Source organism: Struthio camelus, chromosome 3, assembly GCF_040807025.1.
Source record: "Struthio camelus isolate bStrCam1 chromosome 3, bStrCam1.hap1, whole genome shotgun sequence".
NCBI classification, from domain to species: Eukaryota; Metazoa; Chordata; class Aves; order Struthioniformes; family Struthionidae; genus Struthio; species Struthio camelus.
The window spans coordinates 141188978-141303552 of record NC_090944.1 but is presented as its reverse complement, the minus strand read 5'-3'; the positions used below and the strand labels follow the sequence as shown (position 1 = coordinate 141303552).

At 45.6% G+C, this 114575-nt stretch overlaps 4 protein-coding genes across 19 annotated transcripts in view; 1 reads left to right on the top strand and 3 right to left on the bottom strand.

The window, feature by feature from the left end:
• ACTR2 (actin related protein 2) overlaps positions 1–900 on the bottom strand; it is a 26715-nt gene extending 25815 nt beyond the window's left edge. For 2 of the 5 annotated variants that reach the window (XM_068940717.1, XM_068940719.1), the window contains exon 1: positions 768–900. Coding sequence is in view for 2 of the 5 variants with exons in the window: in XM_068940716.1 (XP_068796817.1) it covers positions 417–464 (48 nt within the window). In the remaining 3 variants the exon portion in view is untranslated. Of the gene's footprint in view, positions 97–416; positions 578–767 lie in introns of those variants that run through there. The other 3 variants (XM_068940716.1, XM_068940715.1, XM_068940718.1) reach the window with 3 other exon arrangements.
• Positions 901–31569: 30669 nt separating this feature from the next.
• Positions 31570–46626, top strand: RAB1A (RAB1A, member RAS oncogene family). The gene is made up of 6 exons (XM_068940714.1): positions 31570–31835; positions 38949–39021; positions 41449–41544; positions 42970–43065; positions 44124–44255; positions 44546–46626. Exons 1-6 carry the CDS (start codon positions 31813–31815, stop codon positions 44741–44743), a joined length of 618 nt encoding a protein of 205 aa, XP_068796815.1. The 5' UTR covers positions 31570–31812; the 3' UTR covers positions 44744–46626.
• A 1217-nt stretch (positions 46627–47843) lies between these two features.
• On the bottom strand, positions 47844–72031 carry CEP68 (centrosomal protein 68). 12 transcript variants are annotated; one of them, XM_068940707.1, is made up of 11 exons: positions 70965–72031; positions 68496–68651; positions 64340–66782; positions 63270–63308; positions 62725–62874; positions 55350–55778; positions 52717–54183; positions 51483–51605; positions 50968–51064; positions 49339–49508; positions 47844–48323 (listed from the first exon to the last, which is right to left on the bottom strand). In XM_068940707.1, exons 6-11 carry the CDS (start codon positions 55731–55733, stop codon positions 48273–48275), a joined length of 2292 nt encoding a protein of 763 aa, XP_068796808.1. In that variant the 5' UTR covers positions 55734–55778; positions 62725–62874; positions 63270–63308; positions 64340–66782; positions 68496–68651; positions 70965–72031; the 3' UTR covers positions 47844–48272. The 12 variants fall into 12 exon arrangements, 11 of the variants coding, with proteins under 11 accessions (XP_068796808.1, XP_068796810.1, XP_068796809.1 ...); XM_068940709.1 differs by having other exon boundaries at positions 66492–66782; XM_068940708.1 differs by having other exon boundaries at positions 63270–66648; positions 66741–66778.
• A 127-nt stretch (positions 72032–72158) lies between these two features.
• On the bottom strand, positions 72159–107915 carry SLC1A4 (solute carrier family 1 member 4). Its single transcript, XM_068940713.1, has 8 exons — positions 107385–107915; positions 98604–98646; positions 97079–97141; positions 90480–90646; positions 86922–87155; positions 85577–85771; positions 84734–84868; positions 72159–82218 (listed from the first exon to the last, which is right to left on the bottom strand). Exons 1-8 carry the CDS (start codon positions 107876–107878, stop codon positions 81984–81986), a joined length of 1566 nt encoding a protein of 521 aa, XP_068796814.1. The 5' UTR covers positions 107879–107915; the 3' UTR covers positions 72159–81983.
• Between the last annotated feature and the right edge of the window lie 6660 nt (positions 107916–114575).

Below are 114575 nucleotides of genomic sequence, written 5' to 3'. Positions count from 1 at the left end.
CTTCCCGGGTGCAAGGACTCAAATGCCCCTTTTCGCTCGCTCCGGCTCAAAGGACACCGGCCGCCAGCCGCCGCAGGGCCCGACTTCCCCTGCCGACCTCCCCCGGCCCATTCATTCAGCGCGCCGCCGCCGCCGCTGCGCGGCTCGCTGCGCGCCCGGAGGCCGGCGCGGGCGGAGGGCCGAGGGCGCGCGGATCCCGTCGGCCCCGGGAGCCTCCCCCGCCCGGTGCACGGGCGGCCGCAGGGGCCCCGCTCCGCCGCGGCGAGCTCTGGAGGCCCCGGGGCGGCGCAGGCCGGGCGCGGCCCGCTGCCGGGCCCCGGGCGTGCCGGCAGGAAGCCGGGCCGGGAGGGGAGTCGCCCTGCTTCTCCCCCCGCGGCGGCGGCGGCAGGGCGGGTCCCGGGGCCGGAGCGACTCACCCCGGTGCCGTTGTCGCACACCACCACCTTCCTGCCTAGCGTGTCCATGCCGCCACCGAGCAACCGCCACCCCAACCGTCACTGCCGCCGCCGCCGCCCCAACCGTCGCCGCCGCCGCCGCCGCCGCGCCCCCCGCCCCGCCGCGCGCGCCGGAAGCCGTCACCGCGCGGCCCCGCCCAATCAGCGCCGCCGCCGCGCGGCCCCGCCCAATCAGAGCCGCCGGCAGGCCGCCACCGCCCGCCCCTTCCCCCCCCGCCGCGTTGCCATGGCGGCGGCCCGCGGCCCCCTCACAGCCGCCGGCCCGCGGCCCCGCCAGCCCGTCCGCCGCCGCCCCTCGCCCCAGCCTCCTACCCGGCCGGGTAGGCCCGGAAAAGAGCCGGATAATGCTCCTTTTCTTCTCCTTTCCAGCCGGCCCTTCTCCGCCACGCGGGGGCCGAGCCGTTCCCCGGGCGCCGCCGGGCCGCCTCGCCCCGTAATGGCGGAGGGGGGTTTCTGGGCCGCCCTCGGTCATCTGGGCCCTCGCGGCCAGGCGGATCGGCTTCGTCTGCCCCTCGGAGTGCCCCGGCGTGCTGTGAGAGGAGCCGGCTGGCACCCAGCCACCCCGCTGCCCTCGGGCAGGGCAGGCCCTTCCTCCCCGGAGAGCTGTCGGCTGCTCCGGAGCCGCTTTCTGCCTGCTCTCGTCCTTCCCACTTTCCTATTTTACGCGGGATCCGTTAGCCAGGCCGCGTTTTTATATAACGACATTAAATCACGCCGCTGTTAAATTTACGGAGCCACTCGTCGTCGATACTGCGTTATTTTTACGGTTAACTGCTCTTAAGCAGCTTTTGCTCTCCCGCGTTTACATTAGCCCATCAAACAGGATGCCCTTCCCAAGCGGTTTGCCTTCTTCCATGGGCTCCGAATAGAGGAAAGAGCAAATACAGTCTCTCAGTTTGCCTCTGATAGCCTGGTGCCATTTTCCTTGCCTTTCCCCAAACCCTACGGACTTCCAGGCGACTCGAGAGATGAGGGGCGTATGCTAATTTTTTACTTCTGTGGCACTAGCTGTGTCAATCCTATATGAACAACAGCACGTTTTAATTAGACATAGCAGAAACTATGTCAGCACAATGATTTCTGTGTTCAGGTTGCAGATAAATAATGGCTGTTGCTGTGTGTGTGTGGTTTTTTTTTTTTTTTTTTTTTTTGCTTTGGAGTCTACAGACTAGTGGGAACAGTAAGAAATTTTTTAAAAATCAGAATATGCATAATATTTGACTTTTTTTTTTTTTTACTTTAATGATGTTCAGATATTGAGAATGATGAGAAGACATGGCATTATCTAGTAGGACGAGGAGGCTATCCAAACAAAGATGGAGAAATCCAGTCCAATATAGCTGTAATGGAAGGACTTCCTGGTTGCTGTGGAGCAGTAGCAGCCTCACCTGGGTATGAACTGCACTCTACTACGAGTGTGTTGAACATTCATTTTAGGTTTTCTTCAGTGCATGATGTTTTGATGCTGATAAAAGTGAAGGATTTACGTTGTTGGTTAAAGCCAGGTACAAAAAGCAATGGCTTTAAAAGCCTGCTCTTGGTCCAGAAACATTAGTTAGTCTGTATAACTCAAATCACTCGGCTTGTTCAGCTCAGCTTAGACGGCTCAGACATGGGAACTAGCTCCTGTTTATTGCTCTGATGTTAGACTTGCTGTAAATTCTGGACAGATCACTTAACCTGCCAAGCTGCCCTGGCCTCAGTTTCAGTAAGCTGGGTATGATACCATGCCATACCATACACATGCCCATTAATAAGGAACTTGACCCATCAGTGAATGAAAAATGCTGCAGTTTGTATTCTAATCGTCTGTTGATTTGTCAGGCAGAAGGCTTCAGTGATGTCTCCTTATGTAGAATGATGGCAAAATACAGTCTGTTCTGAGGCAAACTGGATTTTTAACTTGGGAGGCCTGAAGGAAAAAAAACTCAAAATGCATTAGCTAACTTTTCTGAGATTAGATATTCACTAGGTCCCTATAAATATGCTTAAGATTTTAATTTGATTATGATAACACAGATCCCCCGTCACTTTTATTATATGATCCCTTTTCTAAGGGGATGCTGGCTATTAATTAAAGAAAAATCTGAATTGTAAAGGGTTAGTTTGAGAAGTGCAGTCAGAACTTACAGTGTCATTAAAGCCACTCAAGAGACAGTGACATTAAGTCTGCCCGATCACTGCAAAATCAGTAGTTAATTTGCTGCATCTAGCGTAGCATGTAAGACCGCATCAAAGGGATGCAAGTTCTGTAACGGAAATAGGCCTATTAAGGAGGAACTTATGTACTGCACAGTATAGTCATTAGATCCATCACTGTACTCGCTACCAGCTATTGCTGTCAGTTGTTGGATAGCCTTAAAAGATTTTTGGTGTTTTATCGAAGGTCACATACAATGCAGGAAAGGAAATACAATGTGTTTTGAACTTAACTGTATTTTTGAGCTTATTTACCTGCTTAAATTGAACAGAGATACTGCTTCATGTTCAAAAGTAAAAAAAAAAAAAAAAGTATTAAGGTTGCAGAGCATGGCAGGAACCTTCTTAGAGTAAGGAGAGAAGTTGTAGTGTGGTCAGTATTTGTCAGAGCCCTTTACTATGAGCAGGATAATGGAGAATGTCTTCTCCGTGCCAGTGTGTCCACTGTTGTATCAATGGAGAATGAGATCTGTTCTCTGCGTTAGGGGCATTGAGGAACAGCACAAAGCCAGAGAGATTCTGTGACGTATCTGTATTTGTGAAGTGCTTGAACCATGCTGAAAGTACAATATATTTATTAATGCATCAAAGTAGCAGGTTTAATTAAACTACCTCCAAGATATACAGGGACTGGTATATCTTTTGTAGATCAGTCATACAATGCAAAGATATATTGGAGGGGAAAGCTTAAAAATCAGGGAATTTATGAGAAAAAACGTAGGGTACTGTGTACATGTGAATTGCCTTCTCTGTATATATCCTGCATGTATTCCATTCTGTGCATATTCCAGTTAGTGCAACCTGCTCAGAAGGTAGTAAAGCAAAATGCAAGCGTATCAGAAAATAATAGATAAAAATATTTTTTTATATTTTTGGAGTCTAACAGTTTGGGGTATATACTCCATAATCTAGTTTTCTTCTGTTGCTCTTAAAGTACTGGAGAGAACTATCCACGCTTTCCTAATAGGAGATGGTGCTGTATCTTTTGCGGGAGAGCAGGACTTCATGATAGCCTTGTCACTCCAGCCTTCAAAAAGGGCAAGAAGGAGCCAGGAAACTACAGGCCTGTCAGCCTCACCTCCCTCCCTGGAAAGGTGATGGAACAGCTCATCCTGGAGGTCCTCACTAAGCATCTGGAGGACAAGAAGGGGATCAGGAGTAGTCAGCATGGATTCACCCAAGGGAAATCATGCTTGACCAATCTGATAGCCTTCTCTGATGGAATGACTGGCTGGGTAGATGAGGGCAGGGCAGTGGCTGTTGTCTGCCTGGACTTCAGCAAGGCTTTTGACGCTGTCTCCCATCACATCCTCATGGGTAAGCTCAGGAAGTGTGGGTTGGATGAGTGGACAGCGAGGTGGATTGAGAACTGGCTGGATGGCCGAGCTCAGAGGATTGTGGTCAGTGGTGCAGTCTAGCTGGAGGCCTGTAGCTAGCGATGTCCCCCAGGGATCAGTGCTGGGTCCAGTCTTGTTCAATATATTCATCAATGACCTGGATGAAGGGACCGAGTGCACCCTCAGCAAGTTTGCTGCCGATACTAAACTGGGGGGAGTGGCTGACACACCAGAAGACTGTGCTGCCATTCCGAGGGACCTGGACAGGCTGGAGAGCTGGGCAGAGAGGAACCTCCTGAAGTTCAACATAGGCAAGTGCAGGGTCCTGCACCTAGGCAGGAATAACCCCATGCAGCAGTACAGGCTGGGGGTTGACCTGCTGGAAAGCAGCTCTGTGGAGAAGGACCTGGGAGTGCTGGTGGACAACAAGTTAAGCATGAGCCAGCAATGTGCCCTTGTGGCCAAGAAGGCCAATGGTATCCTTTGTGTTGAGTGTTGCCAGCAGGTTGAGGGAGGTGATCCTGCCCCTCTGCTCAGCCCTGGGGAGGCCTCACCTGGAGTACTGTGTCCGATTCTGGGCTCCCCAGTACTGGAGCGAGTCTGGTAGAGGGCTACAAAGACGATTAGGGGACTGGAGCATCTCTCCTCTGAAGAAAGGCTGAGAGAGCTGGGCCTGTTGAGCCTGGAGAAGAGAAGACAGAGGGGATCTGATCCATGTGTACAAGTATCTGAAGGGGGGGGTGCTGAGAGGATGAGGCCAGTCTCTTCTCCGTGGTGCCCAGCAACAGGACAAGAGGCAACGGGCACAAACTGCAACACAGGCAGGTCCATCTGAACCTGAGGAAAAACTTCTTGACTGTGAGGGTGACAGAGCCCTGGCACAGGTTGCCCAGAGAGGTTGTGGAGTCTCCTTTGCTGGAGATATTCAAAACCCGCCTGGACGTGATCCTGGGCAACGTGCTCTAGAGGTCCCTGCTTCAGTAGGGGAGTTGGACTAGATGATCTCCAGAGGTCCCTTCCAACCTCAACCATTCTGTGAAATTCTGTGAAATAGCAGATAATAAAAGCATGATGACTAAGCAGAGTGCTGAAAGCTTATCAGGTAAAGTACTGCATCTATCTTCTGCTGAGAGGGATACATTTTTATGAACTTGCCGAACAAGTGATCTATGCTTATCCTGATGTGTAGGCATAGAGAAACCATATGCACAGAGGCAGGAATGACTCAGAACGGAAAGAGAAGAATGAGTTATTGGGACAGCTGTCCCAGACGTCTGCTCGGTATAGCAGAAGAAGGAGGGTCTAGGAGGAACAGATGACATCTCTTCTGCATCTGGTCAGCCTTAGAAATGTTCTTAGTTCTATCACAAGGCAGCCTGGAGAGTCTAAAAGCACAGCAAATAGTGCTTTTCTAGACCCGCTCTCACTGCTTACTGAGCCCTCTCGGTGCAAGTGTATAGAAGCTGCCTATGCCTGCTCTGTGCTGATTGGGGAAACTGAGGCTGGTTTCTGTGTTGTTCGGGCAGAGCAGAGGAAAGAAGCTCCCCTTAAGTATAACAGCGCATCTTACCATACTTTTAATATGAATCCTCATCTTTTCAGGAATATTTTATTTCCTATTGAGGTACTTAACCTTTGTCTCAGAATGATTTCATTGCTTTTACTTTAGCAAAATATGTTTTCTGATTCACAGAAAGAATTCCTTAGAATTAACTAAACACTTGGTATCATTTGTTGGATTTATGAAATAGCCTATATAACAAGTTAGAAACCTTCAAGAATTCTGAATACCTATAAACAGATCATGGTTTTAAACGACAGTCTTCCCCCCACCCCCCAACGTAGTATCACCACTTCATTAGCATTAAGGGACTCTGACCTTTACCAAATCTTGAGTAGCTAACTTTCCTGGTTGTCAAAACCGAACTCACTTAGGCACCAGAAGGCTGAGCCTATAGGCTAGCCAAGGTAGCCTATGTCAGATAATTTTCCTGCTAACAGAGGACAGCTCACGCGTCTCTACGCTGAATGACAGTGCTCAGCAGGCCTGGATTTCTGTGAAGGACAAAAGCGACTGGATTCTCCTCCCTATTTAGCAACACCCGTTCTGGGTCACGTGAGTTGGAAACAGTGGCGTGATTGCAAAACATCTTTACGCAGAACATAGATACAGTGTAGGTTACGCTAGGAATTGTGAGTGAGGTATTTGGACAAATAATTAAAATATGTTAAGAACCGTTTTTTACTGTTGGCGGTTTCCTAATAACATTTCTTCACAAGATGGAGAAAACGCTTTTCCTCTTTAGCGTCGTAGAGTTGGAGAGTATGAGCTATTAATTTTGTTTATTTATTTCCAGATAAACATAAGATCATAGTGTAAAGGTCACTTTATTTTTCAAATTTGATTTAAATAGGCACCCTATGTAGCATCACTAGTATATTTGGCATCTGCTCTTCACAATTTTTAAAGCACAATCACAAACAGTGAAATTCTATAGTATCATTCAGACATGGCAAATCATAATGAATTTTGATCACTCTGTATGTGATGATGCTTTGTCACACAGGCCCAGATCCCTATAGAGCGTGTATTTTTATTGATCTGACTGAAAGTTAAGGGCCTAAACAGTTTATGGATCTATAATAATGCAAAGAAAGCCTGCGTTTTGAACTGCATCTTCTTGTTTGAAGGACTTTAATTTCTGATAACCTTAACTGCAGCCCTGAAATGTGCAAATTAAAAGCCTTGGGCATAAAGACTCACTCACTGCAGGTGTCAGGATGCTCTGGGACTCTACTTTCCATTGCCTTAAATGTTTTGTATCATTTAGGCATGTGCAGTAGATGTAAGCTATTAATAAATCTGAATTCTCCACTTATATCAGTGATAACGTGTTCTGCACACTTCCCAGAGATATAAATGACAACCAGTGGAAATTCAGACTTTCAGGAATTTGATTTGCAGAGATTTGGGGTTCTCTCCATTCTAGCTGAAGCCAATGAAACCAGTTTCTGAAAACTGGGTTCCAGATATTAAAGTCTGGCAGGCAAAACTGGGATATCAAAAATTAGATGCCAGTTCTGAAAATGTAAGTGTAAGCGATCACTCTCACAGAGGAAGTCTGAGACAGAGCCAAGACTAGAATCTGAATCATCTGTTGCCCTGTCCTGTGCATTAACTACAACACTGATTTTTTTAAATTAGTGAATACTTGAATACTGACTTTTTCAAAAATAAAAGCAGTTTTCAAAACTGCATCTGCAGCATATACAAAATAAGGGTTTGACTTGATTTGCTGATGGTAGAATTCCCGTAGCTGAAGTCTATTTTCACCTCGGATTTTCAAAGACTAAAGAGATTTCAAATCAGTTCACAGTTCATTGCTGTGAAGTTCAGCCCCATATGAAATGTCACTTTTAACCAAATTGTTTTTTTTGCCATTCTTCATTTTTATGCTTATGGTTATTTTCAATTCCAGCTTTTACATAATACTTTTATGTGAGTATATGCTTGGTCTCTGTAAAAAACACGACTATGGAATGCCGTTGTTTAGAAGGAAAATAGTTACATGCTATTGGACTTTAAGAGTATCCCTTATTTTACTCTTTTGAACAGGAATACTTAGAAAAGAAGAAAAATTCCAGAGGACGTGACACCTCAGGTAACAGCAACTTGTGTGTATTATTTGATTAGTCTGTATTAAGTGACAGTAAGGACTTTGTGATAAAATATGACCTGGACTAAAGGAAGCTACTGGTAAGCTAGCTCCCATTTATGTACATATATGTGTGACAATAAGGGTATTGAATTTGTGATCAAAAGTTATTGTCTGCGTGTGCATTATGATAGACTGATATGTGTCAATTATTACGTACTTTACTGCTCTTATGTGTAGATTTAATTAAGATGAAATCCTGCAGTGCTTCACAGATATAAGTGATTCAAGTTCCAGTATAAATTTTATGTAAAGTTGATCAAGGAAAATCCTTCCAGCTGCAAATGAAGTGAACCCCTAACAATGGGATAGTGTGGGACTACCAAATGCGAACATACAGGCAGCACTCACTATATGGAGTCTAGGTGAGTGCTGCCACGTGAGGTTGATGGCAAGGGAGAGTAACTTAAAGTTAGCTTTGAAGTTTGTCTATTATTATAACTCATTTGAGGAAAAAAAGACATCTGTACGTACTAGGAACTTGAAAGCAGAGACTTGCAGTCACCTAAGCAAGATGAGGTATGACCAGAGATTTCAGGACAGTTTGTATCGTGGAAGTAGGACGTGTGGGCAGACGGCCAGGTGCTTAGTAAATAGGCCACGTTCAAGAACATTGGAGAGATTCAGTCCTGGCTCATATGTTGCTTAGGAGCAACGTGCAGAGAGGTTAGGAGATGGGAACACCTTCCCCCTCCATGGGACGCTGGAAAGCCTGCCATGCTATTGTGCTGCAGGGTTCTTCAAGCTGCTGTGCTTGAGAGTGCTAGTTCTGCAGCCCTTGGAGAGCTCTGTATAGTGTTTTGAAGACAAGGAAGGTTTGACCTAGCGTAATTAAAATGAGAAATATTTCATAATGAAGTGCAAAATCTTTTATTAAGTAGCTTTTCCAGAAGGCGTAGGAATTGCCAGTGTGTGATATGGCTTGTGGTTTGAATTGTACTTTTCCCTTATATTCAAAAGAGTTTTTTTTTTAAATCCATTTTGTTTTTAATGAGGACTAAGCTGATCTTAAAAATTTGAATGGATTCCTCAAGAAAGATGCAAATTTGATTGATTTATATGCAGTGCAGTGCCCAATGTTCAACACAATCCCTTTTTTACCATAGTTTGTTTAGCGATAAGAACTTTATTATATGAAAGCAATGCGAGGCCTTCCCCTTCAAAAATAACACTTTTTTTTTTTCTTTGCAGCTCACTGCCACAGCACAAAAGAAATAATGCATTCAATGTTGAAGCAAGGACTAGTGTGTATGGCTCTTGAAATTCCTCCTAGAGGGAGGTACCCTCTGGAGGGTACCATGGTTAAATGAAAGCCAAAGACTTACCAAGATTAGGAATGAAAATGGGCAAGCGGCTCACATAAGTGGATGCAAGGTTCATTTAAAATAAGGAAAACCTCTCTTTTTGCTGAAAAAATATATGAAACTTTCAATTAGCAATTTTGCAAATACTTTTTGTCTTATATTTCAAAGGAAATAATCTTTTCAAGAAAATCTTATTTAAGGGGTTTATTTTTAAGAGAATTATTGTCTGGCAGTGCACTCTAGATCGCTCACAGTTGCGTATTACACCTCACAAATGAAAAAGCATAGTTTTCCTGACGCTTGTGGTAGGTAGATAGGGATATTGAGCTTCTTGAATACATGATATGGTGGCTGTTAACATGAAAAGAGATTAATTATTTAATTTAGAGAGAGTGGTGATTTGGTGTTGAATAAAAAGCACAGAAGAGAAAATGAGACAAGGCTGATTCTACTGATTTGAGGAGAGCAAACTCCCATTCTAAAAATTATCATGGTCTAAAAAAGCAAAATTTTGGTAAAATTCAGGTGGAGGTTGGGTGTACACAGCAGTGGGAAAGGATCTTTTCCTCTTTCTCTAGCCCTTTTGGACTCCCTTTCAGTTAGAGTGCTCACCGTGAACAAATAACAGAAATCAGGTAAATTACAGTGTTTAAATTTAGATACTTTAACAGATATGAAAATGTAGGGATCTAAACTCTGCCGATATATGGATTTGATTTGCACTGATGTTCTATCATTTTGTTTCAAGTTGGACAACAGATATAGCACACTCGGGAAGTTTTTCTCTAGTAGTTTCAAGTATTCGCTTGCTACATTAGTCAAATACTTGTGTGTAACGATTTTTAGGCTTCCTTACAAGGAGGAAATTGAGCTCTCAAACTAGATGATAATAATACAATAGTGTATGTTTACTTTGATTGCAGTAGCCAGACTCATGAAATGAAAGTCTCACGTATGAATAAAAGATTGCAAGGTTGCAGCCTAATTTATTACAAACAAAGAACTGTCAGACGTCTGAAGTGAGCAAAGCGTAAGGCCATCCTCTAATTTCTTAATTTGGGGAGTTTTGGTGCCACTTGTACTTAAAGTTAGTATTAATCATAGGGGAAAAAAATGCAACCTTTGTCCCTTTAATCTTTCTCTGATTAATTAATATTTATAAATGCAGTAAATGCGTTTCAGATGTCCGTAATGTATTTTTATCTGGGGATTGTTTAACGCACATACTAAAATAGATAGGTCTATCTGCTAAAACACAGCATAGTGGAACATGGCACAGTGCTGCTTGAGAAGTACGTTATCTCTTTTTTGGATTTTCTACGTGTAAGTGCTTTGGATAGCCATGAAAATACAGCTGTTGGTAAGAGGGATCAAATATATTGCACAGTTGCTCTTCTTCCTCTCTTCTTTCTTCTTGTGACTAATGTAAATATTTATGTCTAACTGTTTTTGAAGAAACATCTATATACGTTAAACTTTACAAGCAAAGGGGAGATATTAGGAGAAGCACTATGACCAGATTACTAGTTAGGCAGTGAGTGACTAGCGGTTTAAGACAGGAGGTGGCAGCCTTGAGTAGAACGCGCTGCTCTCATTAGTTAAGCGCAGATCCTAGTTGAAATAGGAGCTAGGCAGAGATAACTCAGTATCTGAGGCCTTGTTCTTAAACACTGGAATGACAAGCATTTTAGTTATCAAAGGTGGCAGCAACTTGCTTTGTCCTTTTTGACTGATACTTTAGAAAAGGTAACAAAGTTTTTTAACAGTTGCAATGTGGGGGTTATGTGAGTTTTCTTAGTTTTTGAAGTATTTAGACTAATAGCTGTAGAGGGAAAGACTATAGCATAATAGAGAGGCAGAATTTTATCTGTCCCCTTCTTTTCTGGGTTTGTTTCTTCTTACTAGGGAAAATCAAGCTGCAAACAAGAATAATCTCCAATAACATGTTGTATTGTTTTATTTAAATAATAGATATATCAACTTCTGGAGCTTCTTTAAGTATTCTGGAACAGCAGGTGATTATCCACTGTCTGACTGTGATCTATATGCAGATTATAAGGTACTTCTGTCTCCCTAACGAACTACCATACAGTTATGGCAAGAGAACCTACTTTTATTAAAAATGTCACCGGCTGAAATTTTCTAATCAACAAAACAGTGCAGAACTTTGCACTTACTTTGTCTCAGCAGAGAGGGAACTTGATGACATCATTGTTTTTTCCCTATGAAAATGCTTAGTTGGAAAAAGATGAAAAAAGATGAAATGAATCACAGTAGCTACATGCAACATCCCACTTTTAATCTTTTTGAAGAATGTAAACAGCACCATTCACTGGGATGATCAAAATGTAGCCAGGGGAGTTCTCTAGCATTGCCTATTTCCATTCATTGTAGAAATTTTGCTTTTAATTTGCTTTTGCAAATTTTGTATATTTGTTGACTGATCTTCCCTAGAGCCCTAGATCTTAAAAATATGTATTTTGGTCCAAATTTCAATTTAACAGGTTTTCATTCTGTTTCTAGCCCTTGGGGTTGTGGAAAAAAACTCGATAACAAAATTTTGAGTGTGACGTAAAGGCTCGGGGGGGGGGGGGAGCGCCACGTCAGTTGGGGGGGCATTTAGGCTTCATTAATTTTTAATTCCCTTGTTATTTTTTGAGGGGCCTAAAAATAGGCATTCACGATACTGTCTTTTGTACAAATTGTGAATAGGTGAATCCTATCATGGGTTATTCAGGTTCCGCAGCCCAGCTGAAAGGGTTAAGTATGGCCAACAAAGTATGAGCAGTACTGATGCACATGAAAAGCCTTCTGTTAAAAGTTTACAAAGCAGCATATCCTTTGAATAGAATCAGTTGCAACTCTACTTTACTCAGAAAGTATACATGTGTGTAAACTACAGAGGTAAGCCTCAGGCCATTAGAGAACTAATTTCCCACACTTGTTTTTCGTTTGAGCCTGTAGACATAAAATATTGCCTTTTTCTTTCCCCCTGTGGCTGGAATCCTTTAGTTAAACTGTGCATGCACAAATCTGCCTGTTCCACATAGACACAATAGTCTACGTGGATGGATCTGAATGCAAGATCAGGTTTTGTGTAATGCTCAAGTCCTGTTAGACGCAGCAGACATTGTCGTGAAAACTTGTGTTTAATCTTTTCATTAAACAAACATTTTCTTAAGTTTGCATAAGCAGTCGCCAAGCCATGGCTTCCATACAGTCCTTTAATAACTAACAGGGCGTGGTGATTAAATTTCCTCAATGGTTTTTCTCCCATTTGACTACCAAGGAGTAATTTATTCCTCAGTTAAGATCATCACTTGCTTGCTTTGTTTCTTCGCCTCCTTCATACGTGGGAGAGAGGTCAGCTGTCTTTTTAGTGCATAAAGAGCCCGATTCCCTAAAGAAATAAGGCTTATGTGATCATACTCTCCCTATCCCGACATCCAGTGCTAGTAGTATAGAATCCCCTTGGCCATTTCACTTACATACAGCAGAGAGAGGATTCCAATCTTCCAACTTCCTATCAGTTTTATGAAAATGGTTTGCTGGGAGGAGGAGAGAGATCCTAGTACTGCCTTCTAGTGAGGGAAAATTTGCAGTGTGAACTCATTTCTTACTAGGCAACTGAAAACTCATTCAAGCTCCCCTTTGAGGCACAAATCACCAAGAGACCAGTCTTCACTCAGAACTTATTCATGTGGAAATGACTCTACCTTGGGTGGGCAACACTAGCTGAAACAAGGCACAGGCAGGTCTTAAGTACTATGTCCTTTGGCTTTATGGAAATTCTGCAGAAAGATGATAGCTATCACAATGTAAAAACATGTTTTTTTCTTTGTAGTGACTGTGGAGCCATGCCATGACTCCTTCATGTAGATGTGGTACTGGGATATGGTTGTCATGATGGTCTTGCAGGTAACTCAGTCTTTAAACATTCCTATATCATTCTGAAGGTAAGGAGAGTAATGTACTTGATGCTTAAGAGGTATTAAGCACACACAATTTCAGAGTATCTGCATAGAAGGCAGCATGTATTCATTTAGAACATACATGCTAAGTTTCAGATGCCAGTATAAAGCAATTTTAGATTTATTTGAGGTCAAGATGAGCGCCTGTTTTTGCGCTCCAAAACTCTGCACAAAACTGTGAAACAATATGCAAAACTTGCCTCTTACACCTCATCAGTACTGGTAAGCACTGTTAGTGGACAAACTGAGTTTAACAGCTGTTCTGTATATGCATTGAAACTAAGCTTTTTAATTTTCATTCATGCACAGTCACGTTTCTGGGACTGGAGAATGAGCCAAAAATATTTGCTCTATGAAAAAGTGCAATAATCCTGGGCCTTATAGTGTGTGTAATGCTGAAGAAATAGGGTTTACTGGTGTTTTTGGAGTCCAAAAGACTCAATTTCTTTTGTTTCTTGCTTTTCTTAGGACAACAGTAGCTGCAGCCTTGCCTGATTTGGAACATGGACAGAAGTTTTATTCCAGATCCAGATGTGCAGGGGAAAGCGATTTCCCATCCACAGCGACCTGGGTCCTTCTAGTAGCTACCTACTGACCTGTCAGCAGAGCAGGTTTTGTGAGTTCTCCCTAATTCACGTTAAGCAAAATTAGCCAGATTATCTCAAGCAGTTTAAAATCCAGATCTGAGATATGCCAGCTGACTTTGCCTCACCTGAATCAGCAGTACTCCTATAAACTCTTCTGTTAGCACATCTGAAGAGTGGTGAGGATCTTCTGGCGTTGCTAACCCTATCCACTGGCACTGTCAGATTTAAAGGAAGACATCTGTATGCAATGTGAAAGCTTGCTGATAATGCACAAGCAAATGGCAGCAGCAGCAGACCAGACTTCTGCCTCCACAAAAAAGGCCTGAATATCCAGGCTCAACAAACAGAAAAAAAAAAAAAAAACCCTGATCCATATATGTTTACTACTAACACTAGTGAGCCATCTAAAATAATGATTTCTTACACTGAGAAAAGTTCTAGGTAGATAGAAAGAATGTATTTGAAGAAGTATTTAAGAGTTTGGGATACAAAAGGGGACTATTCTGAGGGTGGAAAAAGGGTCCTTATTAAATATAAATGACAGTTTTTAAGAGGAATGAGCAGTTTGAGTATAAGGGATAATCTCAGACTGTAAATGGCATGTGTAGATGTTTAGGGAATGCTAGTTCTTTGTGTGGTGGAAAAATCTAAGAGAAGTGAGCAAGTAGGTCCATGAGCAATGGAATCACTGAAGCCTGGTTTCCGCTGGATTTCTGTCTCGAAGTGGATTCTTTCATGGCTAGTCAGGCAAACTCTGATCTATTTTTCCCGTGGCCTGGATGGTCTTTGTATCTGTCTTGGATGGATTGTCTCATGTCTGATAAGAATAGGGTTTTTGCTACATCCTTTCCTGTGGGTGAACACACCATTTGGATCTCTCCTTCCTAGCTATGCGCTAAACTTGTAACAACTGTGCTTCTTGAAACCTCTGTTTCACTTTCAAATTTAGTTGAAAACAGACACTGGATTCAGAATTTATTTGAGAAAGAAATTAAGACAGCGGAATAGGCGCTCATACACAAAATATGATGACATAGACCTTTTTTTCTTAGGAAATAGGAACGGTTAGAGAAGGAGTTTCCCCCAAACACGGTGATTTCCAGCACTGGCAAGATCATGTCATATTTGAGTTGTTCTTGTTGGCGCAGAAAGGGTAAATAGAAGCAACACTGCAACCTGCTTTCACTTTGTGGCCCCTGAAGCTGTTTTGTAGAGAGCAGGGGTACTAGTTTACAACACTGTACTCTTGTGGAGGATTTGTTAGGGATTTGGGGTTTTTTGCACTTTGTTATTTATTAGGTGAAAAAGTGTACAGTTAGAATTCCAGATGTTGGTCTAAATCTATATATCATTACATTTTTTAAACTTTTCGTTTGGTTGTTGTTACCGATATAATTCATTTTGCTTAACGTGTTAGTCATTCCAAAGTAATATATACTCTGTTTTTCTAGGTGGGAGCTGCTGCTAATATGTATGGGAAAACAAAATCCAATAACTGATGCATAAAACAATCTACCTAAACATGTATCTAGATCATTTTTAATAGGTACCTTTTGTGAATCATAACAATTTTCTGGAGTTTTTATCAACATTTTTATCAACGCTTCCTCCAGTTAGGTCAGAGCACCATTGTTTTGTTAATGCTTTGGCTGGCTTGAAAAATAACCCTTCCTTGACTGTTTGAGAACCTGTAGCTAAAGTATGTGCTAGTGGCAGGCTATTCTTTTGTCTCAGGAAAGGGAAAAATGCCTAAAGGGAAAATGAGAGACTGTCAGAAGAGCTGTTCAGAATAAACAGCTGCATGTTTTTCCTCTCTGCCTCAGAAAAATTTGTTTAGCTTGAAGGATGGTTTTGAATATGCTAGTTCATATTTGCTAACAGCCACTAAAAATTTAGGATATGCAAAGGAATATATACGTGGAATTGGCCTTGCTAAGATAAAATACAGGCTTCCTGTCGATCACGTCATTGTATGTAAAAAGATACATGTCTTGCCTGCACAGAACAAAAAGGCTTTGTCTATATACTTATCTAATTACAAAAGTTTTCTCCGCCAAACACAAAATACCTTTAGGACGGGAGAATCTGTGTAGGTACGTACAATGAAATTACTTCTTTGCCTCTATGAAATTCTCTATAAGAATGTACGAGCCGCTAGAGCTTGTAACATAATAGCAATTTCAGTTTAACAGACTTTAAAATCATGCTTTTACAAAGGTAGTAATGCCTGTACAAAAACTGTGTGTAGACTAGAACCTTGTATGTCTGCTAATGCAGTCCTGTTATCCAAGGATAAGATCTTATTAAATCTGAGGACGTTAGATCCTATTCACCTCTTTTATGTCATTGCTTTTATTGCTCTGTGAGATAGGAGACTTCAGTATTCAGTTCCTGATTGCCAACAATCAGCTTGCAGAGTACCAGTCCTACTTCAAACGGTTGCAGCTTATAATATTGAACAGTACTGAGGCAGTTAGGTTAGTATTCCCCTCTTTAGGGAATTCAGGATGGTGTCAAACCTGCCAAATGACTCTTTCACAACACTCTGATACAGGTTGCGCGACTGGAGTATTCAACCGATTCCTGCCAGAGCAGCGCTCTCACTGTTGTGAACTAGCACAGGCTCAGCTAGTTGGACCAACACAAGATCTGTGCTCGCATAAGCTTAGCTAACATCAGAATCAACTTCAGACCAAGAAAAGTTGTGGTGTTTTTTAGGCTCCTGGACCATTTTCCTGCATCAAACATAACGTTTGTCAGCAAGTTAGAACTGACTCTTGGATATCATCTACGAGTTTGCTGGGTATGTGCAGTAAGCAAGAGTTGTCTTCAAATAACTACTTTTGGTTACAGACTGTCAATGGCAAATCCTTAAATTTGACCTCAGAAGCATTTAGAAGAAAGATATCTGTTCTCCTTTGTTTCTTGACAAAGTATTGAAAAGGCCCGACAGGTTGGTTGTAAAGTGTGGGGAGAAGGTGTTGGCCTCTACTTCTGCTTCTCCTATACAAAATTATTCAGGACCTGATTTCTTATATGTAAAAGCAAGCATGGGAAGACAAGGGCATATAATTGGAAGCCTTCTTTAGATATTGTGAAGGATAAGTGCCCTCTCTCTGTTTTTATTAACACTTTATGTACCGTGTTAATCTAAATGAGCAGAGTTTGGGGTACTTTGTGCTCAGCACAGTAAGTGAACAGAGTGGCCCTCATTATGATTTTGTGAGTGGAAAATGACTTTTTGTGTGACCTTGGCAGCAGACATGGGCATATACATTCTTGTTTGAAGGAAAGAGAAATGATTATGGAAGCTGGAGATTGGAAGAGCGTTTCTGACATGTTTACCCTGACCTTATAGTCTTCCCTTGACACTAAGTATTGGAAGGGTTGTCTGGATCATAGAAAGCAAGATTTAACCCTAAAAGCCATATAGACTATGACCCTGGCACCCCAGAGCATGGACCGTATCCATAGCAGTCCTAGTCTTCCTCTTAGCGTGCTCAGTGTACAGCTTCTCAGGTCAAATTTTAGAGGAACACTCAGTGTTCCCTGGGTCTCCTTGTAGATCAAGCCAGAAATGAGCTTTATACTGCTACAGCAAGCCAAGCAGGGGATAGCCAGCTCAGTAATGCCTTGAACAGCATCATAGAGCACTTTGTAGTGGCAGACTGATATCTAGCAAATCTTATTTCTGAGTGCCTTGCCCCCGTGACTTTTTCAACCTTATAAGAAAATATACACGCTATGGGGGGTGGGATACTGAGCTAGGTGGACCTTTGATTTGACCCACTATACTGTCATTACGTGGATGCAGCAGTTGTTTTGGGCAAGTCTGTTCTGTGTTGATGTAGACCTCAGCTAGTTATTATAAAGGAAAAAGAGAACACACAGAAGGTTTTATTTTATTACCCTATGTATTCAAAGTACAATCAGATCAGTGTAGGAATAAGGTTGACAGAAAAGAAAACAGTGCATCTTTAAAAAATACTTAAGAATTTTGTCACCCTAAAAAAATCAAATTTTGTTAATATTTCACTGATTTCATTAGTGAATGTTTAAGAAAAATTGGAAATACAGTTCAAGAACAGGATGATTTTTCATTTTATTTCGTTTCTTTCCTCCCCCCCATATAATTTCTCCTTGACTTTAGCAATGCCTTGTGTATAGGGATTTCCACTCTCTGGTCTCATGCCTGAGATACGACTTCACCATTCTAGACCAGTTTGTGGCGGTAATTTAGCAGCATTTCTGCTAGATATGGGGATATTAGCAAAGCTTAACAGAAAGCATGTAGTTTAATTTCTAGAACCCAAGCTAAAAATGTAGTGCCAGTGCATGGAAAGTCTGCTTTTTCCCTGTGGAAATGAATAGACTGAGACAACAAAGATAGAGTCCCATGATGGTATTGTACACAGCTATACTTTTCTTTTTGAAGAACTCAGAAGTAATTGACAAAGTAAAATGAATGACACTCTAAATTTCAACCGTCTTGTCCTACAAACGGTCAGTATTCAACGGAGAGAAATAGGCACTCCAGAAAACGCTTTGTTCCGTCTATCTTAGACACCCATTTCAGGATAGAGGAAATAAACCCTCAGAAGGAGGAAGGGTTGCTGTCTCTTATGTGCAGCTATCATTGCAGTAGTTTTAAATAAATTCCTGTCTAAGTAGTATATCCAACCTTACTTTTCTCACTGGAAACAAATGAAAATACCGTCAGTATTTGCAGATGCAAAATTCTGCAGAAATGGAAGTCGTTCTACCATATTTCAGCCTGGTCCACATAAAGGCAGAGAAGATTTCTTTGAACCTTTTTGAATCTACCCACTAAGAGCAAAGTGCTGATGTGGCTCCGTGTTTCTTGGAACCCTCCTTCCCCCTGCTATTTCCTGTATCTTCTCAAGCTGTGTATTTCAGATATGAATGGGGACTTCTCCAAAATCTCTTTAGGTTTGTAGTGGTACGACATGAAGCCTTGGACAGATGTGGATGTAGATGGGTATTCCTTGCCAGGCAGAAAGTTTTCTCATTTTTGTGCTGGGGGTTTGGCCCCAGCCGCATGCACACCGTGGTTAACATCCATTGCCTTCACAGACCCTGACTTTGCTTGACATGTTCAGCAGAGGCCGCATCCTAAAGCTCATTCTCTAAAAATACCTCCAGCACTTTCTGCGACTTGCTGGTTTCATCCTGAGACACGCTTTACAGCACCCCACCGTGAGGCAGCAAGTGGGTGGGTTTTGTACTGTTGGTAGTGGCGCTTAGCACCTCCTTTCACGTACCTCTGTGCTGCAGTCTGACCTTGTGAAGCTGTCTGCAGGCCAGGCGGTGCTGCAGGAGAAGCAGACACTTTCAAACAAAATTTCTGGCTGCATTAAGGGATGAGTAAATTAAAGACAAGGCGTTGCCACTGTGTGCGTTTGAACGATGGTGGTGCTTCAGCATAGGGAAGTGTTTGTTCGCGTATCTGAATTTATAGAATTTTGTTTGCATGTGTTTGGAGGGGGGGAGGAATATATTGCTGCAGTGATTTGACACCTCACCTCAGTGGCCTTATTTCAAACCTTTTTGGATGCCAAATGGAATGAAATGCTTTCAGAATCTGTAGATGACCTGGCAGGAACTGAATGATTGTCCTTAAAACCATTTGTACTTTCTGTTTTGTGACCTTGGCAGATCAGCGATTGGGAAAGTTGTTCACATGCCATCTGCACCTGCTAGCTTTGCCATGCAGCAGTAGGTCATTTCCTTTCCAAACATGACTGGCTTCTGATACCAGTGGGAAATTGGCAGCTTTTATATGAAAGCAATAGATTCCAGTTTCCTCTTTTGGCTTTTCACTGAGATAGGAAAGGAGTTGTTGTTGTTATGGTCCCAGTGCCCTGTGTCAGAGCTCTCTTCCCTGCTGCATAGCTGCCTTTTCGGTCATTCAAAACCAGGTTGTCTGTAGTATATGGCATCGTATCTTGTAATGTGTATTATATTATGTTATACTGCCCTGAGATCATTTTTTCCAGTATCATGGGCTTAATTCTAAACAAAATTGCACAACCAACAGTGAAAATATTTCCCTTCTCTGTGGGCTCAGGGCCTGTTTCTTCCTCATTTCTCTGGAAGAAGAGAGCGTGAAGTAAAGTTGCTATCCAGACCTCTGTGGTAGGGGTTAAGAATCAACAGAGTGGGATTTAAGAGTATTTTTCTCTCCGTTTCATTGTCAAATCAAAAAGATGAGCTGAAGGGGAGCTCATTGTTCTTCCAGTTCTCTTCTCCAGAGATGGTGGAAAGCTGTCACACCTTCTTCTTTATCGCGGGTCCTTAATTCAGCCGGTAAGGAATCGCTGGAACAGGGCAACACACAGGCAATCGCCTCATCTCCTCTGCCTGAAGCACCAGTTTTGCAGAGAACGGCAGAGGAGCTGGGTTGCTGACCGGGGCTGAGAGGAGGTGGCAAATTTTGTTTCGGCTCTTAACAGCATAAAACAGCTGCATTGACTTTACAAGTGATTCAAAGCTGCTGCCCTCCGTGAAAGCTAGGGTGAATTGTTTGTTGTACACAATGTGTTTTTTACAAATGTGCACTGTCTTTTTCTTCCCATCAGCTACTGGAGATCAAGATAGGATCATGTGTTTCTCTCCGGGCTTTCCTGTAGTCTTGCTAATGAAACAGGTAATCCTATTTGTCTTGAAATCAAGGTAAATATCTCTGTGTTCTGTCCATCTGTTCCAGACACCAACAGCATGCTCATCACCATGGCATTGGAACAGTCTGGTACACAAATAGCTATCAGCAGTTATTAGCATAATACTATTACTTGGTCCATAAAGCTAATACTGGCAAAGATACTAGCCATCACACACTGTGAGCTAGTTTCTCAGCAGATGTACTTTCTTCTACCAGAATATGGTAATATTCTGTGTAAAAATCAGTAAAAGGAAGCACTTTTTTATTATTCTATGCATGCGGCAGAAATTGCTGGTATAAGATAAATCAGAATTTTCTCTTTGCATCCAGTAATTAACAATCCATCGACATCATGTTGTTTATCAGCATTTTGTAGGAAAAAAAGGGGTTTCTTAACACATATTAGATCAAATGAAACCACTGAAAGTTTTTCTTTTCACTCCTCTCCGCACAGTCATCGACACAGATTGACAGATGAGTGGCTCTATACGTGCAGGAGGCCGTTTATCTCAAACCTGAACCAGATGATTTAAGGTTTATTTAGCGTGAGCTCTCACTGCATAGTGTTGGAGAGGTGGCATGTAATTGCAGCCCCTCCAGGGAACTGTAAGTCAGACTCTTTCCGCACACACTCCAGAGCAATAGCTTCAATACCGTGTGAAGAGTGAAACGTACTCTCTGCTTTTCTGGCCTATGGAAGGAACATGATCATTTCACACCAACATTTTTCAGGACCTAGCTTCCAAGGGAAGCAGTGCAGTCCCCCAAAAGATCCTGGCTAGCCCTGTAAAATTTGGAGGTTCCCTAACCATCCTTACTCCCCACTTCACACATCTCCTTGCTCAAAAGTCCAATTGCCTCCGTTTCATTTGACCACTTTTCCTGTGATATACTGTAAAGATTTGTTTCAGAGTTGAACAGCCAGTTTTTTAATCTCTACTATTTAAATTGCTAGTTAAAATGGGTAGATTTCTCTCAGGTGGCATATTTGTGCAGATCTCATTAAACAAATAGCCCACATATACACCATTTTCCCTACCCTTTCTTAAGCAGAATAAATTCCTGGGAGACCTATTTTGCAAGCTTCTTTCCTGAGACTTCTATACAGAAATAAGATGGAGCCTTTTCAGATGGCAGTGTCAAAGTTATGCTATGACCAGTATGAATCAAAAGTGAAACAGAACCATTATAGTTCCTAGGTTTTGTATACAATAACTTTTGCTTGCTTTAGATGACAAATTCCTGCTAAACTAACATTTCTGTAAGCAATTACAGTGTCTATACCAGCTCTGCTATAATGAAAGGGAATGTCCTTACCTGAGCTGGTTGTGATGTGTCAGTAGATACGAATAGATTGCGTCAGTCACAATCTGACGCATCTGAAAGGGTACTCGTTCACTGAAGAGGAAACATAATGGTCATAATATTGGTTCAGTCTCCATTTTCATACCAACAGCACCTTTTTATTAAAAAAAAATAACTAAAATAATTAAGCTTATAAAACTGACTAATTTAAAAATCTCAATGAACTGTTAAGAACACTGTTGACAAATGGGCTTTGTAAGGGTAGAGCCTAACTGAAAAGGGTAGGGAGGCCAGCAGGGATCTTGTTATAAACGGAAAGGATCATTCCGTACAGTTAAACGCTGCCTTGAACAGTTAGCTTTTAGCTTGACTGTGGGAAGGAGTCTAAAGTACTGGGTGACTTTTCATACGTGTCTAGATATAGGGAAGGGCAAAGGGCAGCATATGTACCGTATCATTCCCTTTTATCAATGTTAGTTATTAAGCAAGTGGTGGAAATTAAGATCAGCCTTGACTTAAGCGTTCTGTAGACATTTGTCATTAGACAAACTATGTGTATTCCATATATTTCTTTCAGGGTCTGTTTCCCATGGGTGCATGCCAGACTGTCCTTCAGGATATAGTCCAACAAGTAAGAAAAGAAAATATGTGTAAACTTGGCATAATTGCAATGAACATGAAGGTATAGTTGGAACTTTCTTGGAACACTCTCTTCTGTCTTGCTATCAGAGGCCACTATCTTGTTTCTCTGCTGTCAGTTGCTTTGGAGCAATGTTACCGAGAAAAATGAGTCACTTCTGCCTCAGTTTAGTGCGTTTCTCAGGACCGAAAGAGAAAGCTGTAACTGAACTGAAACCAGGTCTGCAATTCATTTTATATAGCTCTTTTTATCATGTACAGTGACTGCGCACCAAGAAGAAATGAAGATGCATCGCTTTCAGTTTTTGTAAGAAGGATCTCTAATAGGTTTTGTCATATCCATTAATGGAAAGCACTTACAGGGGTCTTTAGCTTTCCCTGCTCCCCCTGGTTGCAATGTGCATTCCAATGTACATTCCATTCCTTGCCCTCTTAATTTTGGGCAGGCTGCAATAATCTTTTAGCTTTATGACATGGAGCATACAATGTAACCACTCTCATAGGCTGGAAGAATTATTTTGTACAATTTTGAATGACTACACAAGGTAGGAGTTGGGAGAGAGCTATGTGTTCAGTTTTGTAGGATTGGGACCTCCCAGAATACCTGCTCTGTCTGACTGGGGGAGTCAGTCTATTTAACAACTGTTAAACTAGCACATGGACATACAGTAGAAAAGATCAGGTGGAATATTTTGAATTAATGGGGGAGGTTGGGGTCTCTGATAATGTTAATTAAGTGTTGAGGGAAAGCACAGTAGTCCCTTGCTGTTTCTGTACCAATACTTTGGTATTATCATATTTATTATAAAATATAATCTCTTCCATGAGGCTCTCCAGCGGATACCAAATAGCAAAGTGAACGTAGTTGTCCTGATCACTCTTTCCTTCAAGTGCTATCTCACATAATAAGCCTTTATGGCTTTCTGCCCCACCCCGCTTAGGGATGCTCTTGATTTAGATGTGATATTAGTGTGGTTTTTGAACCATGTATTTTAGGGGATTGTATATTTGAGCCTAAAACCCCAGCCATGGACTGAATGTTACATGCAGCAGTATTGTGTTGGATAACAGCTGAATCTGGTCAGTTAATCTAGTGTTTTCAAAATGTGACCTTTTTCCACAGTACAAAAGGAATCTCATTAGTTAAGAACATAGGCAGCACATGCAGTGTGTAGGGATTGATTGGTTGCATTTATGCATTTATGGTTTACTCGATCTTTAAATAGCTTCTTTTTCTTAAGATAATAGGAGCAAAGAATTTCAGGACACTAAGTTGAATAACATTCTTTCTAATTATTTTTCATCACAGTAGCCAATAGAATGTAAATAGTCTTCTAATTTCTTAGTGATGAATTTATAGCTCCTGAAATTATATATCTGTTCTTTCTCCTTTTGTTTGCTTTCAGGGAGAAGCTAGAGCTGCATGATCAGTGCCATTTCCACACTGTGTTTGGTCTCAGGAAAAAGACTCCATTGATGAATCAGTGCAACAACCCCACCGGCCATGAAAGAATACAGCTTACAAAAAAAAATCCACAGGTGACTTCTAGGCCAGATAGGTCATTCCTCACCCCCAGTAGTAAGCAGTGCAGGCAGTCTTTTTGAGGCCTGGGGAAAACTGCTTGGTATATCTGGAAATCAGTTTAATTATGTAGGCATCTAAAAAAAGAATTTTGAATTTAACATTATCCATCTTATAAACAAAAAAGAAAAATTAATTTCAGCTGAGGATATTTTAGTCTTGAATCATGCTTTTCTACCACATTTCAGTAATGTGTTTCTTGCATCTCAGTATCTTTGCTTTTGTGGGCTTTTTAAAAATTTTTTCAGTCATTGCAGAGTGTTACTTAGAACTAACTTAGAACCCTTCCATCATGTTGAGTGGTTCCAGTGAATAATGGTTGTAGGACTGGCCTGCTAGTAATTCAGTGTTGCTGTCTTTTATCTTGAAAATGAAATACCTCTCCTGGATGTAAGAGCTGCTTGCCTTACCTATGTTGTGTGTGTAAATAACATGGGCTAGGTGTACCAGGTCAGTGCAGACACAGTGCAATCTTAAAAAAAAAAAAAAAAAAAAAAAAGAAAACACGTTCACCCAGTCACTAATACTTTGTATTATGGGAGAGAATTTCCACACGTAACTGAATCTTGAGTTTAATATCTTAATTTCAGCTATGTACAATCCAGATAAAGGATTCATGTCTGTACTCATTTTGTACACACTCTTGATACTGTATTTGAAAGTCAGATGAGCCTTCAAAATTTGCAAGTGATAGGTTGTGTAAAGTAAAATGTATTGCCTATTTGCTGATGCCTATAAGCATACCTATTTTAATAAAGCAGAAGCTAGGTTCATTACCTTGTATGGACTAAAGGACATGCTGAGTGCTTGCTTCTCACATTGCTTTTGCTGCTGTGTTGGAGTTCTACCACTTGAATCCACTGACTAATGTTCTTGACTTTTAAACAGGGTGAAACCTTTATTAATTTTAATTTTTCAAAATCTGTTAGCCACTAATCACGTAAGTATACCAACAGTTGTAAATTCTTTGTAGTATTTTATTTTCTTCTGCAAAGATTTTACTAAACTGATCTGTACCATCCTTCTCACAGGACTGTAGTGGGGTACCCTAGTATCCCTGACAAATTAGGAGATTCTATCTGAAATAATAGATAATATATAATCCTGAACTGACATCTGGAGGTATTGAAGTCACGGTTGTCAGCGAAAAGTCTGTAAGTTAGCCTCCATTAGTATAGTCAGTCCTATGTTAGCATCAAGATGAAGGCATTTTACTCTTTTAACAAATTATCCAAAGCCCAAGTTTTTTTTTTCAGCTTTTGTTACATTTCAGGATTCATGCTGAATAACAATAACAAAAGATGAGTCCTATCTGTTTTTCTGTTGATTGTTAGTCTAATGTAGTGTATGACTTTACTCAAGGTTTAGTCTGCCAGCCAAGGAAGGTATGCAGTTATCAGCGTTACTGATAGGATAAACCAACTATGTAAGCTTATTTTCAAGTCTTTCCAAATCCCATAATACTTACTGAAGTAAAACTCTTGAGGTGAAGTGCAGCTCTTTACAGAAAGGTACAGAATAAAATGAAGGTATCATTGAGAGCTTTTGGTAGACCAAGCAGCCTTGTTGACTAATTCTTTGTCTGCTGGTTGGTCTCTGTTCTGTTGCCACTTTTAGGCATGAAATAGAGCAGAGGAAATGGAGAAGAGAGTACAAACAGGAAGAACACAGAGCTGCAAGACAGATTTTTGTTCTTCAAAAGGCTGTGGAGGCCCAAGCATGGAAAAGATTAATGTGCTATGTTTTGGTTAGTTAGTGCTACTAGTTAGTGCTGCATCTTTGAGGTGTAATAGTATTTCTTGAACTGGGTGTCAGACTATTGACTTGGCGGGAGTCCAGATTAGCCTTGTATGGGGAGAGGAAAATGGTGGTGAGGTTTCACAAACGTTGCTGGTCCTTTCCTCATGAAGGTAGGCCTGGGCAATGTGGAAGGGGGCTTCTCCTTTCTCCCTGTACTTGTAGCCGCTGTGAAGATAGATGCTTCCAGAAGACAGTCTAACATGCAACTGCAGACTCAAGTGTCATTGCAGAGGTGAGTCTCTCTCTCTCTCTCTCTCTCCTGACCTGGCAGCTGAGCTGCCATGGCTTCACACATGCAAGCGGCTTCACAAACCTGCTGATCAGTGCCCCAAACCAAGTTAGGTGTCGCTTACTGGGGATGAACAGGGGAAGAGCGAAATGCTACATGGCAAGAAAGAGGAAAAAGAACAAAGAACAGTGAGAAAGAAATTCAAAATGTAGATTGTTGAGAGTGTAAAATGGTGTCAGTGTTGTCAGGCCATGCAGGAAGGTGGCGGGGGGGCGTTCTGCTGTTGAATCACATATTGCAGACCCCTCTAAGTGTGCAACACGCCAAGGAAGCATAGGAAATGCTGTGCTGAAAGGCAGGTGTCTGAAAAGGATGAATGAACAGAGAAAATGAGGAGAAAGACTTTGAAAAAGGAAGAGATCAGCAAAGAGAATAATGGTGCAAAAACTGGTATTGAAGAAAAGAGATGAGGCAGCAGAAGGAAAGATGCAAGAAAGTATAGCCACTGATTTGACTTGTTGTTTTATATCAGAACTGCATCTTTTTGCCCACTTCTGGATGCCATACGCATATATGAGAAAATACCAGCTTTGCAGCTCAGCAGGGAGGAACTCTCCTCTAGAACCCTGCCATCAACACCCACAAAACCCAGCAAAGCAACCTTCAGTATTAAATCAACATCAACGTTAAATAACATCCTGTGCCACGTACAGAGATGCCAGCCTAATTGGATGAATACACGCCAGAGCATTTAGATGATAAATGGGTGTGATGATCGAACTCTTGAGCAAGTGGATACCTAGGCAGAGAGCAGGTGGCGACCAAATTCCATGGTGCACTACCCTGCTGATCTCAGCTGGGTTGCAAAATATATGAGTCAGAGGTAGAAGCTAGCCCTTGGCAGTATCTGTGGAGAGTACTATGATCCCCACATAAGCAAACCAGTGCGTTCTTACTTCCTGATGTTTCTGGGCCCTTTTCAAGGGTGCTTTCTATTAGTGCGCTGCCCTAGTATTTATGTGGCAGTGTACCAAGGCCTGCATCAGTAAGGAAGAGTTCCTTTACTAGAAGGAGACCAGTGCTGCAGGAGGGACATCAGGTGTTCAGGAGACTGCAGCCTCAGAGGCCAACCTGCTGTTGTGCAATTGTGCTCCAGAGCGTGAGCTGTCATTTTAAAAAGAAACAAACAGGCCAGACCCTCAGCTGGTGCAGAGCCACAGAAGCTGAGCGCATTAGCTCGAGTTCCAGCCCTCTGTCTTCTTTATCTCTTACGGCATTGAAGATCATGTTAAAAGATTCTCAGGATATAACTGATGGAGTAAAGTGCGCTGAATTCAGCGGCAACCTTAACTAAAAGCGTGACCTGCATAATTTACCTTTGGAATCCTTTTACCACCGAGCTTTTCCCCCTTTTTACTTTGTGGGCGCTGTCATAAGTAGCCTAAGGGAATGGTGGAATTGTCATTACTGAAAGTTTTTTGAGAGTGGTGCTATTGGGATTGAAATAGGCAAAATTAAAGCAGAGGAACAGACTAGATAAGTCTCTCAGTGTCTCTTCCAGCCTTATTTTTCTACAATTTTAGCAAATGCTTTCACTTAATGTCCTGCACTCGCAATGTTGCACTGCTTCCACTAGCTTGTGTAACAAAAGCTCTAACTACTAAAACCCTCTGCTTCCTCCATGGCAACTCATGCAGTACACAGTGCAGTATTGTCGGTTTTGCAAAAGCTTAGGAAATCAAGATCTGAACTGTGGTGACAGTGTAAAGTACAGAGAATTCGATATCAAATTTAGTAGGTAGTCAGCTGATCACAGTATTTCATGTCCTGCTCAAAATAATTTTCTACTTCAGTTTTGGGTGATACACAACAACTCCCATGTGCCAACCAGAGTAGTGAAGCAAACTGGGCCTGGATTCTGAAGAAAAGAGCCAGGGCAAGCTGCTGGATCTGCTTTCGGGAATCCCAAACAGAGATTTAGATGGCCAAAGTTAGACATCTCTTCTCCGAGGAGAGTGCCCTTCACATCCCACCAGCTCTTCTGGCACTCCCCTTGCTGTATCTGCATCACTTCTGCCTTTGATCCGAACCAACATGAAGCCTCTGGCTCCGTTCCCCTCACGGTAGGATGCAAAAGCACAGGCTGCATGGGGCAAAAATGAGATGTAGAGCTGGACATGAGCTGTTTCCAGGTGGTTTGCCAAGGAGGAAGTTCCATTCGGCCATCTAGTTACTATTTCCCGTAAGAAGCATGTGTGAGACTAGCCCAGCTCTTTAAATGGTTCCAGAATACCATTTTCCTCTTCGCTTCTGTTTTTCTAACATCAGACTGCACCTACATATGGGTTTATTGGTTCCGTCTTCCCCAGTGACACCCACAGGTTCATCAACAACTAACTTCTCCCTTGAGGTTTTTGTCCTTTACTTCTTTTACCAAGAATCAGTAATTTGCTAGCACCACCAAAGGTGTGCTGCCAGCGCATCTGAAATGGACTGGTGATATTGCCAGAAAACCATTGGTAGCTGGAAAGTGCTGCCCAGAGATTAGGTATGTGGGAGGGCTGTGAGCAACATGAGGGAGAGACATGACACTTGATAAGTCAGAATCAGGATGCCGTTGTTCCCCGTTGCCACCGCTACCAAAAGAATCGGTTGCAATTTCTCAGCTTGCTGTTACGTGCCTTTGTAGCGCCTGACTTTCTCAGTGTGGCTGTTGTGCATCTATTAGTGAGTGACCTTCCTGGTGCATAGATTAGACTTTGAGAAGGGGAGGAGGGTGAAGGAAGAGGAGGGGAAGGCAGGAGGGGAAGTAAATACAGAAGTGGCTTATTTTGATTTTATACATAGTCTAGGGAAGTGGATAGTGGCAGGGGCCAAAGAACATCTGAACGCTGCTGTGTTAACGTCTGAGCTTTATAGTGGCACAGTACTTGGGCCAGAGGCCTCATTCCCCCTACCCTTGCGCTCATTGCTTTTCCTAGGCTGTGCTGTTAGAGCGGTGCGGCCAAAGCGGAAAGAAATTCTGCAGCTGATCTCACTGACACGAGAAAATCAGCACCTATTGGCACAGGCAGAATTCAGCCCTGAAGGTGGTATACAAATGATGTTTTCCTAACTGGCGTCTGACACCACTCCTTGCATTATGCCCCTATTAGTGAGAGACAAGCAAAGCCTCTCTGACTACCCAGTGGTTCCTGGCGTTCACAACAAACTCTGAATACCCACCTCAGGGAGGATGAGGAACAGGACAGAATGTGATACGCAGAACATAAAACACCGCTCTGATACAGGTGAGCAAGCAGACAGGGGTCCTGAGCCTGCTCATCCGGCTGAACGGGTGCACCGCAGACGCCGTGTCAGCAGCAGATGACCTCTGCCTGCCCCATGGGCAGAGCAGGGCCCTCCCTGCAGAGCCGAGGTAGACCCAGCTTTCACGCTGCCCGCCGAGAACTTAACACCCTGCCGGGAGCAGTAGGTTGCTGTTCCTGCCGCGCTGTTGGTTCAGTGGCACAGATTAAATACGCTCTTCTCAGACGTGGCAGCTATTATTTCTCCGAGATGAAACAACATCCCACACTCTTATTAACCTGTGCCCTACTTCAGAAGTGAATCTGATTTGTGGCTTTCCTTGTTAGCTAGCGCTGGTGTTGGTGTGTCCCTGTGTCTGCTTTAAGTCCACCGGATACGTCTGTACGGCAGCCCACGGACTGAGCGCTGGAATTGCAGCGTAAACCCGCAGAACCACAGAATAAGGAATTGGGGTGGAGCTGTCTATCTCACTGGAGAAGAGAAAAGTAAAGGCCCACATGTTAAAAAGGTCACTGCAACAAGGACTTCCCTACCAGCAGAGAATGACGCTCTGTCTGCTAAACAGAGTCGGCCATCCAGGATATTCCACACGTTTGGTCACCTTATACAGAGCACCTCAAGCGTATGAGAGAGAAGAGAGAGTTTCAGAGGGTTCACTGGATTTCTGATGGCAAACATCAAACAGAAAGGATATTATTTCACATATATACAAAGTAATAGGGAAGGGGGAGTAGAATCTTCCCCATAAAAGCAGCACGTACAGTAATTTATGCTACAGATGCATAATGTAATTTATGCTACCTAACAAGCAATGCAGGAAAACAATCTCAGAGGAGAAACACAAAACTTTCAAAAACCAATGCTTGATATTGTCAGCCGCAGATGGCACTATCTCATTGACCTCAAGGAATTGAATGTCACTGTATCAAAAACACGAAGGTGCGTGAAGCACGAGTGACCTTCACTGTCTCATTGTGGGAAAAAAAGCACGAGACATTGTGCAGTTTTGGTTCTTCTGGGGATCTAGCTCCGTTCTGTCGCTGCGCAGCGGAGAGATTCCCGTCCACGTGAGTTATTTTGGTAGTCCGCTGGGGTACTTGCATGGCTAATGACTTGCAGCTTGGTGAAATTCAGTGTGCAAACAGATTAACATCTAGATTGCTGCAGTAACACTTTTTAGCTTGCAGTAGGAAGATGAAGTAAGTGCTACACACGCTTCCCCGCACGGGGTATTTTAGTGATCTTGCAGTGCATTTGTGGATTATTCTCCCGTCCTTTGAGCTGGCTGGAAGATAAACTTTGGTCAATGTATTATACCATGCCCTTTGTAATGAAATAACATCAGATAATGTGTATTTTTAAATTCCCGAGTTGATTAAAAGGTGCAGTTAAGACTTGTGCAGTTTAGCAGGGCTCTGTGAACAGTTCTGGAACGATATATAGCCTTTTAGTGGCGTGTTCTGACGATGTGTGAAAGGGCTAGGATCTTGTTAGGAATAAACCCAGAAGCATAAAGAACTGAAAACGCCCGTGATACAACTTGATACGCAATGAGGGTTTAAGTGGGTGAGTAGAAAACCAGGCCCAGAAATTCTGAACGCCTCCAGTTTGAACAAGGCTCTTGCTCTGCCATCCCAGGCACGTGACCACCTCTCCGTTTCCTAGCCGTAAAGCGAGAGCGGTAATATTTACTGTGCACAAAGCACGTTATGGAACGGGACTAATTAATGCTTGTAAAACGCTTTTGGATAAAAGATGCAATGGCAGGGCAAAAAAAAAAAAAAAAGAGGAAAAAGGGATTGTTACTTATTGGTGCATGCAGAGAAAAGCGGGCTTAACTCCTACAGATCCGCCGCTCTTCTGTGGATCCTGCTGCACCGTGCTGGTCCTGTTTTTATTACAATATCTCAATTTTCACCCCAAAATAAAAATAAAAAATAAGAGTAAAATCAAAGGCGGAGGAAGCCACGGCGGGGTTCTGCTGCAGGCAGCAGAGGCCCGGGGTGCGGGTATGGCCGGCGCCTGCCGGAGCCCAACCGCGCCGGGCCGGGCCGGGCCGGGCCGGGCGGGGAAGGGGCAGGGCGCCGCGCGCAGCCCCGGCGCCGCCCGCGGGGGGGCGCCCTGCCGCCCCGCCCCGCCCCGCCCGCCGCGGGCCACGCCCCCCTCTTCCTGTCCGCCCGGTGACTCGTCCGAGCTGCCACGTCTTCCCGCCGACGTCACCCCGAGCCGGCGCCCTCGCGGCCAATCGGCAGCGCCGGCCGCCGCGCCGAGCCGACGGGGCCGAGGGAAGAAAGGCCGCCCAGGGCGCCTGCGCCGCCGCCGCCGCCGGGGCCGCCGGGAAAGCGAGTCCGTGCTGCCACTGCCGCGCCGGGCCGGCCGCGGCTGGAGGACTCGCTTTCCCGGCATGCCCCGCCGCCGCCCCCCGGCCATGTAAGCGCTGCTCGGCGAGCGGCCGCCCCGTTTCCTGGTTGGGCTCCGGCAGCCATTTTGGGCTGAAGAGCGAGCGCGGAGGCCGCGGAGCGGGCAGGGCGCCGGCGGAGGGGCAGGCCGAGCCGAGCGGCGGGCGAAGGCGGCGAGAGCCCTTGGACGCCTGCATCCGCGCAGCGCCCGCCTCGGCGGCGGGAGGTGCCTGGCCGCTGCCGCCGCCCCCCTCCTCGGAGTGCGCTCGCCGTCGCTCGGGCCGCGGGCCCCACGGACATGTCCAGCATGAATCCCGAGTAGTGAGTGCGGGCCGCGGCGGGGGGGGGGGGGGGCGCGCACCGGGCCGCCCCGCCTTCCCCCCCCCCAACCCAAAACCTCCCGGGGCCTCGCTGCGGGGAGGGGGGGGGGGGCGGCGGGGCCGTCCCCGCGGGTTGGGTTACCGGAGGAGGGGGGGAGGGGGGACGGGAAGGTAACGAGGCGCCTCGGCCTCCCCCGGGCCTGCGGCGAGGCGCCGCCCGCGGCTGTCCCGGCGCGAACAAGTGTGTGTGTGTGTGTCGGGGTGGGGGGGAGGAAAGGAGAGGAAGGAGGGGGGAAAAAAAACCCGCAGCGCTTTGTGAAAGCTGATCTGGCCGGCCGGCCGGGTGCCGTTGGCAGCTTGGGAGTCAGAGGTCCACCCTGCGCTGGAGCTGCAAGTCATGTGTGTGTCACATGGCTCTTGCAAAACACTTCGTGCCCTGTGTGGTTTTTGCAACGCTGCGACTTGATAATGAAACGCTCTTAAGATCCGTCTTGGGCTGAAATAGTTGCCTAGAAGTCTTGATGGTGGTACGGTTTTTATTTATTTATTTATTTTTCCTAGGGGGTAGTACTCAGTCATGAGAACATGGCCTTTTTTTCCTGGCTGACCCGCTTGGGAGTAAGGATGTCTGAGCACTCTGGTCAATAGTTGTCTGTATCCCGGCAACAGTAAGAGCAGGGACTTGCCCACCAGGATTTTGGGGACAAAAGAAACCTTGTTTCACTCTTTGTTTTTTTGGAGTGACTAAAAGGAGAGACTTGGGATTAGTTAAACAGCATTCTAAAACCTGCTGCTTTGCTTTCGTTACTTTAGTGTTCAAGGGCGTTTTTAGAAGTCTTTCCCTTGTGCTGCCTTTCCTGGCCCTCTGGTTTGGGAGAATGAAGCCACTGTGCCCCCTAATGCGACTGAAGCATTTTTGGTATCGGAGTGTGATGTTTCTGTGATGTTTTTTTAGATGCCCGCTGTCTCTTTTTACGGGTGGCCGTTAACCAGCTTTTGTGCTAAAAGCTTGCTCTTCCACACAACTGTGGCTTCAGACTTGCGTGCTCCTGGGTTTTGTGCTCTCTGCTCATGGTTAGCATGATTGCAAGTACTTTGGGACCGTGAAAATCGCCTGGAGAGCAAATCGGAATAGAAGGCAAAGTAATTCTTGGCTATTTTGTTAGTTGGTGAAAACTAAGAGGTACAGCCAGGAACTTGGGTTACATCTTGGCAGGATTACATAACAAGCTTGCTAGTGTGGCTTCTGAAAATGCTGAAACAGTAGTTGGATGTAATCAGTGAAAGAAAGACCAACAGATCATTTGTGCCTTCATGGTCATGATGACTCTCAACCTTATCTTGCAGACCGGTGGGTTTTGTAGTGGAGGATTGCCTGCGGAATGTTAGGCCTGTCTGTGTAGAGAGGTTGGAGGAAGGAACTGTTTTTCTATAGACTTCTTGCCTTACCTGAGGCATCCCAGCTTTTTATAAACTGATGCAGAAAATAGTTTCCTCCAATGAGGTATTGAACGCTGCTGTGAAGATAGAGAAACGCTTTGAAGGAGACTGATTCTCTGAAATGTGCTCATTCCCAGTGGTGAGAACTGCTCAGTTCTTGAAAACAAAGTGAGGAGGAAAGGCTGTAGTTTGAGAATAATCTTGTAATTTTGAATTGTCACTTCCTGACAGGGTTGTGTCTGCAGGATGGGGGATAAGAGCAGGGAAGGGTGCAGTGGGGTGGTTCTGTTTTGCCCTTGTAATATGTGCACTTGGATCAATGCTAAACTGGGAAGACTATTCATGGGGTTATAACACTGTTCGTTCTCGTTTGCTTGTATCAGGTCCAGATGTCTGTTTGTCCTTTCAGAAGTACCTTGCCTGTAATGTAACTCTTTCTTCCTGAGCACTGCTTCAGATTAGGCTGTAGCCCTAATTCCTCTCCCCTGGGTGTGCCAGACTGCTGTTAGAGGTCAGTGTGTTAGCTAGTTTAGGAATCTGTTAATAAAATTGAAGGAGGCAAGATCTTCAGTGCTGATCTTTTTGGCCTTAAAAAGGGTTATAGGATTAGAAGCTGCTGATGTCAAGGTTCACAGGGAGTATGTGTTTCTGGGAACTTCCTTGAAATGCCAGGACTGCAGGACAGCCCTGACTAGTTAGTGTGCTGCTTGGTGTGAGTAAAGTAGGGGGAGGGATGGGTGAGAGGCTGGCTTCTCAAAACGCCTGCTTGCCTAGCCCCGAGAAGTGTTCCTTCCCCCTTTACAGTGCTTAAATAAGCAAAATGTCAATATTGATGCTGTTGTGACTAGATCATGTGGAGGCCTTGTCAGGCTTGATGTTTCCTGTCCCTTTTGTGGCTTAGATGTAGTGCGCTGACTAGCATAAACACATGGGAGGAGGAACTATTGAACAGCTAAGTGGTTAGGGCATTTAATCGTGATCAGTGCTCTGCAGTGCCTGGATCTTGTTCTAGATACCCCTTTCAAGGGGAGATGAGGCAGTGAAGTTTTTTTGGAGCAACTCTTTTGGAATTCAGAAGTGTTAGGGAATACTTTTGTGGGCTTTTCCCTCTCTTATGATTAGAGTTCCGTAAATGGCAATTGAGTGACAGCTCTTGCATTGCTGAAGATATCATAAATTGTGTTCTAACTTTCTAAACTGCGGTCTGTGATGGAAAGTGGCATTACGTCTTCTAGGTCCTATTTACTCACACAAGCAGTGTGTAATCAGTGTGACAGTCATGCTCCTTTTCAAAATTTCTTGGGTGGTAGAACAAAGACTGGGGATTTGAGGCTGCAGTGAGTATCTGTTTACAATAAACTTGCTGCTGACATCAATGATTAAAGCTGGTTGCAGCAGTGCCTTCCAGGAGACAGATGACTACTTAGTCTTGTCTGTATTGGGATAAAACCTTGCTGACATTAAAACGTTTCTTCTACCTGCATAAATGACAATACCTTAGAGGTCCACAGATCTCTTGTTCCACCCAGCTTTGGACAGATCTGTCCTAAATTTGACTTCCTGATCTTCTGCTGAACTTTGTGCTTACTGACTGTTGCATGGAAAATGTATGTAATGTGAGGCTGCTATTCTTCCCTCAAAGGTTTGACAGGAGCATTTTGGAGGTGGCTTATTTGCAGGAGGCAGTGCAAACTTAGCATATCTATTCTTTATCTCTTTGGTAAGAGGAAGTGACCTTCTCCTTCTCATGGTGAGAAGGATTTGAAAGCCTCACTCTCACTACTGGTACCTACCTGCCTTGCTGCAGATCCTCCTCCACTGTGTTCCTTTTTTTTGAGTACTGAGCATTACTTGTTTATATAAATAGTGTGATAGTTGAATGATAAGCCTGAATTCACACCATTTCCAAGCTATTTGGGGAAGGTTATGCTGCATAGCTTGCATTCAGTGCACTTTATGAAGGCTTTTTAGACCTTAAGAGCTAGTGACTTAAGTCTTTAATCTAAAGAGCAAAACTCAGTGGCTTCAGAAATGATTGGGTGGCTCTTCAGGAGAGAATACCAAGATTAACCTGTATGTGACTTGCTGGGCACATCAACTACAGTTGAAACTGTTTGCTCAGATATTCTAGCGGCTTAGTCTAGTCTGAAAGTAAAACTGAAATCAGCAAAAACCGGTAGCTTATTCTCACTTTCCTTCAACTGGGAAAAAAAAACACAGCTATATTCTGAACGCTGCATCTAACATCGCACCAGGTATAACAGATTGGTCATTTGGTTCTCACAGCTCATATATAGGTACCTAACACCTCCTAAGAGGGTATAAAGCACCTTCCTTTCTAGGTGTGTCTAGTGCTATTGGTCCATAAAAATCCTAATACTAATTTTAATTTTATAAACTTAAATATCAGTGTTCTACTTAAACCTATATCAATTCAGGAAGAATTTCAGTTAGTCTTGCTTGTCTGGAAAAGTAGGTTTCATGACACTTAACATCAGTTTCTGCGGTAGTTGACTTGGATCTACCTCAGTAAAACTGTTCTTAGTGATGCCATGACCAGACTGACAGTGGTCCTGCTTTGGATAGGGATAGACCCTAAGTTTAAGTTTTTTATATGATCTTTTTGAAATAGCAAAGCCCAAAGTGAGGGAAGGTCTTAACAGCAGAGATGTCAAAACCAGTGTAAGGCTTCTGGGTTCTTGTTGCTTTAACTTAAAACAATAGCAGTATGTATAAACCCTTTTGGTTGTTTGCTTTTGAACAATAAATGCCTGCATATAAAATGGAAGACTTCATAGCAGGGTAGATCTGGTAGGTAGCAGCTCTAAACGCTAATAGGAACAACCAAGGTATCTGATAGTTTGGGAGGAACTTGAATCCCCCTTTCAACCAAGGGGAAGCTCTCAAGTGAACCCTTCAAACTCGTAGCTGAAGCCTTAGCTATGCTAGGAAGGGATTTAGTTTTCTCCGCTGACATTAGCAGGAAAATAATTTTAGTGAAGAGACTATAGTTGTACTATTCATGTGTTACCCTTCTTAAGGGGATTATAACATGCTGCAGGCTCTACTGCTTTCAAGTGTGTTAATGCTACTACAAGTAATTTAACTTTAGTATTGCTGGAAACATCTAGTTTTGCAGGGAACCAACAGCTGAAACTTTTTCATTGACTGTATCAACTGAAATTGAAGAAGTAGAAATGAGCTATTCTAAAGCTGCTTAACTGAAAGGTTAGGCAGTGGGGAAGGGGTGTAGGCTGAAGAGTAGGCCTGGTCTGGGAGCTTTTGCACCTTGTTCTCCAGCCTACATGAAGTTTCCCTGTTGCTCCTAGGGAACTAAATCATTAGTCGGAGTAGGAAGAGATTTAAATGCCTCTTGCTACAGTTGCTATCATGTAGCTGCTTGCCTCAGTTTCTGTATGGTGGTGGCACTCCAGAGGTAGCAGCACTGGGTAGCTGAGGGGAAGAGGTGTTTCATCGCTGTTAGTCTTGCTTCAGCACACTAAAAAGGATCTTGGGGCTGGAAGCCTTCTTTCTGTGATAAAGCACAGCCTTGCATCTTCAACCGCTGGATCATCAGTGTGGCTGTGGTAGGGTTTCTGCAAGTGAAACCACAGGAAATATGAAACTGTTCTCTTGAAGTGTACAGAGGGGAAGTGTTCAGGGCTCCATGTTGTGAAGCAAGCATTTTAGTGTCTGCCTTTATCGGCAGACCTAAGCTTCAGCAGCTGCCTATCTTGTCCATGCTATCCTGGGTAATAATCACTAGGGTTAGGGTACTAGCAATAGTAATGCTTCTGGTCGGGTCACTCTTGCAGCTTAAGTTAGATTTCATCACAACCTGCATGTCTTATTATCCCCAACTAATTTGAGGGAAAATTACTGTCATAACACTAAAACCATCTTGCCTTCTATTAATATATGACTTGACAGGTGGAGTGAATTCTGATTACCTTAAACTGCTAAACATTCTTTCAATGACTGATTTTAAAAATACTTTGATTGCTTTTAGCTTCACACTGTGGAGGCAGCTTGCCTTTTTAAGGATTAGCTTATTTGCTAGTCTACTGCTCCTAAACTTGGCTCTAGCACTGAGAGAAGTGCTGCAGAAACTGGTGAAGGCTTCATGCTCATGAAGTTGAGCATGTTCTTGCAGCCAGGGACGGGCCAAAATGATGCTCATCCTTGAACAGAGGAGCAGTGGAAAGCCTTGTAGCTGGCCTTCTGTTTGGCTCTTATCAGCTGCAGGGTGGATGCGGTTTCCTAGCTGGATTCCTGCCAGTCTAAGTCAATGGCAGTGTTAGAGAATAATAGGTGGGGACAGTGGACTGTAGATGTCTTCTCCATTTGGTTAAGTAGGCCTAGGAGCATGTCTGTTGTAAACTCCTGTGGCTACATGATCACAGGGCTTAATCCTGGACATTACAGGGCTGGAGTCTAGAATGGGTTAGTCTGATACTCTGCTTGCTATATATATATACACATATATATGTAACTTGTTTAAGTGGTGGTTCACTGCTTTTTTTCCTTGCTATTTGATCTTTACTGTTAAACTGCTGTATTTGTTTTGTTGTGAATAACACAAAATTTAATGTTTTGCTAATAGCGAAGTCTTCACTGCTCTTTAGAATAAGGCATAATTAAAGCAAGTGAAGTGTTATCCTTGATTCTGCAGGAAAGCTCAAACCCTAGAAATTGGTTAAGGTAGTTCTAAGCAGTCTCCATGAAGTGCCAGTGTTTCAGCATTAATACAGATAGGGAACATCTGTGAAGTAGTACCCACTTCACTCTCTGTGCAGGTAAAGAATAGGTCAGTCACTTAGGATAACATGCTTGTTCTCTCAGCGCTGAGAGCAACTCAGCATTAAGCACAAAAGCAAGAATTGTCGTCCTGGTCAGCATGGCTTTAGAATTGCTAATATCACACCTGGCTTCCTCTAGAGCATGAAGGTATTCTCACCTGGCAGTGGCAAGCTTTATTTTCCTTCCTGAAAGGTGAGTGGAGTATGTGGTTTTTATCGCTTTTAATAGTCTATTGTGGAAGGTGATAGTAGCCTGCTAAAGCAAAAGGAACAAAACTTGATGTTAGTATTATCTACCTTTAAATTGCATGTTATGCTGTTGACTTTTCCTGAAACTTAGATTTGGGCTACTTAAACTGAGGAAAGAGTTGCTTGTTCTCAGCCAGCTGTGTGGTATTTGTGAAGTTGGGTGGTGGAATCAAGCCTATGATTTTAAAGATGATCCAAAGGTGAAGCTGTCTGTCCACCAGAGCTGCTACCGCTACCATGTGCATGCTACTCAAGTCACTCAAGCAAGCAGTGAGGCTTTGACTTTGCTAAGAAGCACAATCTTAGTATTAGCTATGCCACAAAAGGGCTGTAGTAGGACTGTATTAGTCTTGTTGATAGTGATACATCTCTCGTGTAATTTCATAAAAGTATGGTTCTAGGAAAAAATGCTGTGTTCAAAACATGTCTACACTTCACATATAAGGTTAAACTAAGTGTATTGTGAAAGCTGCTAAACTGGGTAGAGAAGTTCAGAGTTGTAGGTGATTATTTCCTAGTAATAAATTACTACATTTGAGCTGGTTAAATGAATATACTAGCTATAAGGAATTTGGGTCTCAATGGCAGTTTTCATTAAGTGACATATCATTTCTTTTCTTCTGCAGTGACTATTTATTCAAGCTACTTCTGATTGGAGACTCCGGTGTTGGGAAATCTTGCCTTCTACTTAGGTTTGCAGTAAGTGATCATGCTTGAGAATTTCATGTAGAAAAGCAATCGAGTACTTAGCAACAGTGCCTTTGCTGAAAGAGCTATTTGAAAGGACTGATGGGTGTCAAGAGTTGGCATACCAAGGAATAATTAAAATATTTTGCAGCCTTCTAGTTTTCCACGTTTGTTTCCACATGTATTGGTTCATGGGTAACAATGGAAAGAAATAATAGCAAGAAAATGTCTGATTAAGTTTAATTCTCATTTTCCTTGTACTTGAGAACAAAGTATCTTAATTTGAGTCCCACTGTTACATTAGGGGTGCATGATTATCGTGAGCACTAAAGATGGAAGAACATACTTGAAAATTTGGGGGTATATCCCTTCAGGAACGAAGAGTACAAGTGTATCTGGGGCAAGAATGTGATCAGTTTTTAGCTGATCTGAATGTTTTCAGCCAGATAAAGTTTGAAGTCTTCACTGAAGAGGCCTACCAGTTGTGTAGCCTGAGGGAGAGGTAATTTAAATATTATTCTAGGATTAGTAAGGCCTTAAAGCCTCCTTTAACGAACGTGTGTAATAGCAGCCCACCAACAGCTTTAAAGTCTGTTTCTGGAACCTCGTGTAAGTGTCTGCTATGGTGCAGTTCAGCAGCACACCTGAGACTTGCCATTCCTGTAATCAGAAGACTATTGTAATGCCTCAGTAATGCCACCATGAGTGCCAAAGCCTGCATCTGTCTTACAGCATGACATAGAGGGACTTGGGCTATATGACCAGCTATTGCTGGATACTGCTAAAACACTTGACTTTCTAACTGACACGACTGTGTTTCTTCACTCTGCAGTTTACCTCATGAGCTACAAAAGTGAATCGGTAGCTCTGGTGTTCATGTTAACAGGAAGAGTTAAAATGCATCTGACAGTTTGGGAGTCCCATTTACTCTTTATCTACATCTATTCCAAAATGCAGCTTTATGTTGTTGTGGGAGGAGAAAGGGCAGGAGGGGAATTAAATTTTGATGCCACTTCAAAATAATGGCAATGGTTTCTCATAGTAAATGATTGCTATAGGCACCTCTGGAAAGAGCTTGTCTCAGTCCATGTTATTCATGTAAACTGACACAATTTGTATGTGGCAGACAAACAGAAGTTAAAGTTGCTACAGCCAGTGTTTGTGCAGTATTACTTGGACTAGACAGGTCAACACCAGCACCAGCATGAACACTGGAAAGATGTAACCTGTTCTGCTCTCAGAACTAGAGGCAATGAGTTGGAAGTAACACCACAGCTGCAGCAGTACTCCCAGATCAGTCTAGCCTGTCTCCTTTGCAGATAATTTTGAATTAACTTTGACTTCATGTGGATCATCCAACTTTTCTTTTTTTGACAACTGACTTAAGTTTGTGCTCAGCTTATCTGTTATTTCTTCAACTAAGTAGCTTTCTGCTTTAGAAATTTGACTTTCTAACTAAGCAGTTTTACTTTAACATAGGTAAGTGACTGCTCAGATAATTCCTTATGTTCTTCCTGTTGCAGGTTAAACCTCATCAGGCTTTTCAAAGATAACGCTTCTGAGTATTGAAATGTTAAGGAAATAAATGTCCTTCTGAAAGGCTTAATGCTTTATTTTTGTCTCTGTTCCTTCAGGCAAATGTATTAACTAAGGTGTCTTGCATTCACAACCCAAAGAAATCCCTTGCTATTGGTTACATAAGACTCTATGGTGTATTTTGTTACTTGAAGTTCTGTCTTGCTGGTATTGAGGGAACAGAAGTTTCCTTCATGCCAATAGGTTAACAACCCCTAGAACCTAGCGAAGACTGATTTGAAGCCTCCTGTGTGCCTTAAGGCCTGCTAGAGACTTGGTCAGTTCAGCGCAAGCCACTGAACTTGCTTGATGCGTTGTGTCCTGTATGCATTCAGACTGCAGAGGTGAGGACTTTAGAGTTACAGCTTGATACTTGTGTTAAACTTTCTCAGCAACCAGTTGTGGTAGCAGGGGATCTGAAATTCAGATGTGGAATATGACTGAGGCAAAGCCTGTAGCTTTTTGTAGGTAGATGCCACGTAATAATGATGACAACCCATCCAAGTAAAATAAAAATCTGAGGCATCTGAGGTAACCGTAATAGTTATTTTAAATAGCACTTCAGCCAACCACCTTGAACAAATGCTATGTTAAACCACAGTTGAAAAGGACTTAACACTAGAGCATTTCAGAAATGAGTTTTACTAATTTGGGAGCATAAATCTTCTTGTGCAAGATGTTTTTAAGAAATTCTGAAAAGTAAATATTCAGTGAAAATGTCCAGTTGCCTGCTGGGCTTTCCACTAAATGATCAGACCGTTTTTGTTAGTGAATTAAGTAACTTTGGTGCTTTCTGCTGCATAGCAGAGTAGGTGACAACAAATGAGCTGCGAGTGGCTTGACTTATCACTAACTTTCTCCTAGGATGACACGTACACAGAAAGTTACATCAGCACAATTGGTGTGGATTTCAAAATCAGAACTATAGAACTAGATGGGAAAACAATCAAACTTCAAATAGTAAGTAATATTTCTTGACTCTTTGGTGATTTGACTATCAATGGTTATGAATATATATTTGAGCTTCAGTAGGTTATCTCTGTACTTTTAGCCGAGTCATTAAAACCTGAGTAGTATCTTCTAAACTAAGCAGTTTTTACCCATCTCATGACCTTAAAGAAGGGCACTTACCAGGACTGTCTACCTGAAAGGGTAAACCACCTGCTAAGAATTTTTTCTATGGGGAAGAAAAAGCTTAAGTCTTTAAAAGACAACGTGGGCAGTGAGATGAAGAAGGGTAGGATCCTGTGTTGGTATGTTCTCGGATCAAAACTGAAGTGGTGTAATTCTGCAGTATTTAACAGACTTGTACAAATACAAGAACATAACACTAATTGCCTGAATTACTCAGCAGCTGTTAATAGTAATCTGTACTGTAGAGTTATGGTAACTGTGCTTTCATAGACCTGGATAGAAAACCTGACATAAACACTTATGCCTCGAGGCCTTTCCACCTTAGCATTGGGTAGTGTTTTCTGGTTACAGTCTTGGCCTTCTGCTTGCAGTAAGTGGAGGAAAAGACTTGGCAGCTCTTTACTGTAATCTTAAAGCTCTCTAAAAAGGTGATGTGTGTGTGTAATGAAATCAAATATCTATGCAAGGTCATGTAATCCTTGTCAGCCACAGCTTCCAGCTCAAGCAGAGGCTCTCAGGACTTGAGGCAATGACTCAGGAATTCTGGGCTTGGTTTTGTGGAGCAGTACTCCAGTCTGCAGTCCAAAGCCTGATTCTAAGCCTGCAGACCTCTAATGTAGCTATCCTGAGTCCAGAGCAGCCTACTAGGAATGCTGTCATTACTAAAATCTGTCTGCAAGTCTATTTTTAATAGGCAGCTAGCCCTGTTCTTGAGGTGGCTCCAGGAACAGGAATGGATGGCCCTAAGGTAGCTTATCCAGGAAGAGCAGAAACTGTCAAGTGTTTAGGTGAGCTGCTGCCCCTAACCTCTTCCCCCACCAGGGTAAGCACCAAACGTCCTTTACCTTGCCTTTCCTGGCAGGAGAAGGGAGCCAGAGGAGACTTGCTTCTGAAATGCTGTGCTTCATCCTCTGAAGAGAATGTCACTTTTAAACACTCTTACAGCACTTCGTAAAGTTAAAGGGAGTAGAAGAGATACCCTTACCCCTCTGACCTTACTCTTAACAGATTTCCAAGCCCTGGCTGATGTGTGTGTTCTGACTACTGAACCATGGCTTGTGTTTACAGATGCAAAAGTGGCCTCTGTTTGGGCCAAAATTACTTAAAACTGCTTTCTTCATTGAGATCTCTTACTACACTTGTCCAAAATGGAACAGTTGTATTTCTGCAAGCTTTTTTTGCTTTCTGCAAGCTATTTCTGCACAACACTGATACAGGTGAACTGCAGCAACTGATCTGTTTGTCTTGTAGTGGGACACAGCAGGACAGGAGAGATTTCGAACTATCACTTCCAGTTACTACAGAGGAGCTCATGGCATCATAGTTGTGTATGATGTTACAGATCAGGTAAGCGCTAAACCTCTGTGCCTACAGTGTGTCCCAAGATGGAATGCACTTGGCTGATAAGGCAACAGAACTTGGAATTTGATGCTTTTGCATGACAGAATTTTACAACACAGCATTTCTGAAGGAGTCTGTGATCTGTGTTCTCCAGACTGCATTAATGTTTATCAAGCTAAATGCATGCTAATTTCTGGTTTGGGGCCAAACATAGAAATAAAGGGAACACTAGGCTATGTGGCTCTAAAGCAGTTGCATCTTAGGCTAGCTGAAGACTTGTGGGGCAGTTAACTGTTCCATGTGAACGCTTGCCAACCTGCATTTGGCAGCAGGAAGTCTGAACTACTGCCTGAAGTTGAAAGATTTCTGAAGATACTTGCACTTAAGAATTTGCCTCTGAAATGGAAAGTTTTCAGCATGTGTGCAGGATGTAACTAAGCCAGTGTTTTCTGAGAAGGAATCTGCAAAGATCACGGATGTGGTAGCCCTGTTTGTAGGGCTCCTGAAGTATAGAGTTCCTTGAATTAATAGAAAAGGAACAAGCAAGTTCAGCCACTAGCTTGAATGCCAATTCAGCATGGTGGTTCTGCGTTTCTGGAGTCAAAGGTGGTTCCAGTGTCTCCACAACTGACGCGGTTTACAGCTAACACCTGGTGTTTTGCAAGTGCCTGAGATTATGTTCTGCTTTCAGCTATGTGCCATGTCTTCACTCCTCATACAGGAAGAGGAGGAGTAGTCGCTGATATTGGAAATTGATGTTGGCTATGTAAGAGTGAGCAGGGGAAAAGGGGGGGAGTGGAGCAAGGGAGGAAGTGGTGATTGTGTAGGACTTGACTCAATGGATTGAAGAGCTATAGACCCTATGTTGACTCCCCTGAGGGAGTTAGGGGAGTTCTGTGTGGATAAGTACAGTAGTACTTAAAGAAGGTCTTTTGTATCTTCTGGCTGTGAAGAACATTGCAAAATTAAGTATGTTGCTTTACATTCTTTCCAAGTTATTAGTGAATAGCACTGAGCTCTCATTTTGGTTAGGGATCTCTTCTTACACTTCTCTTACCTCCTAGGAGTCTTTTAATAATGTAAAACAGTGGCTGCAGGAGATAGACCGTTATGCCAGTGAAAACGTCAACAAGTTGTTGGTGGGGAACAAATGTGATCTGACCACAAAGAAAGTAGTAGACTATACAACAGCCAAGGTATGTTGATGTTAATATAGTCTTGCTTGGTTGAGCACCTAATCTGGATCATAATGTGCTTGATTGAGTTCTGATGTAATGATGTATCTTGGTATGTAGATATAAATGTGCCGTAAATGTCAGTGGCATAACGAACCCTTGAGTACTTCAGTGCAAGCGATGAAACTGGAGTTTAGGAGTGGGATGGTGGTCTAGAACTTGTGGTTTACATGGAGGAGCACCAGGCTAAAGGTGAGGTATGAACTTACTGTATGCTGCTTCTCAACTGTATGCTGTTTCTCAATTTGCAGGAATTTGCAGATTCTCTTGGAATTCCATTTTTGGAAACCAGTGCAAAGAATGCCACAAATGTAGAACAGTCTTTCATGACCATGGCTGCTGAGATTAAAAAACGAATGGGTCCTGGAGCTACAGCTGGTGGTGCAGAGAAATCCAATGTTAAAATTCAGAGCACTCCAGTCAAGCAGTCTAGTGGAGGTTGCTGCTAAAACTTGCCTCCCCCCTTTTGTCTCACAACAATGAATTTGCAATCTGAACCCAAGTGAAAAAAAATTGCCTGAATTGTACTGTATGTAGCTGCACTACAACAGATTCTTACCGTCTCCACAAAGGTCAGAGATTGTAAATGGTCAATACTGACTTTTTTTATTCCCTTGACTCAAGACAGCTAACTTCATTTTCAGAACTGTTTTAAACCTTTGTGTGCTGGTTTATAAATGTGTAATCCTTGTTGCTTTTCCTGATACCAGACTGTTTCCTGTGGTTGGTTAGGATGTATTTTTGTTTTGATGTTTCTATTGGCATGTTTAGATGTCAGGTTTAGTCTTCTGAAGATGAAGTTTAGCCATTTTGTATCAAACAGCACAACAGTGTCTGTCACTTTCCATGCATAAAATTTAGTAAGGTATATGTAAGATCTGATTTACTAGTTCCTTCTTGTAGAATTATAAATGGAGAGATCACACTATCTGATTAATAGTTTCTTCATACTCTGCATATAATTTGTGGCTGCAGAATATTGTAATTTGTTGCACAATATGTAACAAAACTGAAGAAATGTTTAATAAATATTGTACTTATTGGAAGTAATATCAAACTGTATGGTGATAAATATTGTCTTAATTTGTATGGCTAAGGGGGAAATCAGGCTTGCATTGTGCACAAAAACATATCTTTGTGCAGCCGTGGCACTCAGCCCCTCTAGTAGACCAGCTACCTTCCCCACAAGTGAAACTAGTGACTATGGCCCAAAAGACTGAGTTGTCATGGTGCTTAAGGCATGTATCCTGTACCTGGAACACCCAGCTGATGTTCATGGAGGCATAATGCATTCTGAATGTACAGCAACTCCCTATCTTAGTCTTGGAACTTAATTTATTTCTCAAGGACTTGATTTAGGGATTTTTGTCTGCTCTGTGTAGTAGGGGAGAACAGTATTTTCCTAACACGAATGACTTCAAAGTAACCTTGAGGTGGTGTAATGCTACCAGTATATTATGTCTTTTCTATATACTGTTACTTCCATCCTCTTTTAATTGATACTCTTTTGACTTAGTGCAACAGCTTAGTTCCTATTCTGTTATGCATAAAGGCAGCAGAAGGATGAAATGGGGACAAGGGATCTTACTGGCCACGTAAGACCCTACCCCCACCAGACTGTTGCTCAAAGTAGGCGCTATTTCCAGCAATTTGGAACTAACCAGCAGCCAAGAGGTTTTGGACAGTGTGTGATTCTTTGTACAGAGCTAATCAAATCATTAGTGCCTGATGTCTAGCTAAAAGCCACAGGAAAGCTAGCCTATAACACTTCCTATACATGTAAAATTGTTCAGCTTTATCTAAACTCAAATGTTCAGCCTATTCTGTAAATAGTCTCATGTTTGAAAGACCATGTAACATTCCCCTAGTAGTAAATACACCCTGTGATAGTAAAACTATAGCCTAGGTATGTTGTGAGGTATAAACTGAAACTGGTGCAAATATCCTCTTTTTTTTGGGGGGGGGGGAACTTTGGCTAACAGCTTTCTTCAACATAGTTGCATCAATCAACAGGCAATTGTAATACATAAAAATACTGTCATGGTTAAGTTGAACTCTTCTACTTGAGACCTTCACAATAAAAGTGATGTGCTTTCTATTAGAGATGTGCTTGTTGGTATAATTCATTATATGTGACTTGCTCCTAGGAAGCAGGAGCAGTAGGAGTAGTGAGTGCTGCTAAGATCAGGAAGTTGAGCAGAAGGAGGTGTGTCAAGGGTAAAACATCTTCCCTTCAGAGAACTGCACAAATGAACTTAAATGTCAAGATGCCTGCTACATACTATCCAAAACAATGTTAATATATACAGTAATAAAAGCATTGCAAAACCAACTTGGGCTACACCAGTTGTTCAGTGGTGTGTTTTTTTTTTAAACTAAGTCTTACTGTGGTAATGTGCTGGTACTGTTAAGTACTGGAGCTGGGGAAGAGGCTGGAGTTGCATTGAGGAGAGTGAAGAGTAGGCCTAAAAATCATAGGCAAGGGAACAGTGCCTGGAATTGTAGTCTCACCAAAGCATTGAGATGTTAAAGCTACTTAACATACTGTGTCAGGCTTAAAACTCAAAGCAGTAGCAAACAGGTAGCAGTAGCTTATTTCTTGCACGCAAAATAGGTGGAAGTGTCAATGTGCAAGGAAAGCCTGGACCTTTTCTGCTCCACCCTTCTGCTAAGGGTCACCCTGAATGCCCATAGGTATGAGAATGAATGGAGGGGAATCCAAAGGATCAACCTCATGGTACCCATTTGCTTGTGCCTTTTTCATCTTATGCTGATCTACAGGAATTGTCAGCTGTGACTTAGCATTTAAGCTGAGGGGGTGGAATATGGGAGCATATTTAAAAAAAAAAAACAAAAAACAAAAAAAAACTAGCATTTGAGACCTGCAAACCTGCACAAGCCAGAGTTGGTTAACTGCTTTAGTTAAACTATGCTTTCCCCTTCCACTCGGAGAGTATGCAAAGTTCACTTCTAGCCATTCTGTTCACAAGAATGGGAGGAAATGATGTATTCTTTATGGGAACATGATGACAACTATTTAGTTTAAAGGTTAAGTAAAACAAAGTACCAACACTCTCTCATTGGCAGTAACCTTTTCAGACACCCTGTTAAGCCTCTTCACGTGTGCTGGTTTGTCTTTCAAAAAAAAAAACTGTTCGGAGTCCCTTTCTGAGGGGTTTGTGAGTACTGAGGACCAGCATTAGCTATAGGGGGACACAAACCTCCTTGCACAGGGAAGCCAGCACAGCATTGCCTTACAGAACTGCCGCAGATAACAGCAGCTCATACATAACTGTGGCTCTTGCCTGGGAGCACAAACCTGGGGGTGTTATTTTACCAGGCTCCGCATATATATAAATGCAAAGGTGCAATACTTTAACAAACAAAGCAAAGTTAAAACACACAGCCTCTGCTTCAGCAGTGCATGACAGTTAGTTATAAACAAGAGTTCAGGTTGCTCCCAGGAACCAGACGTAGTTGCTACTTCTTGGCTGCTAGCACCTAATTTTAAAGAGCACAAATAAATAAATAAATAAGAGAACACCTCTATTAAAATCACACATCTTTCTTTACTTGAAAGACAGTTGCACTGCAAACTATGGATTACTCAGTTGAAAAACATTATGTTCCTGACGTTTTGCCAAAACATGGAACAAGCCACTTCTATAAAAACTGAAAGCTACATTAAAAAAGAAAAAGTGGGGGGGGGGGACCACACACTTCCCCCCAAGGCCAGCTGTACATTCCTTACTCACAGAGCTCCCCAACTTAGTCAGCAACATTAACTAGAAGTACCAGTAGCCAGGTAACTTCTGTACAGCTTGCCTTTTTCAAGCAATGGTTAAAAAAACCAAACAGAAATCAGCCCTGCGGGGGGGGGGGGGGGGGGGCTAATTCCATACACAGTGATTATATGTCTGTCTTTTGGCATCTCTATGAGAGTTGAAAGTAGTGTTTTGTTCCTTGCTGGAATTCATCTCACCCATCCAGAGACTGGCTGATAAATCCCATGTCTGCTAGAGGCATTGCCTGGAGGAAAGAAAGAAAGAAAGGAAAAAAAAAAAGGAAAAAGGAAAAGTTTGTTACAAGGAGGTGGCTGCAATCCTTTAAATAAATAAGGGCCATCTTTAAATCACCACATGTGCTTGCTAGAGGATAAAATACAGCTGTGTACCTCTACCACTTAAAAAAAAAGCTACTTAAGTCATTGTTACTCCCATCTGACTTTTCAGAAAGACCTTTGCAGCTCAAAATTTAAAGGTGGTCTGTGGCGTAGGCGCAGGTGAAATCACCACTTGGAGCTAGTGATGGGGAGGGGGTGCTGCATGCACTTCGGCACAAATTTGAGCAGATCACTGATGCGTCCTTTTCTTCAACCACTGCTCAATACTAACCCCCCCCCCGATTACGCTATGGCAGCCGCGTCTGAAGCGCTTTCGTCTCTGCCGCGTTTTACCTGAAGACAGTCAAGACATCGGCAAATAGGGTTCCAGCCCGTTCTACACTTGACTTCACGTGTCCATCATCATTACATGCAAAGAGACTGTTTTCTTTGAAAAACCGTCCCAGTCTCTCTCTCCGCTGCCCGCGTGATTTCCGTAAAGCGGCCGCCTTCGCTTGGGCTGCTGACCTCACTCACCTCCAACGCGAGCGCCGGCCACCTGCGAGAAGCGTTTACCTGCCTGCTCCCCTTTTCAGCAGGCCCCTCCGGAGCTCCTGGCAGGGCTCCTGTCGCCTCCTCCACTTTCAGCAGCTGGCTCGCTAACTCACACTGCCTCTATTTTATCTCCCCTCGCCTCGGCCACCTATCTCACATAGCTGCGTCTCGTTCACCTAAAGGCTGCAGGCGCCTACTGAGAGGTCACCTTTGGTCTCCTCCTCCTCCTTTAAGATCACCTTTGGTCTCCTCTTCCTTTAGACTTTTCAAACGTCCGGTTAAAATAAAGACCCATTTACAGCGTGTGCTAATCTAAGTGCGTATCTTCCTAGACCTCCCTCTCTTCTTCCACCGCCACGAGAAAGGCTGGCTTGCTCCCCTGCTTACCCATTTAGCTGCTTTTGCTTGAGCAGCTGTTTGCCACACGCCGACATCCTCTAGCGCATCCTCGCCCTGCCCAGGCTCCATAGCAGCTAGGACTGACTTGTACAAGCGCGCCACGTGGTTTTCCAGCTCTTCTGATTGTTTTGCAATCAAATCCAGGGTGTCTTTTAAAGCTGGAAAAACAAAACGCACAGATCGAGGCAGTATTAACATGATAATCCAGTCTGTAAGAGCAATATAGAAGGGTGCCACTTGCCCCAGACAGATGTTTGCAGCAGACAAATTCATCAGCTGATCTCAGTCCCTCCCAAATGGTCATGCGATGTTATGGGGAGGCGGGGAGGCAACCTAGGGGGCTCCAAGTTGAGACTGGAAAAAAAAAAAAAATCTAGAAAAAGCAACTCCTAAAGTCGTGCCCAAAGACAACTTCAGGAGGAGGAAACTTCCTCTGGGGCTGCGTAAGAAAAATTCATCCATAATGCAAAGCTAGACCACAACTAAAAATACCTTTGCCGACTGTGAACAAAGGCTGCGTTGGCCACAGACAGTTGCTCCCATGCTCTCACGCCCCCTCCCACGGGGGCCTCGCGGGGGCACCCCACTTGCCCTTCTGTTCTCGCGTGCAAGGAGGGGCCTTGCAGTTCCAGCAGATCGCCCCAAAAGAGAAACGCGAGCAGCCTGCCCTTTAGAAACGCGTTCGCAGGGACGCGCGCAGGGCGCCCGCTCGCAGCTCCCCTGCCACCACGCGGCTGCAGACACCACGGTGCCAAGGAGCTGTACAAAGCACCTGCTCCCGAGCCGCCTGAAGGAATTGCCTCTCACCCGGCTCAAGATTCACCGCCTTTCCAGAGCCCTGCAGGAGCCGGCCAGGCTGCGGTCAAGATAAAAATCAAAGGGAAGTAAAAAAAAAAAAAAAAAAAGGCAGGTTCGCTGCCACCACCAGCAGCGTGGCAGACCAGGCGGCTCCCGTCTCCGCTTCCCACCGGCTCTGCTCGTGGCGAAGCAGCCTCCCCCGAAACGGGAAACATCCCGTGCCATTAGCTGAGACGCAGAAGAAAGAGCGAGCGGCGCTGCCAACGCAGCGGGCGGCAGGTCGGCCAGAGCGTCCCCGCCGGTGCGACGCCCTGCGCGGCTCCAGCTAAGCTATTGCAGGGCACGAAGATGGGAGCGCAGCGACTTCGGGGCAGCTCTGCTCGTACGCGGGAGCCAGCAAGCGGCGCAAACGCATCCATCATCCTCGCAGCCGGCAAGCGCTTGCGACCGACGGTGCGGCGCGAGGAAAGCAGGGCAAGGTTAAGGCCCGGGGCAGCTGCCAGCTCCGAAAGCGCTGGCGAGTTATAGCTTCTCTGGAGTCAAACCACCAAGTCATCTTCCCTCCAGGGAAAATTCCCAGACAACTGAGGACACTTCATTAGACTGCCGCCCGATAAATAGCCCTGTTTGTTTGGTGTTCATCGAGGCACCTTCGTCTTCTCCTTAAAATCCTCCTTCCAGACTCTGCCCCCACCTCTCCATCCCCGCACACGGGGGACACAGGCCAGCCCACAAGTTTCACAGATGCCCCAACCAGCGTCGCCACCTGCGTCCCCCACCAGCCTCTCGGGTCCCGGGCGCAGGAACGCGCCTGTTCACCTGGTGAATTCGACGCCATGCACTTGAGCAGAGCTTCGCCCCTGTGCAACACGCTCTCCGTCAGGCCTCGGTGATCAGCCACGTCTTTCTTGAACTCCTGGGAAAGCAAAGAGGTAGCGTGGTTCAGAAGCGCTCTGGGCAGCACGTACCCAGCAAAGACCCCCCCCCACCCGCCGCCGCTCCCTGTCAAACCGGCGGGCACCTCCCAGCACCCGCTGCTGGTGGCAGGCGGGACACTGGACCACCTTGGTCGGACGTGGGACAGCCCGGTTCGAGGCGCTCGGTTCGTTCAAAGCGTTTTGCCAGCGTCATCTCATCCTCGCCCCCGGGAAGCGGCTGACGAGCATCGCCCAGGGAGAGCAGATTCCCAGCGGCCACCCGGCTGGCAAGAAACCCGCTGCACGCCGAGACCGGCGTCCCCTGCGCCGCGGGCTGCCGCGCTGAGCGCGCCGAGGCCAGGAAAAGACAGTTGTGCCCTGGGCGCCGAGGAGGGAAAGGGCGGCCGCTGCACCTACCAAGTAACGGTGCACGGACGCCTTCAGCCTCCAAACGTCTGGCGCAGGCGGGATCCACTTGTCTCGGGCGTCTGCTACTTTGTACAGCCAACGAATTAGCTCTTCTAGCTGACAGCAAAACATCTACTTAAGGAAGCAAAACAAACGGCATCGCTTATCTCTCTCTGTACCAAAGGGAAGGCAGCGGGCGAGCGGTGCTTCGGCAAGCGCCTGCTGCTACAGCCCCGCGACAGCCCTGCGTGCAGCGGGACGCCCTCTCCCCACCGCCTCCAACAGCCCACCGGCCTCCAAACACACACAAGCTGCCAGGGGCGGGGGGACATACACACGTCCCTAAACTCAGAAAAACGAGGGTCGACGGAAAACCAAGGAGTCCCGAAGGAAGGGGGTTTTCTCCCTACCAGCTCCCTGCAGGAGAGGCGCCTGCCTTCTCACCGAAAACCGGGGCGACCCAGGTACTCAGCAATTCCTTTGCCGGGGCGGGGGGCCGGGGTTGTTGCGTTAAGCGCTTTCACTTCTTTTTAAAGTGCCCCAGGAAAGGATTGTTTTTGTAAGATGCTGGGTAAAACCAAGGGGCCTCTGCTCCCACCAGAGTCCGCTTCCAGCCCTGCCGCTTCCATGAAAGCGCCACCAGCTCTGCGCTTGGCCAAAAGAGGAAAAAAAAAAAAGTGCGTGTGTGTGGGGGGCGGGAGATTTAAAAAAGAAAATCCCTATCCAGCCCATACGTTTAAGAGCAGACCATAGTTTTGGCAATTTTTGATTTGGGAAGGCAAATCGCCATATTCCCGCCAAGTCCAACCCCGTGATACCGAGCCCTGGGAGAAACACGTCTGGAAAGAAAGGCATTAAAAATGCAAAGAATCTGTTTACGCTGCCGCTCCTGCTGGTACAAAGCGTTATAGGAACAAATCCAAGGCAGGCGCGCTCCTCTGCCTCTCAGCACGACTGAGGCCCGCTATCGAGCCCTCCCAACTACCTGTGGGTGGACGCAGACCATTAACAGGGATACTGCAGACGCCAGAAGGGCGGTGAGGCTGCAAAACCCTTTCCTGCCAGAGGTTCTTGCTCCATCAAAAGAAATTATCTGCTCCGGTGAGCTGCCCCGTATAAATTACTACCAGCTGCCAGGAAACAAACATCACACCCAAGACACTGGGAAGAAACGAGAGCTCAATAAGGCACGTTTTATGCGAGGTCTTCCCATAACGAACTTCAATTTCTGGCCTCAGCCTACCTTAATGCACTGTGCAAGGGACTCGCTGTGCTGGCGCTTCTCTTTAGGAGACCCTCTGACCTTCAGTCCGTTCAGGTAGCTCCCATCCAACGCGTCCCTGGTCGCGGTACGTAGATCAAGTCCCCGCAGAGGATCGCTATAGTGCTGGCTGCACAGTTCGGCGTTTGCCCCGCTGGGCTTTCCAGAGCTGTACGACTGACCCAGCCCACCGCAACCTTCACTCGCCTTGTTGCCCGCTTCTCCGAAAGCTGCCGATTCGGATGGAAGGGGCTCCTCGCTGTCACCGTAACACGGAAGACTTTGGTGGTCTTGCCCAGATGTCCTTACAGTTAAGGAAAGGTCAGACAGATACTGAGCCAGATTTCCCAGCTCCCTGAGTCTCGGAGGCAGCGACAGAAATTCTTCATCCCCGTCCCACTCTTTTCTTAGGGGGAGCATTTGCGTTGTAGGTAAAAACCAATGAGCACTTTTTTCCTTTCCGTTGTAATTTGAAAAGGAAAAGGGGGTCTCTCTGGTACACCAGCTTCTCCCGGCCACAGCCGGGTGATCAAGTGAACTTGGCCCAGCTGACTCCATCATTAAGTTCTCAGCGAAACCCCTAGAAGCACCTGCTTTGCCGGTGGAGGAAGCACTTTTGGCAAAAGATGCTTTTGCAATAGGTGAGGGTTCATAGTGAGACACAGATGCTAAACAGCCTCGTTTTCTAGACACTGGGGTGGAGAATCTTTCTGCAGAGACCACAAACTCCTTACGTGGATTTTCTCTGCTTCCCTGAGCCTGCCTACCTTGGCCGTGCATGCTGGCAGACGTCAAAGTGCCCTCGGGAGAAAGAGAAAAGCTGTCCACATCTATTCCCGAGTCATGGAGGAAAGGCTCTGGCGTCTTTCCAAGCTTGTATCTTGGCTTTAACGGATAAGCATAATCAAGCAAGTCCTCGTATTCTTTATTAGGGTTCCAGTGAGGAGACCGGCGGTCTGGAGAGGGGGGTAACGAATCAGGTATCGCACAAGCCCAGTAATCAGCCTGGAAGGACGACATCTTTCTCACACGCTCCATGGCAACACAGTCATCAAGGAGAGGTCTTAACGGCTTGCGTGCACGTAGCAGCCTGTCTCCCGTTGGGCTGGATTGACGGCGCAGGTCCCAAGAGGTGATGGCTGCAGGAGGAGGCACGTCCACGCCGGCTGCTAAGCTTTGGGATCGCTTCATCTCCTGCTGGTCGCAGATGCTGCTGTCTTCTAAGGACAGAGTGGAAAAGCTTGATCTGGAATGGCTCCGGAGGATGTTCTCAGGGCTGAGGGGGGTCTTATCAGGCAAGTACCCCAGGGCGGAGGAAAAAGGGGAGAAGGTCCTGCTGCTCCACTGGTTGGTACCGATATCATGAGAGAAGTTGGAAACGCTGGTTTCTTCTGCAGAGCTCTGCAGGTCGGGAGCGCTGGGTGCCGGCTCTGAGCAGCCCGTTTTCATCTGCTCAAACGTCCAAGGACATGGGAAAGCGGGTGGAGGGGGAGAGAGAGGCAAAAAATGAAGCACTTCAATTCACTAGTTCCAACCCTGCTCATTTTACAAGCTCAGCAGTGGTACAAGTATACTACATCGTAGGAAAATCCCTGTAAAAAGAACCGGGAGAAACGTTCCTGATACTCCAGGAACGCTGAATAACATACTTTGCACGCAGACAAAAGGCCCCTTTATGCGGTCAGCGGCACTGGGCTGCAGAGATAAAAGTCCAGCCCTGGATCTGCTGTAAGGAGCGGCTCAAACGCAAACTCTGCTCCTGCTGTGCAATTGCACGCAACTACTCCAGGCCTGGCCTGGCTTTGTTTTTAAGGAAAGGCATCTCGAGTACTTGGAAGGCTGCGCGAGTCACTTGGCAGCAAGAGCCGCCGTTACGACGCGCGCGCTGAGGGCAGCCAGCCTCCAAAACGCAGTTCAGGGTGCCTATCCTGCAAAAGTCAACAGAAACAGAAGATGACCCACTGCCGTTACGTGTATCCTGCTCAGCTCGGGACCCTCCAAAAAAGGGCAGAAACAGAAAAGCAGGCTCTGCAAATCGCTCAGCAGCCCACAAGATCAGGGCTGCGGGGGACGAGGAGAGAAACCTTCTGCAGCAAACACCCGGCGGAAGCGGCTTTTCCTTTCTATGGCAGGAGCTGCCTTTTGGGCAACTTTCCAGCTGCGCGGCAGCAACAGGAACCAAGGCAACGTTCGAGCCCAGCCCCTCCACGGCCATAAGGTTAAGGACCCCACCTTAAAACTTCCCGTGGAGGCTCACAGCAGCTGCCGTAGGCTGCGCGGTACGGCAGCGGGCTGGGGAAGCTGGTTCAGCCTGGGGCTGGGGTGGACGTGCACTGGCCGGAGGGAGGAGAGGAAAAGCCCCCAGTAGCTTACTGGGCAGGGGAGAGCGTTTGCCGCTGGCTCCCTCCAAGTCGCGCTTCTCTCTCTAGCTGACGCTTCCCCCACTGTAGCGCCCAAAGCGAAGCAGCTTGTATTTTTAAGCACCTACATTTTCATTGCGCTGGGTAAGGGCGTTTCTGCTTTCCCTCGCTAAGCTGGAGCCTGGGCGCACAAATCCCCACCTCACTTGGGACCTCTTGGTGACAAAGCAACACCAATAAGTAAAACCCTCTCACCTGCCGCTCCTCTGAGGAGGAGAAACGGTGGCCGATGTGATGAGACGGATCAGTGCCGGGCGTTGTGCTGGAAATTAACGGCTGTCTCTCCACGAAGTTTGCTTTCGCTGTGGACAGCCTGGACGCGGATGCTAAAGGCACTTCTCGGCAGGAGCTTGAATTCCTCTGGGTAACACCAGGGACCGAGCGACCACGTCCACTCATCGCCACGCGCTCAGCTCCCTTCAGGGAGGATCTGACTTCCTCTGCGTCCAAGCGCTGGCGCGCGCCGTTACCCACCTCTGGGTAGTCCGTCTCTACCTCTACGTAGCTCCACCTGCCGTAGCGCTTGGCCTTCCCGCTCAGCGATGCTTCGGAAAGTGATTTTTCTACGCCCAAAGCCATTAACGCAGCGCTTCCTCCGAAAGACGGCGCTGAGCCTAGGGCGCTCTGAAACAGAGAACACAAGTAGCATCTCTCCGTCTCCTCCTCCTCCTCCCCTCATTTCCATACCAAGGAAGAAGCCAGAGAGGTTTAACCGCTAAGACCTTAAACGCGTTCGGGGTCAAACCCCAAAATTGTTAAGATCACTTCTTCGTGGGTCAAGCGCAACACAGGAAAGAACAAACCGGCCTTCCCGTCTTACCAGCAGTTGCTGATTTCTGGGACATGAGATACAAGGAAGATCTAGGTAAAGCTTTTACCACTCCGAGAACGACCCTGTGTTTTGTACCATGCTGGTACGGCGCAACTCTCTCCCGAGTTAACGGCCAGTCTCATAAGCAAGCGGACAAATTAGGTTACCAGGCTCGAATGACACGTCGTTAATTAAAAAGTAAAGCACGTGTTAACGTGGCTGAGCCCTGCAGGACATCTAGGATGGCAAAAAAGGGTTTTTTTCAGAGACAAACGTACAACCCTGAAAATAGAAGCCTCGCAGAAGTGAAAAGTGTGTGCATGTATACGTGTGTGTGTATTATATATATATATATAAAAAAAATAAAACAAACAAAAGAGGGAGGGAGGAGGCTATAAAACATTGCAGAGCAGGCTGCACAGTCAGGCCCACTAAATGTCACTGCAAAAACTTTTAATATTAGGTATTCTTCTTGAAGCCTGAGCCCCAGATCCCCCTAAGTACCCATGCCCCAAGTGCTCAGCTTTCACCAAGACAGATCCCTAATTGCACAAACACTCCAGAATAAAATAAAAAAAAAAAAAAGCTTTTTTTCAATAACATGATCATTTCAGGCCAATTCTGACAATCTCTGAGGGCTGCCTCAGGATTTCCGTAAAACCAGAGGCCTGAAACACCGCCTGTTTTCTTCTCACCTTGATACACAGGGAATGAAAAACCACCATGGAAAAGCTGAAAATACGTGCTGATAAACCCAGCCCCACCTCCTCCCAGCCAAAAGCGTTTGGATGCCACCAGGACCCGTGGCACCTAAAGCCTGCGTTTAAACCCTTGACTTAAACGCAAAGCTGGCTGGAGGCGTGCAATGGCTTTCCTTCTCAAGGAAGAGCCCACTCGCTCGTCACAGAGGCTGCCGGCACCTCCCTTTCGCTCCAGAGAGCATCCGCTGCAGGCTAGGTTGTTTGTTTTAGGACCCTGCCCATCCGCCGGGCCCTTTCCTCTTGCGTTTCGGCCTCCGATTCCTACGCGAGCTAGCACATGCCTGCGCCTGGCCGGACACCGGCAGCTCAGACGGGGCTGACCGAAGGGGTCCGAAACGCCAGGTTTTCAGAGCGCTCCTCGTTTCCATCAGCAAGCGACCGCTCGGCCATCGAAGGAGAGAGCCTCCTGCCTGCATCCGTAGGGAAATAAAGAAACAAGGCCAAATGATTTTCGGCGATTCGTCGCAGTCTTGGGCCATGGCCGCCGTGCCGAATCTTCCCTCCCCGGTGCTGGCCTCTTGGCTTTTCGGTCTCCTTCCTGCCACCCCCCGCTTCCCTGAGCGTCCGTCTCCGGTTGCCGAAGATCCTCCACCACCAGTTGCTCAGCGCTGGCTGCACAGGCCGGACCGGCGCGCGCGGTGGCTGCCACCACGGTCGCAGAGCCACCGCTTCCCGGCAGGTTAAGGACAGCGATACTGCAAGCAAGCCCTGGCAGTGGCAGAGGAGACGCGACCGCTGCACTAGCGGAGCCGACCCGTGCGCCCATGGAGAGGATGGAGCGGCGCCAGCCCCCGCTCCGGACGCCCGGCCCTGGGGATGCTCCACCACGCACTCGTGCCGCCCAGGTTCAACTCCGGCGAGGAACTACAACGGTACGAAACACATCTAGGACAAAACAGGCTGGGTTTTCAATAACACATAGTCAATACTATTGAACAAATACATACAAGGGAATCCAAACAAAAAGCTAGGAAAACCCAAAGAGTTTGTAAAAGCCATGCTAAAAATGAGCTAGCGCCCGCCCCACCGCTGGTGCCTAGACCTTCTGCTGTTTTTATACCCTCCTGCTGAAAGATCACGATGCAGGAGCGGCCGTGAGATCTGGCTACGCTTCAGGAGATCTCCAAGGCTCCAGTTCGTCCCCTGCAGCGCTCTGTAAACAGAGCGGGATGCCTCCGGGTGAGGCGAGGGGACAGCATCCAACCCGACTCGGGACCTCTTTGCGAGGGCCGGTTATGGACTGCAGGGCCTCTGCTCACCCTTCAGCTCCAACCAACCTCAGCCTAGAGAGAAACTACCAAACGCAACCGAAGCGACGGGGTAAAGCGCCGAGTTCAGGACGCAAGACCAGCAATGCCACGCTCCCGTTACTTCCTTGGCTTTCAGAGGAACCCTGTCCAGCTCGAATTAGCCAAATCAAAGCGTCTGAATCCAGCACGCGGGGAATCTCGCTCTGCAAGCGCCTGCCAGAGCCGAGCACCCCGGCTTGCGTCCGCCGAGCCAGCAGGAGTTAAAGATACGCTAACGAGCATCCCCGCAGCACAAATGACATCTCGCGGGCTTTCTGCAGAGGCTGCCGAGCATCCCAGGCGGCCCTGCCAAGAATCCCCACGCGCTGACGCTGCGCTATCCTCAGCTGCGGGCGCACCTCTGGCACAGCTGCGCCAGCTCCTCCCCGAGCTCTGTGAACGCTTCTCCCCGCCGCGTCGGCCTCAGCCACTGCTACGGAGCTGGGAAAATCCCAGTAAGGTGTTTTGGCTGGTACTGACCCAGCTGGAGCTGCAATAGCGATGCAGAGAAGCAGCCAGCCAAGGGGGAAATCAATAGCCAGTTCAACTCAAAAAAGAAAGAGAGAAAAGTAAAAAAAGGAGGGAAGGAAAGAGGAGGAGGGCACGTGCTGCCACGCACCTCCTGGCCCGGCGCAGGACCTGCCTACCCGCCTCCTCCAAGAACCGCAGCGGCCCTGCCACGTCTGCACGCGCCCCCGCAACGCCAGGAAAAATCACAGCCCGGCCCTCAACGGAGGGATAGCTACAAACACCAGTAACAAAAAGCAAGAGCAGCAGCACAGCTCAAATCCCAAGGACCCAGAGAGCTTGTGTCTCCTGCCAGGCTTCAGGCGAAAGGAGAGGAGGATCCGCAGGGCTACTTGGGCAGCAGTGGAGCCACCTCCAGCTGCGTCTTCCTCCACACGGCTCATTGCTCTCCAATACAACTCTATGCACATCCTAAAATCAGCGGTACTGCACTTTTTTTTCTCCTTAAAGTTGTATCTCCAAATGAAAAGGTGGTAACTGCAAGAAATATAACTAATAAACCTACTCCTGGTTAATTGTTTTTATATATTATAAAAAGTTATAAAATCTTGTTTAGCAAAAGACAGATTTCTGATGTTAACAGCAACAGTACCCCAAAACACTCAGAAGTTCAAGAATCTATGTACTTTTTTGTGGAGCCAGCATAGCATGTGTATGGTTTCTTCAAGTGTTCATTGCTTAGGTTTTAACCACAGTAGTCTTCTAAATCATATAATCTTAATCTACTAATCCTTAATCTGTTAATTATTATATTAATCTTAACTGCTTTCCATTCACTCACTTTGCTTTTAGAATTAATTTCCCTGTTTTGTCTAAACAGGCAGGCAAATAAGTATTAGCAAATCAAATACCAAAAGATCAAATTCAACTTACAGGCGATTAAACACCCAGGAAATCCTCAGAGATATATTTGTTTACCTGCTTTGAAAGCCAAAACCTTTGCAGCGAGGAGAAATGACGTTCGCTAGCCGGATTCCTTCCGTGCCAATCGAAATGGCCTAGCGTGCAAAAACCAGCTAGGGTCCCTAATGTGAAGGTACCGGATATGACATTCCAGTGTGCACTTCCGAACGAGGCAGCCTGACACCCGTCTACCCTGCCTCACATTCGCCAAGTCTGATCCTTTCCTTAATGCCAAAAAACCCGCGATTCAGCAGAGAACAGCCGTAGTTACCAAGACGCGAATGGACATCGAATCAGCTCTGTTCCCTCCTTCGTCCGCACGCTTCAAGTATTCGCAGCGCTTTCCCTGCACCGGCATTGAACAGCACAGAGATAGTCATGGTTAGATCCTACAGAAGTAAATACGAGCCTATTATGCTCCCAATCATAATGCGTCCAGCAATGTTTCCCTACTGCCTTTCCACATCCCCAAAGCCCTCGAGCCACTCTGCTTTGCTTTACCGTGCTTGCTTAATTTCCTCCGACACACCAAGTTCTTTCTTAACGCTAAGGCGCGTTCGGTTTGAGAGCGCCTTGCTCTCAGCGTGCGTTTGCCAGCGCGTAAGTTTTGTGCATAAAGCAAGAGCTCTGCTAAGCAGTCCCAAAGCAAAAGAAAGGACGTGATGAAAAATAAAGCTCTTCTCAAGAACAGAGGTGAACACCGAAAACGGCAGTCCAGCCAGGAAGCAGCTTCGCTTCCTATGACCGAGGACGTAAGCTCAGTCTCTGATTTCATACCCTAAAATAACAAAAAATCCCACTTCGTTTTCTATGCAATTCTCTCTCATCGTGAATATGCATCAACAATCAGCTTTGGTACCTCTTTATTTTTAAGAAGATTCTGCACTAAAGTCCCAGCGATGTTGAACGTTGCTATCTCCATCAGATTTAGTGGCCCGAGTCACGTGTCAATCAGCTCAATCAAAACAGATATAAATACACACATAAACTTGACGGTAGATTTGAAAAGCATGCGTTAAGCAACCCTAAAAAATGATAAGCCACAACTCTCCTATGATTTTTGTAGCTGTACGCAGAAGCACAAAGGAACTGCTCCACGCTTTGAAAACTTGTGCTGGTCTTATGAACGCAGCCTGAAGTCGTATGTATTTCCGCGTTACCGTCCGTCTTTACAAAAGAGCAAGCACTGATACCGCCGCTTTCCAAGAGCCAGGACATCCCCGCAGCACAGATCCGTCTCACTACTTTCCATCTCCGTTCCCGTACGGACTCTCTGACTCAGGAGGACAGCAGCACTCACGCTTGAGAAGCTAAACCAGAAGCTAAAAACAAACCAGGAAACCTGTGAACAAATGCAAGTGACAGTAATACCCACTTATTCCCAAAGTTATGAAGGCATCAAAGGGGAAAGGGACGCCGTGGGCTTTGGTATGTTTTCAAGAGGTCCAACTCGGGCACCAAGTTTCTGTGAGTCTCGAGGGGAGGTGGACATCTAAGCACACCTGGATGCAAACCGCACGGGGAGGTTAACGCCCGCCACCTGCTCACAACCACCAGGCATTAAATCGTATCTAAAAAGAGGTTGAAAAGGCAGTTCCTGTAAATTTTCAAATGTTACTCCTCTTCCTCCTACTAATGCAACTAAGTGCCATTCCAAACGGCATCTTGAAAATAAGGTCTTTCACTATCTTCCACAATAAATCATGCAAAAATACAAAAGTCAAGCCCTCCCCTTTGCTGGCGACACATCAAGATGAAACCTCAGGACGGGAAGAAGCAAGCCCCAGTCCTCAGGCAGGACCAACGAGGACAACTGGGACACAGCTCCCGGGATGGACGTGCTGCGCTGCTGCAGCTTCAGGCGCAGCGGGGACCTTCCATGGGCCTTAAAAACACAGGGGATCAGCCAGACCTTGGGTCCACACCTGAGTCCTCAGTTGCCTCACTGGAGACGGAGCTGCACAGAAACTGCAACTTTGGCCTTTTTTGAGATAAGAAGAACAACGAAAGTTTCAATCACTGCAACAGGAACCGGTCCAGAGGGAGTAAGGGGATCTCTTAAGAAAGCAATCCCTCAATGGTCGTCTTTTTTTTTTTTTTTTTTTTTTTTTGTAAGAAGGAAACTGCCTGCCAGAGAGTTGCACAAAAACACGGTGGAAACCAGAGCCCTGCCCCAACACGGCACATCCTGCCTCCAAACTATCGCTCGGCTCACAGACCTCGGCCAAGGCAACGCGGCCGGCACCAGCGTTTCCGTCCCCTGCGACGGGCCCACAGCAGCTTCACAATGGGTTTTTGTTCGTTTTTTATCCCCCCCCCCGAAAAACCCCACAACTCGCCTTTCAGACCTGCAGAATCCGGGTTGCTGGTTTTTGTTTGTTTCGTTGCTCCCTTTCCTGCACGTTTTCCTACGGAAAAGCCTTCCTGCAGCTAAAAAGTTGCACTAGCTCGTAACAAAACAAAACAAAACAAGCAGCGGGGCCGCGGGACTGCTGCAGCTCAACGCGCGCTCCTGCTCTGGGGCTTTGGGAAGCACTAAGTAAGGTCCGTGTTACCGCAGGAGACGCAGATGTAACACTGCTAGCTATAAAAGCACCGGCAGGCCTGCTTAAAAAAAAAAAGCCATAAGTCTCTGCCAACAACAACAAAAAAAAAAGGAGCCAGAAGTCCCTGCTGCAACCTCAGGCAGCACAAGCGCTTTTGCCATTTTGGAGCAGGCGCAGCTCCACAGCAACAGTTTACTCCCTGGATTCCCCCCCCCCCCCCGGCGGGGAAACAACCCCCCAAATTAGCTGAATTTTGCAGAATTTGCACTTGCTCTTCCCCCCTGCCGGCACGCCGGCCTCGCCCCCCACGGACCGGCGATTCGGGGAGGGGGGAAGAAAGTCCCGTCCCCTTAATCCACCCCCCCGGCTCTGGGGCAGAGCCGGCTCCTACCTGCCGAGCCGAGCCGAGCCGAGGCGCCGCGGCGGCCCCGGGCGCGCCCCGCGCTCCCGCCGCCGCCCCCGGGCGCGCGCGCGCGCGCGCCGCCGCCGCGGCCCCGCCCCCTTCCCGCCGCGGCCAATCGGAGCGCGGCCCGCCCCGGGTCGCTACGCGCAGAATCGCTGCCTCGCGGCCGCTCAGCCAATGAGAGCGCTCCGCTCCACCCCGCTCCCCCCTCCCGCGCGTTCCCGCGCGCGCGCCCGCCCCGGGGCGCGCGCGCCCGCCCCGCACCCTCTTGCTGAGCCCTAGGGTTGTTTTTTGGGTGTTTTTTGCCTTTTTTTTTGTTTTCTTTTTACCTCCTCGTGGATCCGCTGCAGACGCTGGGCGGGGAGAGCTCAGCCTCGAGCGGCCGTGGTAAATCTGGAGCTGAGTGGCAGATCAGATGTACTCGGGTGCCGTTAAATATAGTCTGCTGGCCGGGTGCTGGGGGCTGAAGACAAAATACCCTGCAAGAAGGGAAGGCTGGGCTATGTTTTGTGGAGATTCTTGGGCCTTAGTTATGTATTTACACATGCATGAGCATACACACACACACACACACGCTTGCATACATGCATACCTAAATATATATTTATTCTTTATATTTAAATATAAATATATTTATGCTGAAACCTGGCTTAGAAAGCACAGAGTGAAATTTGGTTTAGGCTTTTTGATCTGTGTTGCAATTGTCACATGAAAATAGCTGTCCGCTGTGCCCCCCAAATTAATGATCTTTTTCTCCTTTGAGATCAGGCTTGACTTTAATTGGTTGAGCTTAATCTTGTCTGCCAAGGGACACGTGACAGGTACCTGCAATTTGGCTGGGGGTTTTTTGACAAATGTTGTACAAGTAACCTACCCTTTTGGTTTGGTCAAGGCCAACTTGCTCCATAACCCCCTGTAAAAAAGCAGAATGATTTACCAAGGAAAAGAACGTATTCACAGCCTGGAAAGCTTTCTTCTCCAGGAACTACGTTTATAATAAGAAAACGGAGCAACTGAAAGTAAAAGCAGTACAACGTGCAAAGCACAGGGGAGTTCTCCCAAGCAGCCGCTCCGTTACGCTCCCCCAGGGAAAGGCAAGGGACATCTGAACGCCTGTGCGCTCATCCCGAGCTCTCTGCAGCTGGCCTCGGATTAACCCTGGGGCTGCATGGCTGCTGGCTCACTCGGAGGCACCTCTTAGCATTTACACTTTAGCCAAATACACAAGGAGCGAATTAACGGAGTAAATAAAATGCCTTACTGCCTTCAGCTGCAGACATGAAAAGCCCCTTTGCAATCAGCAGGCACAAAATAACTGAGTCCTGTCTTGTGCATAGACAGAGCTCAAATAGCATGACCCCTAGTTCCTTTTAATAGCCTGTTTTCACGTTAGGATGTTTCCCTTTATCCTTTCTGTTGATCTGCCTGCGGCCAATCTGTGTAGAGGCAACCTCAGTTCCCTTCTGGGCATTAGCGCACTGGGATGCTTCTGCTTCTAGCGGAAAAGAACATGTACAAATTGAATTACATGAATGAAGACCATAGGTGTAACAGCAACCAGATCCCACCAAGTGAAACGAGAAGCTGTGTCCAGATTGCTAAGCAGGATGCTCTCTTCACCTGAAAGGATGAGCTCCCAGCTGAAGACCTTCCTCCCAAGCAACAGCGGCAGGCTCTGGTTCAGCGCCAGGCTACGAGCGAGCCCGGGGCTCGGGCTTTCAGCTGTCAGCTGCGCTAAGGCCACAGGGCTTCAAGCAGCCTAGGAGCTGTTTGGATTGAGTCCGCAAGCCGCAAATTGAATCATGTTTCTCGGAGGTTCAGATTCAGGTGGAGGAGCGCTGTTTCATGGATGACATAGCCTTCCCCTGTCATGCTCAGAGATTGCTGGCACCATACTCTATAGAAAATACCAGCCTCCCCCCCGGTTTTTGACCATGCACTCACTCTGGTTTTTGTCTGCAGCGTCTCTTCCATCCTTACGGTTCCTTGTGCTTATTTCTTAAATACCACTGAGATTTCCTAGAGATCAGCTGTAGCTGTCAAAGCACTTCACGAATGACATTGGTGTCAGCTTTAGCCCACGAAGGAGATGTGGAGCAGACACGTCTCAGGTTTGCTCAGCAGGCAGGACAAGGAACACGACCCGAGTATCCAAATCCCTGGCTCATGCTTCAGTCTGCTGGCCGCATTCATCAGCCCTGCAGCATGCTCAGTCTCTGCCACCAGCTACTTTGTGGTCCAGATTCCCAGCTGCTATGAACTGCTTTTATTCTACTGACCTCAATGGAACTGGCCCCATTTACAGTCCTGGAGGATTGGGCCTTTTGCCACCACAGAAACAGAGTGGGAGCATCTTTTCCAGGGCGGCTTCAAAACGTGGCGCTCTACCGCTGCAGCGTGGCACAGTAAGGCACTCAGAAGCACTCACAGCCAACTAAAACTGCACATTGTCTCTATTCCTGTGTGATGTTTCTATATTTGGTGTTTCTCTGATGAATGCTATGGCAAGCCTCCCAGAGGCTGCATGTCCCCCTGCCTCAGATGCATGCTTTAAGAGTCAGCTTTTTATTGGAATTCATGCAGGAAAAAGCCAGGGCTCTTTCCCTTGTGAAGAAAACGTCCTTCAAAGTGTTGTTTATTGCTTATTCTCCAGGGAGCCAGTTGTCGGCCGTGTTGATTTCAGGCAAGTCAAAAGGCTGAAGCAAACACGGATGGGTCATGATTCATACCAAAGTGTGGCTGGTTTAAGCTGTTTTATATTACTTGCAAGCTGCCAGTCATTGTTCTCCGAGCTGAGTAGCCCTCCTCCGCAATCTGATCTCGCCTGGGAAAGGTTTGTGTCCGCTTCCGCCTTTGATCAAACAAATGCCAGGATGTCAACAAGAACAGCCAAAGCCTCGCAAAATCTTTCCTCTCTCCTTAGGTTCATGCTGAGAGGATGTCGATAAAAAAGGTGGCATGAACTGGTGATCTAAAGGAGTGATTATTTAATAATTTCGGGGAAACAATACTAGTTTTCATCGGCTGATACCTGGCCCTCTTTGTTAGGAGCTTTGCTGAACAGAAAGTAGTTTAATTGACCTATATCATAATGACAAATCCAACCAAACTTCTACCCAAGATCACTCAGGACTGGCAAAGACTAATACAGAAGTTTTATTGCTGATTTGACATCTCAGGATGCTTTCAGACTGCGTTTTCCTATGAGAAGATTCTCCAGCAAAGAAGAATGATTTAATCCAATCTGTGGATGACAGCACTTTAACAATTATCCCCATATCTACAACATGAAGTAGTGCTCACTTATGATGAGATTTGAAAATGGATTACTTCTAGCATATAGGAAGTTGGGATGGCCAGTATGTCAGGTAAAACGAACGTTATCCTGGCAAGACTCCATTTTCTTCAAAAATCTCTGTTTTCTTGCGGGGAATATCAAGGTTTCTGTTTGGAACTGGATCTGCCAATAGTGCCAGCTGAATGTCTTCAGAGTTTTACTATGCCCCAAACTGATGATGTGTCGTTATCCAGACACTGCATGGCGTTTTCAGCGCTTCAGTTTGTAGCTTCTTTCTACCTTGAACGCTCTCATGCTGCAAGCCAGGAAGTTAATACTCTGTGATGAAACCTGAAGCCTGGATGTGCACCATATGCTCTTGTGTAGCGTTTGCACCACCTTCAGCATCAAATTTCAGTCTGACAACATACATGTTTGGGACGGACAAGATGTCAGCAAATGCAGGGCTCGTACCTAATCTATTTGTTCCCAGAGCAATGTTAGCAATATTAATAGAGGTTTGCAGTGGAAAAGAAAACTGGTCATGATCACTTTGCCACGTCTTGGCCAGCAGTAGGGCATCATCTCTGGGAAGGATCTGCCTGCATTTGGAAAATTATTCCATATATAATGCTGGGTCTCAAACAGCCAAAGAGTTAATATTATATGCAAGCCCTGAGTTCTCCTACCAATCTTTCAACGTTAAGTTATCATCAAGGCAGGAAGGAGTTGACACAAGCCTTCTTTCCTTCTGCTGGCTACATTAAACGTTATTCCTCCCCTGTAATAAAATTGCTGCAGCACTGATCTATAAAATACCTTTGTCGCATGCAAACAGCACCATGTTCCTTGTTCCTTAAGGCAAATTTGGCTGGCAAACTTCCTCACATGCACTTCTGGGCAGGAGCTGTCCCTGTACAGAGCGTGGTATTGCTGAGGACTCCGGTCACTGCACAGGCTCACTGTCTAACCTCTCCTGAAAGGTATTCGCAGGGCAGCTGTCAGCCCGATCACCACGGTTAGCAGCCAGATGCTTCTGGTGATGTGATCATGAGTTTTGCTATTAACCTGGATATTAGCATCAGGAATCCTTCAGAGGAGACATCCTGTCTGGGCAAAACGAGAGGTTACGCTTTCTGCCAGGTCATATTATTAAGATTCCTTTCAGAAAGTCTAGGGAAAGGCATATATACATCCTGCAGAATCCTATCACATGATATCCGCTAGAGGTTAAACAAACCCATGGAGCAAGGCACCCTTGTTCCATGGGCAACATTGCCAGCTCTCTCGAAGTTTGCAATAAAGCACTGCAGTCATTCTGGTATTCTCTGAACTGCTCAGCCAGGGGAGATGGACAAGCATGTGAAAAATCACAGGGCTCCTAGGGCAGAAAGGACTTGCAAGAGATATCTCCTCCATCTGCTCCCCCAAGGCAGGATCATTCCCTGCCTGTGTCATTCCCTGCACGTCTAACCTTGCCTTAAGAGCCTCCAATGATAACGATGTCCCAGTCTCACCAGCCAACACTGCCGTTAGAGTACTAGGTTTAACCTAGATTTTCCTTGCTGTTATTTAAGACCATCCTTTCTGCAGATGCATTACCATTTGCTCTGGACTTTGTAGCAGCCTTTACGGACCTCTAAATATACTAATATATCGCCTTCAGCCTTCTCTACTGTAGGAAGACAACCTTCTCTTCTGGTAGAAAAGGACTTTTTCTTTCCTCGGAGGTGAGCCTTTCCACATCTTGGACCATTCCCCTTGTTCTCCTCTCTTTAGGCCAGATGTGTTTGAAGCTCGGCACCTAAACCTGGTCCAAAACTCCACTGCAGGCCTGGCTATGATAATACAAACCTAATATTATAGTCCAAGCTGCGTTCCTGTTGACACATCCTGGTATGTTATCTGCCTTTTTCACAACACAGGATGTTTGGTGCCTGCTGAGCTTCTGATTGGCCACAATTTCCTGGCTCCTTAATCCACTGTTTCCCATCAGTATTTGTGCAGTCAATTATTCTCACCTAGCTTAACTCTTTGCAGCCTCTGTTTTCCAGACCCTCTCTCAGTTTTTCCAGTGTAGCTATGAATTTCAAGTCTGCTTTTCTACACGTTTCCAGAGCTTCTCCCCCAGGTGGGACCTTCAGATTTTCTCTGTTCCAACATTTGCATGACTAATGAAATATTTACAGTCCTGCACCTACACTACACCCCTGGGGAATCCAGTCTTCCAGCTGGACAGTTATACTAATAATGTCTGAGCAGCAGGTTCTTTAGCAGCCATGTTTCTTTAGCTTGTTTATAAAGTCATGGGAAGGCTCATCAAAAGCCTACAAACGTTCCCTCACTCATACTTTTAGATTATTGTAGCTATATTATAGCTATAAATATGCTATTGCTAAATCTTTCCTTAACAAAAAAAAAAAAGTTTTTTCTTTTCTTTTTCTTCCTAATTTTAGAGAAGAACTGGAAAATATGACTTCAGGGCCCCCCGAGCAGCTGACAAATAAAATACCTAAAGGAGGATAAATGAAGAATAGAGAAAAATAGAGAGGGACATTTATTTTTGTGTCAACATCGAAGTGCAGGGAATCCCAGTGCTAGCAGTTGGGCAATTTCAGTTCTTTACCATCTAATTGCTCAGCTGGATAGAGTGCCAGGATTCAGCCCAAGATAAAGGTTAGTAAGCAGAAGTTGCATTTCTCCTTTCTGGCCACACGATGTACCCATCACTCCACAGACAGCTTGACAGGACAGCCAACAAATACTCACAGAGGCAGGTGTCTACTTTCCAGTTTTCCTTATTCCCCCAAAGTATCTTCTTACCTGTATTCAGGCCAGGCTAGCACTGTCATCCATTCAAAACCACTCAGACAGCTGCAGGTCAGGGCTAGGTGCTGTGGCACAGACGAGGATGAACAGAAGGGAGTTGGTATGGCCCAAGCCTCGCCTTTCTTCTTGCTAGATAAAAGCGACATGCTCCTGTGAAATAAAAAGGGGCCAGCTGATCAGGAGGTGGTGGCAGTTTCAATCTATGTGAGTTATAACAGGCAGTGAATAATTGGGAAAATTTTAATTTTTAAATGTGAGATTTTGCTATAACTTTCCGTAGGGAACATGGGGAACTTTTAAACTCAAATAATTTTTAACTTTTTATCTCTAATTGCTAGGATGTATCGGCCCTCTGTCATTTGCTTGTTGCCTGGAGCAGAACTCAAAGACTCTTTGAAACCAGAGCTGCGTTCTGCAGGAACCAGCATAGAGACTTGTAAAAGAAATATTAGGATTGCTATGAATGAAAAAGCACGTATGCGAACATCAGAAGAAATAGCAGAACAAGGGTTAAAAGAACGTCTTGTATTGATAACAAAGGATGCTATTCCCAGCCAAAAATTGGGGAATGTGTTGTCTTTGTCAAGCCTGGAAGGCCTGCACACTGATAAAACTGTAGCACAGGCAACTCATTCGTGGAAGACTGCTCTCTGATAACAGGAGGATGCCAACAGGTTTGCAGCACATCACGTATCCCATTCCTTCTTCTGGGAGCCCACCGGGAAGACAGACTGTAGCAAAGGACCACTACGCAACAGCTGTGGATTCCTAAAGATTATTAAAGATCTGTCCAAAAACTAGTTCATAATCACCAACCAAGAGGAACCCAGATTTAGTGAGGATTTGACAGCCAGCATCCCTGTTCCTATGTGTTGCACACAAGCAACCCAGGCCAGACTGCTTGAACACACATATTTTGTTGCTTGTGAGTGAGCGACTGAATGAAATCTATGAGAGTGTGTGGGCAAAATCAACTTAAGTGGAAATGTTGTAAATAAATATCATCTTCTTCTTCTGTAAGATCTTGCACTGAGTTTGGTCACACTAGTTTCCTACATCAGCAAGAATGGTACAGCTAAAAGAACAAAACCCCGTGCCTTAAGGAAGCTCAGTGAGTCGAATTACTACAGTTGATTAAAGATGCGCTACCAGGGAAGCAAAGCTTCATCTTAACAACTCTGCTGCTGCTGGTGGCACCTACTCACTTTTTGAGATTCAAGTTACAAATGTTCGTAGGCTTCCCTCCAGCTCCCGTAGCTGCAGGCACCTCCATCTAATTACACTGTAGTACACCATGATGAAGAGAATCCAGATCTGCCTGATGGGGTACATGTTTTTGTGACACAGTAATTACAGTCGTTTTAGATAGCACTTCTGATCGCTATCTTGCAGAGATGGGGAAGTCTTTTTACGCAGGCCTATGGAGCGGCATTGTGTTGCATCTGCGGTCCTAAGTTTCAGAGCCAGTTTGTAATTTATCTGGTCCCTGGCATGTACTTTGACAAGCCCAACCCTTATGATCATGAAGACAGCTTCCAAAATGTGAAATAAATTCCAACTGCTACCCTGTCTGCCCAGTCTAAAACCCTAAGTATCCTCCTTAGCCTGATGGCTTTACTCTGACATCCAAGAGCAGCAAGTTAGCTGTAAACATCTTTTAGCTGTAAAACTCTTTTTCTGATCGCAGCTCACGAGACTCTGAAGAGGTACAAGGTACTTGTACGTCCATTTGAAAGCTTGTAAGGGGAAGATACCAGACATTTGATTTTCAATAAGCTAACACCAATCTACATACCTAAAAGATGACCTAACTATTAGCACAGCTACTGGTGTTGTCTTTCAACCTTTAAACTAACTCACGCAGTACTTCCCCACAATTTTATACCTATCTTAATCACACAAACCAGGACTTAAAAAAAGGACTAATCCGCTCCTTAGCCACTGTTGGATTTAATCTCCAAATATCATATATTAAGTTACAGCAATTGCAGCTCCTTTTGTTATAAATTCCCTTTTAGATGCTGTTCTTCATGTGAACTATGCAAATATGTGGAATCGGCCTTTTTAACCCATAACTAGAGCTTTCCTAAGGAAGAAGTGGGGAACGCTTTCCTCAAAACCCTCCTCCTTTTACAGAAGGATCAAATTTGGAGAATGGAAAGTATGCGGCCAGACTGGAAGGTGGTGAATGGAAAAACAGAATGAAATCAATGAATTTTAATTAGAACTTCTTCTTTTCACATTTTGTTGAAAATCTCATGAGAAGTTTTAACTAGTTTGGTTGGCGTTAATGGCTAGCAAGCTCTAATAGTGCCCGGTGTAAGCCAGCTGGACTCGATCTAGGGCTCGACTTGGTTCTCATTAAGGACAATAGGATCTTTCCACAGTTTCCAGAGGTCTCATAAAGCTTCATGTGTTTCAAATGGCAAGGCATTACAGATCTGACACTTGATCACCACTTACCTCAGAAAGTTTTGGAAAACCTGCTTATTTTAGGCAGCAGCTGTCTCTTTATCCAAAGTTGCTGACACTCGAATGGAGAGCGATCGAGGTGCAAGAGTACTTCTCTGTCTGCTCACTTGTCTGGAGTTCTTCCAGGTTGCTCCACGGTATTTCAAAAGGGAAGCAAGAAGACAACCTTGGGATCAGATGAGCCTTTGGAAAATACCACATTTGTAGTTTCATAAAATTCACATACCAAGACACAGTATCAGTCAGGATTTTTAAGTCATACACAAACAGGTCCTTCAAAGTATACTTCTGTGCAAACACAAAGCAAATATCCTCATAATCTATCCATGGAGAAGTATTACTATCCCTACAGTATAGGAAGGATACAAGAACAAACAATTAAAGATTTGTCTCCTTTATTCTTGTGCTTACATTCTTGGATATTTTGCACCTATTAGTTCTGGGACCAGAACATAATGCTTGAAGCTACTGAAATACACATAGATAGTAGTAGACTTTTTCAGGATTTGTGATACTGTGGTGTGTGTCTCAGGATACAATCTACTCTACAGGGACATACGAGCTTTTAAGGGAAGAACTGCATCAAAACCGCTTTGGTAGCAAACTCAGGCCCTCGATTCTGAAACCAACACACCGATCAGACTTACTCCACATAGCAAAAGAAAAACACCCTGAACTTAGCAGAGGCCTGCTGCAAAGGGATCTGCCGGATGATTTGTTCCATCTCTCAATCCCCTCCCAGGGGACAAAGTCTGTTCATTCAGTAGAACGTGCAGCGGGTTGCCTGTGCGCCCATTACTCCGCTGCAACGCACGTCTCTGAAACGTATCGACTGTTCTGTCTCTCCTGCAAGCTCCCGTCAAGCTGGTTATCTGTGCCTAAGGCTTGGAGAAACGCTACCCTGCGTAAGACTGCTTCATGGGGATGGGGTAAATGGAATAATACACAGTTAACCGGTGACACTGGCCTGCTGGCAAAGCGCCCAGTTCTGGGAAGGTGGACCCGAATGCTGAGTTGCACTGTTCTCGTTCAGGGGCATTCCCACAGGCGTCACGGAGAACTCGCTTGGGTGACGATATCAGAACAGGGCCGGAAATCTTGGTCCAGTAAACTGTCCAGCCACCTAGGCAAGCCTTCATCCAGCTAACAGGCTAGGCCTTCTCCAAACAAAAGTCGAAACATGAATTCTGTTTGGGGTGATTTTTATTTCAGATTAAGAAGCTACATAAAGACAGACAAATATACATGACGGGAAAAAGAGAGAAAGAATCGTAGTCACCCTCCTAAAGTAACAACCATCTCAACCTGAGCCACATGATTTTTCTGCCCCCCTGCAGGCAGGGAGACTTGTTATGCCCAAGGGTGCACTACACTGTAAACAGATCTGTAATATCTACCCCAGGGTCACACAGCCCCAGACATAGCAATATGGTCCTTTTTGCGTGTGCGCACATACATCTGTTCTTAGTAGATAATAAAAAGGCTGAAACAGAGTCACATGGATCAAACCCATAGCTTTTAAACAGGAACAGTTACAAAAGTTCATGAGGAACAACACACCCACATGGCACAAGGTACTTTTCCAGTGGAGTGGTTACTCTACGTGCATTCACGTAGCCCTAAGTTCTGTCTAAAGGCAGATACCTACATATCAGTGACACTGAATTGTACTGGAGCAGATGGTAGTGGATTTCAAAGCTTATCTGTGTGTCATATTATTAATTAATCAAATTGCTTAGCATATAAAAATACAAGAACCCTCCTCCTGATTAGGGCAATTTGTGTTTATGTAGAAAGAAAAGCACACATACACCTACGCACATCAGAGGCAGACTTGCTAACAGAGAGTTTATAGGATGAAGAAAAGAAACTCACTTTCCCTGTCCCAAGGATCAGGCTCTAGTCTCAACCAGGACATCATGTTCTCCCTTCTGTCTGCAGGGATAACTGAGTCTCTCACCTTTGGTGCATAGTTATATTTAAAAGCCAAACAGTGACTGTGAATTTGGCCTGAAGGAAACCAAGACAAGGCACCTTTAACAGTAATAAGGCAGATTTCATAGCTCTACTGCAGAAGGAGACTCCTCATGCCTTAGCGGTGGTCCTGCTGTCCCTGAATCTAGAGGGCTAATCAAAATCTTCATCCTCACGAGGTGTGAGTGAGTCACGCTCAGTTTCCCATAAACAAAAAGCAATTCAGAAGAAGAGGAACATCTCCCAGTCACCAAGGTACACTCAGCTGTTTTTACTGCTGCTCATGGTCTCCATCCAGTACAGCACATGCTTTGTTACAAGTGTAACCAGGATGGTAACAAAGAAAGTCTAAATAGCACTATATCCTTAAAAGACTGAAATAGTCAGGGATGGCGAACACACTTCCTCCACACTGGTCCTCAGGGAAGTAATGTCAACAGAGAGCCTGTTCTGCTCTTTGTTGCAGAGCCAGAACGGGGTTAACTTGGTCACAACTACTCGACTTTAAATTAAAGTGTAAAATGCCATTCAGGTATTGCCTTGAAATAATTTTTTCAAACCAGCTCTTACCCTAAAGTTGACAAGACGTGAGATACTGCAGCGTGAGGGAGGGGCGAGGACAGCTTTATGTTTAATCCATGTACTGTAGGACCCTGGTCCTGCTGCTGATTGCTACAGTCTGGTCAGACTCCAAGGACCAGAGCAGACTCTGCAAGTGGGATACAGAAAAGGAAAGTCCATCCAGAAATCAGGAAGCCTTTCTTCTGCATCAAACCTGACCTCCTCAAGAGCACGGTTTTCTTGTGGGAGCCAGAGCAAACACCAATTCCCAAGAATACTGAGAGCAGATAAAATGCCTCTGGTTATAGCCAACAAGCTTTAAAAACATTCTTTTACTGCTGCACTGCTGGGCATTTTCAGGAACGTTAGCTTCTTAAAAAAGGACCAGATCAAAACCCCATGCTGCCAGGGAGGTATTATCTCTATCAGAAGTCCATAGGCCACTGAAAGCTCTTGGAGTTACATTACTTCAAATCAGTGAAGGCCCTGGCCCATCCATTTTGTGCCATTCCTTCTGGTTCTTAAAACGCTACAACGCATACCAGTTAATATTTGGGCTATTTTTATGGTTAAGCACACGTCTTTCAGTGGGAATGTATTCCAGGGGGGGTTCAGGCATGTGCAAACAATTTCCTTGCAAAAAGCCATCAGAGATTTCCCTTGGTAATCTCTTTCTGTAATGTGTAACAGCAGCTAACTTAAGTTGTACTTACATGCCATACGCAGTTTAACTTCAGTTACTAAATATATGCTTGCAAAGAAGCATGTTACTTTGCTGGGCGTTGTTATCAGGAGGAACAAGCGAAACCTATCCTGAGAATTATCTAACACCGAGTTTCCTGGTCTCTGTAAGCTTAAAGCCACATTGTTAGCTTTGCACTACTGCAAGGTTGACTAAAAACTCCTTTCCTCACTCTGGTTCCCATCAATAGCCCTGCCTGCCTTGCAGCCAGCATCTCTGGCCTTTTAGGAACTTGCAGCCCTGGGCAAGACAAGTATGAATGTTTCTTGAGCAGGACATACAGAGTTGGCCTGCTAACATGTTCAGAACCATCAGCTCCTGCTGCCACTGAGATTGGTGGTTAAACCCAAATGAGATTTCATTGCTATTGAGGCTCTGCTGACACCGAGACAGAATCAGGGCCCTTGGTAAGTAACCATACAGTGGTTGAATGAAAAAGATATTTTCTTTTTTTGCTTTTCTATTAAAAAAAAAAATCCATTCTAGAGGGGAGATAACTCTCCTACTTCTACACTTCTCTTCCACCCTTCCCCCCCCCGAAAATGGAGTGATCAGCCCGTCTCATTCCTAAGCAGTAAAATACTTCCTGCCTTAATATACTATCAAGGGTATGGTATCAATACTCAAGTATATTTTCTATAAACTCATACATTAATTTTATAGGGGGGTAGCATTAGCTAACGACGGCCTTGGTTTCAGGACTCGTGAGGTACACCCTAGCCTTTTTTGGTGACCTCACGTCACTTAAGAAAGCATCCTTTTACCCTTCTCTGTATGCATTCACTTCTGCATCTGTGACATGGTGCCTGCTGGTCACAAACGTCTATAAAGACCCCAAGGGGAGAATGAATACTGTACGAACATTAACTGCCCAAGCCGGTGATCAGATGTGAAGACAGAGAGCTATGGAAACCAAATAAGGCTCTTGATCAGTTTTCATCAGACTTAAAATATCCAGGGGCAGCTGTCTCAATGTGTTGCCCAATGTTAGAAAAAGACTAAGATCATTTGCCTTACTCCTTTCTCTCCTCCCTGAAACTGAAGCAGCAAGTGAACATGGCTTTCATGAATATGCTTGCATAGATTGTTAACAAAGTCTTTTTTGTCCTGGGAGAATAATAGCTACCATGCGTTTTGCTGAGGAGCATTTGTCCCAGCTATTCTGCACGGATGAATGTGGGTCAATGCCTGATGCAGAACTGTACTGTTTTTTCCCTGTGGTTATGGCGAGCAGCCAGGCGCAGCTTATGAGAGCCCCACACGGGCATGCTGGGTGCTTAGCTGTCACTCAGTGACAGTGTGCTTCGCAAACAGCGCCCAGTCTGCGCCTCTCCCTGCAAACCCTGCCCAGTGTCCGCCGGCAGGGATTTGCATGATTGCTGCTATATGCTAGGCAAACGCAGTCTTTTTGACGTTACCCACAAGAAAATGCCAAGGAAAAGATGCTTCCTTCAGTGTGTTAACTTATTCTCTTTTCCATTTATTTAATTTACTCTCTTATCCACTCACCTACCCTGTCCTCTCTGTTGCTCCCTCTGCAACCTTAACTTCCAGCTCTTCCTTCACATATATCAGGCAGATGTGTCACGCAGATATAACAGGGCACTGTGCTCCTCCACTTGACCAAATCATATCCCCTTTTCGAAATGCAGCCCATTCTGACACCAGCTTCCACTCTTCCCCTGAGTGAGTCCAGCAAATATGTACATTTGAACAGCTCGCTCCTCCTTTCTGTCACACAAGGAATCATTCGCACCCTAGCACAATGCAACTCTGCCTTCATGACATATATTTTCATTATTCGTTTGCTTTCAGATTTTTGTTATCGTTTTAAGATTTAGTGCTCTGTGTCTTAAGAGGGCATTAAAAACACTGTTGATTCACTGTCCTCCACATTATTGCCTGTGAGAGACAGGTAAGTATCTATAACCTCCATTTACAAGCACAGGATTTATGTGACCTGCCTAATTCTGTGCTGCTCATCAGGCAGGTCTGCAGGTGACTGTGAACTGCCATGGCCCCCAGTTATGGTCCGTGAAGATGTGACATTTTTCTGCTGGCAAGATTTTGTCCTTTGGTCCCTACCTGAGGCCCATTGCTCCCTCCTTGTGGGAGGCTCAGGGGAAAAAAAGATGGATTCCAGCAGGAGGCTGTTTTCTAGAGGGCTGCAGGAAGGTGCTGTGCTAGCAGCGGATCAGGAGTGAAGATTCAGCCCACACTTCTGCAGAGCCCCAAAGCAGCACTGTTCACCAACACTACTGATCTTTGCCGAAAGAAGCTGTTTAGGCAAGCCCTCGAGGACACAGCCTACAACGTACATGGGGTGGTCAGCCACAAAGATACCAGGACCTCTGACTGGCTCAGGAACTTGAAAGAGGAAGCTTTCCCTTCAACAGTGGCTTGAAAGCCTCAGTTTTAATTTCTCTTGCTGTAAAATATGCTGAAACGCATGAGAGAAGGAATATAAGAATGGTCTTACTGGATCATGTCCACCTCTGGCAGCGGCCACAACAGATGCTCAGGGAAAAGTATAAGGACAGAGTAAGCACGCTATGAAACCTTCTTACCCCACGCACGCTTCTCCTAGTCTCCTGCCCTCCCAACTCAGAGCGCTGTCTGTACAGGCAGCATCAGGACTGTTCAGCAGAAAGGGAAAGCAGAGGTTTTACCAGCTGATTTGGTACTTTGGCTGGCTCCACGTTTCCATTATGCATGTGTAAAGGACCCACAATGCACCTAATGCTGTTTGGCACATCACTGCAGGAAGAGCCCTGTCTTACATTTGGCCTTCGTTTGTTCTCAAGACAAAAGCGGTTCTGACTGCAAGAGACATCCCAAGAGGGTTTTAGAGTCCTTTGCAATTACTGAATCTTGCAGTGCAATTACCAGCATGCCAGCTGAGACTCAGCTGAAGCTCAATTCCTGGGAATAATGTGTCTTTATTCAAAAGACCCTAATAGCAGTCAAGTGTTGGCACCCTCCATTGCTCACTACAGCTTGTCAGGGCTTCCTAGCCACCTCTCACAGCACAGAACAAGCCCCTTTCTCAGGACCACAGAAATGCTGCTTAGCACCCTCAGAGCAACTCATTAACTTACTAAGCTTCGCAAACCCTCGGTGAGCTAGAGCAGGAGCAAGGCAGAATGCACACACATCACTGGACAACTACATTCCCCAGGACCAGCTGGGACCCTCGACCCTCAGCATCCACCCTCCCGCTTAAGCCTGAGCCACTGACAAATAAAAACATCTTTGGGCATTTCAGGAAGTGGGATGAAATGAGGCAGTGATGGATAAAGCATGGAGGGGAAAGTCAGTCCTGGAGAAGAGGAAATAAAAAATGGTCTAAAATAGTCCAAGAAAGTTCCTCGGAAAAGAAAAGGGCAGAAGAAAGAAGAAAAAACAGTGCTGCAGACAAAATGGGATGGAGCATGCCAAGGACTGATCTTACCTTCTCTTCTGTATTCCCATATCTTCCCCAAACCAATCATAGTACTAGAAGATAGGGCATGAGCAGTTTGCAGCCTGCTTTCCTAAGGAGAGGAGGTTTCTGTGACCACAGCATTGCTCTGGGTGTGTATCCTCCCTCCTCTTCTGACTTAGTAACACTAGAATCCACTGTTCTTTTTCAGTCCCTTTTCACCTGTGCAGCACAGAGACCTCCACGATGGCAGCATATGATACATTTCATACAAGCCAAAGCCTGCACAGGGGAAGGAGATGCCACCAATACCCCACCCCTCTTGCAATGAAAGGATGTTGCAACTGGAGCTCCCCCACGTTACCTTACATCAGAGAATGCATGTGAGAAACAGCCCTTAAAAATGGAAAGAATCAGTAGGAATTCACCCTTGGACCCAAGATACAAACTTATAGGAAACCTAAAAAGGAAATGAAAGGAAGCTGGGGCAGGAAAGGCAACGGCAGCCCAGTGTCCCCAGGGCATGTGGATACTGTAGGGAGAACCCCAGGGGGGACAAAAAGGATTTGCCCCTTCCAGAGGAAAGACTAAAATCAAAAAGAAGAAAGATATTTCCTAGATGGAATTTATTTCCTTCTGAAAGAAAAAGCAATTGACGGAAGAGGTTTCCAGTCAAGCTGGGAGGCCTCAAACATTCATCCAGTCAGAGAGACATTGCATTAACTACCATGGGGCACCAGATTCATGGAGAGCCTGGATAAGGGCAGAGCAGGTACCACTGGCTGCACCTGCACTGCTGCTGAGTACCTTCTTAGTCAGCTCTCAGTCTCTTGGCAAGAGGCTGCATGGGGATCTGAAATAGGAAGTTCTCAGTGTAACACATTGCACTCCAGGTCAAGGACTGCATCTGAACAGCACAGAATGAGAAAAATGCACATCCTTCAACAGCCCTTTCATTTTTCACTCAACAACCTTACCTGAAGATCTTGACCACTTGAAGCAAATGGCAAGTTTTCTACAAGTTTCACTGGGCTTTCAGTGAGGATTCACATTGCTACAAGGGCACCTGTTAGAACGTACCAACATTGTTACAGTCCATGAGAGTGTAATATTTGATCTTTTACATTTGTACTTAAAAAAAAAAGCAGAAGCAGGATGGAAAGCCCATGGAGATGGAGAAGATGTGGCATGGCCATATAACTTGTGACAGAGATGATACAGAAAAGACAAAAGAAGATATTCTGACAAGCAGTAATTACCCTGCTTCTGTGGAACCTCTGGGTACCTCTTGCTTTGTGCAAACACCAAAACAACTGGCACCATTATAAGCCTAAAATAGAGGTACTGTAAAATTACAGATTTCTAGTAAGTTAAGAAGACTGGTCCTGAATACTCATGATCCATAAAAGCCCTATCGCACCTGTTGCCAGGAGAAGGAGTGTTAGATTTCCGTGGTTAAATTCCAGCTACAGTAATGATTTGACCTCTTTGAATCTGACCACTGGAACAAGCTTGACACGGGACTCCATCTTAAAATTACCTTGACATTCACAATGATGCAAAACATGGCAACCCACTAGTGGGAATTGGGGGAGGTATTTTTCAGCAGAGACCTGTGCTTTTGCATTGCTACTGGAAATTACTAAAAAGATTCAGAGGTATCGGTTTCACTTTACAATTCCCTGGAGTCTGCTCTAAGGAAGAATGCCTCATAGCCTACCCCACGCTGCTACAGGGAAGAGGCACAACCAGCCTGGAGTACCACAGGGAAGAAAAATCAACAGGGCAATGCTGTCTGCGAGGAACCCCAGGTGTGGGGATGAATACTTTCACCTGTGAGCAGTGTCAACTTTGGGGAGAAAAAGCAAAACCAGGAAATGCTCTACTCTGAAACGCTGCTGTGATTCTTCATGGGAAATGCTGTTTTGGTGCTCTCACTGCCTGCTCTCATGAGCTGGTTTGGGGGAGAGCATCAGAGAATGGAGGGCTAAATGCCGGGTGGGAGAAAAAACGCAACTACAGAACTCAGCCTACAGACAACAGTAGTGATTTGCAGCTCCCTTGAGGCATTCATTAAATATTTATGCTTGTTAAAAAAACCAAAAAGGTTCTGTTGAGACCCATTTCTTCAAATACCAAAGTTTTTCAAAACACCTCCTATTTGTTGACTTCTATGACCAGCTACAAAGTGCGCTTCTGGTTTCCTGACTTAGAGGAGCTGAGAGGCTTCTAATGGGAGGAAATGCAAAGTTGCAGTGGGTCTTAATCGGCTGGAAAATGAAATAATAAATACCGGGCAAAGAACGTCCTTAAAGAACTGTGTGTGTCTCCTTAGATTTTTAAGACGAGCCAAGGAATGTCCAAATTTTGTGGATGTGGACATAAATAAACTGGTTAAAAAGAAACTCCACCTGCAGTTTTACAGTGGGCTGACTAATCCTTTCCTACCTTGATTGTTTGTGTAACCCTGCTGCACACAATTAAACAGCCAGTAATGACACACTTACTCTGTTTTCCCTCAAAGGTGGCTACATCTCATTCCGAACGTCTTTTTCAAGATACTTGTGTTCCTTTATCAGTAAGGACGCTTTGCAAATGAAGGCTGCTGCTGCTATTAAAATTGGAACTGCCTCTTCCTAGTGCCATGAACAGAAGCATCAGCAACTAGACATCTTTCCTCTAGACAGTTTCCTCTGATGCAAGAGAGGATAAAGAAAAGGAGAGACTTGTCATTGCTTTTTATCAAAGCTAAGTGTAAATATATATGGCTGAGTTAACACTGTGGAGACTGACCATATGCACTCATCTTACTGAACTAGCCAAGGAAAAGAGTCGCAAGTCCAGGCAAACCTTTCCCCTTGCACAGCATTCATTTTGTAACTATTTGCTGTCCAAAAAGCCAAGAGAAATCAACAGGAGCTTTGCAGTTTGTTTGCTGGACTTTGATCAGATTTGGGGTGCAAATTCAGGATGTATGTGATAAAGGAAAAAAGGGTAGAGTCAGAATCCAGAAGCGTTTGGCTCAGCCTCAAGCAAAGGTCACCATCTGCCACTAAGCACTACGCTGGCCCAGCACCACCCAGAATTATTAAATGTGAGCTACTGCCAGAAGACACTTAAAAGAGGACCAAGCTCCTAACAGGAACAGGTATACCCAGAGATCACTGAATTACACGGGATTAGAAACTCACCTTTCTTCCCCTTTTGAGCCAACAAGCAGACTTGCCTGTTGTCAGTTCCCACATGTTGTGCCTTCAGATTTTTCCCTCCCCTGTTCAAGTTTGCTGCGAAAAGGGATATGACTTAATTTGTCTGGACTGACCCATTAAACAAACATGAACAGGACAAGGTGTGCTAGCAAAGGAGCATGTGTGTTTTCATGAAGGGAACTGACTTAGTTTCTTGATGTTGTCACAGGCAAGTCTCATTCACATAGATCTGAGCTGGAACAGACTCCACATTTCTTTTTGGCCCAAGAGGGATTATCTTAACAAAATTTGTGTTTCCTCTGGATTTTTGCTCAATTGCTTGGTTAGAGTGAAGGAGAAAATGGTCTTTGATCTCCACTGAGATCTTCTTTGTATGGTCCTAAAATTTGGGAGTTACTCACCAAAAGGCAGGAAAGCCACTATGAGCTGCAATGCACTGGAGGAATGGAACAAGGATCAGACTCCCATAAGCTACTAATTCAAACATGAAACTAAAAAAACAAAACAAAAACTAGTTTTCAGCTTCTTTTTGCTGTTTTTATGGGACAGGAGAAGAGGAGAGGAAGGGAAATGGGAGAAAAATGTTGCTTCATATTGTTTCTGCAGTTGTCAGCAAGTGTTTCCAGGCAAGAAACTAAATCTGAACAACATTCTCACCCGCTTTGGAGTCTCTAGACCGTATCTCCACCTGAACAGCAGCACAGTAAACCTACTAATTTTCTCCTACAACCAGCATTTACTGGGTTAGTCTACTTCCCCATCTCCTACCCATATATGGGCCTTTAGTAACAGATCTCTTGTTAAACCCGAAGTCTCAATGGCGTTGTTTTCACATACATGTATATGTGTGTGTATGTGCAACACATATATACATGTACACATATGAACTATCAAAATATTATTATAAAGCAAGTGTTTTTTCTCACCATCCTTTCTCCCCCCAACCCGCATCCCTCCCCCTCCCCAAACCAGTGTGTTTCAAAACAGACTGTAACAGAAAACTTCTACGAGCCGTCCAGCCCTTGTTAGCACTGCAAATGTCTAGGCGTGTTAACAAGTCACCGGTCCACCTCTAGGACACGTGCTGATGAACCGCCTCTAGTTCACAATACTGATTCCTTGGATTCGGGGTCTGCTGTGCTGGTTGTGTTGGAGACTTGGTTTTTGTGAGTTACCAAAGGCGATGTTTCCCCTTCAGACTTGCTGTTGGGAACTGCTTCTACGCTGACTTCCTTTAACTCCTGTTCTTTGTCTTTCTTTGCTTTTTCATTCAGATAATGAAGGATACCTGCTCCTAGGGCATCCCCTTCCACATTCACAACTGTGGTCGTTCGGTCCCTGGTTAAGAGTTAAAAAAAAAAAAAAAATAAATAAAAAGAGCTCTTTTAATTTAAGAGAGTTAAAACGCAGTATGTGGAACAAAATTCATCCCCACAGTTTGTTCACTAACATCAGTAGGGTTAGAGAAGGGACATATTGCTATCATAACTATGTTCCGTACCCATATCATCACCAATGTGCACTGGAGCCGGTTTAAGGCGGGCTCAACCATTACTGTCAACTGGTTCTGGTCTCTCAGACCAATGGTACTATGCTCTCAGATATCCTTCTTTTCACAGTCCACCTCTCTCCCCTTTCCCAGGCCGGCACATTTCAAATATGAGTTCACAGCAGGAACTTAATTTGGGCTTATCCAGGTGACTCAGAGCAACAGTCTCCCCTTTTTAACTACTTAGGGAGCTTAGAAAGACTAGTCTCTTAACCCAAACATCTATTGAAGGTGTCCAGAATTAGGCAGAATGAACAATTCTTGCCTGTAGCCCCTGTCCTATTCCCTGGTCAGGCAACACAAGAATAGTGTGGAGCAGGGCTTAATGGAGGAGGTTCCTCGTAAAGAGGAACAATTTCTTCACCTGCATTTTGAGCCTTCCCGCAGTAATTTCACAGCCTAGTTTCAAAATGTGCTTAACTGGTAACTGTGGTTCTGTTTGGTAATTAAATGGCTAGCATTAAAACAAGATACGGGACTGTTCCCTCCCTCTTATCACCACAAGGCTCAACTAGAACAGCGTTGACCCCTGACTGGTACTACATATTTTGAGATGAAGGTGGCCTGCACGATACAGACTGAGGGTAGGCCAGAGTGAAAGGAGCAATAAGCTTTTCGCTCGTGCCTCCAGGCACCTCCAAGCATAGCTTGTGGAAAGCATAGCTACTACTGTAATCCCTCAGAAAGGTGGGACATGAAAGGGCTAGCCACTTCTTTGCCTATCTCTCTTATCCTCTGGAGGTGGCTGGTTCCCCAGGTGGTGACAGCAAGGAAGAGTTCAGTGGCCCTAACAAAGCTGTACAAACGTGATCATGCTCCACAGATGTGTGTTTGCATGGGGAGGGAGGAGGTAACGCAGTTGCCCTCTTCCCCAGCCTTGGGAATTCAAGACTGTCCTCAGAGATCCCAATTTCCATGCCTTCTGTGTGACTAGCCCATCCATACAGCAAGGCTGTTGCTTTCAAAGAGCAATTCAGAGGGATTATGTAAAATCTAAACCAGGAACTGCCTAGAAACCCGCCAACTGGAAAAAACAGGCGTATGGCTAGCAGTGGGATTCAGGTCACTTGACCCTCATTAAACAGTGGTTTCAGCCCACCACTCACCTCCAACCAGATGTCTTGAAAGCAGATATTGCTGATAAGCTTTCAGATCATGTTTATTTCACTAGCGTTTAAAGGGTAGGCATTAAAGTTAGGCTTTCTGGAGCACTGAAATTAGGCATTAAGATTTGAGGGCAGAAAGAGGCTAACCATTCAGCTGTGATGTAATTCATGAGTGCTCAGAGAAGTCCTTCCAGTTTGATTTGCTAGTATTTAAAGAAGAGCAGACACAAAAAGGCTTATCTGAAAGGAAAAGCTGAGAGACCCATTTCCACAGAGCTCATTTAAGCAATAAGAAATCATCTGCACGTAGAATTTACACTTTTCATACACTCGTGGCTGGGTCCCCAGTACTTAATGCAAAATACATTTTCTAACCCTTCCCTAATTTCACTTAGGTGGTGGTACAGAAGGTAAATTTAGGCTTAAACAAGGACATTACCAAGCTGAGTGGTGGGATAAATTCTTCCAAACAGAGCTGGGCAAGGCATAATCTCTCATGTTTCAAAGAGGGAAATGGTTCTTGGTGAAAGGAGAGAAGATGCTGAGCAAAGGTCTGACCTCTTAGCTCTTTCCCAGAACAGGGAAAGGGAAAGTGATGTACCTAACTTACGGTTCCCAGCAGCACGTTCTGGCTGTGACACTGCCTACTGCTGTGATGACTGCTGCGTGCCCTCTGTGTCCCTGCTCTGCCAATGGAGGGCAGTTCGCTCTGTTGCTTCGATATTCTGACCAGTCTTGCTTTTGTTGTTCAGACAATAGCTGCCAACAGCTTCTAGTGGAGACTGCTTCACACACCTGACTCCCAGAAAGTTTTCTCCAACTATTCAGACTCAATTTCCTTTTCCTTCCCTTCCCCTTAGCGTCCATCTAATTTTCAGCAACATCAATATCTTCTTGCACAAACTTTTAACTATTCTTCTGAAGGTAACTGAAACCAGGGAGAAATCTGTTTCAATAAAGGTTGGGTAAAAAAGCTGAAGAGGAATTTTAGCATATGAACTTCTTTGACTGGAAAGGGAATGCCCTCTCCATTGTTCTCTGTCACCTGGCCTGTCCACCAAATTTCCTGTCCTGTAGGCAGCCACACCTCGTAGGTTTTTATTTTATAATATGCTACTTTGACTACCCTGCAGCAGGTTTCCACCTGATCGTGCAGCATGGCATCCAACAGCAGATATGTATGGCCTAAGGTACTTACACAATCCAGTCCACTGCTAATATCAAGGAGAGATCATTGGTTGGAAGTCCAATAGCCTCCAGGATGATAGCGATGGTGAGGACTCCTCCAGCTGGGATACCTGCTGCACCCACGCTAGATGCAGTGGCAGTCACGCTGCAAGTGAATGTACGAACCCAGTTAGCACGAGTTCTGTAGTGCTCCTTTCTCTAAAGTTACAGCACACATTTCCCCACCGTGGGAATTCTCAACAATCTCTGCAGTGAGAGACACACAGATCATTTGCTTCCCAAGCAAATCCTTTCCTGCCTGCCAATGCAGGATGGCGGAGGGGATAACGAGGCAAAGCAAAACAGCTAGGAGGAGGGTGATAATGAGAAATCGGTGATACAATGGCAGGAGACGCAGAGGTAAGCAGGGGCAGTGTCATGAGTATGAAATTGATACACAAGGAGCTAGTGAGCCAACAGAAGTACTTTCTAAGACATCCAGAGAGAAAGTCAGGGCAGCCTTCTGGGTAGAGGAGCATGCCACAATTACCCAGCTCAGTGGCAAGAGAAGTGGGGAGAGATCCTTAAGGAAGGAGAGGAATCTTGTGTGAGGAAAAGCTTTAAACAACTCAAAGTCTGTTCATAATTCAGTTACCCCTCCCAGGTTCCACCTTTTATTAAATCGAGATTCTGGCAAATCTTATAAAGCTTGAAAGACTCCATGCCTTAATCACCCTGTAATTATGTTTCATAGCAGCTTGCAAACCTTAGGTCAGAGATGTGGAATGCAAACTGCTAGCTATTAGCAGAAAGACCACAGACTTTAATGTGTCTGGGGGCCAGAAGGATGTGGTTGCAATAGCAAGCAACTTACAGAATAGTGAAGATCTGCCCAGCATTGAGGTCAACATTGTTCAGCTGAGCAATAAACACAGCTGCCATGCACTGAAAAATAGCAGCTCCATCCATGTTCACAGTCGCCCCAATAGGAAGGATAAACCTGCTGATCCTCTTGTCGACTCCATTGTTTTCCTCAATACATTTGATCATCGATGGGAGAGTGGCCGAGCTAGAAACACAGAAGAGGGAAAATCAATCACAAAGCCTTAGAGCGCGCTCAATGGAAAGTCACTGTCTCATGGCGGTCATGTTTCTAACACTGCAACATGAAATCCCAGACAAGACTATTATAAAGATGATGCCATTCTGTAGTTCCTCTCTGTCACAATGGCAGTGTCCCTCCTTGTTGGTATTGCCCCTCTTGAGCAGTGGCATTTAATAATCTGCTTATACCCAGAAATAGCTGATAAGGACTCTAATCTCCCAGGGGCAAGAACTCATGACTTAGCTCAGTATGCAGTGTAACAGGACTTTGGAATAACGAGCATCAAGGCATAAATATACTACAACAGATGCCAATATAAACACAGCAAATATAACAACAATATCTTCTTACTGGTGTACTATTAACTTTTCAAATTAATAGACAAATCCAAATTCACTGTTAGATTTATTTCTTGCATTATAAATGATACGGGTAAATGATTATAAATGATTCATAAATCCTCTACTACTTCATGTTGAATTCAGCTCCTGAGACAGTCATGCATCTATGCTTTTTGGAGATGACCTGGAATGATTTTATACTGTTGTGATCACTGATAAGAAGTTAGCCCCTTGGGAAAGCCGTAAACGACATGCTTGATAGTTTGGCAATCCTTGGCTATGAGAAATAAAAGCTGATCAGGCCAGATCCTTGAAATCAGTAGTGCTATGCCATTTTACACTAGCTAGTAAATCTGCTTTGCTTCGGCAAAATCAGTCTAAACTTGTTCCAGATCCTCTTGAACTTGGGAGAAATAAACTTCTCAAGTCAAAGTCCCTCACTACTGACCTTCATTTGTTACTTAAAATTGAAAGGACAACTAGTAGGATCTTTTTCAGGCAAACACTTTCACCCTTTCCATGAAAAATTTCCAACTCAGGATCACGCTATAGCCCCCACACTTTGAGGATCATTTTCGATAGCTAAATATTAGCATTTCTAGGGTAGTAGGCTGCTGATAGCAGTGAGACTCTGTATGCTCAGAAGTGTCTTTTTACAATCTCAGAAATAATATTTGGACCTAAAACTCATCGCAGTTTGGTGCCAGGATGCAACTAGTTTACGATCATGAATACAACCAGACTATACTCCCAAAAGAAGCACAGAAGCTCACCTGGAGGAAGTGGCAAAAGCAGTGGTAAGTGGTGTGATAAGTCCTAAGAGAAAGCGATAAGGATTTTGGCGTGTTGATAGAAAATAAATAAGTGGCAGAATGATTCCTCCATGGATGAAGTGGCCCAGAATAGAGGCGAAGATGTATTTTCCCAGACTGGTCACCAGAAGCACAATATCTTCCATTTCCACAATCTTGCTCCCAATAAGGAACATAATGCCAATAGGTACATACCTGTGTAAAGAATTATGGTCTGTCATTAAGTTCAAACACCAAGCTGTGAAAAACGCTGCTTTCTTTGCTACAGCTTACACTCTTCTGACAAATATGCTGCTCCTACTGAAGGGCTAGCACTTTATTCACCACACTCTCAGGTTAAGCAAATTTGCAAGGCCCCTCTTACACTCTTACTTGGTGGAAGACAAACCGAAAAACCTCCCACTGACCTATGCCCTGAAAGAGACCTCTAGGAAACCGCAGAAAGGACGCCAGACTGGGAGTGGACATGTTGGCAGAAGCCATCGGGACAAGACACTAGCATGGAGTTTTAGTCTGTCAGGGAGGAGGGTGGGCAAAGACCCAATGCTAAGTAGGTCACTGCTGAAGGGAAGGCTGATCGTAGGGAAGAAAAAGGAGCAATATCGCTCCAGGGGAGCTGAGAAAGGTATAGAAGAGTGGGCATTACAGAGTTTGGCAGCAGAAGCATGAAGTTGGGTCACTAAAATGGCAGACATACTGCACGCCAACACGTTCAGTGCAAGAAAGAAAAAGCTATAACCATTTTCAGTGGCAGAGAGCTCAGCTAAAGGCTGCTAATGCACATGCCAAAGAAAGCTATTAACTCTGCTCTTTGTCTACAGAAGATTAAGGTAAGTGACTAAGCTTCCAGAGCCTCCCTCAAGCCAACAGCCACATACATTCCCATGTCTCCTATCTGGAAACAGGTTTCCGGATGTCAGCATTTGTTTGGATTTCCCCTTGTCAGGAACGCTTGGAGCTGCTCAAGGGGAAAACGCCACGTACAAGCCCCAAACCCTCCTCCAGCCACACTAGCACACCTGGGGACAGTCCTGAAGAGGCAGATTTGCCCTTGCACCTGCAGCATAACAGCCACTAAACCAACTTTGGGAATCACTTCAGGCCTAGACCCAGTTCCTCCAAAGCTGTACGTAGGAAGTCTGTGTCTGAGTATTTCTGCTGACGTTGTTCATGCTCTTATCCATCCTGCTTCTAAGATTAGGAAATACCAAAAAGTCACCCAGCTCTCCAAAACGTCACCTCAGCCACACACGTGGCTGCAAATCTGTGGCTGCAAAACATTTGCCTGCACAACTCAGGAATAACGCTTTTATCCCACTCACCCCTCCAGTCCATCGTGACCATGTTCGGTGAGGCTGATTTGTGGAGCCGGAACAAACTTCAGAAGGTGAGGTTAAGCATGCAAAGGTTTGCAAACAGATGCAAGCCTTAAGATTTCCTTAAGTATCACTCACCTCTACCTTGCCTGCTTCTCCCCCAGCAGTTCTGTGGCTCCTCCGCTCTGCACAGAGAGCACCTCCACATGTTTCAGCTCAACATAAGCATCCTTTCTCTGGCCTCCCTTGGCCATATCTCTGGGCGGAGCCTGTTTAACCTTCCCCACACAACCTCTGCTAATTCTGTGACATGCTGCCTTTGACCTACGTCCCAATTAGCAAGGTCTCTGGGAGCGCCAGTCCTGTACAAGCTCTGCAAATGCGAACACCGGACTCAGAGCTGAGACTAGATCTCTCCCTTCGAAGTGGGAGGCTGGAGTGGAAGGAGCTGGAAACTGAGACCTAAGTGCTGCTGAATATGAAAGGCTGCTGAGCAGAGCTAGACAGAGCTCAAGCTGTCTCTTCTCTTGGTGGTATGATTGGACCCATTCCAAACTATCCTTTGGGAAGTACAGGTGCCTTGACAGGTTTTGGATAAGTATCAGGATGACACAAGAGTTTTAAGGAAAGAAAGAGAAGGACCATGGGTGCCCCACAGTGTCAGAATCAGCTGTGGTCCTGATAATCCACCAAGTAAAGGATTATACATCAACTGATTGGCTCGAAGTGTTAGCACTGTAATCAGCTGAATACAAGAACTGCCACTTATCTGTATTCAGTATCCCAGGAATTACACTCAAGAGTAGAAGACTTAAGCTGCTTTGAGATTTTGAATTTTTCAATCCCTTATGACAGTAACTAACACAGACCTGCCTGCGTAAAATCAGATGTTTTGTTAAAACCTTTATGCTTCTTACAGGGAGGGGAAAATAGCAAGAGTAAAAAATGCAAAAGGAAGGATGAAAACATAGTTTCACTAAGGTAAGTGCATAGCATTGGAAAGAGACAGAAAAACGTCTTACAGTTAATTTGTTAAGTAACAAATGACTTTTCATTTTTGCATGTCAGATATTAGTGCTATTGGTCTCAAAGAAGGAACCTAGACCATCCCACCTGAACAAGAACAGCCATACTTTTGCTTTGAGGCCTACATTCAACCCCATCAGGTGAATAAAACTTAGTCAGGAGCTTGGTCACACTCCAGAGCTGAGGTGGCAAGAACTGCTCTCTGGAGGTTCCTGTCTCCTCTGATCTGGTCTCTCGCCTAGTGAAAAAGTTCAGCGCACCCCATGCTTTTGCTGAGGGCCAAAGGCTTTGTGAGCTCAGTCAGGGCTACGTTCATCATCTAAATGTGTCTGGACAGTGCTAGTAACACTGGTTCCTGCTTCAGCCAGGAAAATGGAAGAGATTTTTGAACAGGAACAGAGATTTAAAGATCCATCATGAAACTCAGGCTCTGATGATAACAGTGGCAAAACGCTCAAGAGCCAGCACTATTGTTGCAGGAGGATGGAGACCATACCCCTGCAGTAGGATGACTGTCCCCTCTTTCTATGCAAAGTGACTTAGGTTTTCAGTCACCCTTTGACACAAGTCACAGCTGGGGCTCTGTATTTATGCACTCAACAGGACACCTCTCAAACCAAGTAACAGCGAGAGGGCTATCTTCCGATGTCCTTGGGCATCTTTCAGGTCAGCACATGTAACTTTTTGGGCAACAGAAAAATCAAGGCAGGAAGCTATAAGTATGATTTCAGTTATGCACCACATTTATAGGTGCACACCAAGCACAAACATCCTGGGCTTTTAAATGGCCATATTCTTCACTTGCTCACACCTCATTTACTCATGCCAGCCCAGGAACTGAGACAGAATAAATTAGGTATACGATGGCAGCTGGCCATGAGCTTCGGGTGCTTTGAAACAGAAAGCCTGATTTTCTTTAATTAATCTGAATGGAGCCCTTGAGAATATTTCTAAGCAACTATCTGATACGTTCCAGACTGACACCTTCGGGATCAGTCTAACTGTAGGTCACAAGCAAGAAGAAAAGACCCTATACAGTGGCATAGTGACGTTCATGACATTTGCTTTTGCTACGATGAGGGATGTGGCATGGAAAACCCAGAGGCAGATAAAGGGTAAGATTACTGAGCTGGACACTATTATTCTACCGCAGGTGTGTCTGCACTCACACACTTACCACATAATCCAGGAAACCAGGACCATAGTTGCCTCATTGAATGAGTTAAAGAAGCGAATCAGATCTTCCCCTTCGTGGCCAAGCTTTTTCAGTGCCACTCCTAGAACCAGAGCAAACAGCACCAGTCCCAGGATATTCATCCCTTCAATCTCAGTGCCAACAGGGATCTGTAGAGGCAAAAAAAGCAGCAGGCTTGTTAGATGGGAGACTGGCACAGAACCCAACAAAAGGTTCACATCTTTTTGATACTCTCTGATTAATCTGGAATCAGCCAGCAGAACCTGTTTTGGGAAGGAAGGCGCTTCACGCAAGACAGCTCAGCAGTGGAGACTGTAGGGAATGCGTTTATGCTGCTCAGGGGAACCAAACAAGATCTGGTCCAGGTACAGACTTCCCTAGGTATGAGCTGGCATGGGTGTACTGGAGAAGGAAAGGGCCTGTCACAACCCCCCCCCTTTCATATCTTTCAATACAGTACACGTGCTTTCAGCAACACAAAAAGAAAAACCCTCACAGCTGAGTCAGGACAAGCTCCATTGCAGATGTGAAAGAGCACGGAGAGAAATCATGCAAAAGCAGGACAAAATTGGAACAATGGTTAAAAGACTGCAGGTTTTCTCACTGCTTCCCTGGGAGGAAAGATGCTCTGGAAGAGACTGCAGGTACAAATAGCAGGTGTCGGTCGTCCTGACTTGCCAGCTCTGTTGATTCCAGTGGCTGTTATCATTTGTGTGCACTATGATCCTTTACCTCCTAAAACAAATCATATATGCAAGCTGCTTTCAGTAGTCTGGCCCCAAACACAGTTATTTCCTGACATCTCTGACAGGAATCTGCTTTCAGAAACTGCCAGCCCCTATGCTTTAATGGAATGTTTATATCATGGTGAAAACCAGGCAAAAAGAAACAACGTTATGAAGCAGAAAGAGGGGAGAAGGGGCAGAAAAAGGTGGCAAACTGTGAAAAGTTACTAATTCATCTCTCCATGTCAGCCATGGGAGATAGAGGGAAAAGATGAAATATCTGTTCCCCTTCTTCGAAATCCTGTAGCTAAACAGCACAAGTAAGAGGATAAAACCAGGATCTACCTATCCAGAAAAACTAGTGTGCTGACAAGCCCACTCTCCTGCTCCTTCACAGTTCATTCAGTTCTGTTCTTCAAAAAGAGCTGGAGTTTGTTTGGCAAAGTAACATCATAGGAACTTAGTGAGTGTTCTTGTGGCTTCACAAAAATACAATTGTTTTGACAAACCTTTTTTTTCCCCCCGACTTGGCAGCACAAGCTCAGCATGCCAAATTTTTGTTTTCTTTGGAAGGGCTTCTAAAACAGATTAGGTTTGTGGACAAGTTTTGGCCTTTTAGCTAGTTTGAGCAGACACTAGCTCACCGCTAGGAAGTAAAAATACATTCTGAGCTAAAAGCTTAAAATATTGACTGAAGATCTCAGGACACTGAGCTACTGCAGTGTTTTGGAGATAATACTTCTATCTGAATGTATTCTGCTGAACTGCATTGTCTCTTCCTAATGACCAATGGAAACAGAGAACTGCACAGAAGAGGAGTTAAAAAAACACCGTGGAGGCTAAAATGCTGTTTAAAAAAGTGTTCACAAAGACAAAAGCAGTGAAGCTTCTGGCTTTTTTAATTGCTAGCTACAAAATAATTAGATATACAGTTTCTAATTTTTCATGGTGCTTGTTTGTTCTGGGCTAAATTCTTCTCAGTATTTACTGGATTTTAGATTGAAAGAACTGGAAACATGGACAGGATATTAACAACGGGGCTCAGTTTATCTCCAAAGATGTCTGAAGTAATAGGCTGTTTTCTTCACACACGGTAACACTTTTCTGTCTGGATGGTTTTGTCCACCATCGAGGCACTATTTTTGTGCCTGAAAAAAACCCTAAACTCTTCTCATGCTTAGAAAGGTTAGACAAATATCTAACCTCCTAATTCAACAAACTGTTGGTGAACATGGCACATGCATATTTTTCTACTTTTCACTTCTGTTGGGAAAACATCTCCAGGATAGGAAACAAATTCAAGTCCGCCTTACTCCTGAAGTTAAAAAGATGTAAAGTTGTACTGAGAATTTACCAGTAACGATGTACCTCTCAGAAAGAACCCAGGTAAAATCTCAAGCTTTATGACAAATTTATTAGCAGGAAGTAAGAAAATGTCTAGCAAAACAATGCTGTTTGCTTGAAATTTTTCTGATAGGCCATGTCACGTCATCAAAATCAAAACTTTCTTCAAGAAACGTCAACTTGAGCAAAATGTAAACATTTTTACATGAGGAAAAAAAGCACTTATTAAATGTATATGGAGCGAATGGGAAGCTTTTTCCATTTTGAAACAACTTTTCATGTTGATTTTTTAACTCATTTTATAATATAACATTTTATATTGGGTTCATCTGATACAAAGTTAATATGAAAAATCCAGCTTGGAATAACATTTTAGCATTACGGGCTCCAAATTGTCCCCACTCCCAAAAATGTTTTTACATTTTTACATTTTTTGTTTTGGCACTGATTCAGAAAAAAAAATAGTATCAAAATTTCCTATGGAACAGAAATGCAGTGTTTCAAGCTGCTGAAAGTGCCCAGCATTCAGACCCGCATGTTACCGCAAGAACTTCACCATATGACTTTATACTCATGGTTTCCGAAGCATCTCTGCCTTCTAAACCCATTCTGCTGGAGATTGGCTTCTCAACTCATTAAATGCAGCAGTGTGAGCCTGAAGCTTAGCAACCGGCTGCCTGTTTGGGCTTCACTCTCAGGCATGAGACAGAGGTGTACTGATCCCCAAAGAGGACTGGTGATCTTCCCACCAGCTGGGTAGGGCATAGAGGGTCACAAAGAGCACTCAGCTGGCAGAGACAAGGGAGACCTGTGGCCAGAGCTCCTCACATCTGACTCAAAAGGTCATTTGCAAGACTGGAGAAATCCAGCTCTCTTCTAGCTTATTTAATCCCCACAAGCCCCTCCGCCTTCCTCAGAGCCACTGGTGCCGAGGACTTGCCAAATTTTGCTCTTGGGAAGCTAGTGGAGGGCAAGAGACAGCCGCACGCTCCTGTTAGCTACAGCCAGCACATGTGGCTTGTCCTCTTTCATCTTAGCATTCATGGGGGCCTACTTCACATAAACCGGCCAATTCTTCTAAAAACCCCTGTCCCTCTCTAGAATAACAATATGTCTAGTTTAGTCCTCTTTCACCCTCAGACATGTTTCTCTCCACCTTGCTCCCAGCACAGCAATCACTGCTGCTGCTTTTCTCCAAGTGCTCATACTTCACTGGTCCCTTCAGCCCAGCTCTTGCAATTTGGGGCCCCCCTGAATTCTTGAGGACTGGAGGGAAGGCTCTATGCAGAGTCCTTATAAACTTCTTAGCTGTTTCCCTCTTCTCATTTTGTCATCAGCCCCCTCCCCTCCCCCCAATTCAGGTTTCGCTCTCCCTTTCTTCCCATTGAGTCATTTGCTTTAAAATGCAGAACATTCCTCATTGCCTCCCATCACCACAGATTTCAGTGGCGTAGGGAGGTGATGGAAGGGTAACTTACTTCAAGAAATTGGCCGACTGATTTGCAGGGAGCAACCTGCAGCGTTCACGGAATTTTACCTCCTTGTAGCAAAATATGGAAAGAGTCCAGCAATAAATCTTCAGCGGAAGACCCTCTCAATCCTAGCCTCTAAAACTGGCAGACACTGAACAGCCTTTTTGTACTTTAACAGAGGAGTGCATCGCCCCAAAGGAACTGCCAAACCAAGCAGCATTGTGGACACCAAACAAAAACAGCTTTGATGAGAGCTTTTTTCCTGGGTAAATGACGGGACACATTATTATTTGGCTTGAAATCGTGTGTCTTGGGAGGAAGATTCATGGATCTCTTCTGGTCCTTGAATCCCTCTGAAGATCCTATTGTTTTTTAGCTCTTGAAGCAAAAGGCTTATCCAGGAAACAACTGCTGACATTGAGCTACCCTCGTAGCAGGTGGTTGAAAAGAAAATGCAGCCATGTGATGCAAGGAAAAACTGTAATCACTGGTTTGTGTATTGTTATTGCTGTCACAAGAGGAATCAGGAATCCCTTACAGCCTTGCTTTGCTGCAGATGAGGAACTAAGATAGCCCCTACCCCAGGAAGCATGCTGCCAAAGACTCGGAGAGGATGTAGCCATAAAAGCTGGGTAAACATAAGCGAGCATATGAAACAATCAAAAGAACATGGCTGAGCAGACACCTACGTGCCCCGCTACTCATATCATCAGCAAGAGAAGACAGAGCCTATTAACCAATGGAAAAACATCAGTGGCAATCTTTGTTCTACACTACTCACATCAAAAGCAGCAGCATCAAGCATCAAAAAAAGCATCAAATATTCTACTGATGAAAGAAAACATGAAATAGACTTCTATCACTATAGTATTTGTACTATATATTAACCCCAAAATCATACTCTTCCTTTCCAAACTTAATCCTCATCTATCTATAAATAATATGGTCAGGTCAGCATTGAAACTGAGCTAACAAAACAGCAATGATGCTTCCTTTTCGTTTGGTCTGCACTTCCCTGGAGACAGTAGGGCGTCTTCTGCAACTAAAGGAGGTCAGCTCTGGTTTGGTTCCAACAACTGAAGAAAGTTTTGTGAAAGTAATTGGAGAAACAGCCTTTACTTCATAACCACTGGCAAAAACAGACACCAGTGACAAATTCAGAATGTTTTTTGTGATATTTCATCAAACTGGAGTCTGGTAAGTGAGAAAGAGAAAGAAGAAAACAGAAAAAAAATCTCACATTTCAAATTGCCAAAAAATCCATTTTTACCTCTTGAGGAAGAATGATGGCTTTGAAAGAGCATTTGAAAAAACACTCCATAGCTGAGCCTCTGTCCAACGGATATGGTTGGCCCTAATCGGTACTTGCTTGCCATGGAGCTCCTATCAAATTTGACACTGACCACGTGTAAGAAGGGCCTTATTTGCCTCTCGCTTACCCCTGCTTTAATGAAGACTAATTCCACACTTATGCGGTGTGTGCTCATTTACAGAAGTGCATGCCATTATAGCCTTTCATGTTGACTTGTTTTTAGCAGCACCAGGTTGCACAGGCATGTACTGCCTGAGGAGATCTAATGGCATTAGAGGAGAAAGCGCTCTCTTGTGTTCATGTGATTTTTCTGCAGTCATGCCCGAGCTCACCATGTGGTGAGTGCAGATCTGGACTAATTCGATCTTACAAGCATGGGCAGATCCTGGGCAGATGGATGGGGCCATCTTCTTCCCCAGTGAAACTGTTCATGGTGCGCTAGCAGACTTCCAGGCAAGGGCTGACTTTTCCCCTGCTCAGCTCTTGTTCCATCAAAGCCACCTTTCACCCTGCCTCCTGGGCTGGTGAAAGTTCAGCCAATCAGCTGAAAGGGGAGTTTGGAAACGCACTGTTCTGCACTGCCTGTTCATACACCACGCATGGAGAGAAGGTAATGAGGCCAGTACTTCCTGCACTTGGGGATCCACTTCAGCGTCCCTCTGGATGCACATGAACTGCCTTTAACTTGATCGTTTTACACAGACTGGTGCAACTGTCGGGCAAGCCCTGGCTGAGTCCTTCTATGACAAACAAAAACATTTCAAGTCTCTTGCCCTGGAGACATATAAATCATACTAAAATATAATAACCCAACTTTTGGTATTCGTCTCAGGAAGTCAGAATGAGCCTGAGAAATATAAAATAACCCTGAAAGTCATTTTCAGCATCAGACCTGCCTCCTCAAAATCCCACGAAAGCACATGGGCTAATTCATTTGGAATAAGGTGACATATTGCAGGTGAGTCTCTCAAGTCTACAGCACGCTGCCTGTAAGGCGACTATGATTCTTTGTAGACACATGGTATGCTGGCTTTGCGCAATAATGAAGATATTTGACAGTCCCATGCGGCAGGAGAGATTCAGAGTTCCTGTGAGCTACCTATGGAGAACAATGCTTTCTACCTCAGCAACATCTGCAAATTAAGTTTTGTTTCGACCACACCGCAATAGGAGCTAATCTGTAACATTGTAACTTTCACCCCTTCCACCACTTGTTACTACTTCAAATCAAACTAAGTTTCAGCCACAAGGTAACCAGAAAAAAAACTCTACTAACCTGTTTTTCTTTAAAGAATATGAGCAGAGAGCAAAAGTCATTCTCTCCTAACCGTAATGGAGAATAAGGTCTAAGGGGCACATTCAGCTGGCCTGATTGCCACTTAATTCCAAGTCTACAAAAAGTTTTTTGGGAAATATTGGGCAGAGGGACTAAACAAAATTTAGGTCAAGTGTTACCAGGCCTAAGAAAGCAAGGCCTAAGAAGAACGTATCAAGGGTCAGCTCAGTTGACTTCAACTCTCTTCCCAGCTCAGTTGACTTCAACTCTCTTCCCACCGTAGCTTTATTGTGAGGCTATAGATAACTCATCTGGCTTGCATGTGTCTTAGCTGCAGGAGAACAGTACTTGTTGCCTTCCAGTGAATGCTGGTAGAGATTAAAGACTGTGAGGTGGTCAAACATTATGGCTAACAAAGGACTGTATAAAAACATGAGAATAAGTGACCTTACCTCTTCCAACGTGACATTTCCAGAGGTAGTGTTTCTGACCAGTATCTTATAGTCTGTCGCATACTGCAGGTAAGAAAAAAAAAACCACAGTGTTTGCTGACCAGATTATCAATATGACCATATCATTTAGCATTTCACATGGACTGTCAAGAAGACTTTTTTTTTGATGAAATAGCATCAGAAAGTATTTTTACTGCTACCGTTTCTACAGTTTCTTTCTGCAGCTGAGGCTGAAGTGAAAGAAAGAGGTTACATACATGCTGCACGAATTAGAAAAACCCTACTGGCAACGGACACGTCTTGCATCAATCAAGAATAAATAAGATCCCACCTTGAAGACATCTGAGCCAATGAAAAGGACATTATCAATTTGAGCTGAATGTAAAGCTTAACCTGTTATTGACAAAACATGAAGGGAGAAACATATCTTACAGGGATTGGAGATCATACTGTGGAGGCGCTGAGCCTGTCCTGTGCAAGAAAAGGGAGGGAAAGCACAGGCAGCTCCTTCACCATGTGGCAACAGGGAAGTCCAGCGCTATCCTTGACTTTTTAAATGACTTACAAGCCCTCCCAGCTTTGGCTCTACTTGCTAATTAACAGCAGCATAGAGGAAAGACTTCTTTATTCACCCCTACACACACAGAACCCTGATACTCAAGGTATCACAGTATACCCTTAAGGGTACCTTTGTAGTGCTTCTGTTATTTTGGCTAGCCATGGTATATTGACTTGTCCTGTATTATATATACTCAAAATGGAACTTGATTTTAGACTCTGACCTTGTTTTTGATAGAAAAGCAGACCCACAAAACATCGTGAAGCCAAAAATGAATTTTCTGTTCCTGTATCAAAAAGAATCGTTCTGTCCCATAGCAATATCTTCAACAGTGTCTATCCCTGGCACCTAAAATCAGCAATAAGAACTAAATCAAAATCTTGTCTGAGCTTCACAGCTCCTGCCCATCAGTTTAGATCACACTATCTTCTAGTGCAGTTATCATCCTATCACACTTAGTCCTATGTTAGGAGAGAAGCCAGGCTGAGCAACGAATCCACCAAGCGGTACAATGGAAAATACTGGAGAAGAACACCAAGCTCTTGCATCAAGCAAGTAATACCCACACACCTGTGAGCTTTTAGGCCTTCAGCCTTGTCTTATTGGAGCACAGCTCCAAACGGCATGGCCTGGCAAGGGTTTCACAGCTAGCCCCTGCAACACGATAAGGAGCCTGGCACAAAGCGGACAGCTGCCATTGCTGCCCAAAGTGACACCCAAGGAAGAAAAGTTTTAAGGACCCTTTTTAGTGGAGGTACAAAGCACAGGCTCTGAATACGCTTTTGTTGGAGGGTATCTTATGCCATGGCAGTTGTATGTCTAATTACCTCTGGTGTTTTGAATAATCCCACCCACTATGGCTTTTGATATTATTCATACCACTTTGCTAGACCTTTTCTGAAAAGCCAGCAGTCACTCAGTCTATCTCCGCAAAGTAGCTCATGTCCAAATTCACACGGATCTTACCGTTTGGAAAGCTGCAGCAACGAGATTTGCAGGAAACAGGTTTCTGTGAAAAAAACAATCAAGAAAATGAAATATTTCTCGCTGAACTTCTGAAATTAGTGCACCAAGGTGTTCTACTCTAAGACACTAAGAAACTCCTTCTGCAAAGGCAAACACACTGGCATCAGTGAGGTATGCCTTACAGGAGATACTCTGGCACCATGGAGCAGATGCCTTGCTATGTCGCCAGAGGTGCGAACACTCCCACACCTAACCATTTGGGTTGGGCATCAGAGGCAATCAAACATGATGCTAGTTATACAGCCAGTGGCTACAGAAACTGCTACCCCAGCTGCAGCAACAGCTTATGGCCTCCAGGGTCAGGCAGATTTTTAACGTTACTCATGTGATTACGTTTTGCTCATAGCAAGAACATGAAGGACAATCCAATCAGCAAAATCCACTTAAGAGAATGGCTTAACCCTTCATTACAACTAGGTTGATTTCCCTGAACCTTGCAGCGCTTAAGTGGTTAAACAGCACGGATGAAAGCAGGGACAACTCAGATGGAAAGCTGCAACTTCTCAATTCAGTAGTGCCTTCATACAGAAATGCAAATTGAGCACCAGGTTTAGGTAGAGAGGGTAAAGTGCAAAGTGACGTATGTTTACACTGGGCATTCAGCGTAAACATGCACCTGTAAAGCAACACAGACAGGAAAATCAACCAACTTAAGCATGTAAGACAGAAGTTTCTTCTTGTTACATTTCAGAATTCAGTCATTTTTACTGCTGCACTTCCCCTCTCTCCTTAAGAGTGGGTAAAGAGCATGTGTTTCCCCACCAAAACAGCAGCATTTTTGCTGCCTCAGAATGCAAAATAGGAACGGAAGCAGCTCATCTTGGGGGACACAGCAGGACCCTGGCTGGAGAGGGCAGGAAGGTTCAGGACATGAAGTGGAAATACTGACAGCTGACAGCATCTGGGAGGAATGTGAAGTCTTATGAAAAGGAAGCAAAAGACCTTACATAGAGCCAGTTACTGTGGCTAAAAGTGCTTCTGTAGCTGCTTCTGTGGCAAAAAGTGCTCCTGTAGCTGCTCCCCATCCCCCTCCTTGCGCTGCGCTAGAAGGGGCTCAAAGAAAGCTACAGTTCCCTTGTATCTTTGCCCTGTAAGTCCCCCCCTGTTTTGCCTTAGCTACCCTGGCATGTGTGATTTTAAACCAAGCTTTTTGTTGTGATCATTCCAGGAAAGACATGGAAAGCAGCAAATCCAAATCACATCAAGAAAAGGAGCAGCAGAGCCAAATCTTTGAAAGCAAAAGGGAGAGGAGCTCATTAAAGATTAAGATGCGCCAGTGATAAAGCCTTTGGTCTTTTCCATTGCATAGCTCTGACATCCTGCCGCACAATGAGTATTTTCCCACAGCCTTGACAATATTGTAAAGTAGACAGCCCTTCATGAAGCAAGTGGCTGGTGTGAACTCCCTCAGCCTCTCTTTCTGTTGCACTACAAGTGTATTAGGAGGTAGCTGTGCCAGCCATATTGCTCTAAGAATAATTTGGCTTCCAGAGTCCCACGTTCCACTGAGCATGAAAAAAGGCAACATTTTCTCCTCAGAAGCTGATAAGACAGCTGCCTATCTAAAAAGGGGAGAAACGGCTCAAACTCTGCAAAGATGCTTAAGAATTAGTCCAATAATTTGAACAGGACAGCTAACACGCATCAGTTCTTTCACAACTGGAACTCTCTGATAGATAAGAGGCTCAGGTAGAGCAAAAGCAGACTTACTTCGGTCAAAAGTTAAATGTCACATTTATGAAAGGCCAGAGCTCGGTGCATAGCTTTAACCAAAAAAGGAAAATAAAACATGCTGTTGGGAAAATCAAAACATTTCATTTCAACTTTCCACTTCAGGATGATTACCTCTTTTTAATGAACTGACTGGCTTTTGAAGAAACAAGAGGAAAATAAGATACTGAAAAATGATCAGAAATCAAATTACCTTTTTTTAAATCAGTTTTTCTCTCCTGTCAAAACAAAACCAAAAGAAGCAACCCTAAAGCCTACACAGCTTGATTCTGCACGGTTCAAATCCGGCCAAGAAACCAAAACCTCCACAATTTACACACCACATCAGGCATGGCCCCTAGTAATTAAACACTAACTTAACTACAAGCGTATACTTAAGCACATAGTTGAGTGATGTCAGTAGCCCTGCTACAGCAAGGCACGGGGCAGGTTTCTTGCCTCAAATCTGAAGCAACGCATTAAACCTATTCAAATATGAGCGTACTGCAGTCACTCGTCTTTATCCTTGGAGCACCAGTCACTGGACTTGATTCTGAGAACAGCAAAGCGCAACTTTGACAATTTGCAAGTCGGCTGGTGATCTGCCTGGGCTGATCATGTGCTCACAGCCACGGACGCTGCTCATCATGCACAGGAAAGCCAAGCTCAGCAGCCTCAGAAAGCCCGACCCAATTCTGTCCCGGCGAGTCAGCCCTCGCTGCATCCCCGACCCGGATCGTGTGGCGGGGGGGGGGGGGGGGGTCTCACAGGCAAGCAAGTAGCAACATCGCTTGCGTCTGGCTGCGCTCGAGCAAGGGAAGCCGATGCGCTGGGTAATTGGACGTGTGAATTAAAAGCGGGTGCCTGCCAGTCAGTTTTCCTGCACGGACCAAACCTTTAGAAGGTGGTTAGCCTTGAAAGTCCATACCAGATGCGAACGAGTTGTTTAAGGAAATTGTCAGCCCTTGTCAAAAACACAGTTATACCAAGGGCTGACTAGAGCTGTAGGTTTCCAGTGGTCCCTGTCCCCGCCACCCGTGCGCCCCACACCAAAGACAGCCGTCAGCCTTTCAGAGCAGATGTGGGCTATCACAAGAGCACGCCCCTCAGGAAACCCTGAGTGCTCGTGATAAGGAGCCCGGCACGGAGGCCTGTGACTAGGTAGTCTGGGCCGATGACGCAAAGAGGTGAAACTGCCTCCTGTTGCAGGAGGAAAGAGTCACATCGCCAGCGGTGCGTGCCGCACCCCCAGACGCTTCGGGATTGCGCCCCGCAGAGAGGCTGAACCGCTCGCAGGCGCCCCAACAGCATTTGTGGCATGACAGTCGGCACAAGCAGCAGATACGGAGAGAGCTTGCTCCCTTCTCCAAGCACCGGGCAGCGAAGTCTCCGCTCGTCACAAGTTGCGCAAACTGCAAAAAAAGCAAAAATCCAGCAGGCAGGTGTCAAGAACAACAGCTGCAGCTCGGGGCCAGAGCGGCAGCTGGGCTGAGCGAGGAAACCTCCAGGTGCCTGCACAACACCCCACGCGAGAAAGCACTGATCTCAAATTCTCAAATTCCTATTTTAAAGGAACCGGATAAAGTGGCAGCAAGGGTTTCGGGTTTGAACACTTTCTGTTTGAATACTGCGCTCGTTAAACCATTTCCTCATGCACAGCCTGATAACTGCAGCTTTTTGCTCTCCCTCGTCAAGAGTTTTTCCCACCAGGAAGGAAAAGACTATTAGCTTCCTAATCAAAAACAGTAGGAAGGTCCCATCGTATGTTGCTGCAATAAAGCCTTGGCTTAGCTGCTAGGATGCAAAGATGACTAAGGAAACCTGTGAGCAAAAACAGGACTGGAACAGAGGAAAGAACAAGGAGAAAGCAGCAGCCTGGGAGGGAGAAGGAACTACTACCATTTACACATGCACATGTTTAATCTGAGCATGGAGGCTACGGAAAGGCATATTTTGCCATGCCAGAGCTCTCACAGAGGGATGGGGGCTGAAGTGCAGGATCTCTGTGTACAGTGCATCTCAGACATGCAACAGCAGCTTCACATCCATGGTCTGGAGACTATGCCTCCCATCCTTCTCAATGGGGTGATTACGGTCAAATTCCCCTCTTCCTTACCCTGTATCTTTATCCCCGGGGGAAGAGGGTGGCACAGAAACTCCTTCACTGCATGCGTAACGGACTACTAATAATAACCACTTGTAAGTGATTCTTTTGCTAGAGCTCTGCAAACAAGTTTGTGCTGGCAGCAAAAGCGTGAAGGGAAATCCAGGCAGGCAGAACAAAACCCTAAAATACTACGCATTCCTCTCTATTGCTTTTCACAAAAACGTTCCATTTTTGAGGCCAAAAATCTTTGCTGGAAAACATACCTTTGTTGGGAAGCCTGGACCAAGTGGGTGAATATTAGAAATAATATTCTGTGTTGCATCATCTCCTCTTTTGTCAATGAAGTCCGTGCAATGGTAGGAGTCCACTGAAGGCAACTTTACTGCCATTTGTTAAAACCTGCCTAAATAGATCCCAGTTTGGATTGCTCTGGAAGCTCTATTTTTCATTTATTCCAGGTATTTTCATTCAGTATCATACAACATTATTCCTCAGGAGAAGGCCAGCTCAGGAATCTGCTTTTTCATATGTGGATACATAATACATATCCTGGACATATACGCATTGCAAGTTTGCACAACTGCTTTGGCTCAGAAAAACTTAAAAGTATATTTATTTAGAGCTGGTATTTGATACTTTTTTGCCTTAACAGTCCAGTCAGCATTTTTCTTGCTTGAGAAGCAAAGTAAAATTGAGGGGAGTCGGTAGGAAAAGGCCATTAGCATAAAAAACAAAAGAAAGAAACAGAAAGTATTCAGAAAGGCTTCCTAAAAAACTCAGTGCAGGCACACCAACAGAAATGCCAAGAGGTTACTACAGAAGTCAATCAGCAATCCCTACACTCCAAGTGAGCATCCAGGCTTGGAAAAAGACACGATATTCCTCCCAGAGCTGTGGGTACTCCCTTTGGCAGTGCAGCTGGTAACCTCTGGCAGCGGGACAGAAAGAGCAGCAGGGAGCAATAAAATTTAAATTGCCACAGACTCATCTGTCAGCCTGGGAAACTGTGACCTCACTGCAGAGTAGGTCCCTGCTATGTGCTTGGGGCGGACACCTGGACCTCACCGTACCCTTCCCATAAGAAGCAGATGATGCTTTCTCATTCCTTCTCAGGACTGTTATAGCTAGGGCGAGATGAAAAACAGAATTCCCTTCCTGCTGCCAATCCCATGGCTTCAAAACATGTTTTCATCCCAAAATTGGGCAAAGAAAGTCAACCTCAGACTTTTTTTTTTTCACTTAAAAATATCATAAAATATTTTGTTGAAATTTTCCTTTTTGGTGAATGAGGTTTTCTACTCAGTCTTTTATATCAAATTACAGCAAAACATTGACCTCACTGAAATGAGATGCCAGTTTCTTCTGCTGTTGGAAATTTCAACAGAGTCAACAGGTTACTGTGAAACTGTTTAATTCTATTGAATCAGCAAATATAAATCAGAGACAAGATAAAACTCTGACCTTATCGAAACAGGCAGTCTTGATAATTGCCAGTGAGAAGTGTTGACAAATCAATAGATTCTTGCAAAATATTCTGATCTTGTTGATTCAAGTGCTTTTCTACAAGCTGCAGATGGGATGTGTCAGCCGCTGGCTGGAGTCGCCTCCTTCTGCTTGCCTCTCTCCTCCTCACCTGCTTCTGCCTAGCCAGACCACCAGTGCTGGGGGATAACCAGGCTGCAAGAGCAGAGATCCAAGCTGGCTCCCTGCGGTGCTGAACCCCACAGCCCACCATACGACAGCTAGCCTCTTCCTCCATCATCCTCACTATCCGTTTCACAGCCGAGTTGACTCCTGTTCTGTATCCTCCACGGGTGTTTTGCTTTCTCCACTACACAAATAAATACAGGATGAAAACAGAATATCTAAAGTTTCCCTCTACAAGCGCATCACCTTCTGCTAACACTCGATGCCCCTTTCCCATTCACCGTTTCCTCCTTAGGGCACGTTTTAAATCAGTTTTCACTGCTGTAGGCGGACTCAAAAATGCTTATTCGCAGTGCCACTTTCAACCATGCACCTGCAACCACGTTCCTTTCCTACCGTCTGGCAGAAATAGCTAGATTAGGTGACCAGCCCTCCAGCCAAAGCCACGCCGTGAAACAGGCAGCTCAGTTTCACTCGCTGGGCTCCAGGCAGGCAACTTCTCCATAAGCTGCTGGCCTGGGTGTCATCGTGGTGACCAGTGTCCTCTAACACACTTGACCAACTGGGAATGTTACTCTCCAAGCGCTGTGCTGCATGAACGCATGTATAAACGTACATAACTATATTTCTTGATGCCCCTCAGAAAGGCCCTTCATCACATGGCAGGCTAAATCTCCTCAGTTTACCCATTTGGGCCTCATTTTTACCTTTTGCCTGAACGAGCTGAGCAGTGAAGCTGCTTGAAGGACATAGCCAGTCTTGTGACCCAACTGAAAATAAAAGCCTATGTTTTCTTGGGTCTAATAGAAGTTTTCATAATCAATGCGGGGGAGGGCAGCAGGGGACGCAAAGGACTCTGCAAAACCCACACGCACTGAAAGTAATGGTCTAAGCCCTCCAGGTCCCACATACTTGAGGCCTTTTTAACAGAAGACGACACTCCCTGTCACTTGATATCTTCCACCACAGTGGGGACTAGTAGCAATGTTCAAGCCAGAACACCTACAATTTCAAGAATACGAAAATAAACTGAATAAAGAGGGAAAGGGAGAGAAAAGTGAAGGGGCTGGGAGGTATTATTTCCAGAAAACCACGTAACTCCTTCCCTCCCTGGGTCTGTCAGGGATTTGTATTAAGACAAGGAGCGTTCGAGGAGATGGTACAGGGATGGCTGGGTGAGGGCTCTGTGTTGGAACCTGTCTTTTCCCAACTGGATTTCGTGGTCGTGGCTATGACAGCTGGATTGCCCAGTAGTGTGCTGACAACAGCCCTTTTCTGGGGCTCCAAGAAAAGCTCAATTCAGAGCCCACTGCAGTACCTGCCTCGCAGGAAAGCCACCGGCCCGGCAGCCACCGGCCCAGCATCCTCCAGAAGGGGCCCCTGCCTTTGGGATTAGGGGTCTGGACCCTTTTGTCAATTAGGGGTCTGGACCCTTTTGTCACTATGGCTCACTGTCTGGAGCATCTTTTCTCCTGGACATTTGAGGATGCACTCCATTGACACGAACAGTTTCTCTGGCCTATCAGGTAGGGCTTTTACACAGGAGTTTAAGCATTAGGATAAGGACAGTTGACAACAAGGATTTCAAGCTCCACTAAGTGAGGCTTTACGTTTCAGTGAGTGAGAAGGCTGGAAAAAGAAGTCATTGCTGCTTCTCCCCAGATGGTAACGCTCTGCAACCAGCACGCCTTACCTAAGCCTCATCATTACGAAAACTATTGTAGAGTTAAGGATTCAATTCTACCACTATTATAACCCCTTTGAAGATTAATTCTCCGTGAGCATTCACAACTCAGAGCAAGAAGCCTTCTGCTCCCGAGTTCACAGAAATTATCCATAGTCACAAGCTCACTGGAGCATCCCTGTCCCCAGTTTCTCAATTACATCCTACTCTGTGGTCCACAGTGCCACAGTAATAAAACACAAGCTACAGCAATCACGCTAGGATGCATCCTGGGGCAGCCACCGCTACAGCCGTCTTCTCATCTCCCACAGTTACGCTGACTCTTTCTTTTGTAATTTTCCTTCACCTGCCAACACTTCATACCAACTCCAAGTCATCTTCACAACCAGGCTACCTACTCCCAGTGCCTTACCATTATTATGTTTTTAATATGGTACTGCACGAATTGTCAGATTTGATCCTTAGGAGAAGTAGACTGGGAATGAAATATAAACAGTTGCCAATGGGCCACTGGACCTTCTGTCTGACGCAACACACTTCGCTCTGGGGGAGAAAAGGACATTAACATGGATTTATAAATACAAACTTTTCAAAAAATATAAATTCTCTTATTCTCTTTGTTTATCCAGAGACAACAAAAAAATCTCTCCGTTGAAAAAGCTGGACTCATAAAAGCAAGAGAAACATGCAAATTAACCCCCCCCCCCTCAGCTTTGTAATTACCAAGAGACCACGCACAGCTCTTCAGCTACTTAGCTGGTGTGATGCAGATCTCCTCTCCTAATCTCCTCTTTGCATTTTGATAACAACCCCTCCAAATCCGTTTATCTTCTAAAGTTTCAGCAAACTTCCACGCTCGTTACCAGCGCTGCAACGCTTCCCACTACTCCCCCATCCGCGCTTGTCAGGAGGCACCACGCTGCGTTTCCCCAGTTTTCCCTTATTCCACCGCTTTTCTCAGACTCCGTGATACTTTCCTGCGACTGCCCAACATTGCTCAGGTGTGGAAGGAGGGGCAGGGTCAGGCCCTGGATTACAGCACACATCAGCGCCCCGCGTTTGGGGTGCTGCACCCGTCTTCACCAGAGACCGCAGCGGGAAGCCGGTGGGCGGCCGGACGCTGGCTCCGGTAAGGCACGCAGAACATTTGCTGCTCTTGTATTTAGAGGCTGGACAGATCTCAGCAAGGTAACGGCCTCGGAGAGAAGGAAAAGGGGCTAAAGCCTGCCGCTTTGCGAGCCGGGGCAGCAGTGAAACAAAAGGCCCACAGGGCAGACACGGGAGCCTTGCTCCGACAGGTGATTTGGGGATTTCTGCCAGAAGACTGAATAAGGTGTGTGGTGGGGGGGGAGGAATAAAATGAAATAGAAAGGAGGAGGAGGAAGAGGAAGAAGGGAGGCACCGCACGCAACACTACCAGGTCTGTCATCATCCTCCGGCGGCGGCGGCGGCCGGGTGGCGGAGGTGGGGGAGATGGCGGGCGGGGAGGGGGGAAATGGCGGCCGGGGGAGGGGGGGAAATGGCGGCCGGGGGTTTGGGGGGGGGGAAGGGCAGCGGGGGGGGGTGTCGCTACCTGACGAGGTCGAGGAAGGAGTCCACCGTCTTCTTGCTGCTGAGCGCGGCGCCCGGCAGGGCGGCGGCGGGCGGGCTGAGGGCGGCGGCGCCGGCGCCCGGCCGCACGACGAAGCCGAGGGCCACGGCCAGGCCGGCGGCCAGCAGCGTGGTGCCCAGGAAGTAGGCGAGGGCGATGCCGCCGAGGCGGCCGAGGGAGCGCGTGTCCAGGCTGGCCGCCCCGGACACCAGGCTGCACACCACCAGCGGCAGGATCACCATGCGCAGCATGCGCAGCAGCAGCTCGCCCGGGAAGGCCAGATAGGCCACCCGCGCCGGGCTCAGCGCCGCGCCGCGCACCGCCGCGCCCAGCGCCACGCCGGCCGCCACCCCCGACACCGTCAGCACCACCAGCCCGTGGCGCCGCAGGAAGCCCCGCACCCGCCCGCCGCTGCCGCCTGCAGCCGCCGCCGAGCCCTCCGCGTTCCCGTTGCGCCCATCGCCCGCCTTCTCCATGCTGCCGGCCGACCGCCGCGCCGGCACCGGCGCCGGACCCGCTCTCGCCGCGCTGCGCTGCGCCGCGCCGCCACCCGCGCCCAGCGCCGCGCGCCGACAGGGCCCCGCCCCGCCCCGGCGTCCCGCCCCGGCGTCCCGCCCCTCAGCGCCGTCTCCTCAGCGCCCCCTCAGTGTCCTCTCACCACTTCCCTGTCCCCTCGGTGCCCCCTCAGGGCCTCTTCACCACGGCCCTATCCCCTCGGTGTCCCCTCAGCGTCCCCCCTCACCACATCCCTGTCCCCTCAGTGCCCTCTCCCCACATCCCTGTCCCCTCGGTGTCCCCTCAGCGCCCCCTCACCACCGCCCTGTCCTCTTGGTGCCCCCTCAGCATCCCCTCCCCACGTCCCTGTCCCCTCAGTGTCCCCTCCCCACATCCCTGTCCCCTCAGCATCCCCTCAGGGCCCCTTCACCACATCCCGTTCCCTCAGCGTCCACTCACCACATCCCTGTCCCCTCAGTGTCCCCTCAGGGCCCCCTCACCATGGCCCTGTCCTTTTGGTGTCCCCTCGGTGTCCCCTCCCCACATCCCTATCCCCTCGGTGTCCCCTCACCACATCCCTGTCCCCTCGGTGCCCCCTCACCACATCCCTGTCCTCTCGGTGGCCCCTCAGCATCCCCTCTCCCCATATCCCTGTCCCCTTGGCATCCCCTCAGGGCCTCCTCACCACGGCCCTATCCCCTCGGTGTCCCCTCAGCGTCCCCCCTCACCACATCCTGTTCCCTCAGCGCCCCCTCACCACATCCCTGTCCCCTCAGCATCCCCTCAGAGCCCCCTCACCACAGCCCTGTCCTTTTGGTGCCCCCTCAGCATCCCCTCCCCACGTCCCTGTCCCCTCAGCGTCCCCCCTCACCATATCCCTGTCCCCTCGGTGCCCCCTCAGGGCCCCCTCACCACGGCTCTGTCCTTTTGGTGTCCCATCAGCATCCCCTCCCCACATCCCTGTGCCCTCAATGTCCCCTCAGCGCCCCCTCACCACGTCCCTGTCCCCTTGACATCCCCTCACCACGGCCCTGTCCTCTTGGTGGCCCCTCAGCATCCCCCCTCCCCATATCCCTGTCCCCTTGGCATCCCCTCAGGGCCTCCTCACCACGGCCCTATCCCCTCAGTGTCCCCTCAGCGTCCCCTCACCACATCCCTGTCCCCTCGGCATCCCCTCAGAGCCCCCTCACCACGGCCCTGTCCTTTTGGTGCCCCCTCAGCATCCCCTCCCCACGTCCCTGTCCCCTCAGCATCCCCCCTCACCACATCCCTGTCCCCTCGGTGCCCCCTCAGCGTCCCCCCTCACCACATCCCTGTCCCCTCGGCATCCCCTCAGGGCCCCCTCACCACGGCCCTGTCCTTTTGGTGTCCCATCAGCATCCCCTCCCCACATCCCTGTGCCCTCAATGTCCCCTCAGCGCCCCCTCACCACGTCCCTGTCCCCTTGACATCCCCTCACCACGGCCCTGTCCTTTTGGTGTCCCATCAGCATCCCCTCCCCACATCCCTGTGCCCTCAATGTCCCCTCAGCGCCCCTTCATCACATCCCTTGCCCCTCGGTGTCCCTTCAGCATCCCCTCCCCACACCTCTATCCTCTTGGTCCACCCTCCCCACACCCCTGTCCCCTCGGTGTCCATGCCCAGCGTGATGGGCACCGGTTCTTGGGTTTGCAAGCATGTAGGTTGTAGGGTGGGGGACACGTACGCCCCCAATGTGATCACACAGGCTTTGTATCCTTTGGAAATCAGGCAGAAACGTATATTTGATCACACATACAGATTGTCTGGAGAATCGGTTGAAGTATTTGACAACATGAGACGCTGATAAAGATTATTTGGTGCTTTTAAATCCATAAGGACTTTGGAGTTAAAGTACTGTCATGTTTGCTTACAGAGGCAACTGCGAGAGCTTCAGCGAATGTTTAGATTTTAAAAGGGGCTACATTTCAGATAGGTTCTTTGCCATCAGCAAAACACAGCCTAGCAGAAAATGCAATGTAAAAATAACCACCCGCACATTTGCTTTTCAAGTAGATCAGACTAAGTAGACAGACAGACTGACGGGGTGTGGTTGGGCAATAATACCAATTTAATAAAACTGTTTTCTGTTTTCCAGGTTCATGGGTAGACCCAAAGATCCCTATCCCATGACTGGAATTCCTGGGCATCATCACAATTTAAATAAGTAATAACAACAAAGCCAGCCCAGAGCTCAATGCAAAGTCTTGACTTGTAGCCATTCACACACAGAAATTCGACTCAAAATACCAAGCATATTTCCATAGATATTTTCCTGGTAATTTCTTTTTTCAAGGAACACTTGTGAAACTCTGATAATGAATGTTACATGGAATTAGGATAGACACAGAGAGAAAATAGAGACCAGAACTCAACAGAAAAGTAAATATCTGTCAACAATTTAAAAGACATTCAATTCCACCGGCTTTAAAAAGAAACAAAAAGCTACTTGGATGTTTTAAAATCAATTTTGATTTTTCTCAGGAATAGGTTCACGAATAGTAAATAATGAACCCTCCAAAATAATTTGTTTTTCCCTCTAATAGAAACGTTTCTAAAATGGATTTTTAATTACTGCTTTGAAAGAATCCCTCATGAAAATGTCATGCTTCCTTTCCCCCTTGTATTTTTCTTTGCCAATCTCTCCCAGTCCTTCCCTTTTTTCTTTCCATCTATCATTGAAAAGGGGAAGAGGAAAAGAGGAAAAGAAAGGACAGAAGGAAATTATAAAATGAATATAAATGCCACAGAAGTCTTTATTCTCTGTTTCAGTTGAGAAAAGATTCTAAAAAAACCACACACGCTGAACAAAAATTCTAATATGAATTAAAGCTATTTGTTGGGCAATACGGATTGGAGATGTGATTTTAACCTACTCTCACAGAGAGATCAAAATGCACTTCAGTCTCTGAAGTGAGATTTAACCTGCCTTTTTGCAAAGGTTGCTTTATTTGTTCTTATAGAAAGAGATAAGTGCGTGACTCAGGGACATTGGGAAGTCATCCAGCCCACTTCCTACCCAAGAGAAAATGAGTTCTACTTACACCCATCACAACAAGTGCCAATCTCACATGGCTTTGGACTTCAGTGATGGATTTGCCTTGCTAGACTGTCCATTGCAGAACCCCCCGTCCTTACTGTTACGGAGTGTTTTTTGATGACGGACTAATTTCCCTCCACGCAGTTTAAGTCCATTAGGACTTACTCTACCCACAAAGACCACTGAAAATGGTCCTCAAGTGCCTACTCCCTGCTGTCTTCTAAAATCCAGTGGAAAAAAGCAAAATATTACTCACCTTCAGACTTTGGCTATGACAAAAAAATCCTATTGGTTTTGATAATATTACTCATCTGCTTTGGTGTTCCCATATGCCAACTGAAAAGCAAGGGGAGATATTCAGGGAAGTGTGAACAAGAAGAACACGAGAAATCAGAAAAGTCATCCATAGCAGCACAGGGTACGACACTAACGCAAAAGTTAACATAGAGCCCTTTCCACCCTAGGAATCAGTAGTAGGATCCTGCCCTCCTTGATTTTCCCATGTTCTTGTGGGGTTGGGTTTGCCCAGAGCACTCCCAGGAGCACAGCCAATGGACCTGCAGGAGCGCACAGTCACGAAAATCAGAGATCCCACTGCATGTTTTTTAACTCCTGCTAAGGTTGGTTGTCTGTAGCAAGCCAGCCCTTGGGGAGGAACAACACCTCGACGTAGGGATGCCTGTGTATTTATCTGCTTCCTGGTCATGATGTTGCGAGGCTTTTGACTCCCAGTTTCCTCTTCCTTTTTTTTCTGTCTTTATTTTCCATTTTAAACACTGATCCAAACAGCTATACTTCTTCTCTTAACATTTCGTCAGATGACAGAATGCAAAGACTTTTGCCACATGGAAAATGATTCAACATGCGATCGTCCCACTATACAAATGTATCATGGCCCTGAAGGCACTAAGAAGCCTTAAGGGTCCTGACCAACCTCATCTAGGGCCTTCACCCACCCCTGCCCGTGGGCTCAGGAGCCCCATCTCAGCTCAGCCTGGAGCCCTCAGTCCCTGCCTGAGCTACAGTGGAGGAGGGCCAGTCTCCAGCTCAGCCTGTCACCATGGACCTGCCCGCCAATCACTGGACCTGATTCTGACCTGCAGATTGACTTCCTCCCTTGATCTTGGACCTGCCTCATCACCACAAACTCGCTGACGATCTCAGCTCTTGGTTCTGTGGACTCCGGCTGCAGTCTCTGGCAGGGTCTGCCCCACTCACCTTGTTCACGGGCGGTGGGACGGGCCCTGGCTGGCTTCCCCCTTGACTCCCTGTCCCTTAGGGAGCAGCTAGCCCTCACTGCTTCCTGATGGAATGAACATCATCCCCTAAAAGTTCGAGGCAAAGCTAACTGTTTTTCTGTGCCCTGTGAGAGCTCATGGATGACTGCGGAGATTAACACTGAAACCTGCTGACTTATTCAGTAGCAAGCATTAACTGATCTGTTGTGTCATGTTTTCATTTCGATGCTTGTAGATCTTGGTAGCTTTCCAGTGAATGAATTTGCATGCTTCCAACGTCTATCCATCTGGTTCTTCCAAATCAGTGATTTTGACTTTTCCTAGAGTGACTTGAAGAATTTTTTGTCTTAGAAAGCTCTCACCTACACAGGGCTAGAATACTTCCTCCAGAAAACAGCAGAGGGATCATAAGCAGGCAAAAACAAACAAACAAGCAAACAAAAACAGAAAATAAAGATTCCTTTTAAAGAAAAGCAAATTTCCTTCTGCTTTGGGCGAGGAGAGAGCAAGACACTCACTCAAATATAGTTGTCACCACTGGTCTAGGAATGAAGAGGTCCTGATGGTTTTCAGTCAAATTCTGCTTGATATGATTTTTTGATGGTGTGTATTTGAAATTCCAGCTTCAGTGAGGGGAATGAGAAAAATCTCAACAGCTGGAATGGAATTCCCCTCTCTGTTTTAGGACGAAGCAAGCAGAGTACAGGACTTATTTTCAGCCACTTCCCTCCCCCAAAATCCTGTTTTGTCTAGGGAACTTGACATTGAGAATGCTGAGGAAGGGTTTCCAATTCTTCTTTCATACTGCTCATCCATTCCCATTGCTAATATTTACCAGGATATTGCTGAAAATCAGTGGGACAGACACTTGGGATGGGATTTATGTAATCCAGCTCTTGCCACCTAAAAGTTCAATATTTAGTCTGGGCTAATCTTGCTTTCTCCATAGTCAGTAAAGATAGACGGAAGGTCACCTCTTCCTAAAAGAAGTGTTTAAGACATGAATTACCTACCACTCCAATGAGTATGGAAAGACCTAGACAATTGGCTTAGGACACCCAACTTTTAGACAGATAAACTTGGGTCACATGAATCTCCTCTCGCCACTTACAATGCACATCTCACCAAAAAAAAGACTATACAATAGCACTGTAGGCAATCATTATTTTCCTCCCTTGGTGACTTCTGTATACCTCATACTCACCTTACAAGCTCAAGATGATTTTTTTTTTCCCTCAGAGAAGATTTAACTTGGCATTTGAGCAGCATCATGCTTTTTTCTGTCAATGAACTCTAAAATATAAATGTGCTCTGAGGACACCTACATCTGGAGCTAGCTTCACACTTCGTGGTTGCCTCTGTATAAAACCAAACCACTGGACAGCAAGAGCTGTGGCCTCTGGAGTAGTCTTGATTTGAATGTTAACTTCACAGGGCTGCTCATCTCAGCTAGAAAGGAAGTTCTTAAAGCCAGGATCTACTCTGTGATTTTGTTTCTGTGGAAGGAAAAAAATGGAGTTCAGCCTGCATTTCCAGGGCTTCAATATATCTATCTGTTTTACTGCATATTTTAGGTGTTATTGTATACTGTCACACAGCACACATGTAATATACTGTGTGTAACATGAACTTTTGAAATAAGTTTATGAAACAAAGCAGCGATTGCTACACCCGTAGGATTTGATATTCTGCAATGATAAAAAGCAGATCTGGCGGGCACCTTTTTTCGTCACTCATAGGATCACATGAACGTGTTTTAAGTCGTTGGCACAAAAGTGCTCCAGCAACATTGCTTTTAGAGGGTGTGGAGAAGCCCATAAGAGGCAGAGCAGAAGGTTTTTCTGCAGGATAAACTTTTCCACACCTGAGGAAGGTCAATACAAAGTCCAAAAGAAATCATACTTAAGTTTCTTTGCTAGGGAAAGAACAAAATGGAGGGAGAGGAGGGCTTTTGAAGAGCTGTTTGCAGTGTCTTGAGTCTCATGCCAGACACGTGCCCAGTTGGCACAGGCAAGAGTAGCCTTTAGGCTATGCTCCCCGTGCAACCATGTGCCTGCCATGTACAGTAGGTGCAGCGAACCCTAATCCTGCCACCCCCGCTTCCTTCTCCCTTCGTGCCAGTATCTCCTTTTTTGTAAGACCAGCAGGGTTGTTGGCAGCTCTCAAGTGCTTCCTTTGGCGGGGCAAATTTTCAGCTGCATAGATCTGGGTGCTGCTGAGCCTCTTTATTCTTCTGGGACTTCACAGACAATCTGGCTCCAGAGGATCAGAAATGTATCATTAGCCCCGCTCCCATGACTGCTTTAATCTGAAGTAGTTTGAAGACTGACTCCTACAAATCACTTCATGTGCGTGTGTATGGGGAGGAGGGAGTGAGATTAA

Coding starts and splice junctions, on each gene's coding strand:
- SLC1A4 (XM_068940713.1), bottom strand. CDS start 107,878: ATGGAGAAGGCGGGCGATGGGCGCAACGGGAACGCGGAGGGCTCGGCG. Junction 87,156..90,479: donor CTGGTTTCCTGGATTATGTG/GTAAGTGTGTGA, acceptor TTCTTTACACAG/GTATGTACCTATTGGCATTA. Junction 82,219..84,733: donor TTAGCAGTGGACTGGATTGT/GTAAGTACCTTA, acceptor ACTCTTAACCAG/GGACCGAACGACCACAGTTG.
- RAB1A (XM_068940714.1), top strand. CDS start 31,813: ATGTCCAGCATGAATCCCGAGTA. Junction 31,836..38,948: donor TCCAGCATGAATCCCGAGTA/GTGAGTGCGGGC, acceptor TTTCTTCTGCAG/TGACTATTTATTCAAGCTAC. Junction 43,066..44,123: donor TGTATGATGTTACAGATCAG/GTAAGCGCTAAA, acceptor CTTACCTCCTAG/GAGTCTTTTAATAATGTAAA.
- CEP68 (XM_068940702.1), bottom strand. CDS start 57,205: ATGGCCCAAGACTGCGACGAATCGCCGAAAATCATTTGGCCTTGTTTC. Junction 55,779..57,007: donor CGGTGTCCGGCCAGGCGCAG/GCATGTGCTAGC, acceptor TCTCTGTTTCAG/AGCGCCCTAGGCTCAGCGCC. Junction 51,065..51,482: donor CGTCCGTGCACCGTTACTTG/GTAGGTGCAGCG, acceptor TTGCTTTCCCAG/GAGTTCAAGAAAGACGTGGC.